At 44.3% G+C, this 144,179-nt stretch overlaps 2 protein-coding genes and 1 long non-coding RNA gene across 4 annotated transcripts; all 3 read left to right on the plus strand.

Moving 5' to 3' along the window:
- The first annotated feature begins 3,283 nt into the window (after positions 1–3,283).
- On the plus strand, positions 3,284–53,761 carry LOC137385106 (beta-1,3-galactosyl-O-glycosyl-glycoprotein beta-1,6-N-acetylglucosaminyltransferase 3-like). Its single transcript, XM_068059875.1, has 4 exons — positions 3,284–3,480; positions 8,763–8,901; positions 34,700–35,912; positions 52,674–53,761. The coding sequence occupies exons 3-4, from the start codon at positions 35,139–35,141 to the stop codon at positions 53,205–53,207; spliced, it is 1,308 nt and encodes a 435-aa protein (XP_067915976.1). The 5' UTR covers positions 3,284–3,480; positions 8,763–8,901; positions 34,700–35,138; the 3' UTR covers positions 53,208–53,761.
- A 43,530-nt stretch (positions 53,762–97,291) lies between these two features.
- LOC137385107 (uncharacterized) lies at positions 97,292–102,003 on the plus strand. 2 transcript variants are annotated; one of them, XR_010977734.1, is made up of 3 exons: positions 97,292–97,499; positions 97,610–97,734; positions 101,785–102,003. It is a non-coding gene; the product is annotated as an uncharacterized lncRNA (long non-coding RNA). The 2 variants fall into 2 exon arrangements; XR_010977733.1 differs by having other exon boundaries at positions 97,610–97,723.
- Positions 102,004–108,742: 6,739 nt separating this feature from the next.
- On the plus strand, positions 108,743–137,069 carry LOC137385108 (leupaxin-like). Its single transcript, XM_068059876.1, has 9 exons — positions 108,743–108,890; positions 112,388–112,587; positions 115,265–115,341; positions 122,263–122,362; positions 124,892–125,074; positions 127,297–127,470; positions 129,196–129,277; positions 132,357–132,505; positions 136,411–137,069. The coding sequence occupies exons 1-9, from the start codon at positions 108,878–108,880 to the stop codon at positions 136,675–136,677; spliced, it is 1,245 nt and encodes a 414-aa protein (XP_067915977.1). The 5' UTR covers positions 108,743–108,877; the 3' UTR covers positions 136,678–137,069.
- Positions 137,070–144,179: the final 7,110 nt, after the last annotated feature.

Consider the following 144,179-nt stretch of genomic DNA (forward strand, 5'->3'; position numbering starts at 1 on the left):
AGAGATAACAACTCTGTCCGTCCGAGCTTTCAGCTTCCAGCCTAACTCCCTAAACTCACTTCTAACATCTGTGCCACCCTTCCTTCCTACGTCGTTGGTGCCAATGTGCACCACGACCTCTGGCTGCTCCCCCTCCCCTTTAAGGATCCTGAAGACGCGATCACAAACATCACGGACCCTGGCACCAGGTAGGCAACAAACCATCCGTGCGTCTCGCTTGCGCCCACAGAACCGCCTGTCGGTACTCCTCACCATCGAGTCCCCGATGACTAGTGCTCTCCCATTCTCCCTCCTTCCCTTCTGAGCCACAGTGCAGGACCCCGTGCCAGAGGCCCGTTCACTGCAGCCTGCCCCCGATAGGCCGTCCCCCCCAACAGTATCTAAAACTGTATACTTGTTGCTGAGGGGAACGACCACAGGAGATCCCTGCACTGACCTCTTCCCACCTCTAACTGTTACCCAGCTGCCTTTGTTTTGTGGAGTAACGACATCCCTGTAGCTTCTATCTATCACCCCCTCAGCTTCCCGAATGATCCTCAGTTCATCCAGCTCCAGCTCCAGTTCCCTAACACGGTCTGATAGGAGCTGGAGACGGATGCACTTCCAGCAGGTGAAGTCGGCAGGGTCACCGGAGGTTCCCCTCACCTCGAACATACTGCAGGAGGAGCACTGCACTCCCCTGGCTGCCATTTCTTTTACTCAATTACCCCTTAATTAAGTACAAATATAGATATTAACAAAAACAGTGAAATAGCTTACCTGTTCAGTCCTTTTTGGCTAGAGGAGGAGGGTAAAAAGGGTCTTATTGTTAGGTTAGAGGAGGAGGATGGGTGGGAGACACTACATGTGTAGTGTCTCGGGTTAACTCTGCTCCTGGTGCCTTCACTTACCCACCGAAGAGTCGCTACCTTCTCCTGCTGCTTCGCCAGATATACCCAAGGATATTACGGGAAGCGAGGGAAGAGATTGCTGCGCCTTTGGCGATGATCTTTGCGTCTTCACTGTCCACTGGAGTAGTACCGGATGATTGGAGGGTGGCAAAAGTTGTGCCCTTGTTCAAGAAAGGGAATAGGGATAACCCTGGGAATTATAGACCAGTCAGTCTTACGTCGGTAGTGGGCAAATTATTGGAGAGGATTCTGAGAGACAGGATTTATGATTATTTGGAAAAGCATAGTTTGATTAGAGACAGTCAGCATGGCTTTGTGAGGGGCAGGTCATGCCTCACAAGCCTTATTGAATTCTTTGAAGATGTGATAAAACACATTGATGAAGGAAGAGCAGTGGATGTGGTGTATATGGATTTTAGCAAGGCGTTTGATAAGGTTCCCCATGGTAGGCTCAGTCAGAAAGTAAGGAGGCATGGGATAAGGGGAAGTTGGCTGTCTGGATACAAAATTGGCTGGCCCATAGAAGTCAGAGGGTGGTAGTAGATGGAAAGTATTCAGCATGGAGCTCGGTGACCAGTGGTGTTCTACAAGGATCTGTTCTGGGACCTCTGCTCTTTGTGATTTTTATAAATGACTTGGATGAGGAAGTGGAAGGCTGGGTTAGCAAGTTTGCCGATGACACGAAGGTTGCTGGAGTTGTGGATAGTGTGGAAGGCTGTTTCGGTTGCAACGGGACATTGACAGGATGCAGAGCTGGGCTGAGAAGCGGCAGATGGAGTTCAACCTGGAAAAGTGTGAAGTGATTCATTTTGGAAGGTCGAATTTGAATGTGGAATACAGGCTTAAAGACAGGATTCTTGGCAGTGTGGAGGAACAGAGGGATCTTGGGGTCCATGTCCATAGATCGCACAAAGTTGCCACCCAAGTTGATAGTGTTGTTAAGAAGGCGTATGGTGTGTTGGCTTTCATTAACAGGGGGATTGAGTTTAAGAGCCGTGAGGTTATGCTGCAGCTCTATAAGGCCCTGGTTCGACCACACTTGGAATATTGTGTTCAGTTCTGTTCGCCTCATTATAGGAAGGATTTGGAAGCTTTAGAGAGAGTGCAGAGGAGATTTACCAGGATGCTGCCTGGACTGGAGGGCATGTCCTACGAAGAAAGATTGAGGGAGCTAGGGCTTTTCTCATTGGAGCGAAGTAGGATGAGAGGTGACTTGTTAGAGGGGTACAAGATGATGAGAGGCATAGATAGAGTGGATAGTCAGAGACTTTTTCCCAGGATGGAAAGGGCTATCACCAGGGGGCATAATTTTAAGGTGATTGGAGGAAGGTTTCGGGGAGATGTCAGAGGTAGGTTCTTTACACAGAGAGTGGTGGGTGCGTGGAATGCACTGCCAGCGGTGGTAGTAGAAGCAGATACATTAGGGACATTTAAGCGACTCTTGGATAGGTACATAGATGATAGTAGAATGAAGGGTAGGTAGTTATTTTGATCTTCGAGTAGGTTAAAGGTTCGGCACAACATTGTGGGCCGAAGGGCCTGTACTGTTCTATGTTCTATGTTCTATCATCTGCTGCTTCTAAAGATACAATGCCAATTTCCGAATTCGATCTGGACTCCATATCAGGCGACCCATATCATCACCGCACATGAGCACTTTCAACTGGATGTAATTTATGGGATTAATATTAACATATAAAAGGAAGGAACTACTGCCTAGCAGCAAACTAGATTTTCGTATATACAAGCGTATGAAAATTACGGATAGGAAAAGACTGTCCATCTACTTGTGATGTATTACACATTACAGTCCCTACTCACCCAGAGCCATGTAACCTGGGAGAGGCGAAAGCCCAGGCCCATTAGGAGAGGAAAAGATTTGAAAAGTTCGGCTCTGACATCTTCAGGTGATCGAAACTAGTCAAGGAGATCACAGTGCCCCTGATTTATAGTACAGGGTACCTACCTCCTGTAGATGGTGATCTCCACCCCCTCTCATGCAGGACTGCATCAAATCATCATTTACTGCACAAGGCAGCAACTTGTTTCATATTTGCTAACATGTGGGAAAAGCAGAACTGTATACATCCATACTAGTTCGGCTATAATTATGCAGGTCCAGTTCTTTGAGCATTTAACTACGATGTTTGAATCTAGATATCAATCTTATACACTTCCTCTTCGCCTTTCCCAAACCTTCAATATCCCTCAATCATGTGAGGACACCAAAATTGAATGCTGTATTCTAATCAAGGTCTTATGCAAGGACAAAATGGTAAGCTTTGTTTAGGAGTGAACTGTCCTCTGATACAACCTCGAGCCTTATTTGCTTTAGTTATCGCTTGCTGGCATTTCTCATGAACCTTTAGTCAATATATTCTCTCAGGGTCTTATCCAAATCTATCAAACCTCGATTCATTGCGCTGCTTGGCTGCACTTATTGCTGTGAACAGCTTTCTTCAAGAACGAAAAGTGTCAAAACAAGATCAAGATCACTCCTGACAGATGAACATCTCTCCGGAATACTCCACATTGCTACATCAAGTGTGCAGGCAGGCATTGATTACTTGTACAAGCAACACAATACCAGGTATCTCACTAAATCAGTGTTTAACATAGTGATGAGAAAGTAATTTAATAAATCAGTCTTCTCATTTAAAGCTTTTTCACAAAAATGATTTTTTTTATTGTTTTGCTCAAAAGTACGATATATTTCGAATGCCTTTATCTTTCTGAAATTTGCTCCCCTATGTAGGACAATAAATTGTAATTTATTTTTATTTAATTTACAGATATAGCACTGAAACAGGCCCTTCGGTCCACCGAGTCTGTGCCGACTATCAACCACCCATTTATACTAATCCTACATTAATCCCATATTCCTACCACATCCCCACAATTCCCTCAATTTCCCTACCACCTACCTATACTAGGGGCAATTTATAATGGCCAATTTACCTATCAATCTGCAAGTCTTTGGCTGTGGGAGGAAACCAGAGCACCCGGCGAAAACCCACGCAGTCACAGGGAGAACTTGCAAACTCCACACAGGCAGTAGCTAGAATTGAACCCGGGTCCCTGGAGCTGGGAGGCTGTGGTCCTAACCACTGTGCCGCCCAAATTGAATCAAATGTGGCCCCTCATGCAAGAAGGTTGGACACCCCAGCTCCAAGCCTTTAAACTTGTTTTTTTAAAAATAACCTAGCCACTATGTGATTTTAAAACACAGGTTTAAAAGCTTGGAGTAAGACATTCAAAATTACCAGGTGCAAAAGTAATTTGAAAGGATTGAGATCATCGGGGTATTAGGCTGGGTCCTGGCTATCTATGCCTGTGTTCACACATGGTGTAGCCAACTCTATTCTGTCAACAAAATTAATTTGCGTTGGCATTGCGTACTATTTTGCTTGCTAGCCAGCTAATACAGTTCTGCTGCTCTCCATTAATGTTTGTAAGATTAGTTACTTTCTTTATAGAGAGAAATGTGTTTTAAAATGGATTGTATTTTGATGGCTTTAGGTTGGCTATATACTTTATATATAGATGAATTGCCCCATGTCTGTGACTGAATCAATAATTTTGTCAACTGTCCATGGTGCAACATGTTGATGCCTATCCTGGCTTTGAGGAGCTATGACATCCGGTCAATGCAACTCTCATTCCAACAACTGTCCATGACCATATGGTAGAACATTCTCTTCCTTCCGGCTGCCAATTGTGCGATGGGGCCCCTCGCTGGAATCTGCCGCAGATCCCCAGCTTGGGGGCAATCAAATCCAAGTGTACATCTCTGAACCCAAGTGGAACACAGCGTTAATCGCAGATTTAGACCCCAGAGATGACTGTCTCTCAGGATCTGCTATCCTCTCACTTGTTGCTAAGGTCACAGACTGGGATCATGGAAAAATTTCACTGTTCACACGGGTCACAGAAAAATCCCGTTGGTCACTGCGGTCACTGATCAATTCCACTGGTGACTGGGGTCACAGATTAATCCCACTGGTCACTGGGTTCACAGAATAATCCCTCTAGTCACTGTGGTCAAGGACCAATTCCACTAGTTACTGGGGTCGCAGACCAGTCCCACTGGTCACTGGGTCACAGACTAATTCCACTAGTCACTGTAGTCAAGGACCAATTCCACTAGTTACTGGGGTCACAGATTAATCCCACTGGTCACTGGGTTCACGGAATAATCCCTCTAGTCATTATGGTCAAGGACCAATTCCACTAGTTACTGGGGTCGCAGACCAGTCCCACTGGTCACTGGGTCACAGACTAATTCCACTAGTCACTGTAGTCAAGGACCAATTCCACTAGTTACTGGGGTCACAGATTAATCCCACTGGTCACTGGGTTCACGGAATAATCCATCTAGTCATTATGGTCAAGGACCAATTCCACTAGTTACTGGGGTCGCAGACCAGTCCCACTGGTCACTGGGTCACAGACTAATTCCACTAGTCACTGTAGTCAAGGACCAATTCCACTAGTTACTGGGGTCGCAGACCAGTCCCACTGGTCACTGGGTTCACAGACTATTCCCACTGGTTCCTGTGGTCAAGGACCAATTCCACTAGTCACTGGTGTCACAGACCAAACCCCTTGGTCACTGGTGTCACGGACTAATCCCACTGGACACTAGGTTCACAGAGCTATCCCGCTGGTCACTGGGTTCACAGACTAATCTCACTGGTCACTGGGTTCACAGACTAATCTCACTGGTCATTTGGTTTGCAGAGCTATCCCGCTAGTCACTGGGTTCACAGACTAATCTCACTGGTCACTGGGTTCACAGAGCTATCTCACTGGTCACTGGGTTTGCAGAGCTATCTCACTGGTCACTGGGTTCACAGACTAATCCCACTGGTCACTGGGGTCACAAACTAATTTCGCTGGTCACTGGGGTCACAGAATAATCCCACTGGTCACTGGGCTCACAGAGCTACCCCACTGGTCACTGGGTTCACAGACTAATCTCACTGGTCACTGGGTTTGCAGAGCTATCTCACCGGTCACTGGGGTCACAGACTAATCTCACTGGTCAGTGGGGTCACAGACTAATCCCACTGGTCACTGGGTTCACAGACTAATCTCACTGGTCAATGGGTTCACAGAGCTATCTCACTGGTCACTGGGTTCACAGACTAATCTCACTGGTCACTGGGGTCACAGACTAATCTCACTGGTCACTGGGAACACAGACGAATCTCACTGGTCACTGGGTTCACAGAGCTATCCCACTGGTCACTGGCTTCACAGACTAATCTCACTGGGCACTGGGTTCACAGAACTATTCCACTGGTCACTGGGGTCACAAACTAATCTCACTGGTTACTAGGTTCACAGACTAATCTTACTGGTCACTGGGTTCACAGACTAATCTCACTGGTCACTGGGTTCACAGACTAATCTCACTGGTCACTGGATTCACAGAGCTATCTCACTGGTCACTGGGTTCACAGACTAATCCCACTGGTCACTGGGTTCACAGACTAATCCCACTGGTCACTGGGGTCACAGACTAATCCCACTGGTCACTGGGTTCACAGACTAATCCCACTGGTCACTGGGTTCAGAGACTAATCTCACTGGTCATTGGGGTCACAGAGCTATCTCACCGGTCACTGGGGTCACAGACTAATCTCACTGGTCAGTGGGGTCACAGACTAATCCCACTGGTCACTGGGTTCACAGACTAATCTCACTGGTCACTGGGAACACAGACTAATCTCACTGGGCACTGGGTTCACAGAACTATTCCACTGGTCACTGGGTTCACAGACTAATCACACTGGTTACTAGGTCCACAGACTAATCTCACTGGTCACTAGGTTCACAGACGAATCCCACTGGTCACTGGGTTCACAGACTAATCTCACTGGTCACTGGGGTCACAGACTAATCCCACTGGTCACTGGGTTCACAGACTAATCTCACTGGCTATTGGGTTCACAGACTAATCTCACTGGTCACTGGACTCACAGAGCTAACCTGCTGGTCACTGGGTTCACAGACTAATCCCGCTGGTCACTGGGTTCACAGAGGTATCCCGCTGATCACTGGGTTCACAGACTAGTCTCACTGGTCACTGGGTTTGCAGAGCTATCTCACTGGTCACTGGGTTCACAGACTAATCTCACTGGTCAGTGGGTTCACAGAGCTATCGCACTGGTCACTGGGTTCACAGAGCTATCCCGCTGGTCACTGGGTTCACAGACTAATCTCACTGGTCACTGGGCTCACAGAGCTATCCCGTTGGTCACTGGATTCACGGACTAATCTCACTGGTCACTGGGTTCACAGACTAATCTCACTGGTCAGTGGGTTCACAGAGCTATCTCACGGGTCACAGACTAATCACACTGGTCACTGGGCTCACAGAGCTATCCCGTTGGTCACTGGATTCACGGACTAATCTCACTGGTCACTGGGTTCACTGACTAATCTCACTGGTCACTGGGTTCACAGAGCAATCCCATTAGTCACTGGATTCACAGACTAATTTCACTGGTCACTGGGTTCACAGAGCTATCCCGCTGGTCACTGGGTTCACTGACTAATCTGATGGTCACTGGGTTCACTGACTAATCGCACTGGTCACTGGGTTCACAGAGCTATCCCGTTGGTCACTGGATTCACGGACTAATCCCACTGGTCACTGGGTTCACAGAGCTATCCCATTAGTCACTGGTTTCACAGACTAACCTCACTGGTCACTGGGTTCACAGAGCTATCCCGCTGGTCACTGGGTTCACAGACTAACCTCACTGGTCACTGTAGTCACAGACCAATTCCACTGGTCACTTGAGTCATGGACCAATCGAATATACAAAGAGCACCTCAGGATAGTAGGAGCCACCCACTATCCTGGCCCTGAAGTGGCATTGAGAAACATAAACATTTACAGCACTGAAGGAGGCCATTTGTCCATTAATGTCTGCTCGGGCTCCTTAAAAGTTGTAAAACTATTCCCCGTTCCCAGCTCTTTCCCAACAGCCCTGCAAATTGTTAGTTTCCAAATATGGATCCGATTGGTCTTTGAACCTGCTTCAACCACCCCTTCAGATCATTACTCACAGTGCAAAAATAATATCATTTCCCTTCTTGTTCTTTTGCCGATTACCCTAAATCTGTGTCCCATGGTTACGACCCGCTTGCCACTGGAAACAGCTTCTTTTTATTTATTTTTAGGGCGTATGTCAAAAAACTTTCCACTTGTAGGTGAATCCATATTAAAGGCCATAAATAGAAATTCGTCACAAACAGATCCAGTGAAGAAATTGAAAAGGAATTTCTGTACGCAAAGACTGTTTCGAATGTGGATGTGACTGCTACATGGTGCAACTGAACTGAATTGTTTGATGCCTTTAAGGGGAGACTTGAAGCAGACTTGGAAAGAGAGCGAAGGGTATAGAGGGATGTGAGGTTGAACGGACTGTTTCTGTGCTTTTCTGTTTACTTCTATGTTAATAGTAAGAGTGAAGCAAACAGCGGCTGGAAAAGGTGAAAAGGGGAAAGGTTAGGGGGGTCAAATTCATCTTCGCTGGAAACCCAGAATGGGGGATAATCAATCTTATATTCACTCCATCTTACCTTACTTTTCTCGGTTGTTTTCCTATCCTGTTATTTTAATCCCTTTAGATTTTTTTTCTCTGTTTCCGAAGACCCTCCTTATACATCCATCCCACGCTTGTTCTCTTTCTCACCCGCCTTTTTCCTGTTTAATATTAATTGCTTCTCTCTTTCAATCTACCTGTGCCTGCGCTGAGAAGATGCGGAGTTGGCGCTCTATTCTCTTCCTTCTCGCTTTTTATTTCACTCCCACCGTGGTTGAGATGCAGCCCAACTCACCATGTTCTTCATCACCAGGTGATCTGCATCCAGTTTCCAGGCCACTTCACGCGTTAAATGGAGTGACCGAGGGTCGGGCAGTCAGCAGTTCAGCAAGCGGACATGCTCAACCAGCTTCGGAAGAAAGACAGCAGATGGGCAGCGGTGTCCTCGCACGGTAAGTGACGCGCGATGTGACGGGCGGGGCACCAAGACTAGCCCAGTAACTGCTCTCTGCACAGGTGACTGTTAGGCAACAGAAGGTTTCCCGTTTTGGAATGGAACAAGCAACCTGGAACCGTGTAGAAATAGTCAAGAAGTGCACAGTTATCGCGAAGTAGCATACATTCATAAAATAATACAGTACAGGAAGAGTCCATTCGGCGGTATAAAAGGCAAATGGTATGTTGGCCTTCATAGCGAGACGATTCGAGTACAGGAGCAGGGATGTCTTGCTGCAATTATATAGGGCCTTGGTGAGGCCACAACTGGAATATTGTGTGCAGTTTTGGTCTCCTTATCTGAGGAAGGATGTTCTTGCTATAGAGGGAGTGCAGCAAAGGTTTACCAGACTGATTCCTGGGATGGTGGGACTGATGTATGAGGAGAGATTGAGTCGGTTAGGATTATATTCGCTGGGTTTCAGAAGAGTGAGGGGGGATCTCATAGAAACCTATAAAATTCTAACAGGACTTGACAGGGTAGATGCAGAAAGGATGTTCCCAATGGTGGGGGAGTCTAGAACCAGGGTTCATAGTCTAAGGATACGGGATAAACCTGTGAGGACTGAGATGAGGAGAAATTATTTCATCCAGAGAGTGGTGAGCCTGTGGAATTCGCTACCACAGAAAGCAGTTCAGGCCAAAATATTGTATGTTTTCAAGAAGGAGTTAGATATATCTCTTGGGACGAAAGGGATCAAAGGGTATGGGGCGAAAGAGGGAACAGGTTACTGAGTTGGATGATCAGCCATGATTATGATGAATGGCAGAGCAGGCTTGAAGGGCTGAATGGCCTATTCCTGCTCCTATTTTCTATGTTTCTATTCTGTCCATCGAGTCTGTGCTGGCCCTTTGAAAGAGATACCCAATTTTCTCCAAGTTAGTGTCCGACATGCCCTGCCTGAGAGTGTGGTGAAGGCATATTCAGCCATGGCTTTCAAAAGGTAAGTGGATAAGCAACTGAACAGCAAAAAAAAAACACAGGGCTATTTGGAATAGGGCGTGGGAGTGGGACTAGCAGAGAGCCAGCACAGACACAATGGGATCAATGCCCTCCTTCTATGCTGTATCAAAGGGCAATGTGTTTAATATGAGGGCGGCACAGTGGCGCAATGGTTAACACCGCAGCCTCACAGCTCCAGGGACCCGGGTTCGATTCTGGGTACTGCCTGTGCGGAGTTTGCAAGTTCTCCTTGTGACCGCGTGGGTTTTCGCCGGGTGCTCCGGTTTCCTCCCACAGCCGAAGACTTGCAGGTGATAGATAAATTGGCCATTATAAATTGCCCCTAGTATAGGTAGGTGGTAGGGAATATGGGATTATTGTAGGGTTAGTATGAATGGATGGTTGTTGGTCAGCACAGTCTCGGTGGGCCGAAGGGCCTGTTTCAGTGCTGTATCTCTAAATATAAAACATAAATATAATAATATGACAGCAAAGCTGCATACTTACAAGGTGGAGTTTAAGCGCTGTTGCAATTTCCAGCACTTGCATTATCATCTAATTCAGACAGTGTGAAGCACAGCTTTAATAGTTGATCAACTTGTCCAAAGTGCAGGTATTTCCAGAGCTTTTTTTCTTTCTTTGAAATCTGTGGTAGTTTATTTCTGAGCAGGCTTCTCTATTTTTTCAATTTGATGCTAAACCTCTCAGTCCACAAACACACCAGCTGGTGAAAAAAGCAGGACACTAAAATAGAGGAAAGATTCAGGCTTAATGATAAGTTTGCACAGAGGGGGACCCAGCCACTTCACCCTGGGGTTCCAGACTAATGACAGCCAACACCGCAGCTCCCAGCCCCCGACAACCATGCTGCAGTGGCTGGGACCTCGTCTTCTCCAAAATCTGCCAGCTCCATTCAGGTCTGGCACTCCCACATCTCACCATGTGGTCACGCCCACATTCTTGTTCCATTCTGTCACGGGATGTGGGGTGGCAGCATTTGTTGCCCATCCCTGACTGCTTTTGACATCTGAATGGCTTGCTCGGCCATTTCAGTGGGCAGTTCAGAGTCAACCACATTGTTGTAGCTCTGGAGTCGCATGTCGGCCAGACTAGGAAAGGATGATAGATTTCCTTCCCGAAAGGATAGAGGTGAACCAGATGGGTTTTTATGATAATCAATAGTTTCATGACACTATTACGGAGACTAGCTTTTAATTCCAGACAATTTTAAAAATTAATTTGTTAATTAATTGAATTTAAATTCAACCATCTGCTATGGTTGGATTTGAACCCATATCCAGAGGGATTTAGTCTCTACTCTAGATTACTACTCCAGTGACATTACCACATTGCCGCCATCTCCCCAATTCCACCACACGGTCAAACCTACATCCCTCCACATGTGAGCTCCCTCCTGTTCCACACACAATCACTGCCACAACCCTCTACTGTCCCGACACATGGTCATTCACACAGCTGTTCACAAGGTCACTTCGATCCCCTCCACATAGCTGTGGTCACTGAGGATGGAGGGTACTGAGTGTGAGGGGATACTGAGTGTGAGGGGATACTGAGTGTGGGGGGATACTGAGTGTGGGGGGATACTGAGTGTGGGGGGGGATACTGAGTGTGGGGGGGGATACTGAGTGTGGGGGGGGATACTGAGTGTGGGGGGGGTTACTGAGTGTGGGGGGGGTTACTGAGTGTGGGGGGGTTACTGAGTGTGGGGGGGTTACTGAGTGTGGGGGGGGATACTGAGTGTGGGGGGGGGATACTGAGTGTGGGGGGGGGATACTGAGTGTGGGGGGGGATACTGAGTGTGGGGGGGGGATACTGAGTGTGGGGGGGGAATACTGAGTGTGGGGGGGGAATACTGAGTGTGGGGGAGTACTGAGTATGGGGGAGTACTGAGTATGGGGGAGTACTGAGTGTGAGGGGATACTGAGTGTGGGGGGGGTACTGAGTGTGGGGGGGGTACTGAGTGTGGGGGGGTACTGAGTGTGGGGGGGTACTGAGTGTGGGGGGATACTGAGTGTGAGGGGATACTGAGTGTGAGGGGATACTGAGTGTGAGGGGATACTGAGTGTGGGGGGGTACTGAGTGTGGGGGGTTTACTGAGTGTGGGGGGTTTACTGAGTGTGGGGGGGTACTGAGTATGTGGGGATACTGAGTATGTGGGGGGGTACTGAGTATGGGGGGGGGTACTGAGTATGGGGGGGGGTACTGAGTATGGGGGGGGTACTGAGTATGGGGGGGTACTGAGTATGTGGGGATACTGAGTATGGGGGGGTACTGAGTATGGGGGGGTACTGAGTATGGGGGGGGTACTGAGTAAGGGGGGGGTACTGAGTATGGGGGGATACTGAGTATGGGGGGGTACTGAGTATGGAGGGTACTGAGTATGGAGGGTACTGAGTATGGGGAGGTACTGAGTATGGGGAGGTACTGAGTATGGGGAGGTACTGAGTATGGAGGGTACTGAGTATGGAGGGTACTGAGTATGAGGGGATACTGAGTATGGGGGGGTACTGAGTATGGAGGGTACTGAGTATGGGAGGGTACTGAGTATGGGGGGGTACTGAGTATGGAGGGTACTGAGTATGGGGAGGTACTGAGTATGAGGGGATACTGAGTATGGGGGGGTACTGAGTATGGAGGGTACTGAGTATGGAGGGTACTGAGTATGGGGAGGTACTGAGTATGGGGAGGTACTGAGTATGGAGGGTACTGAGTATGGAGGGTACTGAGTATGAGGGGATACTGAGTATGGGGGGGTACTGAGTATGGAGGGTACTGAGTATGGGAGGGTACTGAGTATGGGGGGGTACTGAGTATGGGGGGGATACTGAGTATGGGGGGGGTACTGAGTATGGAGGGTACTGAGCATGAGGGGATACTGAGCGTGGGGGGGATACTGAGCGTGGGGGGGGGGATACTGAGCGTGGGGGGGGATACTGAGCGTGGGGGGGGGGATACTGAGCGTGGGGGGGGATACTGAGTGTGGGGGGATACTGAGTATAGAGGTAATGTGGATGGGGAGTGCAGAAATGGGATTGAGATCATCGGAGTGCAGGTGGTGCGGTACATGTTGGGTACGGGGAATACTGAGTATGGGGGCAACTGTGTATGGGGCAGGGTAGTTACTGAGTAAGGTGATACTGAGTATGGGTGGATTCTGTGTATTGGGGGTACTAAGTCTGGGGTATTGAGTATGGAGGGTACTGTGTTTAGGGGCATACTTAGTATGAGGGATACCGAGTATGGGAGGTACTGAGTGTGTGTGTGTGGGGGGGCAGGGCGGTTGGGTATTGAGTATGGGGGTATTGATTATAAGTGGTATTGATTATGGGGGTACTGAATATGGGTGGGAATGAATATGGGGTTACTGAGCAGCGAGTTAGTATTTAGTGTACTATGAATGGGGATACTAAGTTGGAGGATACTGAGTTTAAGGGCTGGTTGTGCTGAGTTTTGGGTTAGTCAGTTCGGGTCCTGATTTTGGGGTGAACTGGTTTTGGGGCAATTCAGTTTGAGGGTTATTTAATTTGTAGTTCTGAGTTTTGGGTTATTAAGTTTGGGGGTTATTGACTTTGCGGTACTGAGTTTGGGGGTACTAATTCTAGGGATTGGGTACCTAGGTTAGAGGGTACTGAATTTGTATGATAATGAGTTTGAGGGTTCCTGATTTTGGGAGTACTGAGTTTGGGGGTTACTGACTTTAGGGGTGCCTGAGTTGGGACGCATTGAGCCTCGTGGTGACTGAGTTTGGGTAGTGAATTTGGAGGGCACAGAGTTTGGGGGTACTGAATATAGGGGGTACGGACTTTGGGGTTATTGTGCTTGCAGTACTGAGCCTAAGAGGTGGTAAGTCTAGGGGTTCCTGAGTTTGGGGGTACTGAGACTAGTGGCGACTGAGTTTGGGTACTGAATGTAGCGGGTACTGGGTTTGGAGGTACTGAATATGGGGATACTGCGTTTGGGCTGCATGACTTTGCAGGTTACTGGGCTTGGCGATACTGAGTCTAGGAGGTACTGAATTTACAGGGGTGCTGAGTTTGTGAGTTGTTCAGTTTTGGCAATCTGATTTGGTTTGCTCTTGCTCCAGAATTTATGTTGCAAGACCTGGATCTCCAGCCAGGGATTGTACTGGGATACTTTCTTCATCTTCTGATTTCTCTGTTTGTGGTGAACAAATGAAAGATCAAAACAAGAAATCCAAAGCTCATTAACCTCCAACTTACTTTGAAAGAATTTTGTCAAACGACAGTGGCCGAGTCCTGGAACACAAAGTCCAGGGTTTATCTCTCTGACTGAACAGTAGGAGATTTGATTTCATGAAAGCCTGGGGCAGAGACTCTGTAAAACGGCTGCACTGAGCTCCAGGTTGGTGTGCTGTTTGCCCTGAGTCCATGCATTAGTTGAAACAATGTGCTATTTTCGTTCTCCCTTTTAAAGTCGCCTTGCACAGATTTAAAGTATTTGGTAAGAGAAGCAAAATTGACACGAGGAAAAGCTTTTTCACGCAGCGAGTGGTTAAGGTCTGGAATGTGCTGGCTGAGAAAGTGGTGGAAGCAAGTTCAGCTGAAGCATTCAAAGGGGAATTGTTATGTAACAAGGAAGAATGTGCACGGTTAGGCGGAGAAGGCGGGGAAATGGAACTGAGTGAATTGCTCTTTCGGAGCACTGGTATGGACACGATGGGCTGAATGGCCTCCTGCACTGTAACAATTCTCTGATTCTGTGATTCTAACAAGCAACTTTGAGCTGCTGGCGTGATACAATCTGACTCTTTGATCTAATCTCATTCTTAGCGTTTACTGATATTACCTAAGGCAGGATCATAGGCTTAGTTTTAAACAAGTGAATCAGAATCAGTACACTTCTGATTATACCTCTGTTGCTCAACAGTATAACAGGAAATTACTCTCCCAATATTACAGCAGTAAATCTGTCTTCATAGTTCATTCCTTTTTATCCTTCTGCTGGTGCAACTCTATGGTGTAAAACTCTACGACTCTATAACAGTTCCCATTTATTTTGGGCTTTTAAAGTAGTGAATGAACCCAGTCCGCTTCACAGGAACTTAAGCAGAGAAAAGTTGACACTGAGCCAAAGAAGGAGACTTTAGGACTGGTGACTAAAAGCTTGGTCATAGAGGTAAGTTTTAAAGTGCTTCCTAAAGGGAGAGAGAGAGGTACATAGATTTAGTGATGATTCTTTGGCCTCCTTATCTCGAGAGACAATGGGTAAGCGCCTGGAGGTGGTCAGTGGTGTGTGGAGCAGCGCCTGGAGTGGCTATAAAGGCCAATTCTAGAGTGACAGACTCTTCCACAGGTGCTGCAGAACAATTTGTTTGTCAGGGCTGTTACACAGTTGGCTCTCCCCTTGCGCTTTTGTCTTTTTTCCTGCCAACTGCTAAGTCTCTTCGACTCGCCACACTTTAGCCCCGCCTTTATGGCTGCCCGCCAGCTCTGGCGAACGCTGGCAACTGACTCCCACGACTTGTGATTAATGTCACAGGAAGTCATGTCGCGTTTGCAGATGTCTTTAAAGTGGAGACATGGATGGCCGGTGGGTCTGATACCAGTGGCGAGCTCGCTGTACAATGTGTGTTTGGGGATCCTGCCATCTTCCATGTGGCTCACATGGCCAAGCCATCTCAGGCGCCGCTGACTCAGTAGTGTGTACAAGCTGGGGATGTTGGCCGCCTCGAGGACTTCTGTGTTGGAGATACGGTCCTGCCACCTGATGCCAAGTATTCTCCAGAGGCAGCAAAGATGGAATGAATTGAGACGTCGCTCTTGGCTGACATACGTTGTCCAGGCCTCCTGCCATCGAGCAAGGTACTGAGGACGCAGGCTTGATACACTCGGACTTTTGTGTTCCGTGTCAGTGCGCCATTTTCCCACACTCTCTTGGCCAGTCTGGACATAGCAGTGGAAGCCTTTCCCATGCGCTTGTTGATTTCTGCACCTAGAGACAGGTTACTGGTGATAGTTGAGCCTAGGGAGGTGAACTCTTGAACCACTTCCAGAGCGTGGTCGCCAATATTGATGGATGGAGCATTTCTGACGTCCTGCCCCTTGATGTTCGTTTTCTTGAGGCTGATGGTTAGGCCAAATTCATTGCAGGCAGCCGCAAACCTGTCGATGACACTCTGTAGGCACTCTTCCGTGTGAGATGTTAAAGCAGCATCGTCAGCAATGAGGAGTTCCCTGATGAGGACTTTCTGTTCTTTGGACTTCGCTCTCAGACGGGCAAGGTTGAACAACTTGCCCCCTGATCTTGTGTGGAGGAAAATTCCTTCTTCAGAAGACTTGAATGCATGTGAAAACAGCAGGGAGAAGAAGATCCCAAAAAGTGTGGGTACGCCACTCAGGATAGGAAAGGGGTCTGGTGAGGTGCCACCATGTTGAATTGTGCCTTTCAAATTGTCATGGAATAAGGTGATGATACTTAGTAGCTTTGGTGGACATCCAATCTTTTCTAGTAGTCTGAAGAGACCATGTCTTCTGACGAGGTCAAAGGCTTTGGTGAGATCCATGAAAGCAATGTAGAGGGTCATCTGTTGTTCGCGGCATTCATCCTGTATCTGACGAAGGGAGAACAGCATGTCAACGGTCGATCTCTCTGCACGAAAGCCACACTGTGCCTCAGGGTAGACGCGCTCGGCCAGCTTCTGGAGCCTGTTTAGAGTGACTCGAGCAACGACTTTCCCCACTATACTGAGCAGGGAGATTCCACGGTAGTTGTTGCAGTCACCGCGGTCACCTTTGTTTTTATAGAGAGTGATGATATTGGCATCGCGCATGTCCTGTGGTGCTGCTCCCTCGTCCCAGCACAGGCATAGCAGTTCATGTAGTGCCGAAAGTATAGCAGGCTTGGCACTCTTGATTATTTCAGGGGTAATGCTGTCCTTCCCAGGGGCTTTTCCGCTGGCTAGAGAATCAATGGCATCACTGAGTTCCGATTTTGATGACTGTACGTCCAGCTCATCCATGACTGGTAGAGGCTGGGCTGCATTGAGGGCAGTCTCAGTGACAACATTCTCCCTGGAGTACAGTTCTAGGTAGTGCTCAACCCAGCGGTCCATTTGTTTGCGTTGGTCAGTGGTTATGTCCCCTGATTTAGACTTGAGGGGGGGCGATCTTCTTGATGGTTGGCCCAAAAGCTCTCTTAATGCCATCATACATTCCTCTGATGTTTCCGGTGTCTGAGGCCAGCTGAATATGACTGCATAGGTGTTGCCAGTAGTCATTTGCGCAGCGCTTGGCTGTTCTTTGTACAGTGCTTCTGGCTGCTTTAAGTGCTACGGATGTTAACTCGCCGGGGGCTTTCTTGTAGTTCAACAGTGCAATGTGCTTAGCGGCTATGACAGGTTCCAGCTCTTCATTATGAGATTGAAACCAGTCTGATAGTGAAAAGGAAATTGGGTACGTACAAGAGGTCAGAATTGATCATGGAATTTTAGGGCTGGAGAAGGTTACAAAGATAGGGAGGGCAAGGTCATGTTGAGATTTGAACATTAGGATGAGATTTTTTACAATTGAGGGGTTGATGGATCAGAATGCAATGCAGGTCAGGAGCACAGAGACACCTGGCAGAAGAGCCTTGGATGTGATGATGTTTACTGAGGGTGGAGGATGGGAGGCCTGCCAAGAGAAGCGTGGAGTGGCGGAGTTTCAGCATTTGCATTACCGATGTGACTTCTCTGTTCATAAATCACTGAGCATATCTGGTAAACACTTAACCATTTATTGGATGTCGAAAAGCATTTCTCGGATATTTTAAAGCCTTGAAGTATATTTAAACATCGATGTCTGTTCAGAGACTCCCTGAGTGGCAGTGTTTAACGAAGGTGGATCACAACCATGAAAAATGTTGCAAGACACACATACTGCTTATCAAAAAAAAACAATTAACAGTTTCTGGAAGCAGTGAATCATACAACGATGCAACACAGAAGGAGGCCATTCAGCCCATTGTGGCTGTACTGGCTCTTCGAAAGATACATCCAATTAGTCCCACTCTTCCATCCTTATAGCCCTGCATTTTCCCCCATCAATTATTTCTCCAATTCCTTTCGGGGCAATGCTTTCTCAATCATAACAACTCAATGCACACATGTTTCTCATGTCACCTCTAATTCTTTTACTAATTATTATGAGGGGCATTGATAGGTTAGATAGAAAGAAATCTTTTCCCTTAGCGGAGGGGTCAATAACCAGGGTGCATGGATTTATGGTCAGGGGCAGGAGGTTTAGAGGGGATTTGAGGATGTATTTTTTTCATCCAGAGGGTGGTTGGAATCTGGAACGCACTGCCTGAAGGGGTGGTAGAGGCAGGAACCCTCACAACATTTAAGAAGTATTTAGACGAGCACCTGAAATGCAGTAGCATACAAGGCTACGGACCAAGTGCTGGAAAATGGGATTAGAATAGTTAAGTGCTTGATGGCCAGCAAAGACACGATGGGCCGAAGAGCCTGTTTCTGTGCTGTATGACTCTATGACAATCGCCTTAAATCTGCCAGTTTCTCCCTATTTACTCAATCAAAATCCTTCACAATTTGAACAGCTCTTTTAAATCTCCCCGTTAAGCTTCTGTACTCTAAAGAGAGCAATCCCAGTCCCTCTAGTCTTTCCACATGACTGAAGTCCCTCATCCCTGGTACCATTCTAATACATCTCTGCACCCTCTGCAAGGCCCTCACATCCTTATTAAAGTGCGGTTCCTGGAACTAGACACAAAACTCTGGCTGAGGCCAAGCCAATGTTTCATAAAGGATTTCTATGATCATAGCAGAATCAAAGAAACTTACAGCACTTACAACGTAGTCGGAGGCCATTTGGTCCATCGTGCTGTGTTGGCCCTTTGAAAGAGCCATGTGCTAGGTCCCACAGCCTTACCCAGGAATGCTCCTCCTCCTTAAGTACCAGTCCAACTCCTTAAAATTGACTCTATCTTTTCTCCGCTGGTCCAGTCTCTTCCCACCTACATCCGTGACTCTTCTGACGCCCTATGTCATTTTCCTGGTCCCAACCGCCTCCTCTTCACTATGGACGTCCAATCGCTCTACACCTCCATCCCCCACCAGGATGGTTTGAGGGCTCTCCGCTTCTTCCTGGAACAGAGGCCCAACCAGTCCCCATCCACCACCACCCTCCTCTGCCTGGCTGAACTTGTTCTCACATTGAACAACTTCTCCTTCAACTCCACGCACTTCCTTCAAGTAAAAGGTGTCGCTATGGGTACCCGCATGGGTCCTAGTTATGCTTGTCTTTTTGTGGGATATGTCGAGCATTCTTTGTTCCAGTCCTACTCAGGCCCAATCCCCCAACTCTTTTTCCGGTACATTGATGACTGTATCGGTGCCGTTTCCTGCTCCCGCCCCGAACTGGAAAACTTTATCAACTTTGCTTCCAATTTCCACCTTTACATGGTCCATCTCTGACACTTCCCTTACCTTCCTCGACTTCTCTGTCTCCATCTCTGGGGATAGGTTGTCTACTAATATCCATTATAAGCCCACCGACTCCCACAGCTACCTCGACTACACTTCTTCACACCCTACCTCCTGTAAGGACTCCTTTCCATTCTCCCAGTTTCTTCGTCTCCGACGCATCTGCTCTGATAATGCTACCTTCCATGACGGTGCTTCTGATATGACCTCCTTTTTCCTCAACCGAGGATTCCCCCCACTGTTGTTGACAGGGCCCTCAACCGTGTCCAGCCCATTTCCCGTACCTCTACCCTCACCCCTTCCCCTCCCTCCCAGAACCGTGACAGGGTTCCCCTTGTCCTCACTTTCCACCCCATCAGCCTCCATATCCAAAGGATCATCCTCCGCCATTTCCGCCACCTCCAGCGTGATGCCACTACCAAACGCATCTTCCCCTCCCTTCCCCTGTCAGCATTCCGAAGGGATCGTTCCCTCCGCGACACCCTGGTCTACTCCTCCATTACCCCCACCACCTCGTCCCCATTCCATGGCACCTTCCCCTGCAATCGCAGGAGGTGTAATACCTGCCCATTTACCTCCTCTCTCCTCACTATCCCAGGCCCCAAACACTCCTTTCAGGTGAAGCAGCGATTTACTTGTACTTCTTTCAATGTAGTATACTGTATTCGCTGCTCACAATGTGGTCTCTTCTACATTGGGGAGATCAAGCGCAGACTGGGTAACCGTTTTGTGGAACATCTCCGCTCGATCCGCAAGCAGGACCCTGACCTTCATGTTGCTTGCCATTTCAACACTCCCCCCTGCTCTCATGCTCACATCTCTGTCCTGGGATTGCTGCAGTGTTCCAGTGAACATCAACGCAAGCTCGAGGAACAGCATCTCATCTACCGATTAGGCACACTACAGCCTGCCGGACTGAACATTGAGTTCAATAATTTCAGAGCATGACAGCCCCCCATTTTACTTTCATTTTTAGTTGTTTTTTCTTTATTCTTTTTTTCTTTTTTACATTTTTTACAACCTTTCTTTTGCATTTATTTCATTTCATCTTAGTTTGTTCAGTTTGCTTACCCACTGTTTTCTTTTCATGTTTGCACTTGTTGCTGTTCAATATTCAGTCCGTTAACACCTTTTCTGTACTAATGCTTTGTCTTTCAACACACCATTAACATATTGTTTGCCTTTGCTCCATGACCTTTTGGTCAGCTCTGCGGCCGTGTCCAATCTGCACCTTCTCCTTTGTTATCTCTTGCCCCACCCCCACCTCACTTGCTTATAACCTGTGACATTTTTAATATTTGTCAGTTCCGAAGAAGGGTCACTGACCCGAAACGTTAACTCTGCTTCTCTTTTCACAGATGCTGCCAGACCTGCTGAGTGGTTCCAGCATTTCTTGTTTTTATTCCTTAAAATTATTTATGGATTCAGCTTCCACCATCTTCTTGGGCAGACCGTTCCAGATCCTGTCATCTCTCTGAATGAAAAAAAAAATCATCTTATGTCCCTTCGAAATCTTTTGCCAATGATTTTAAATCTATGACCTCGAGTTATTGACCCACTCACCAGAGAGAATAGTTTTTCTATCGACCTTTATTTACACACTACACAATACCAAGTCCAATATAACCTGTCCTGTGGTTGATTCAAGAACGTGCTGCTCGAAAAAAACTATCTCGAAAACAGTCTATGAACTCCTCACCCCGGCTACTACTGCCAATCTGATTTTTCCAGTTCATATGTAGGTTAAAATCACCCATGATTATTGCCATCCCTTTATCACAAGCACCCAATATTATTTCGTGTATACTTCGTCCTGTATTGTGATTACTGTTCGGGTGCCTGTAGACCACTCCCACTCGTGTCTTCTTTCCCCTACTATTCCTCATCTCCACCCAAACCGATTCTACATCCTGATCTCCTGAACCAGGGTCATCTCTAACTATTGCACCAATGCCATCCTTGATTAAGAGTGCTACCCCTCCACCTTTACCTAGCTTCCTATTCTTCTTGAACGTCATATTACCCTCAATATTCAGGAACCAATCCTTGTCATTCTGCAGCCATGTCTCCATAATGGCTATCAGATCATATTTATTTTCATCAATGTGCGCTACTTTGTTATGAATGCTACTTGCATTCAGTTATAGAGCCTTTAGTTTCATCTTTTTGTTATCTTTGTAACATCTAGTCTTGACTGTTGGTGTACTATTACTTTCTTTTCACTCTGTTCCTTCCTGCCATTCTCTGACCTTCATTTCCCAAATTATTATTCTGCTGTCCTGACTTGACTGTACACTTTGGTTTGCTATGACTACCCAAGCTTGATCCCTCACCCGCTTTAGTTTAAAGCCCTCTCTACTTCCCTAGTTTTTTTTTTTAGAGATACAGCACTGAAACAGGCCCTTCGGCCCACCGAGTCTGTGCCGACTTTTAACCACCCATTTATACTAATCCTACACTAATCCCATATTCATACCACATCCTCACCTGTCCCTGTACAGTTTGCGAGAACACTGGTCCTAGCATGGTTCAGGTGCAGAGCATTCCAATGGTAGAGCGCCCACTTTCCCCAGTACTGGTGCCAGTGCCCCATGAACTGAAACCCGCCTCTCCCATACCAGTCTTTGAGCCACATATTCATTTCACTAATCATATGTGGCCTCTGCCAATTGGCACATGGCTCAGGTAATAATCCAGAGATTATTACCTTTGTGGTTCTGCTCGTCAATTTAGTGCCTAGCTCCCCATCATGTCTAAGTAGAACCTCTTTCCTAGTCCTACCTATGTCGTTGGTACCTACATGGACCACGAAAACTGGATCTTCCCCCTCCCATTTCAAGTTCCTGTCCAGCCCTCAGCAGATGTCCCAAACCTTGGCACCGGTTAGGCAACACAGCCTGCTGGACTCATGCTCTTGGCTGCACAGTGCAGTGTCAATTCCCCTCACTATACCATTCCCTACGACCACTGCATTTTATTTTCTCCCCTCACTTGTATGGCTTCCTGTACCACAGTGCCATGGCCAGTCGCCTCATCCACCTTACAGACCTCGCTTTCATCCACACAGGTTGAGAGCACCTCAAACCTGTTTGACAATTGCAAAGTCTGAAACTCCTCCACTTCTGTCTGCTTTACCTGGTCCCTTTACCTGCCTCACTCACAGTCACATCCTCCTGTCCCTCACTACTGATCAAAACAGATGACCCTGTTCTAAAAGGTGTTACCGTCTTCTGGAACAAAATGTCCAGGTATTTCTCCCTTTCCCTTATAGAATCATAGAATCGTACAACATAGAAACAGGCTCTTTGGCCCACTGTGTCCATGTCGACCATAATGCCTATCTATACTAATCCCATCTGCCTGCATTAATTGCATATCCCTCTATGCCTTGCTCATTCAGATGCCTCTTAAATGTTGCTACTGTTCCTGCCTCCACCACCTCCTCTGGCAGCTCATTCCAGATACCCACTATTCTTTGTCTGAAAAATTTACCCCATTGATCCCCTTTAAAGCTCCTCCCTCTCACCTTAAATCTATGCCCTCTAGTTTTAGTCACCCCTACCATGGGAAACAGAGTCGGGCTATCTACCCTATCTATGCCTCTCATAATTTTAGATACCTCTATCATGTCCCCTCTCAGCCTCCTTCGCTCCAGGAAAAAAAAGACCCAACCTATCCAATCTCTCTTTATAACCCAAGCCCTTCAAACCAAGCAACATCCTTGTGAATCTTTTCTGCACCCTCTCTAGCTTAATAACATCTTTCCTGTAGTGTGGCGACCAGAACTGCACACAGTACTCCAAATGCGGCCTAACCAACGTTATGTACAACTGTAACATGACGTCCCAACTCTTGTACTCAATGCCTCGGCCGATGAAGGCAAGCATGTCATACGCCGCCTTCACCACCCTGTCTACCTGTGTTGCCACTTTCAGGGAACTATGTACTTCCACCGCAAGGTCTCTCTGCTCAAGAACGCTCCTCAGGGCCCTGCCATTCCTGCCCTGGTTTAACTTCCCAAAATGCATCACTTCACACTTGTCTGCATTAAATTCCATTTGCCACTCCCTTGCCCACTTTCCCAGTTGATCTATATCCTGTTGTAACCTTAGACAACCTTCCTCACTGTCCACTATACCACCAATTTTGGTGTCATCTGCAAACTTACTAATCATGCCCCTTACATTCACATCCAAGTCATTAATATATATGACAAACAACAGAGGGCCCAGCACCGATCCCTATGGCACACCACTGGTCACCGGTCTCCAATCTGAAAAACAACCCTCCACTACCACCCTCTGCCTCCTATCACCAAGCCAATTTTGTATCCAATTTACTAGCTCACCCTGGATCCCATGTGTTCGAAACTTCTGGACCAGCCTACCATGCGGGACCTTGTCAAAGGCCTTGCTAAAGTCCATGTAGACAACGTCCATCGACCTGCCCTCGTCAATTCTCTTGGTCACCTCCTCAAAAAACTCAATCAAATTCGTGAGACATGATTTCCCACGCACAAAGCCATGCTGACTATCCCTAATCAGACCTTGCCTTTCCAAATACATATAAATACTGTCTCTGAGAATCCCTTCCAATAACGTTCCCACCACTGATGTAAGGCTCACCGGCCTGTAGTTCCCTGGCTTATCCCTGCTGCCCTTCTTAAATAAAGGCACAACATTATCCTCCAGTCTTCTGGTACCTCACCCGTGGCTAACGATGATACAAAAATCTCTGCCAGGGCCCCAGCAATTTCCTCCCTTGCTTCCCATAGCGTCCTGGGATACACCTGGTCAGGCCCTGCGGATGTATCCACCTTAATGTGCTTCAATACCTCCAATACCTCCTCCTTTGTAATGTTGATATGCTCCAGGATATCGCTGTTCCCTCCCTTGAACTCACTAGCTTTCATGACCTTCTCCATGGTAAATACGGACGAGAAATATTCATTTAAGACCTCGCCCATTTCCCGTGGCTCCACACATAGATTGCCACACTGATCCTTAAGGGGACCTGCTCTCTCCCTAGCTACCCTTTTACTCTTAATTTACTTATATAATCTTTAAGGATTCTCCTTTATCTTATTTGCTAGGGAAATCTCATGGCCCCTTTTCACCCTCCTAATTTACTTCTTAAGTGTAGTCCTACATCCCCATACTCCGAGGGACTCGCTCGATCATAGCTGCCTATACCTGACATATGCCTCCTTATTTGTCCTGACCAGACCCTCAATATCCCTTGTCAACCAAGGTTTCCTAAACTTGCCAGTCTTGCACTTCCATCTAACAGGAACATGCCGGCCCTGAACTCTTCCTATCTTACTTTTAAAAGCCTCCCACTTGCCAGATGGCCTTTACCTGTAAAGAGCCTCTCCGATTCAACTTTTGAGAGTTCCTGTCTGATGTCATCGAAATTAGCCGTCACCCAATTTAGAACTTCAACTTGAGGACCGGTCCTATCCTTTTCCATAACTATCTTGAAGCTAATAGAGTTATGGTCACTGGCCCCAAAGTGCTCCCCCAGTGACACATCAACTGCCTGCCCATCCTCATTTCCTAAGAGGAGGTCGAGTGTCGCCCCTTCTCTAGCAGGGCCATCCACAGACTGCTTCAGAAAATTATCCTGGACACACTAAAAAATTCTTCCCCATCTGATCCCTTAGCACTAAGGCAGTCCCAGTCAATATTAGGGAAGTCAAAATCACCTACTATTACAACACTATAATTCCTGCACCTTATGTTGTGCAATGTTTGCAGTTCGGCTTCCAGATCAATAATCTTGATGCAGAATTCCCCTAGCTGCTTACACTTCCTGCAGACATGTTTGCCCTGAATTGTCTTGGCATCCAAAAGCTCCCACATACCGCAGCTGTAACACACCTGTCCTGTCATTGTTACTTATGCTATTAGTTAATTCACTTCAATTACTTAATTGCTTTCTTAATTAATTCCCCCACTGTTTCCCAATCTACTAAGCTTAACTAGTATTACAATATAAAAACCTTATAATTTGTAAAATTATCTGAGTTTTGAAAGATGAATGATAAAACACTCACCAACCAATCACCTATGTTGGAGTCAAATAAAGACTCACTAATTGCTGGAGGCTAAAAAAGATAGGAAAGCACCACTTCCCCCTCTTCACCGAATTCCCATGTGCACCAAATTCCAGCTTCATTCTGGCAATGTCTCACTCAGGCAAATGTCTCTTCTCACTGCACGTTCTGGAACCAGAGAGCAGGTTATATCAGATTTGGTAATGTATAATGTGACAGGGCTAATTCATGACCTCAGAGTAAAGGTAGCAGCGACCACAATATGATTGAATTTTACATCCAGTTTGAAAAAGAGTTGTGTGAGTCTAAGACTAGTATTTTAAACTTAAATAAGGGCAACTATGTGGGCATGAAAGCTGAGCTAGCCGAAGTAAAGGCTTACTAGGCTAGGATATAGATCAAGGCAGAAGTAGTGGCAGAGACTAAAGAGGATATTTCAGAATATGTATATTCCTACTATAAAGAAAAATTCCACAGGCAGGACCCACCATTCGTGTTCAACTAAAAAAGTTAAAGAAACCATCAAACTTAAGGAAAAGGCATATAATTGCACACAGATAAATGACAGGTCAGAGGATTGGTCAGAACGTAAAGAACGGTAGAGAATGACGAAAGGGTTAATCAGGAGAAAGAAATTTGAGAATGAGAGGACATGTAAAAACGGACAGCAAGAGTTTCTGCAAGTACTTAAAAAGGAAAAGAATAAGTAAAGTGAGTGTTGGCCCTCTAGAGAGTGAGAATGGGAGTTAATAGTAGATAATAAGGAAATAGCGGATGAAATGAATGAATATTTTGCTTCTGTCTTCACTATAGAGGATACAGAAACATTCTAGTAATAGCTGTAAATCAGGTGGTGGAAGGAAGAGAGGAACTTGGTGAAATTACAATCACTAGGAAAGCGGTACGGAGCAAACTGATGGCGCTGCGGGCTGACAAGTCCCCTGGTCCTGATTGACTTCATCCTAGGGTCTTAAAAGAGATGGCTAATGAGGTAGTAGATGCGTTGCTGTTAATTTTTCAAAATTCGCTAGATTCTGGAAAGATTCCATCAGACTGGAAAGTAGCAAATAGCAAATATAACCCCTTTATTCAAGAACGGGGTGGGACAGCAAACAGGTAACTCTCGGCCAGTTAGCTTGATGTCTGTCATGGGGAAGGTGTTAGAATTGATCATTAAGGAGGCTATACCTGGGCAGTTAGAAAAACTCAAGGTAAACTGGAATAGTCAGCATGGTTTTGTGAAAGGGAGATCATGTTTAACCAATTTATTGGATTTCTTTGAAGGACTAACATGTGCCGTGGATAAAGGGGAGCCTGTTGACATACTACACTTGGATTTCCAGAAGGCATTTGACAAGGTGCTGTATAAAAAGTTATTGCACAAAGTAGGAGCTCATGGTGTAGGGGGTAACATATTAGCATGGATAGAAGATTGGCTGGCTGGCAGAAAACAGAGACTATGCTTAAATAGGTCCTTTTCTGATTGGAAGAACGTGACGAGTGGAGTCCTGCAGGGGTTTGTGCTGGGGCCTCAACTTTTTACAATTTATATCAATGACTTAGATGAGGGGAGCAATGGCATGGTAGGTCAATTTGTAAATGGCACAAAGATAGGGAGGAACGTATGTTAAAAGTCCGAGTGTATCAGGCCTGTGTCCTCAGTACCTTGCTCTACGGCAGCGAGGCCTGGACAACGTATGCCAGCCAAGAGCGACGTCTCAATTCATTCCATCTTCGCTGCCTTCGGAGAATACTTGGCATCAGGTGGCAGGACTATATCTCCAACACAGAAGTCCTTGAAGCGGCCAACATCCCCAGCTTATACACCCTACTGAGTCAGCGGCGCTTGAGATGGCTTGGCCATGTGAGCCGCATGGAAGATGGCAGGATCCCCAAAGACACATTGTACAGCGAGCTCGCCACTGGTATCAGACCCACCGGCCGTCCATGTCTCCGTTATAAAGACGTCTGCAAACGCGACATGAAATCGTGTGACATTGATCACAAGTCGTGGGAGTCAGTTGCCAGCATTCGCCAGAGCTGGCGGGCAGCCATAAAGACAGGGCTAAATTGTGGCGAGTCGAAGAGACTTAGTAGTTGGCAGGAAAAAAGACAGAGGCGCAAGGGGAGAGCCAACTGTGCAACAGCCCCAACAAACAAATTTCTCTGCAGCACCTGTGGAAGAGCCTGTTACTCCAGAATTGGCCTTTATAGCCACTCCAGGCGCTGCTTCACAAACCACTGACCACCTCCAGGTGCGTATCCATTGTCTCTCGAGATAAGGAGGCCCAAAGAAGAAGTATGTTGTGAAAGGGACATAAAGAGCTTGAAGACCAATCTAGATAAGTTGAGTGAGTGGGAAAAAATCTGCAGATGGAGTATAATGTGGGAAAAGGTGAAGTTGTTCACTTTGGCAGGAAGAATAAAAAAACAGGGTGTGACATAAATGCAGAAGGACTGCAGCACTCCCAGGTGTGGAAGGATCTAGGTGTTCTAGTGCATGAATCACAAAAAGTTAGTATACAGGTACAGCAAGTCATACAGAAGGCTAATGGAATGCTATCCTTTATTACGAGAGGAATTGAAAATAAAAGTAAGGATGTTATGCTTCAGTTATACAGGCCATTGGTGAGATCACATCTTGAATACTATATGCAGTTTTGGTCTCCTTATTTAAGAAAGGATGTGAATGTGTTGGAGGCGGTTACAAGATTGATACCTGGAGTGAGCAGGTTGTCTTATGAGGAACCACTGGACAGACTGGGCTTGTTTTCACTAGAGTTTAGAAGAGTGAGGGGAGACTTGATTGAAGTATATAAGATCCTGAATGATCTTGACAAGGTGGATGTAGAAAGGATATTTCCTGTTCTGGGTGAGTCCAGAACTAGGGGTCTCTGTTTGAAATTAGGGATCGCCCTTTTAGGACAGAGATGGGGAAAATTTCTTCTCTCAGGGTTATACGACTTTGGAACTCTCGGCCTCAGAAGTGATGGAGGGAGTAGTCATTGTATATTTTTAAGCAGAGGTAGATAGATTCTTGGTCGGGAACGGAATCAAAGGTTATCGGGGGTAAATGGGAGTGTGGAATTCGAGACACAAACAGATCAGCCATGATCTTATTGAATGGCGGAGCAGGCTAGAGGGGCCGAGTGGCCTACGTCTGCTCCTAATTCGTACGTTCGTATGTTGGTACACAGTCATGGATCTTCGAATTTGTTTAACAGCCTGATCAACCTGTCCTGCTATATTCAATGATTTGTACATCTGAACCCCCGAGTCTCTCCGCTCCTGCACCACCTTTAAAACTGCAGCGACCACGGAGAAGACTCGGAGGGTGGAGTTCCAGACCGGTAAGTATAAAAAAACTTACCTCGGGGATTCGCGGCCTTCATCCTCGGAGAAGACTCGGAGGGTGGAGTTCCGGACCGGTAAGTACAAAAAACTTACCTCGGCGATTCGCGGCCTACATCCAGGGAGAAGACTCGGAGGGCGGAGTTCCGGACCGGCATGTATAAAAAACTTACCTTGGGGATTCACGGCCTTCATCCAAGGAGAAGACTCGGAGGACGGAGTTCCAGCCCGGCAAGTATAAAAAACTTACCTCAGGAATTTGCGGCCGACTTCCAGGGAGAAGACTTGGAGGGCGGAGTTCCGGACCAGTAAGTATAAAAAATTTACCTCTGGGAAAAAAACTGAAAAATTCGCTGGAAAGCTGTGACCTGATTGGCTGGTAGGGAATTTGTACTGAATTCGAAAATAAAACATTGATAAAAATTGATTAAAACCTTAATTAACTAGTTAATAAGTAGAGTAACTAAACTAGAGGGAGGAGATTACTGTATTTCGTTAGCATTTAATATTTATCGTAGAAATCTAGCACTAGGAACCATATAGTTAATTGTAACATAATTTAGTAAGGATTTAATATTTATTTTAAATTAATTTATTAATTATTGCTAGAAATGTCAGTTAGAGGGGTGAAGTGCTTCACCTGTGAGATGTGGGAGGTCCGTGACGCTTCCAGCGTGCCGGACGACTACATCTGCAGGAAGTGTACCCAGTTGCAGCTCCTCACAGACCGCATGGATCGGTTGGAGCAGCAACTGGATGCACTTAGGAGCATGCAGGTGGCGGAAAGTGTCATAGACAGGAGTTTTAGAGAAGTGGTTACACCCAAGGTGCAGGCAGATAGATGGGTGACCGCTAGAAGGGGCAGGCAGTCAGTGCAGGAATCCCCTGTGGCTGTCCCCCTCTCTAACAAGTATACCATTTTGGATACTGTTGGGGAGGATGGCCTATCAGGGGAAAACAACAGCAGCAGCCAGAGCAGTGGCACCACGGCTGGTACTGTTGTTCAGCAGGGAGGGACAAAGCACAGAAGAGCAACAGTTATAGGGGACTCTACAGTCAGGGGCACAGATAGGTGCTTCTGTGGACGTGAAAGAGACTCCAGGATGGTATGTTGCCTCCCTGGTGCCAGGGTCAAGGATGTCTCTGCACGGACAGAAGGCATTCTGAAGGGGGAGGGTGAACAGCCAGAGGTTGTGGTATACATCGGTACCAATGACATAGGCAGGAAGAGTGACGAAGTCCTGCAGGGGGAGTTTAGGCAGTTAGGTAGAAAGTTAAAAAACAGGACCTCTAGGGTTGTAATGTCAGGATTACTCCCTGTGCCACGTGCCAGTGAGGCTAGAAATAGGAAGATAGTGCAGCTAAACACGTGGCTGAACAGCTGGTGTAGGAGGGAGGGTTTTAGATATCTGGATCATTGGGACCTCTTGAGGGACAGATGGGACCTGTACAAGAAGGATGGGTTGCATCTAAACTGGAGGGGCACAAATATCCTGGCTGCGAGGTTTGCTAGCATCACTCGGGAAGGTTTAAACTAGTGTGGTAGGGGGGTGGGAACCAGAGCAGTAGAACAGCAGGTGAAATAAATGAGGGGGAACGAGTAAATAAGGCCAGTAAGACTAAGAGGAAGAGCAGGCAGGGAGATGTTGCGGAGAACAGCGGGACTGGTGGTCTGAAGTGCATTTGTTTCAATGCAAGAAGTATAACAGGTAAGGCAGATGATCTTAGAGCTTGGATTAGTACTTGGAACTATGATGTTGTTGCTATTACAGAGACTTGGTTGAGGGAAGGACAGGATTGGCAGCTAAATGTTCTGGGATTTAGAAGCTTCAGGCGGGATAGAGAGGGATGTAGAAGGGGTGGGGGAGTTGCATTACTGGTTAAGGAGAATATCATAGCTGTACTGCGGGAGGACACCTCAGAGAGGTCATGCAGCGAGGCAATATGGGTGGAGCTCAGGAATAGGAAGGGTGCAGTCATGATGTTGGGGGTTTACTACAGGCCTGCCAACTGCCAGCGGGAGGTAGAGGAGCAGATATGTAGACAGATTTTGGAAAGATGTAAAGGTAACAGGGTTGTAGTGGTGGGTGATTTTAACTTCCCCTATATTGACTGGGACTCAGTTAGTGCTAGGGGCTTGGATGGGGCAGAATGTATAAGGAGCATCCAGGAGGGCTTCTTGAAACAATATGTAGATAGTCCAACTAGGGATGGGGCCGTACTGGACCTGGTATTGGGGAATGAGTGGTCGAAGTTTCAGTAGGGGAGTATTTCGGGAACAGTGACCATAATTCCATAAGTTTTAAGATACTCGTGGATAAGGATAAGAGTAGTCCTCGGGTGAAGGTGCTAAATTGGGGGAAGGCTAATTATAACAATATTAGGCAGGAACTGAAGAATTTAGATTGGGGGCGGCTGTTTGAAGGTAAATCAACATCTGACATGTGGGAGTCTTTCAAACGTTAGTTGATTAGAATCCAGGACCGGCATGTTCCTGTGAGGAAGAAAGACAAGTTTGGCAAGTTTCGGGAACCTTGGATAACATGGGATATTGTGAGCCTAGTCAAAAAGAAAAAGGAAGCATTTGTAAGGGCTGGAAGACTAGGAACAGACAAATCCCTTGAGGAATATAAAGACAGTAGGAAGGAACTTAAGCAAGGAGTCAGGAGGGCTAAAAGGGGTCATGAAAAGTCATTGGCAAACAGGAAACTCCCAAGGCTTTTTATACGTATATAAAGAGCAAGAGGGTAACCAGGGAAAGGGTTGGCCCACTCAAGGACAGAGGAGGGAATCTAAATGTGGAGCCAAAGGAAATGGGCGAGGTAATAAATGAGTACTTTGCATCAGTATTCACCAAAGAGAAGGACTTGGTGGATGTTGAGTCTACGGAAGGGAGTGTAGATAGTCTGGGTCATGTCGTTATCAAAAAGGAGGAGGTGGTGGGCGTCTTGCAAAGCATTAAGGTAGATAAGTCACCAGGACCTGATGGGATCTACCCCAGAATACTGAGGGAGGCAAGGGAAGAAATTGCTGGGGCCTTGACAGAAATCTTTGTATCCTCATTGGCTACAGGTGAGGTCCCAGAGGACTGGAGAATAGCCAATGTTGTTCCTTTGTTAAAGAAGGGTAGCAAGGATAATCCAGGAAATTACAGGCCAGTGAGCCTTATGTCAGTGGTAGGGAAATTATTAGAGAGGATTCTTCGGGACAGGATTTACTCCCATTTGGAAACAAACAAACTTATTAGCGAGCGGCAGGATGGTTTTGTGAAGGGGAGGTCATGTCTCACTAACTTGATTGAGTTTTTTGAGGAAGTGACAAAGATGATTGATGAGGGAAGGGCATTGGATGTTATCTATATGGACTTCAGTAAAGCCTTTGACAAGGTCCCTCAAGGCAGACTGGTACAAAAGGTGAAGTCACACGGGATCAGAGGTGAGCTGGCAAGATGGATACAGAACTGGCTTGGTCATAGAAGACAGAGGGTAGCAGTGGAAGGGTGTTTTTCTGAATGGAGGGATGTGACTAGTGGTGTTCCGCAGGGATCAGTGCTGGGACCTTTGCTGTTTGTAGTATATATAAATGATTTGGAGGAAAATGTAGCTGGTCTGATTAGTAAGTTTGCAGACAGCACAAAGGTTGGTGGAGTTGCGGATAATGATGAGGGTTGTCAGAGGATACAGCAAGATTTAGATCGGTTGGAGACTTGGTCGGATAAATGGCAGATGTAGTTTAATCCGGACAAATGTGAGGTAATGCATTTTGGAAGGTCTAATGCAGGTGGGAGGTATACAGTAAATGGCAGAACCCTTAGGAGTATTGACAGGCAGAGAAATCTGGGCATATAGGTCCACAGGTCACTGAAAGTGGCAACGCGGGTGGATAAGGTAGTCAAGAAGGCATACGGCATACTTGCCTTCATCGGTCGGGGCATAGAGTATAAAAATTGGCAAGTCATGTTGCAGCTGTACAGAACTTTAGTTCGGCCACACTTAGAATATTGCATACAATTCTGGTCGCCACACTACCAGAAGGACGTGGAGGCTTTGGAGAGGGTACGGAAGAGGTTTACCAGGATGTTGCCTGGTCTGGAGGGCATTAGCTATGAGGAGAGGTTGGATAAACTCGGATTGTTTTCACTGGAATGACAGAGGTGGGGGGGGGGGGGCGACATGATAGAGGTTTACAAAGTTATGAGCGGCATGGACAGAGTGGATAGTCAGAAGCTTTTTTCCAGGGTGGAAGAGTCAGTTACTAGGGGACATAGCTTTAAGGTGCGAGGGGCAAAGTTTAGAGGGGATGTGCAAGGCAAGTTCTTTACACAGAGGGTGGTGAGTGCCTGGAACTTGCTGCCGGGGGAGGTGGTGGAAGCAGGTACGATAGCGACGTTTAAGAGGCATCTTGACAAATACATGAATAGGATGGGAATAGAGGGATATGGACCCCGGAAGTGCAGAAGGTTTTAGTTCAGGCAAGCATCAAGATCGGCGCAGGCTTGGAGGGCCGAATGGCCTGTTTCTGTGCTGTACTGTTCTTTTTCCTTTGAAACAATGCTTTGTGACACATTCCACACAGCTTCTCAGCAGGGTCTGGAGGTGAAGCTAGAACCTCCGAACCCAGCGAATTCAATCTCTTCCTTTTTCACTTTTAAACACAGAAACCCATTGAAAGTCCGGAGCATAAAACAGATTAGGATTATAGAATCCGGGCTCAGCCCAGCCTCAAGGCCAATTTTGAAGTCCCAAACTCTGAGCAGGCCGGGATCTGGATCTGACAGACCTGTGACTCTGTGCAGACACTGGGTGCACTTGTAATACCTGATCGTGAAGAGTGATAGTCTCGTTTTATCACATCCCATCAATAGGTTATCATTTGGTTTGGGATTGTTTCCACTTAAACCTGTAGGATATCAATCAGAATGGGACTCGGACTAGACCCATTTTAATCGACAGGAAATCAACAATTTCAGATCATAATCTCTGCCCCTGATTTTTATTTCCTTTTGAGGTTAGTTTTTGTTTTCAGACGGTATCTGTTGGAGATGTTTCTGTTATTCCCAGGTACACCTCCTCTCGACCCAACCTTTGTTTCTTTCATCGTTCCAATACCATTTCCTTTCTCCCTGCACCAACATCCTTTTTTTTTCCATTTAATCTGTGCTGCCTCCTGCCCTATCACATGTCTTCCCTTTCTTCACCACCACCCATTTCCTGCTTTGTTTAAAAAGTTACGTCTCAAATTACTCACAATTCTGAGGAGGGGTCAATGGCCTGAAATAATATAAAAGCAAAATACTGCAGATGCTGGAAATCTGAAATAAAATGAGAAAATTCTGGAAATACTCAGCAGATCAGGCAGCATCTAGAGAGAGAGAAGCAGAGTTACCGTTTCAGGTCTGTGCCCTTGCCTTGGGCAGTTCTGATGCTGCCTGAGGCTATTTCCAGCACTTTCTGTTTCTATCCCCATTTCCCTCTCTACTGTAGCTAAGCAGGTTTGTAGTCTAAGCATTTAATGAAGCATGCCTCATATGCCCAGATGTATTTTATGCCAGGCTCATATCCAACAATCTCGTTTTTTTTTTGATACAATCTGTCCAAAATCCATTCCAAACATCCTATGTGTATCCATCAAGCAACGTCTCTAACTCAGAACATCCGGTTATTATCACATTGTGGTCTGGGAAAGTTTATTGTGCGCACATTGACTGCCGTGTTTCCAACATTACAAAATATAACTACACTTCAGCACATTTATTTGACTGTAAAGCGGGTTGGGCCGACTTCCGGTCTTGCAAGGCGTTATAGAAATGCAAGTCTTTCTCTGTTTTCTCTCCTGTGTGTGACATATGCTCTCTTGTTCTGGATTCTGTGAAACGTGCCAGTGTTTTTCTTCTTACAGTTTAGCGTCTTGAGTCCTTTAAAAGATCTCTCCGCACCTTTACAGAAAGCTCCAAGTTACGTGGAAACTGTGCACATGACGGATACCAGTTACATGACGGAGAAACCTATTGCCAGAACCTTTGTGAAAAGATGATCCGATTCCTGCAGCAAGAAGCTGAGACGCTGAGCACCACACAAAGGCAGAGACAGCGAGAGTGGGCGAAGGTGTCAAGTCCGACCGAACACAGAGAAGGGAGGATAAGCCACCAAGGATCAGGTGGGAGCTGTCGAACAGGGGCATCCGGCTGCACCCCAATGAATTCACACTTGCATCAGATTTGAATTCATCAGGTACCTGAGCCTTTGGAACTCAAGTTTATTCAAATTCTTGGAACGAAATGTCTCCTTTCCAAGACTACAGATCCTCAGTTTGCACATCTGCATAAGAACTCTACCTGGAAATTAGATTATATGAAAACTTCAAAGACACCCGCGGAAGAGCGATGAGAAAGTTGGCTCCATGCGTTTACAGGCGGCTAAGACTGCGCTCAATCCTATGCGCACTCTCCCTGACTTTCCTTTATCGATATTTTTGCCAGGGGGCAAATCTGTCAGTGCACAGTTGGAAAACACCTAACCTGAAGCCAGTTTACCGGGCGAGGTATGAACCCCTTGAGCTGTCAGAAAAGAACTCGAGCTGTTGGAAGATAATTCGTGGTGATCCAGAAGCCGTTCAAACCGCTCTTTTAAAGTCGATCACAATCGCAAACAAACATCGAGTTTTCACTGAAATTGATTATTTATCGATGACCAGAGACTGTGATTCTTTAGTTAAAAACCGCAAGTACATCACTTTCCCCTTAAGTGCTGAGGAACGTGATTTCCCTCTGGCCTATTCTATGGTGATCAATAAAAACATTGAGATGTTTGAGAGGCTCCTCAGAGGCATCTATGCTCCTCAGAATGTGTACTGTGTCCACGTGGACAAGAAGTCTCCAAAGCCGTTTCACTCTGCGGTTCAGGCCATCGCTTCCTGCTTCAGTAATGTCTTCGTTGTCCGAAAATTGGAGTCGGTGATATACGCCTCATGGTCCAGAGTTCAGGCTGATCTGAACTGTATGGAGGAATTGTTGCAGAACTCTGTCCCGTGGAGATACCTCATCAATATCTGTGGGCAAGACTTTCCAATGAAAACCAACCGTGAGATTGTTCACAGTCTCATGGCCAAGAACGGCACAAATGTTATCGAGTCAGACCCTCCACCAGCATACAAACAGGTAAATGAGTCAGCTTAGTGTCGAGTGTCTATCCATCCTGCTTTCCATCCATCCTTCTCTCCATTCATCCTTCTCTCCATTCATCCTTCTCTCCATTCATCCTTCATTTCCAGTCATCCAAGAGCAAAATACTGCGGTTGCTGGAAATCTGAAATTAAAAACAGAAAATGCTGGAAATACTCAGCAGGTCTGGCAGCATCCGGGGAGAGAGAAGCAGAGTTAACGTTTCAGGACAGTGAGCTTTCGTCAGAACTGGGAAAAGTTAGAAGTATAACAGGTTTCAAGCAAGTGAAAGGGGGATGGGAAGAAAGAACAAAAGTGAGGATCTATGATAGGGTGAAAGGCAGGAGAGATTACGTGACAAAAGCGATGTTGGTGCGAGGCAAAAGGAGATGGTAATTGGAGAGGCAAAGGACAAAATATATGTCCAGAGGAAGTGTCACTGAGAAAGCAGAATAACCACCAACATTTGCTGTCAAAACAAAGGGGGGCAGAGGTGGGGGAGGAAACTTCAGGACTTAATCTTGTGTTCAATAATTTTAGATAATTTTCCTTCACCCCTTTTTGTTTTAACAACAGCTGTTAGTAGGGACTCTGTCTCCCCGAGCCACTCTGTCTCCCCATGTCACTCTGTCTCCCCTCGTCACTCTGTCTCCCCTCGTCACTCTGTCTCCCCTCGTCACTCTGTCTCCCCTAGCCACTCTGTCTACCCTCGTCACTCTGTCTACCCTCGTCACTCTGTCTACCCTCGTCACTCTGTCTCCCCTCGTCACTCTGTCTCCCCTCGTTACTCTGTCTCCCCTCGTCACTCTGTCTCCCCTCGTCACTCCGTCTCCCCTCGTCACTCCGTCTCCCCTCGCCACGCCGTCTCCCCTCGCCACGCCGTCTCCCCTCGCCACGCCGTCTCCCCTCGCCACGCCGTCTCCCCTCGCCACTCCGTCTCCCCTCGCCACTCCGTCTCCCCTCGCCACGCCGTCTCCCCTCGCCACGCCGTCTCCCCTCGCCACGCCGTCTCCCCGCGCCACGCCGTCTCCCCGCGCCACGCCGTCTCCCCGCGCCACGCCGTCTCCCCGCGCCACGCCGTCTCACCGCGCCACGCCGTCTCCCCGCGCCACGCCGTCTCCCCGCGCCACGCCGTCTCCCCTCGCCACGCCGTCTCCCCTCGCCACGCCGTCTCCCCTCGCCACTCCGTCTCCCCTCGTCACTCTGTCTCCCCTAGCCACCATTCATTGGGTAAAGAAGTTTGTTCTGAATTCCATATTGGATTTCTTGGTGACTGCCCTATATTGATAGACTCTAGTTATGCGCTTCCCCACACAAAGAAATATTTTGAAGTCATCGAGTCATCCATGGCATATAAAGAGGCCATTCAGCCCATCGAGTCCGTGCCAACTCTCTGCAGAGCAATCCAGTCAGTCCCACTCCTTCACTTGATCCTTGTACCCCTGCAAGTTTAGTTCCTTCAAGTGTCCATCCAATTTCCTCTTGAAATCATTGATTGCCTCCACTTCCACCACTCTCATGGGCGGGGAATTTCAGGACATTACTACTCATTGCGTAAAAGAAGGTTTTCCTAACATGCTCCCTGCATCCCGTCCAAAACCTTCAATCTGTGTCCGCTAGTCTTTGCGCCATCAGTTAATGGAACAGTTTTTGCTTGCCTAACTTATCTTTTTTTTTTATTCGTTCCTGGGGCTTGGGCATCACTGGCCAGGCCAGCATTTATTGCCCATCCCTAATTGCCCTTGAGAAGGTGGTGGTGAGCTGCCTTCTTGAACCGCTGCAGTCCATGTGGGGTAGGTACACCCACAGTGCTGTTAGGAAGAGAGTTCCAGGATTTTGACCCAGCGACAGTGAAGGAACGGCGATATAGTTCCAAGTCAGGATGGTGTGTGGAGGGGAACTTACAAGTGGTGGTGTTCTCATGCATCTGCTGCCCTTGCCCTTCTCGGTGTTAGATGTCGAAGGTTTGGAAGGTGCTGTCTAAGGATCCTTTCTGCATTGCTGCAGTGAATTTTGTAAATAGTACACAATGCAGTTAGTGTGTGTCGGTGGTGAAGGGAGTGAATGTTTGTGGATGGGGTACCGATCAAGTGGGCTGCTTTGTCCGGATGATGTCGAGTTTCTTAAGTGTTGTTGGAGCTGCATCCATCCAGGCAAGTGGTGAGTATTCCATTGCACACCTGACTTATGTCTTGGAGTCACGAGGTGAGTTACTCACCGCAGGATTCCTAACCCCTGATCTGCTCTTGTAGCCACGGAATTTATATGGCTGCTTCAGTTCAGCTTCTGGTCAATGGTAACGCCAAGGATGCTGATAATGGGGGATTTAGCAATTGTAATACCATTGAATGACAAGGGGAGATGGTTGGGGTCTCTCTTGTTGGAGACAGTCACTGCCTGGCACTTGTGTGGCGCAAATGTTACTTGCCACTTATCAGCCCAAGCCTGGATATTGTCCAGGTCTTGCTGCATTTCTACACGGACTGCTTTAATATCTGAGGAGTCTCAAATGGTGCTGAACGTTGTCCAATAATCAGCGAACATCCTCACTTCTGAACTTACGATTGAAGGAATCTCAGCTTGTCATAATCTTGTACACCTCTATCAAATCCTCCATCAAGCTCTGCTCCAGGGAGAACAACCCCAACTTTTCCAATATAGCCTTGTAACTAAAATCCTCCATCCCTGGAACCATTCTGGTAAATCTCCTCTGCACCTGCTCAAGGACGCTCACTTCCTGCCTAAAGTTCGGTGACCAGAAATGGACACAATACTCTATTGGGAGCCTAACCAGAGCGTTATGAAGGTTAACAGGTTAACTGTTAAAGGTTAACTGTTCACAATATATATCAATGATTTGGATATGGGGACCAAATGTAGTATTTCCAAGTTCGCAGATGACACAAAACTAGGTGGGAATGTGTGTTGTGAGGAAGATGCAAAGCCGCTTCAAGGGGATTTGGACAGACTTAGAGAGCGTGCAACAATGAGGCAGATGGAATATAATGCAGTGGTTAGCACTGCAGCCTCACAGCTCCAGGGACCCGGGTTCGATTCCTGGTACTGCCTGTGTGGAGTCTGCACGTTCTCCCTGTGTCTGCGTGGGTTTTCTCCGGGTGCTCCGGTTTCCTCCCACAAGCCAAAAGACTTGCAGGTTGGTAGGTAAATTGGCCATTATAAATTGTCACTAGTATAGGTAGGTGGTAGGGAAATATAGGGACAGGTGGGGATGTTTGGTAGGAATATGGGATTAGTGTAGGATTAGTATAAGTGGGTGGTTGATGGTCGGCACTGACTCGGTGGGCCGAAGGGCCTGTTTCAGTGCTGTATCTCTAATCTAATCTAAAAAAAATCTAATGTGGAAAATGTGAGGTTATCCACTTTTGGTCGGAGGAATAGATGTGCAGAGTATTTCTTAAATGGTAAGAGATTAGAAAGTGTAGATATACAAAGGGACCTGGGTGTCCCCATCAATAAGTCACTGAAAGCTAACATGCAGGTGCAGCAAGCAATTACGAAGGCTAAGAGTATGTCAGCTTTTACCGCAAGAGGGTTTGAGTACAGGAGTGGTGAAGTCTTGCTTCAATTGTATAGAACCTTGGTTAGACGGCACTTGGAGTACTGTGTGCAGTTTTTGTCCCCTTACCTTTGGAAGGATATTATTGGCATAGAGCGAGTGCAACGAAGGTTCACCAAACTTGCTCCTGGGATGGCGGGACTGTCCTGTGAAAAGAGATTGGGGAAACTGGGCCTGTACTCTCGTGAAGAATGAGAGGTGATCTCATTGAAACCTACAAAATATAAAAGGATAGACGGGTAGATGCAGATAAGATGTTTTCCCTGGTTGGGGAGTCTAGAACCAGGGGAAAGAATTTCAAAATAAGGGGGAAGCCACTTAGGACAGAGGTGAGGAGAAATTTCTTTACTCAGAGGGTTGTGAATCTTTGGAATTCTCTACCCCAGAGGGTCGTGGAAACTCAGTCATTGAAGCAAAGATTGGCATATTTCTAAATGCAAATGCCATAAGGGGATATGAGGATAATATGGGGAAAAGGCATTGAAGTGGATGATCAGCCATGATCATATTGAATTGCGGGGCAGGATCAATGGGCTGAATGGCCTACTCCTGCTCCTATGTTCCTATATTCCTGTGGAACCATAGAACTATAGAAAAATTACAGAACAGAAGGAGGCCATTCAGCCTGTCATGTTTGTGCCAGCCAAAAAAACGAGCTGCCTAATCTAATTCCACCTTCTAGCACCTGGTCCTTAGCATTGCAGGTTACAGCACTTCAGGTGCATGCCCAGGTACCTTTTAAAAGAATTGAGAGTTTCTGCCTCCACCACCATTCCTGGCAGTGAATTCCAGGCACTCACCACCCTCTGGGTGAAAAGGATTTTCCTCATGTCCCCTCTAATCCTTCTACCAATTATCTTAAATCTGTGTCCCCTGGTAATTGGCCTCTCTGCTAGGGGAAACAGGTCCTTCCTTTCTACTCTATCTTGGCTCCTCATAATTTTGTACACCTCAATTAAGTCACCCCTGAGCCTCCTCTGTTCTAAGGAAAACAACCCTAGCCTATCGAATCTTTCCTCATAGCTGCAACTTTCAAGCCCTGGCAATATTTTTGTAAATCTCTTCTGCACTCTATCCGGAGCAACTATGTCCTTCCTGTAATGTGGCGACCAGAACTGTAAGCCATACTCCAACTGTGACCGAACCAGCATTTTATACAGTTTCAGCATTACATCCCTTCTGTTGTACCCTATGCCTCTATTTATGGAGCCCAAGATCCCATATGCTTTGCTAACCAGTCTCTCAATATGCCCTGTCATTTCCAAAGATCGATGTAAATGCACCCAAATCCCTCTGTTCCTGCACTTTCTTTAGAATGCGGCATTAAGTCCATATTGCCTCTACCCACCTCTTCTGCCAAATACTTCACATTTGTATTTAATTCCATCTGCCACTTGTCTGCCCAATTTGCTGGCCTATCTATGTCTTGTTGCAGGCAATTGGTATCATCCTCAGTGTTCGACACACCTCCAAGTCAATGGCAAATTTTAAAATTCTACTATGTATTCCAAGATCCAAGTCATTTATATGTAGCAACAAAAAAAATGGCCCTAGCACTGACCTTTGGGAAACACCAATGTCTACCATCCGCCAGTCTGAATAACAATCATTTACTATGACCCACTGTTTTCTGTCCTTAAGCCAAATTTTAACCAATTGGACACTGACCCTCCTATTCCATGAGGCACAATTTTGTTAACCAGCATTTTATGTGGTACCTTATCAAATGCTTTCTTGAAATCCACATATAGACAGCGTTCACCACATTTCCTCCATCAACTTTCTCTGTTACTTCATAAAAAAACAATCAATTAGATTCGATTAGTCAAGCATGATCTGCCTTTTGCAAATCCGTGCTGACTATCCTAAATTAATTCAAAACTCTCCAGTACCTGCTGAATTTTTTTTTGCCTGATGACTGTTTCTAAAACCTTATCCACCCTGCTTTTAAATTGACTGCCCTGCAGTTTCTAGAATTGTCCTTACCCCCTTTCTTGAATAACGGGGTCATAGTTGCCACTCTGGCACTTCCACCATATCTAGGGAAGATTGGACGGTTATGGCAAGCCTTTCCATTATCACTACCCTCATTTCCTTTAGCATCCTGGGATGCAAGCCCTCTGGACCAAATGGCTTAACCACCATAAGCATAGCCAATCTTTCTAGTATCTCCTCCCTCTCAATTTTGATCCTATCCATTCCTCTACTCTCTCTGTTTCTACTGATAATTTGTCAGATTCCTGTTTCTTAGTAAATTCCTGTTTCTTAGTAAACACCAATACAAAGTACTCATCAACTATTCTAGACTTGCCCTGCACCCTTTTGTCCCTAAATGGTCTCACTCCACCTCTTACTACCCGCTTACTATTTACATGCGGTAGGAGATTTTTTGTTCTCTTTTATGTTGACTGCTGTTCTATTCCCAGTCGTATTTCCTATTCACCTTCCCTCTCAACCAATTGTATGTGACCCAGTTCTCACTTGAAGAATTCACTTGTCATACATCATATACACGGTTACCTGTTTTTTGTTTCATCATCATCTCTATCTCCCTCGTCATCCAAAGAGCTTGCTTCGTCTACCTTTCACCCTTGTTGGAATGTACCTAGACTGTACTGAAACACCTCTTCCTTAATAATAACCCATTATTCCATTGCAATTTTTCCTGTCAGTCTTTGGTTCCATTTTATCCTGGTTAGAACCCTTTTCTTCACATTGAAATTAGCCCTAATCTAGCCATTCTACATTATATTGTTCCCTGCTTTTCTGCATTACGAGTCTAAACCTTATGATACGATGATCACTGTTACCCAAATGCTCCCTCACAGACACTTGGTCCACTTGCCTCCGTTCATTTCCCAGCACCAGATCCAGCAATGCCTCCTTTCTAGTTGGGCTGAGAACATACTGATCAAGGAAGTTCCTCTGAACACAATGCAAAAATGCACACCCCCCCACCCTGGCTTTCCCTTTAATCTCAAATTATCCCAATCGATATTTGGATAACTAACGTCGCCCAAAATCAATACTCTGAAGTTTGTGCACATCTCTGTGATTTCCCTGCAGATTTGTTATCTCTCTCTGACTGTTTGGAAGCCTGTAGAATACCCTTTCTCTATCCATCCTGTTAAAACTTTTCATAATTTTAAACACCTCTGGTAGGTCAACCCATTGCCTCCTTTTCTCAAAAGAGAATAAGACCCAGCCTGTCAATCCTTTTATAATATGCATGCCCATGCAGTGCTGATATCATCTTTGTAAATCTTCTCTGCCCTTTCTCCAGTGCCTCTATATCCTTTCTATAATATGGCAACTAGAATTGCATGCAGTACTCAAAGTGTGATCTAACTAAGGTTCGATATAGGTTCAGCATAACATCTCTACTTTTTAATTCGAACCCTCTAGAAATAAAGCCTAGTGCTTGGTTTGCTTTTTATATCATTGCTAACCTGTGGAAACCTATAATGATTGATCTGTTTGCACTCCCAAGATCACTTTGTTACTCTACCCCAGCTAGACTTGTGCCTTCCAAGTGATAACTGACCTCTCCATTCTTCCGACCAAAATGCACTACCTCACATTGATCTGTGTAGGACTTCCAATTTGCCAATTACTTTATTTTCATTTTGCAAGTTTATTAATGTCGTCCTGTAATTTGTTGCAACCCTCCTCAGTATTGACTAGCCGCTCCCACCTCCATGATTTGGTGATTTGGTGTCATCCACGAATTTAGAAATTGTGTTTTTGATTCTAAAGTCTAAATCGTTAATACAAATTGTGAACAGGAGTGTTCCCGGCGCTGATCTTTGTGGAACACCACTTCCCACCTTATGCCACTCGAATAACTACCCTTTACTCGCACTCTCTGCTTTCTGTCTTGAAGACAGCTAGCAATCCATTCTGCAACTTGTCCCCTGCTACCACAGTCTCTGATTTTATTCATGCATCCATTATGGGGCACCTTATCGAAGGACTTTTGAAAATACAGATAAATAACATCTACTGCATTACCATTGTCTACTGTATCTGTTACCCCTCAAAAATCAATAAGGTTGGTCAAACAAGATTTTCCCTTTTGAAATCGATGCTGACTACTCATTATATGAACATAGAGGGTAGTGAACAGGTAGGCTGAAACACCCAGGAGGCAGTCGAAGTGATTCAATCCAATCAAAAGGAATGGAGTATATACTCAAAGGAACCAGTGTTGCGAATATGCTCAGCATCACACTACAGTGCCACTACCAGTAAAGCACAAGAGTTGTGAAATTATCCACATCCGGTGGTCTCACATCTCCCATTCCACTGCGTTGGAGAGTCAGGTGCTGACTTAAATCTCGAATAAAAACAGAACATGCTGGAAGAAATCAGCAGGTCTGGCAGCATCTGTGGAGAGAGAAACGAATTTAATGCTTCATGTCTGTTACCTTTCATCAGAACTGGGAAACCTTTGAAATGTAATATGATTTGAGCAAGTGAAAGGAGAGAGATGTGAAAAAGGACAAAAGGGAGGATTTGTGATAGGGTGTTGGACAAGACAGATTAAATGACAAAACGTTTCATGGTGCAAGGCCGAGAAGAGTGGTAATGGAACAAATAAAGAAACACAAGATGTGTCTAGAGGAGGTGTGAATTGCAGGATCCAGAATAGCTAACACCTAGAAGCAAATAAGAGAGAAACGAGAGAGAGAGAGAAACAAAACAGCAAAGTAAAACAAAAGAGTATGAGGGAAAAAGCTACGATCGAAAATTGTTGAACTCAGTGTTGAGTCCAGAGGTTATAAAGTGCCCAGTTGAAAGTCGAGGTGCTGTTCTTCAACCTTGCATTGAGCTTGACAACATTGCAGCAGGCCAAGGATACAAAGGTCAGAGTGAGAGCACGGTGGAACATTAAAAGGAAAGGTGACTGAAAGCTGAGGTTTATGTTTGCAGACTGAATGGTCACTCAGACTGCATTTGGTTTCCCCAGTCTACAGGAAACCATATCGTGAGCAGTCAACATAGAAGAAAGAAGTACAAGTAAATCGCTGTAAAATGCAACGTTCCATAATAGTGCTTCCACTATATCTTCTCTTTTCCTCAACTAAAAATTCACCCCTACCCCGACCATGATTAACAGGCCCTAAACTGTCTCCGTTCTATTTCAAGCACTTCCACTCTCCTTTCCCCTCACTCCCGGAAGGAATGTTTGGGACTCTGGGCGGAGGGGCAGAGGAAGTAAAAGGCCAGGTGTTGCCCTTCATGCATTTGCATGGAAAGGAATGGAGCAAGGTTTGGTGGAACGGGATATCACAGAAGGAATGGTTCCTTCAGAATGCTGAAAGAGGAGAAGATGTGTTCCATGGCGGCATCCTGCTGGAGGTGGTAAAATGGAGGAAAATGATTTGTTGCCTATGAATGCTGGTGGGGTCGTAGGTGAGAACAAGAGGAATCCTATTGTGGTTCGGGGCGGGAGGGAGGGGAAAGAATGAGACTGGAAGTGCGTGAAATAGAATGGAGACAGTTCAGGACCTGTTAACCACTGTCAGGGCGGTGGGAGTGGGGCGGTGGGAGCGGGGGTGTGTGTGTGGATTCTTAGTTGAGGGAAAGAGTAGATATATTGGAATCGCTATTATGGAAGGGTGCATTTTCCAAACAGGTGCGACAGAGGCAGAGGAACTGGGAATGGAGTCATTAAAGGAAGCAGGGTGTGAGGAAGTGTGGTGGAGATAACTGTGGGAGTCAGTGGGCTTACAGAGAATATTGGTTGATAACTCCAGAATTGGAGACAGAGAAGGAAAGGAAGGAAGGAAAGAGTTGGAGATAGACAATGTGAAGGCAAGAGAGGGGTGGAGATTAGAAGCACAGTCAATGAAATTTTCCAGCTGAGGGAATGAGCAGGGAATGGCACAGATACAGTCATCAGTGTAGATTTAAGCGAAGAGCCCTGAGTAGAACTGGAACAAGGAATATGTCACATATCCCACCGAAAGTGCAGGCACAGCTAAGACCTATGTGGACACTTATAGTAACACCTTTTATTTGGAGGAAGTGAGTGGAGTTGAAGGAGTTTTTTAATGTGATAACATTTTCAGCCAGGCGGAGGAGTGTGGTATTGGATGGAGGCTGGTTGAATCTTTGTTCAAGGGAGAGAGCTCAGGCCATCCTGGTGGGAGATGGAAGTGTAGAGAGATTGGATGTCCATCCCATTGACTTGTCTCTCGAGTTAGCTTACCACTTGCACGGTAACATATGTTTGAAATCACTTGTCTTGGGAATGAGAAACGAAGGATGACTTCATCGTTAGATTTTTGTTGCTCTTCCCAGACAACTGAAGACATGGCAGGTGATCATTTATTGCATTGTTTTCAAACCTTTACATACGTTCCTTTCAGGTCTGGTTACTGATTGGGTTTATTACATATCACACGTTTTAATTTGATGCTTGCAGTTGGCAGGAGCAATTCTAAGTAATCAAACTGAACTAATGTGGTGACTCTCCCCATCGCTGATCTTCAATTGGCATTTCTTAGCAGTGCAGTGAACCTTGACATTTCTGCTAGATTTCCTCTTTTGAACTTTTACAATCAGAATTTGCTATGCAAAATTCATACCTGCAAAAAGAAGATAACGTCAAAAGAATAAATACACGAAGTTATAAAAATAATGTAAAGAATATTCCATGGACAAGGGACTTTTGCTCCAAAGTTAAGTCGGAGAAGATTGACTTTTCTCCTTGGAACAAAGAATAGAAACATAGGAACAGGAGTAGGCCATTCAGCCCATTGAGCCTGCCCCGCCAGTCAATATGATCATGGCTGATCATCCACTTCAATGCCTTTTCCCCACATTATCCGCATATCTCCTTATGTCATTTGTGTTTAGAAATTTTTCAATCTCTGCTTTAAACATACTCAATGACTGAACTTCCACAGCCCTCTGGGGTAGAGAATTCCAAAGATTCACAACCCTCTGAGGAAAGAAATTTCTCCTCATCTCTGTCCTGAGTGGTTTCCCCCTTATATTGAAATTGTGTCCCCTGGTTCTAGACTCCCCAACCAGGGGAAACATCTTAGCTGCATCTACCCTGACTATCCCTTTAAGTATTTTGTAGGTTTCAATGAGATTACCTCTCATTCTTCAAAACTCTAGAGAATACAGGCCCAGTTTCCCCAATCTCTCTTCATAGGACAGTCCCGCCATCCCGGGAACAAGTCTGGTGAACTTTCATTGCACTCCCTCAATGGCACTAATATCCTTCCTAAGGTAAGGGGACCAAACCTGCACATGGTGCTCCAAGTGCGGTCTAACCAAGGTTGTAAACAATCGAAGCAAGAATTCACTACTCCTGTACTCAAATCCTCTTGCGATAAAGACGAACATACCAGTAGCCTTCCTAATTGTTTGCTGCACCTGCATGTTAGCTTTAAGTGACTTATTGACAAGGACACCAAGGTCCCTTGTACATCTACACTTTCCAACCTCTTACCATTTAAGAAATCCTCTGCCCATCTGTTCCTCCTACCAAAGTGGATAACCTCACATTTTTCCACATTATATTTCATCTGCCACAGTCTTGCCCATTCACTAAGTCTATCCAAATCCCCTTGCAGCCGGTTTGCATCCTCTTCACAACACTTATTTCCACCTAATTTTGTGTCATCCGCGAACTTGGAAATACTACATTTGGTCCCCACATCCAAATCATTGATATATATTGTGAACGGCTGGAGCCCAAGCACTGATCCCTGCAGTACCCCACTAGTCACAGCCTGCCAACGCGAGAATGACCCATTTATTCCTACTTTCTGCTTTCTGCCTGTTAACCAATCCCTAATCCATGCCAGTATATTACCACCTGTCCCACGTGCTTTAATTTTGCTAACCAACCTCCTATGAGGGACTTTATCAAAAGCCTTCTGAAAATCCAAGTATACCATGCCCACTGACTCCCCTATTTTCAATTCTGTTAGCAACATCCTCAAAATACTCCTGCAGGTTTGGCAAACATGATTTCACATTCATAAATCCATGTTGTCTATGCCCAATCAGATCATTATTATCCAAGTGTCCATTTATCACATCCTTTAGTGTTGATTCTAGCATTTTCCCAACGACTGATGTAAGGCTATCAGGTCTGTATTTCCCTAATACCTCTCCCCCTCCTTTCTTAAATAGTGGGGTGACATTTGCGACTTTCCAATCTGAAGGAACCTCCCCAGAATCGATGGAGTTTTGGAAGATGATCACCAATGCATCTCCACTATCTCCACTGCTACCTCGTTCGACACTCTGGGATGTAGAATATCAGGTCCTGGAGACTTATCAACCTTCAGCCCCATTACGTTCTCCAATACAGCCTTCTTACTAATACTAATTTCCTTCAATTCCTCATTTCCCCTAATCCCTTGGATCTCTAATTCTGGGAGATTTCCTGTATTTTACTCAGTGAAGACCGATGCAAAGTAATCATTTAGCTTCTCTACCATTTCTCTATTCCCCATTATAAGTTCTCCCGACTCTGCCTGTAATGGACCCACATTTGTCTTAGCCAAACGTTTCCTTTTTTATGTAAATTAGAAACATTTACAGTTCATTTTTAAATTTTTTGCTAGCTTACGTTCATATTCTATTTTCCCTTTCTTTATCAGTTTCTTTGTCTTCCTTTGCTGTGTTCTAAAATCTACACAATCCTCAGGTTTACTACTATTTCTGGGAACTTTCTACACCTTTTCTTTTAATCTTATACATTTCTTAACTCGCTTTGTTATCCACGGTTGATTGCCTTTACTTTTGGGGTTTTTGTGCCTTGAAGGAATGTAAATTGCTGAAAACGGAGACATGTTGTCGAAGCTTTTCATCTTGCACTCATCAGGACAACCACAAGAATAACAAATGTAAGGGAGAACAACAACTTATACTGCATGAGAAGAGAGTGCTCATTGAATGGCAAGTGAACTCTGATTGGCAGAGGAATTGCCTTGGCGAATGCACCAGTAATGGACTAACAGTTAACTGCCAAGCTATGTTTAAATTTTAAACCAGGCAGCTTGACTCTGATTGGTCAAGACATTGCCGTGAGGAATGAAGCACCGAATTTTTAAATTTTTTAAAATTCATTCATGGGATGTGGGCGTCGCTGGCCAGGCCAGCATTTATTGCCCATCTCTAATTGCCCTTGAGAAGGTGATGGTGAGCTGCCTTCTTGAACCGCTGCAGTCCATTTGGGGTAGGTAGACCCACAGTGCTGTTAGGAAGGCAGTTCCAGGATTTTGACCCAGCGACAGTGAAGGAACGGCGATATAGTTCCAAGTCAGGATGGTGTGTGACTTGGAGGGGAACTTGCAGGTGGTGGTGTTCCCATGTATTTGCTGCCCTTGTCCTTCTTGTTGGTAGAGGTCGCGGGTTTGGAAGGTGCTGTCTAAGGAGCCTTGGTGCACTGCTGCAATGCATCTTGTAGATGGTACACACTGCTGCTATTGTGCGTCGGTGGTGGAGGGAGTGAATGTTTGTAGATGGGGTGTAAGTCAAGGAGACTGCTTTGTCCTGGATGGTGTCGAGCGTCCTGAGTGTTGTTGGAGCTGCACCCATCCAGGCAAGTGGAGAGTTATCCATCACACTCCTGACTTGTGCCTTGGAGATGGTGGACAGGCTTTGGGGAGTCAGGAGGTGAGTTACTTGCCGCAGGATTCCTAGCCTCTGAACTGCTCTTGTAGCCACTGTATTTATATGGCTACTCCAGTTCAGTTTCTGGTCAATAGTAACCCCTAGGATGTTGATAGTGGGGGATTCAGCGATGGTAATGCCGTTGAATGTCAAGGGGAGATGGTTAGATTCTCTCTTGTTGGAGATGGTCATTGCCTGGCACTTGTGTGGCGCGAATGTTACTTGCCACGAATCAGCCCAAGCCTGGATATTGTCCAGGTCTTGCTGCATTTCTACACGGACTACTTGAAGTATCTGAAGAGTCACCAATGATGCTGAACATTGTGCAATCATCAGCGAACATCCCCACTTCTGACCTTATGATTGAAGGAAGGTCATTGATGAAGCAGCTGAAGATGGTTGGGCCTAGGACACTACCCGAAGGAACTCCTGCAGTGATGTCCTGGAGCTCAGATGATTGACCTCCAACAACCACGGCCATCTTCCTTTGTGCTAGGTATGACTCCAGCCAGCGGAGGGTTTCCCCCCTGATTCCCATTGACCTCAGTTTTGCTCGGGCTCCTCGATGCCATACTTGGTCAAATGCTGCCTTGATGTCAAGGGCAGTCACTCTCACCTCACCTTTTGAGTTCAGCTCTTTTGTCCATGTTTGAACCAAGGCTGTAATGAGGTCAGGAGCTGAGTGGCCCTGGTGGAACCCAAACTGAGCGTCACTGAGCAGGTTGCTGCTAAGCAAGTGCCGCTTGATGGCACTGTTGATGACACCTTCCATCACTTTACGGATGATTGAGAGTAGACTGATGGGGTGGTAATTGGCCGGGTTAGACTTGTCCTGCTTTTTGTGTACAGGACATACCTGGGCAATTATCCACATTGCAGGGTAGATGCCAGTGTTGTCGCTGTAATGGAACAGCTTGGCTAGGGGCACAGCAAGTTCTGGAGCACAGGTCTTCAGTACTATTTCTGGAATATTGTCAGGGCCCATAGCTTTTGCAGTATCCAGTGCCTTCAGTCATTTCTTGATATCACGTGGAGTGAATCGAATTGGCTTGAAGTCTGGCATCTGTGATGCTGGGGACTTCAGGAGGAGACCGAGATGGATCATCAACTCGGCACTCCTGGCTGAAGATTGTTGCAAATGCTTCAGCCTTATCTTTTGCACTGATGTGCTGGGCTTCCCCCATCATTGAGGATGGGGATATTTGTGGAGCCACCTCCTCCAGTTAGTTGCTTAATTGTCCACCACCATTCACGACTGGATGTGGCAGGACTGCAGAGCTTAGATCTGATCCATTGGTTATGGCATCGCTTAGCTCTGTCTATCGCATGCTGCTTACGCAGTTTGGCATGCAAGTAGTCCTGGGTTGTAGCTTCACCAGGTTGACACCTCATTTTGAGGTATGCCTGGTGCTGCTCCTGGCATGCCCTCTGCACTCTTCATTGAACCAGGGTTGGTCTCCTGGCTTGATGATAATGGTCGAGTGGGGGATATGCCGGGCCATGAGGTTCCAGATTGTGGTTGAGTACAATTCTGCTGCTGCTGATGGCCCACAGTGCCTCATGGATGCCCAGTTTTGCCTTGCTAGATCTGTTCGAAATCTATCCCATTTAGCACGGTGATAGTGCCACACAACACGATGGACGGTATCCTCGATGTGAAGGCGGGACTTCGTCTCCACAAGGACTGTGTGGTGGTCACTCCTACCAATACTGTCATGGACAGAAGCATCTGCGGTAGGCAGATTGGTGAGGACGAGGTCAAGTATGTTTTTACCTCGTGTTGGTTCCCCCACCGCCTGCCGCAGACCCAATCTAGCAGCTATGTCCTTTGGGACTCGGCCAGCTCGGTCAGTATTGATGCTACCAAGCCACTCTTGGTGATGGACATTGAAGTCCCCCACCCAGAATGCATTTTGTGCCCTTGCCACCCTCATTGCTTCCTCCAAGTGGTGTTCAACATGGAGGAGTACTGAGTCATCAGCTGAGGGAGGGCGGTAGGTGGTAATCAGTAGGAGGTTACCTTGCTCGTGTTTGACCTGATGCCATGAGACTTCATGGGGTCCAGAGTCGATGTTGAGGACTCCCAGGGCAACTCCCTCCCTACTGTATACCACTGTGCCACCACCTCTGCTGGATCTGTCCTGCCGGTGGGACAGAACATACCCAGGCATTGTGATGGCAGTGTCTGGGACATTGTCTGTAAGGTATGTTTCCGTGAGTATGACTATGTCAGGCTGTTGCTTGACTAGTCTGTGGGACAGCTCTCCCAAGTTTGGCACAAGCCCCCAGATGTTAGTACTTTGCAGGGCCGACAGGGCTGGGTTTGCTATTGTCGTTTCTGGTGCCGAGGTCGATGCTGGGTGGTCCGTCCGGTTTCATTCCTTTTTATAGACTTTGTAGTGGTTAGATACAACTGAGTGGCTTGCTAGGCCATTTCAGAGGGCATGTAAGAGTTAACCACATTGCTGTGGATCTGGAGTCACATGTAGGCCAGACCAGGTAAGGACAGCAGATTTCCTTTCCTAAAGGACATTAGTGAACCAGATGGGTTTTAAAAACAATCGACAATGGTTTCATGGCCATCAATAGTCTAGCTTTTTAATTCCAGATTTATTAATTAAATTCAAATTGCACCTTCTGCTGTGGTGGGATTCGAACCCATGTCCCCAGAGAAGTACCCTGGGTCTTTGGGTTACTGGTCCAGTGATAATACCACTACGTCACCGCCTGCCCTGTCACTTATTTTGTTCAACCGAAACAGGACCAATGTTTGTCTCTGTGCTTCAGCCAATTTGTCCCTCGTACCTTCGTAATTTCTTTTGTTCAAATTTAACCCCCGGTTTCAGATTGAAATACCTCAATTTCAAATATAATGTAAAATTCTATCACATAATGATCACTCATCCCTAAAGGTGCTTTTACAGCAAAATTATTAATTAGCCCTTTCTCATTACATAATACTCGATATAAAATAGCCTGTTCTCTAGTAGGTTCATCAACATACTGCTCTAGAAAACCATCCCTAGCACACTCCAGAAACTCGTCCTCCACAGTATTAGTGCTCATTCAGTTTGCCCAGTCTATATGCAGATTGAAGACACCAATTTTGATTTAGAGAGGTGATTTGATAGAGGTATGCAAGATTATGTCAGATTTAGATAAGGCAGACAAAGGAAAGCTGTTCCAATTATCTGATCATATAAGGACTAAGGGAACATATTTATGATTTTGGGCAAGAGATACAGAGGGAAATGTTTAGAAGATCTTTTACCGCAGTGGGTGGTAACGACCTGGAACTCGCTGTCTACGAGGGTGGTGGATAGAATGGGTTAATAAAACTGACTGGATTGATCTACAGAAAGCCAGTATGGAGCTGGTAGGCCGAATGGCCTGCCTCAGTGCCAAAATGACTGTATGTTTATGTCTCTATAATTGAAGCCATAAACACTCATTGTTATTGCTGCTGATGGTGAGGTGTTGGGAAAATGAGAATGAAGTTGGACCATGAGAATCCATTACTCTTTTTTGTCTTTCAGAGACGGTGGCAATTTCATCATGATGTCAACGAGACTCTGAAGTTAACCAATCAAAAGAAGAGCCCCCCTCCTCTAAGCAGCCCCATATTTGTGGGCAGTGCATACATTCTGGTCACTAAAGAATTTGTGAGTAATTTATTTGTAAACAAAGAAATCCAGGCATTTTTCAAGTGGTCAGAGGACACCTACAGTCCCGATGAACACATCTGGGCAACACTGCAGAGAATGCCCAAGGTACCCGGTTCCATTCCATACACTCCAACACACCTCAGCGGGAAACCAAGAGTTCTTACTCGAACAGTGAAGTGGTCTTTTGAGGCTGGTGATACAGCGAAAGGCGCCTTATATCCACCTTGCACAGGAAGGTACCGTCATCTGATCTGTATATATGGAGCTGGAGATCTCCACTGGATCATCCAACAGAAAAACCTCTTCGCCAACAAGTTTGATCCCGAAGTGGACAACACAGCTGTGCAATGCATGGAGGAATATCTCCGACACAAAGTGATCCATGGAACAGAAAGTACAGAGTAAACAGGAAGATATAGCAAACAGGCAGAAGGCAGAAGTGTAGCAGCGAGTGCATAAAGATTGTGGATTGAAACAATGTTCTGGATTCTAATGGAGAAATCTGTCACATGTGCACTAGTACTGTAATAATGGCCAACAATTGGCTGCTCAACAACATACAGGGAAAAACAAGAAGGATTCAATTACATAACATATCCAACACATCAATAGGCATAGGGCCAAAAGATAAACAATTGTGGCTGCATAATAACTAAAACTGGAGCATTGCAAAAATAGGAAAGTAACAGTGAAAATGAGCATTGCAATGAATAGGCCTGCATCAGTGGCTGCATCAATGGTTGAAACATGGGTATGTAATCAATAGGACTGTAACAGTAGCTGCATCAATAATTGAAGCATGAACATTGCAATGAATAGGCCTGTAACAGTGACTCTGGGATAACATATTTAAATTGGGGTCCTGTGTTTGGAATCATATTAATTTGGAGCAGCACAGTGGCGCAGTGGTTAGCACTGCAGCTTCACAGCTCCAGCGACCCAGGTTCAATTCTGGGTACTGCCTGTGTGGAGTTTGCAAGTTCTCCCTGTGACTGCGTGGGTTTCCTCCGGGTGCTCCGGTTTCCTCCCACAGCCAAAGACTTGCAGGTTGATAGGTAAATTGGCCATTATAAATTGCCCCTAGTATAGGTAGGTGGTAGGGGAATTGAGGGAAGGTGGAGATGTGGTAGGAATATGGAATTAATGTAGGATTAGTATAAATGGGTGGTTGATGGTCGGCACAAACTCGGTGGGCCGAAGGGCCAGTTTCGGTGCTGTATCTCTAAATAAAATAAATAAATTGCTCCCGAGTCTGGGATCTTATCCATTGGAAACTCGATTTTTGGGATCTAAATCTAACGCCAATTACAAAGAAATGAAAAGAACCAGGTCTCTTGTACGATAAGGTACAGTCTATACCATTGTTATAGCATTATGGTTGCAACAGAGTTTTTGGGAAAGCAGAATGTTTCCCTGAGTGACTTTGATGACTTTAACTGAAAACAAATTCAAAGAATTGGTAGCGAAACTGGGGTTGGAATTGAAATCAGGTATCAAAAAAGCAGAGATAATTGAAATAATAGCTGAACATCTGGAATTAGTAGAAGATGATGATGATGCAGATGAAGGGCAAGATGAGGAACAAGAAAGGGAATACAAGAGACATGAAGGTAGTAGGTCCGAGAGTGAAGCAGTGGAATTGGCTAGGATTCAGTTAGAAATGAAAAAAAAAACTTGAGGCAGAAAATGAATTAAGAAAATTTTAATTGGAAGACAGGGAGCAAAAGAGGGAATTTAGGTTAAAAGAGATGGCACTAAGACAAAATGGGCAGATTGAATCTGAGCTTAGATCAGGACCCAGCAAGAAGTTGTTTAAATTTATACAGACTCTTCCTAAGTTCAAGGAAAGAGACGTGGAGGCATTTTCATATCTTTTGAATAAAATAGCCAAATAAAATGAAATAAAATGGCTGAAAGAAAGCTGGACATTGCTCCTGCAGGGCAGGCTGGTAGGCAGAGCTCATGAAGCTTATGCCATGCTTTCTGAAGAGGCTTCTACAGATTATGAGATGGCAAAAAATAGCTATTCTCACTGTGTGTGAGATAGTCCATGAAGTTTAGGAACTTACGGAGATTGGCTGGACAGACATATTTAGAATTTGAGAGGCCTAAGTAAATTACTTTTGACCGTTGGATACGGACAATAAAAGACAGAAACCACATATTTTAATCTTCGAGAATTGATTTAAAAACTCCATTCCTTCATATCGATAATCCGAAAGTTTTGAAAGCTAGGCAAGCAGCAGAGATTGCTGATAATTTTGAATTTGTGAATAAGCCAACCTATTTTATTTATTTATTTAGAGATACAGCACTGAAACAGACCCTTCGGCCCACCGAGTCTGTGCCACCAATTTATACTAATCTTACATTAACCCCATATTCCCTAGCACATCCACACCTTTCTCCTACCGCCTACCTACACTAGGGGCAATTTACAATGGCCAATTTACTTATCAACCTGCAAGTCTTTGGCCGTGGGAGGAAACCGGAACACCTGGTGGAAACCCACGCGGTTACAGGGAGAACTTGCAAACTGCGCACAGGCAGTATCCAGAACCGAACTGGGTTGCCGGAGCTGTGAGGCTGCGTGCTAACCACTGCGCCACTGTGCCGCCCATAAACCCGAAAAGGATAGAAAGTGGGAGAGTGAAAGGAAAACAAGTAGCCAGGGTCAAGAAGGAACATCTGGGAACGCCCCAGGGTCACCTCCTCAGGTCAGATAGGAAGGTGCTGAGGGTAGAAGTGAGGTTTGCAAGCCAAAGTGTTATCATTGCAACAAAACAGGTCATCTTCGTTCAGAGTGCTGAAATTGTGAGATAAATCCATAGGTTGTTGTTGGGGTATGCAAAGTTAGTGCAGAAGAAAAGACTCTGATTGAGGGTATAGCAGACCAGGCTATCGCTTTAATGACAGCTGTGAATGTGAAACCAAATACTAAAACTAAAAGGAGTGTAGAAGTTAAGAATAACATACCTGAGAGTTATAGTGATTTTTTGTCAAAGGGGAGAGTAATTCCATATCCTGTAAGTGATTCAGGAAAACATATCATTATACTAAGGGACACAGGAGCAACCCAAACTCTCTTGCTGGGGAAAGATATGAGGTTTCCACCGGAGATCACCTTGAACGCTAAAGTTTTAATTAATGGAAATGATGGAGAATGTATACCTGTACACCTAGAGAGTGACTGAATATCTGGGATAGTAACTGTAGTTGTTGTCCACAGTTTACCAGTAAAGGGAATTGTCTTCTCCTAGGAAGAGATTTGGCTGGATCAAAAGTATCAGTTTCTCCTAGAGTTACAGAGGAACCAAGTGAAATTAAGGAAACAGAGCAAATGCAGGAGCAAGTTCTGGGAATATTTCCTGCATGTGTAGTTACCCGAGCAATGGCTAAACAGGATCCATTGTCGGAGGTAAAAGGGGCACCACAAATAGATAGTCAAGTATCTGAAAACTTATTTGGGGGTTTAGATAATCCAAATGAGAAGTTTAACAGATCAACTATCATTGCAGCACAGCAAGCTGATCCAGGGATATACCAAATAGCACAGATGGCTCTGTCAGAAGCTGAGGTGAAAGGAATTCTGGAAGGCAAATTTATATGGCAAACGGGGTTTTGAGGAGGAAATGGAGACTGACTCATACACCTGCCAATGAAGACTGGATAGTTGTTTTACAGATAGTGGTACCACCTAAATATCGACAAGGATTATTAAGGTTATCACACGACATTCCTTTTGCAGGACATAGGGGAGTTTGGAAGACCAAATCACACATAAGCAAACATTATTACTGGCCAGGTCTTACAAAGGATGTGAGCCAATTTTGTAGGGCGTGCCATACCTGTCAAATGGTGGGAAAATCACAACCTACCATAACAGCAGGGTATAAAGTATTACTGTTGTTACCATCACAGGGAGAACCATTAAAAGCATGGTTCAGTGGTCAATATAGAGTGATGAAAAGAGTGGGTAAGGTAGATTACTTGATTGATACCCCTAATCGCCAGAAGAAAAAACTAGTTGTGTCACATTAATACACTCAAACAATATTACCACAGGAGGGAGGATAAGCCAGTACAGGTATGTCAGGTAATCGGGACTGTTGAGAAAAAAAAGGATAGTGAGGATGAGGCAGAAGCAGGCCTAGGAAATTCTCAGATTGAACCTCCAACTATCCAATTAGCGAATACAGAATGACTAGGAACATTAAATTATAGGCTTTTACACTTAGAGGCAAAACAAGCATGAAGTCCTAACCAGGGTTTTCACAACGTTTCAAAACATTTTGTAGGGATAAGCCAGGATGTACAACCTTAGCCATACATGATGTGGGTATAAGGGGAGTCATTCCTTTGAAACAACATTCTTGTCGCTTAGGTCCAGACAGACAGGCCCAAGTGGAAGCAGAGGTACAATGCATGCTGAAAGGCAGCTTAGTTGAACTTAGTCAGGACAGATGCAATTCCCAGATGGTCTTGATGTCTAAACCTGGTGGGTCAGCTCAAACTTGCATAGACTCTAGAAAAGTCACTGTGGTAAAGAAGGCAGACTCCTACCAAAATTCTTATTTAAAATACTGCACGGCCAGAGTGGGCAACACAATATGTCTTAAAGAGACAGATGTGTTGGAGGAATACTGTCAAATTCGTTTGACACCCCAGGGTAAGAATAATCGGCTTCTGTTACACTAGACAGGGTTTTCCAATGTCAAGTGATGCCACATAGGTTAATGGGTACTCGAGAAACTTTTCAGAGAATAGTAAACCCAGTAGTGGTCAGTGCTTCTAACTGTACAGTTCATCTTGTTGAGGTGATGGACAATCGGGATGCTGGAAAGGGAAACACGAAGCAATTGGAAGACTATGCTTGAAAATTTAAAAATGGGTTAATTGGGACAACCTTTTGAAAATTTAAAGCCGAAATGTTCTGGTGGAACTTGTTGCTATCGTCTTAACATTTTAGAAAAGTATATGCCTGTAAATGTGGAAAAAAATGTTAGCATTTTCTTCAATTTGTATTTTTTTTTTTACCCATTGCAATGAAACACATTCCGGGAATGGTGTTTCATTCCGCCAGGGGTGGAGGTGTTGTGATCCTGTAATTTTTTTTCAGGGAGGAATGCGGTGTGCCTTTAAGGCTATAAAAGAACTGTACTGCTTTAAGGTAGCAAGCTCTAAAGACTGAGTCGAAGACTGCATTCTCACTGCCTTGGATACAGACATTCGGAGACTGCTATACAAAGGATGCATTCTCATTACCTTGACTCCAGCCACTCGGACTGAGCATCGAGAGGTACATTTGTTACAATTCAATTTTGAACTGGCTTATAGGGCAAACAGTCTGTCTCTAACAGGAGTCACAGATAGACAGCTGTGTGTTAGCACCTGAAAGGAGAGCTCTCAGCCTATTTAAGCTGGAGGAAGAGAATTTAGTCTGTTTATTTAATATTATTGCTCAAAATTCTAATAAAAAGTCAAGCCAAATCAGAGATACCTGATAATTTAAACTGAAGGAAGGGAAGTTAGACTGTGGCAATCTTTCATCCCTCAAAAATTCTAAAGTCAAATTGATTCATTTAAAAATGTTTGCCAGTCGTTAATTGTTGAAATTCACTGGAGAAGGAAAGCATGACTTACTGCTGGAATTAGACAACGGACTGTCCTACTGTTGAAGAACCTTTTTCCCCATTGGCTGGTTGTGAGGACTTAAAGCAACATTGGACTGTAAATTTGCAAGGACTCATTTTTTCTATTTTAAATGTTGTTTATGCCTGAGTAATGTTTAAGAAATTAGTTTGCTCTAATTAAGCAGTTAATTTGTTGATTTAAAGACAACTGGTTTGGTTAGCCTCATTCGGGGGTTAATAGATGGTACAATTTGGCTGGGTCTTTAATTTGGAAAGTTAAAAGGATATGTTAGGCGATCTGTGGAGGGACGGGATTGAATTAACAGTGCATTTCTCCCACCTCAATCTGAATCATATATTTTGATTGGGGGCTTTGACTGGAATGGTCGGCCATAACAGAAGTAATCACCAAATACTTACGTTAATTAAAAAACAGAAATTGCTGGAAATATGCAGGATATCAGGCAGCTGGACTTCAATACGATTGTCACGTACATTTTCGTTAAACAGTTAAGAATTATACATTCATTAGATTGGGTGGTTCAGATTCATAAGATTGCGGCCAAACATCCAGGGTGTAAATGCAGAGTATTTTGTTATAGAGTCATAGAGAGATACAGCACTGAAACAGGCCCTTCGGCCCACTGAGTCTGTGCTGACCCATTTATACTAATCCGACACTCATCCCATATTCCCTACCACATCCCCACCTTCCCTTAATTTTCCTACCACCTACCTACACTCGGGGCAATTTTACCATGGCCAATTTACCTATCAACCTGCAAGTCTTTGTCTGATGCTGATGTTGGTGTTGATGCTGTTTTGTTATTTTCTCATTATCTGGGATGCGCTGCCTCAAAGGGTGCTGGGAGAAAATTCAATAGCATGTTTAAAAGGAAATCGGTATACACTTGAAAAATAATTTTAAAAAACAGTGGTAGAGGAAAGAGGAGAGGAGTGGGACTAATTGCATTTCTCTTTCAAAGATCCAGCATAGGCGTGATGGACCAAATGGTCTTCTGTAATGTAAAATTATTTGATTCTATGGGTCTTTAAAAAACAAGATGGCACCAATAACATTGTGGTAACTGAGACTAATGAATTGAAACCTTACAAATAGCTTTCAAATGAATTATTTTTAATCTACTTTATCTAGTTGGTAGCTCCCTCACATCAGAGTTGCAAAATTCTGGTTTGGAGGCAAAATATAGGCCCTCATTCTGGAAGCCCTGCATTTTAGGGAGAGGTTGCACCATTCAGGTGAGATTTTAAATCCAGCTCTGTCAATAATGAATACATCTAAATACTAAAAATCTAATGGAGTTTTCAAAGCAGAGGAGGGAGTTCTCCTAGTGTCAAGATTCCTCCATCAGCCAAAGCTACCGAACAGGATATCTGTTGATTTATTCGGGAGACCTGCTGGATTTCCCACATTGACAGTGAATCAAAGTGGTTTATTAGATCCGTAATTCTTCAAATTGTTTTCGATAGCGGTGCCTAGTAGCTGAATAAATTCAGGTCTGTAATGTTTGAAGAAATGCATTATATCTCTTGTTTATGATAATCTAGATGGCAAAGTAGTATAATACGTCACATCGCTAACTAACAATCCAGAGGGTGTGATTCCAGTTCCACCCCAGTAAATTGAGAATTAAGTAAATCTGGAATTTGATAGTTACCATCAGAGAAAAAAATATCATGAAAGTTAATGGAGAATTTCACGAACATCCTTCTGGAAGAGGAATCCGCCTCCTGGACCGGGCTACACGCGACTACAGTTTTACATCCCAGGGGTGAAATTGGACATCGAGGGACACAAAATAGGTGGAATAGCAGTTGCACACATTATATCACATCCTTGATACTCAGTTCTATTAATGTCCACCATGTAAATTTGATCTCACATTGCACACTCCTCCTTCCTGATTCCAATGTCTATATCACCCCACCATTTTGTGGAAACAGACACAAAATATTCACTAAAAACAGTAACAATGCAGACCACCTCCACACAAAGACGACCCTTAAGGTTCCTAATAGGCCTTTCTCTTTTTTTTAGTTATCCTCTTGATCTTCATGCAGTTATAAAAATCCTTGCCCTCTCGTTGTTTTCCTAATTTAATTCCTACATGGGTTGAAATATTATATGTCCACACAAGAAGGCAGATGTAGTCTCAGTTTAATGTCTCACCGAAAAGACCATACCTCCAACAGTGTAGCACTACCCTCAGTGTTGCAAAAGGGATCATTGTGCAAGGCCAGATGTGGTGATGATGAGACAAGTAAGGAAATAAAGGATGTGTCTAGAGGAGATATAACTGAGAAAGTAGAATCATTACCGACAGCTGCTTCCGCAAAACAAAACCAAAAGCAAAAACACAAATCAAAATGAGGTTATGATCTGAAATTGAGACCAGGAGAGCTGAGCGAGAGCAGAGTGGGATAAAAGGCGCGGTGACAGAGCAGGCATGACTGGGAGGAGGACAGGCAGAAATGGAACGAGTGACATCAGGCTGAGGTCAGAGTCAGTCTGGAGAGGAAGGAGCAGCAGAACCCAAGGGAAATGAGATCAGCATATAGGGTGAGTATTGAGGTAAGGGTCGAAAATCTCAGGAAAGGATTGGGATAATTCAAATAGGCTTTGAAAAAAAGTGAGATGTTAAGTTTTAAATCATAAGTTTGCTTTTAAAGTGTTGGATTTTATTGCTGGTAAGTTAACTAGCATTCCAAGAAATAAGGCATGGCAGGACTCCTCCGTTAAGTCAGAAGCACAACCTCCCCCATGTGGGAACTCCAGGTTATTTCTCTTGTCGTGGACAACCACATTTTCAGGAAGTGCAATCGGCTTGGGGAGCTCAAGCTCCAGGAGTCAGAACTTGAACAGAAGCCGGCATCACTGTTGTGCAGCCACAGGCTGAGGGTTACGTGGATACCATGTTTCTAGCGGTGGTCACCTCACAGCTTGAGGGTTTGCGGTCAGAACGGAAATGGGTGACTGCCAGACAGTCAAACAGGACAACACAGGTAGTTCAGGCGTCCCCCGAGTGCATCACGCTCTCCAACCCGTATTCAGATATCAATACATGCGAGGGTGATGGCTTCTCTGGGGAGTGCAGCCAGAAGCAAGTCCACGGCTCCACCGGTGGCTGACCTATACAACGGGGCAGATGAAAGGTTAAAAGATTAGGAAAGTAATACTAATAGGGAATTCTATAGTTAGAGGAATAGACAGGCGTTTTCTGGAGCCAGAATCCAGGATGGCATGTTGTCTCCTTGGTGCAAAGCCAAGGATGTTACTGAGCAGTGGCCGAGTATTCTGAGGGGGCAGGTGCACAGCCAGACATCGTGGTCCATATGGGTAACGGTGACATACACAGAAAGAGGGCTGGATCTGGATTTGCAGGCATATTTTATGGAGCTAGGAAAGAGGCTAAAAAGCAAGACCTGTAAGTTAGTAATCTCTGGATTTCTCTTAGTGCCGCACGCTGGTGAATATACAAATAGGAGGATAGTGCAAATGAACATGTGACTGAAGAGATGGTGTAGCAGGGAGGGTTTGATATTCCCGAGACCTTGGGACTGGTTCTGAGGCAGGTGGGACCTATAAAGGATGCATGGGCTGAACCACAGCAGATCCTGGATCAATCTGCTCAGGGGTTGGTTTACGACCGCTGTTGGGGAGGGTATACTAATTTGGTAGGGGAATGGGCACCAGAATGCTGGATTAGAAAGGAGAAACTAGGAACACAAATGATTGGGAGAGACAGCTCGCTCCAGAGTCAGAAATAGGCCAATTCAAATTAAGAGTGATTACAATAATGTCCAAATATCAGTGCATGTATGTAGACATATGAAGTGTAGTAAATAAGGCTGTTAAGCTGCAACACCAATGTTCATGTAGGAGTATGATGTTGTGATGGTGACAGAAACCTGGCTCAAAAACGATGGACTGGGTCCTAAATACTTGCCGATATAGCAATATAAATAATTTTCCTATATACATACAACAACACGTTCAAAATTGTAAATAACTAGCCCATGGCCCTCCATTTGCCACAATATTTCTGCAGCTACTCATTTGCTCAACCACACCCTCACCTCCACTTTTGATGCCCTAGTCCCCAGTAAAAAGATTAGTCTTTCTCAGCTTGGCTGTTTCCACTGGTCTGGCCCTCATCTCTACTCCCTTAAGCCCAAGTGATGCAGACTTGAAGGGATATGGCAGACGACTGGTTTATCCACCCACTGTCAGATCTGGCTGGACCATTGTCGGGTCCTGCTGTCATCTGCTAATAATGCTCATTCTTTCAGGATCATCTTGGAATGCAAAAATAAGCCCCGTGCAAACAGTCTTCTTAAACCTCTTTCTCCTCTCCCCTCCACAGTTATCTCCAACAATATGCGAGAGAATCCCATCGACTTTTTTGTCACTTTGTCTGATCAGCTGCCTCAATCACATCACTCCTTCCCACTGGACCACCTGGCCAAACTTCCCATAATGCTCCCCTGCCCTAGCTCTGAGCTCACACCTCTCTATAGTTTTTCGTCGATCTCCCCTCATGCCCTCTCTGAGCTTATCTTGACCATGAGGCCCACCTTCTGTTCTCTCAATCCTATTTCCACTAAACTGCTGATCCCCCAACTTCTCTTCCTGATCCCCATGTTGGCCAATATTGTAAACAGTTCTCTCTCTTTAGGTGTTCTCCCTCTCTTTCCTTTAAATCTGCTTTCATTTCCCCTCTTCAGCAAACTTGAAGCCCATGGAATGAAAGGGACATTATCAACATGGATATGAAGTTGGCTGCGTGACAGGAAACAGAGAATAGTGGTTAATGGTTGTTTTTTTCTACACTGGTGGAAACTGTAAAGTGGGATTCCCCAAGCGTCAGTACCAAGACCAATGCTTTTCATCATATATATTAATGATTAAGGCTTTAGTGCACACAGAATAATTCCAAAATTTGCTGATGAAAAAAAAACATGGAAGTTTGTAATCTGCGAGGAGAATGGTGATCGGTATCAAGAGGCTGGTTGAATGGGCAGATATGTGGCAGATGAAATTTAATGCAGAGAAGCTGAGGTGATACATTTTCTTAGGAAGAATGAGGAGCGGTGATAGAAAATGAAGGGTGCAATTCTAAAGGGTTCAGGAGCAGAGTGAGCTCTAATGGTTGAAAGGTTGGAAGGCACAGACTGTTGAAGGCCATAGAGCAGGTTGACAAATTGATTATTAAGGCATACAGGATCTTGGGCTCTATAAATATGAACATAGAGTACAAAAGCAAGGAAGTTATAGTGCAACTTAAAAAAAAAAACACTTGTTTGGGCTCAACTGGTGCATTGTGTCCAGTTTTGAGCAGCATGTGAAGGAAGGATGTGAAAGCATTGGATACGCTGCAGAAATGTTTTACAAGAATGGTTGCAGGGATGAGAGATTTCAGTCACTGGAAACTGTTAAAGTGATGGAGGGCACAATAAGAGCCACATATGTAGGTCTGAAGAGAATGAACAAGGGGAGATAAAATAGAGTTGAGATAGGAATAAATCAGTTCTGACAGCCAACAGCAGGCTGCAACGATGATTCGACCAGGACATCAAGGCAGCATTTGACTGAGTATGGCATCAAGGAGCCCTCGCAAAACTGAGGTCAATGGGAATCAGGGGGAAAACCCTCCGTTGGCTGAAGTAATACCTAGCACAACGGAAGATGGTTGTGGTTGTTGGAGGTCAATCATCTGAGCTCCAGGCCACCACTGCAGGAGTTCCTCAGGGTAGTGTCCTAGGCCCAACCATCTTCACCTGCTTCATCAATAACATTCCTTCAATCATAAGGTCAGAAGTGGGGATGTTCGCTGATGATTGCACAATGTTCAGCACCATTCGTGACTCCTCAGATACTGAAGCAGTCCGTGTAGAAATGCAGCAAGACCTGGACAATATCCAGGCTTGGGCTGATAAGTGGTAAGTAACATTCGTGCCACACAAGTGCCAGGTAATGACCATCTCCAACAAGAGAGAATCTAACCATCTCGCCTTGACATTCAACGGCATTCCCATCGCTGAATCCCCCACTATCAACATTCTATGGGCTACCATTGACCAGAAACTGAACTGGAGTAGCCATATAAATACTGTGGTCAGAGGCTAGGAATCCTGCGGCGAGTAACTCACCTCCTGACTCCCGAAAGCCTGTCCACCATCTACAAGACACAAGTCAGGAGTGTGATGGAATACTCTCCACTTGCCTGGATGGGTGCAGCTCCAACAACACTCAAGAAGCTCGACACCATCCAGGACAAAGCAGCCCACTTGATTGGCACCCCATCTACAAACATTCATTCCCTCCACCACCGATGCACAGTGGCAGCAGTGTGTACCATCTACAAGATGCACTGCAGCAATGCACCAAGGCTCCTTAGACAGCACCTTCCAAGCCCGCAACCTCTACCAACTAGAAGGACAAGGGTAGCACATACATGGGAACACCACCACCTGCAAGTTTCCCTCCAAGTCACTCACCATCCTGACTTAGAACGATATCTCCATTCCTTCACTGTCGCTGGGTCAAAATCCTGGAACTCCCTTCCTAACAGCACTGTGGGTGTACCTACCCCACATGGACTGCAGCGGTTCAAGAAGGCAGCTCACCGCCACCTTCTCAAGGGCAATTAGGGATGGGAAATAAATGCTGGCCTGGCCAGCAACACCCACATCCCAAGAATGAATAAAAAAAAGGGCAGTCCTGTTTGTGGACCTTGGGAAGGAAGCAGAAGTGAGTTTTTTGGTTTTAGTGACTTATGAGGTTTGAGGTAAAAACAAGAAATGCTGGAACCACTCAGCAGGTCTGGCAGCATCTGTGGAAAGAGAAGCAGAGTTAACGTTTCGAGTCAGTGACCCTTCATCGGAACTGACAAATATTAGAAAAGTCACAGGTTATAAGCAAGTGAGGTGGGGGTGGGGCAAGAGATAACAAAGGAGGTCTAGATTGGACCAGACCACATAGCTGACCAAAAGGTCACGGAGCAAAGGCAAACAATATGTTAATGGTGTGTTGAAAGACAAAGCATTAGTACAGATTAGGTGTAAATACACTGAATATTGAACAGCAGCAAGTGCAAACCTGAAAAAAAAACAGTGGGTAAGCAGACTGAACAAACTAAGATGAAATGAAATAAATGCAAAAAAAAAAGGATTGTAAAAAAGAATGTAAAAAAAAGGAAGAAAAAATAACTAAAAATGAAAGTAAAATGGGGGGCTGTCATGCTCTGAAATGATTGAGCTCAATGTTCAGTCCGGCAGGCTGTAGTGTGCCGAATCGGTAAATGAGATGCTGTTCCTCGAGCTTGCGTTGATGTTCACTGGAACACTGCAGCAATCCCAGGACAGAGATGTGAGCATGAGAGCAGGGGGGAGTGTTGAAATGGCAAGCAACCGGAAGCTCAGGGTCCTGCTTGCGGACTGAGTGGAGATGTTCCGCAAAGCGGTCACCCAGTCTGCGCTTGGTCTCCCAAATGTAGAGGAGACCACACTGTGAGCAGCGAATACAGTATACGACATTGAAAGAAGTACAAGTAAATCGCTGCTTCACCTGAAAGGAGTGTTTGGGGCCTGGGATAGTGAGGAGAGAGGAGGTAAATGGGCAGGTATTACACCTGCGATTGCAGGGGAAGGTGCCGTGGCAAGGGGATGAGGTAGTGGGGGTAATGGAGGAGTGGACGAGGGTGTCACGGAGGGAATGATCCCTTCGGAATGCTGACAGGGGAAGGGAGGGGAAGATGCAACTGGTAGTGGCATCACTCTGGAGGTGGTGGAAATGGCGGAGGATGATCCTTTGGATATGGAGGCTGGTGGGGTGAAAAGTGAGGACAATGGGAACCCTGTCACGGTTCTGGGAGGGAGCGGAAGGGGTGAGGGTAGAGGTGCAGGGAATGGTTCGGACACGGTTGAGGGCCCTGTCAACCACAGTGGGGGGAAATCCTCGGTTGAGGAAAAAGGAGGTCATATCAGAAGCACCGTCATGGAAGGTAGCATCATCAGAGCAGATGCATTGGAGACGGAGAAACTGGGAGAATGGAATGGAGTCCTTACAGGAGGTAGAGTGTGAAGAAGTGTAGTCGAGGTAGCTGTGGGAGTCGGTGGGCTTATAATGGATATTAGTAGACAACCTATCCCCAGAGATGGAGACAGAGAAGTCGAGGAAGGGAAGGGAAGTGTCAGAGATGGACCATGTAAAGGTGAGAGAAGGGTGGAAATTGGAAGCAAAGTTAATAAAGTTTTCCAGTTTGGGGCAGGAGCAGGAAACGGCACCGATACAGTCATCAATGTACCGGAAAAAGAGTTGGGGGAGGGGGCCTGAGTAAGACTGGAACAAAGAATGCTCGACATATCCCACAAAAAGACAAGCATAACTAGGACCCATGCGGGTACCCATAGCGACACCTTTTACTTGAAGGAAGTGCGTGGAGTTGAAGGAGAAGTTGTTCAATGTGAGAACAAGTTCAGCCAGGCGGAGGAGGGTGGTGGTGGATGGGGACTTGTTGGGCCTCTGTTCCAGGAAGAAGCGGAGAGCCCTCAAACCATCCTGGTGGGGGATGGAGGTGTAGAGCGATTGGACGTCCATAGTGAAGAGGAGGCGGTTGGGACCGGGAAACTGGAAATTGTCAAAATGACGTAGGGCATCAGAAGAGCCACGGATGTAGGTGGGAAGAGACTGGACCAGCGGAGAAAAGATAGAGTCTAGATAGGAAGAAATAAGTTCAGTGGGGCAGGAGCAGGCTGACACAATGGGTCTGCCGGGACAGTCCCGTTTGTGGATTTTGGGAAGGAGGTAGAAGCAGGCTGTCCAGGGTTGTGGGACTATGAGGTTGAAGGCTGTAGAGGGAAGATCTACAGATTCTCCGTCTCCGACGCATCTGCTCTGATGATGCTACCTTCCATGACGGTGCTTCTGATATGACCTCCTTTTTCCTCAACCGAGGATTTCCCCCCACTGTGGTTGACAGGGCCCTCAACCGTGTCCGACCCATTCCCCGCACCTCTACCCTCACCCCTTCCCCTCCCTCCCAGAACCCTGACAGGGTTCCCCTTGTCCTCACTTTTCACTCCACCAGCCTCCATATCCAAAGGATCATCCTCCGCCATTTCCACCACCTCCAGAGTGATGCCACTACCAGTTGCATCTTCCCCTCCCTTCCCCTGTCAGCATTCCGAAGGGATCGTTCCCTCCGTGACACCCTCGTCCACTCCTCCATTACCCCCACTACCTCGTCCCCATCCCAGGGCACCTTCCCCTGCAATCGCAGGAGGTGTAATACCTGCCCATTTACCTCCTCTCTCCTCACTATCCCAGGCCCCAAACACTCCTTTCAGGTGAAGCAGCGATTTACTTGTACTTCTTTCAATGTCATATACTGTATTCGCTGCTCACAGTGTGGTCTCCTCTACATTGGGGAGACCAAGCGCAGACTGGGTGACCGCTTTGCGGAACATCTCCACTCAGTCCGCAAGCAGGACCCTGAGCTTTCGGTTCCTTGCCATTTCAACACTCCTCCCTGCTCTCATGCTCACATCTCTGTCCTGGGATTGCTGCAGTGTTCCAGTGAACATCAACGCAAGCTCGAGGAACAGCATCTCATTTACCGATTAGGCACACTACAGCCTGCCGGACTGAACATTGAGTTCAATCATTTCAGAGCATGACAGCCCCCATTTTACTTTCATTTTTAGTTATTTTTTCTTCCTTTTTTTTACATTCTTTTTTTACATTTTTTACAATCCTTTTTTTTTTGCATTTATTTCATTTCATCTTAGTTTGTTCAGTCTGCTTACCCACTGTTTTTTTTTCAGGTTTGCACTTGCTGCTGTTCAATATTCAGTGTATTTACACCTAATCTGTACTAATGCTTTGTCTTTCAACACACCATTAACATATTGTTTGCCTTTGCTCCGTGACCTTTTGGTCAGCTATGTGGCCTGGTCCAATCTAGACCTCCTTTGTTATCTCTTGCCCCACCCCCACCTCACTTGCTTATAACCTGTGACTTTTCTAATATTTGTCAGTTCCGATGAAGGGTCACTGACTCGAAACATTAACTCTGCTTCTCTTTCCACAGATGCTGCCAGACCTGCTGAGTGTTTCCAGCATTTCTTGTTTTTATTTCAGATTTCCAGCATCCGCAGTATTTTGCTTTTATTGTGAGGTTTGAGGTCCTGGAAGGAAGATCCGCAGAGGAGATGAAGTCATTGACCGTCTTGGAAACCTTGTCTTGATGCCAGGTGGTGGGGTCAAAGACTTGGGGAGGTAGGAGGAGGTGTCAGAGATTTGGTGATCTGCCTCCACTAGATAGAGGAGGTCATGCTAAAAAAAGCCAGTGGAGTTCTTGTCAGCAGTTTTGATGATAATCCCTTCCAATAGCACCTTCCCATGCAAGCGCAGGAGGTACAATACTTGCCCTTTTTACCTTCTCTCTTCTCAGCATCTAGGGCCACAAACAGTCCTTTCAGGTGAAACAGTGATTTACCTGCACTTATTTCAATTCAGTATACTGTAGTCGATGCTCACGATGCAGTCATTTCTACACTGGGGAGACCAAAAGCAGATTGAATGATCACTTTTTGCAGCATCTCCTTTCAGTTTTCAAGCATGACCCCAAGCCTCCAGTCACCTGTTTTAATTCCGTCCCCCCCAACCCCACCTTCCCAACCCAATTTGCTCCCACTCTGACCTCTTTGTTGTCGTCTCCTGGACTGTTCCAATGAAGCTCAGTGTAAACTCGAGGATCAGTACCTCATTTTCCACTTAGGCATTTTGCAGCCTTATGGACTCATCATTGAGTTCAACAATGTCAGATCATAACCTCTGCTTGCATTTTGTTTTGTAATGTTTGGCTTTGTTTTTGGACAACTGATGGTAATGATTCTGCTTTTCCATTTACATCTCCTCTAGACACATGATTTGTTTATTTAATTGTCGCATTATTGCCCTCTTTTGCCTTGCAGCACCATCCTTTTTCTAATTTAGTCCCTTTTGTTTTCCAGACAATTGCAGACCTTCCCTTTTATTTCCTCCCCTCTCCCTTTCCCTGCATCTCTAGTTGTTTGGAACCTGTTATATTTCTAACGTTTGCCATCCTGAGGAAAGTTCATCGACCTGAAAAGTTAACCCTATTTCTCCCTTCACATAGTCGACCAGACATGCTAAGTACTTCCAGCATTTTCTGTTGTTATCATTCATTCATTGTTGACTGCATAATCTGGGCTAGGATATTCCCTGATGAATCCAATAGGAGTTCAATTCTTTACCCATTGAGTGGTGAGAATGGACAACTCGCGACCACAAGGAGTGCTTGTGGCAAATGGCATTCATGAATTTAAGGAGAAGCTACATAATCATGTGAAGGAGAGAGAAATGGAAGGTTATGTTCAAAGGGTTAGATAAAGTAGGACAGAAGCACGCTCATGGCAGAACAGGCACGAGGGGCATAATGGCCATGTCCTATTCCTAATGTTCCCGTATGTTCTAAAATACCTGGGCGGCACAGTGGCGCAGTGGTTAGCACTGCAGCCTCACAGCTCCAGCGACCCGGGTTCAATTCTGGGTACTGCCTGTGTGGAGTTTGCAAGTTCTCCCTGTGTCTGCGTGGGTTTCCTCCGGGCGCTCCGGTTTCCTCCCACATGCCAAAGACTTGCAGGTTGATAGGTTAATTGGCCATTAGCAATTGCTCCTAGTATAGGTAGGTGGTAGGGAAATATAGGGACAGGTGGGGATGTGGTAGGAATGTGGAATTAGTGTAGGGTTAGTATAAATGGGTGGTTGATGGTCGGCGCAGACTCGGTGGGCCGAAGGGCCTGTTTCAGTGCTGTATCACTAAACTAAAACTAAACTAAACCTCGAATTGCTCTGATCTGAGCAACTGCTAGCTACATTGCATCCCATTTACAGCTCGTGATGCTGATGGTGAGATGCATGTAGCCACAGCGAATATATACGCCAGTCCCAGGTTAGCACAGAATACATTTGTCCTTGGACACAAAACGTCACCAGTATCTCCAGCAATACAAGTGTTGGGCTTGCTTTACTTTTGTTATGAAAACGTACGAGCTTGAAGGATGATTTTTTGAATCCACAGGCTGTAAATCTGAAAATTAAACTGGTGGAGATGAACCACTCAAGACTTGCAAGCTTCAAACTCTGCTTGCCAGCTGTGCTTATTTACTTAGGCATGAGGAGGGTGCCAGCGAGAGCGAATGTCCCAAAAAGAACAGGCAGAAACCTCCTTCAGCTACACAGTTTAGAGAACTTTCTGGAAAGAACAGGCAGAGATTTCCCTCAAAGGAATTCAGTCACATTGCTTTCTTCCAGTGAACCACTGAATCATCATCCACCTTTTCAAACCAGAAGCCAAATATCCACTGAATCAGTGTTCACATCTTCAAACCAGAAGCCTCTGACCACTGAATTCAGCCTGAAGCCAGCCGTGTCAACAACCTCCACTGCCTGTACACCTCTTTTATATCTCTGGACTTTAATTCGACCAATCTATCCTTCATCATTTTGTAACCTATTTATGTGTATGTGTGAAAGTTGGAGTATATACTTAGATCTGTTTGAGTACAATAAAATTAACCTCTTTCTTGGTTAAAGTCGAGAAAACCTGTCTAATTGGATCTTTTTATGATCACAGCATGTAAGAAAGTTAAAAACTCACTGAACTGTCAAGTACATTCACTTAAAAAGGAAATAACTCCTTTGTGGTCAAACAAGGAGAGGGAAAGCCCTTCGAACTCTCTTCACCTGATCATAACAATATAAACACAGTTATGATGCTTAAACTGGCAGGGAAGGCGTGCAGCCTTGGGATTGGTGTTGAGGTATGGTTATTGAAATTAGCAATGGATGGATTTTGAATTCAAATACCCCCATAGCAACTTGTGAAGTTGAATTAATTTAGCAAATCATTAAAAAATCCCAATTGATCAATTGCTTCACGGCTGTCCTTCATTTAATGAGATCCGCCCAGGGTCTCCATCTGTAGCACCACCTCGGTAACTTCTCACATACTGACAATATTAAAAAAGGGGAGAACAAGTGGCAAAGCAGGGAGCGGGGTGTGAGTGGTGAGGCAGGGAGTTAGCAGGGTGCGAGTGATGAGGTGGGGAGTGAGCAGCGTTTCAACGGCAAGGGGAGAGTGAGTGGTGAGGCGGTGATCAAGCACGTAGGCAGGGAGTGATCAGGGTGCAAGCGTTGGGACAGGGTGTGGGGACTATGCTGGGTGCGAGCAGCAAGACAGGGAACAAGCATAGAGAGAGTGAGTGGCAAGGGGGGGGGGGGGGGGGGGGGGGGGCGGGGGGGAAGTGGTGAAGCCGGAAGTGAGCGGCGAGGTGAGCAGTGATTGGGGTGAAAGCTGTGAACAAGGGACCAAGCGGCGAAGGTGGGTTGCAAGGGGTGAGGGGGAAAGCAGTGAGGGGCAGCAAGCGGTGATGGGGGATATGGCGAGAGGGAGTGAGTGGAGAGGCACAGCGAGCGGTCAGTGGGGAAGTGGCAAAGGGGAGTGAGTGGTGAGGGGGGAAGTAGCGAGGGTAGAACTGGTGAGGCGGGTGTCAGTGGCAAGCAGTTGTGAGTGGGAGAGGACAGCGAGATAGAGTGGCAAGCAGCCAGGAATGGCAAGCGGTCGGGAACGATGGCAGGGAATGGTGAGCAGATGGACGTGGGAGAGAGCCACAAAGGGTAGCAGCGACCGCAAGAAGGAGCAGCAAAGAGAAAGCGGCAATTGAGGCGGCAATCGTGGGAGGGAGCGGAGTACTGTTGGAGAGAAGGAGGCAGTGATTGAGGCCATTGAGAAGTGAGGGGGCTTGGGGTCAATTCGCTTTTTTGTGTCAAATTGAGCAGCTCCATCTTTATTACTAGCAGCTGCCTAAGATGTCACAGAAAGTGATGTTTCATTCGATGAGGCTGCATTTCACATGCAAGTCTTGCGCCACCTAGTAGTTGCATTGTCAGCAAACATAGCCTAAAAACAGAACTTATACAGTTTTCTGCAGCTACACCGCAGAGAACAATCCTAAATCTACATTAAAATGCAAACACGATGCTTGTTAGCTGAAATTACAGAGATCCCTAAAGTTTGTGTAACAGTTTGAGATACATTATCTTATACATGGATAAATACCATACCAAGAGAAGTGATTGCATAAAATAATATATAGCCTACAGCACAGAAACAGTCTACTCAGCTCAACTGGTCGATGCAAGTTTTTATACTCGGCATCCTGCACTACAATTACCTCCTCCCCACTTCACTTACATTCTTCTTATCCCCGATCTCTCACACATGCATCAAACTTCTCTTTCGATGTATAATCGTTCAGCTATCAAAATCTAGATTGCAAACCATTGCCCTGTAATGACCACTTTACAGTTGTCACCGAAACATTAAAACATTTTATCACAAGATACCATTCAACACATGGTGTCTGAACGTGGTCTATATTGGAACAATCCAAAACTAATCCCACTGAGCGGATCTCTATAGACCACCATGTATTACTTCATGCATAAATCATAGATGCTATTCAAATTATTGGGCACATATTTATTCAGTGCATCTAAAGTTTTTTCTGACACTTAGCAAGTGTGCAGGCCTACATTTATTGCTTTAATGGTACCATCGCCAGGAGACAATCCTCAGTGCATGCCTGCAGAAATTGTCTCCGAGTCTCTAGGAAGGATTCCCTGCATCACCCCAAAAATCCCGCTCTCCGACAGCTCTGGCCCCTCGATAAAAATCAGGAAATTGCAGGTGCATGTAACAAGGGTAATACAATAATAGGGGACTTCAATCCACATCTAGATGGGTAAACCTATTTAGCACTAATGCTGTGGAGGACGAATTCCTGGAATGTATACGAGATGGTTTTCTAGAGCTGTACATTGAGGAACCAACTAGAGAACGGACTATTTTAGATCTGGTACTGTGAAATGAGAAAGCGTGAATTAAAATCTCATTGTAAATGAGCCTTGAGGGAAGAGTGACCATATAGTGATGGAATTTTACTTTAAGTTTGAAAGTGATGTAGTTCAATCCGAAACTAGCTTCTTAAATCTAAACAAAGAAAACCATGAAGGTATGAGGGACAAGTTGGCTCTGGTAGATTGGGAAACTACATTAGAAGGTATGATGGTAAACAGGCAATGGGTTAGCGTTTAAAGAATTACTACATGGTTTACAACAAATTTACATTCCTTTGAGGTGCAAAAATCTAGCAGGATAAATAATCCAACTATGACTAACAAAAGAAGTTATAGATTGTATTAGATCAAAGGAAGAGTCTTATAAAGATGCCAAAAAAAGTAAGCCTGAGGATTTTGAGCATTTTAGAACGCAGCAAAGAATATACAAACATACGAACATATGAATTAGGAGCAGGAGTAGGCCACTCGACCCTTCAAGTCTGCTCTGCCATTCAATAAGTTTATGGCTGAACTGATTGCTTCACATTTCCACCTACCCCCGATAACCTTCCACCCCCTTGCTGATCAAGAATCTATCTACCTCTGCCTTAAACATATTCAAAGACTCTGCTTCCACCGCCTCTTGAGGAAGACAAGTCCAAAGACACACGGCCCTCTGAGAGAAACAAATTCTCCTCATCTCTGTCTTAAATGGGCGACCCCTTATTTTTAAACAGTGGCCCCTAATTCTAGATTTTCCCTCAAGGGGCTACATCCTTTCCACATCCACCCTGTCAAGACCCCTCAGGATCTTATATGTTTTCATCAAATCGCCTCTTACTCTTCTAAATTCCAGCGGATACAAGCCTAGCCTGTCCAATTTTTCCTCATAAAACAGCCAGCCCATTCCAAGTATTAGTCCAGTAAACCTTCTCTGTATTGCCTCCAACGCATTGACATCCATCCTTAAATAAGGAGACCAGTATGATCTCACCAATGCCCTGTATAGCTGAAGCATGACTTCCCTACTTTTGTATTCAATTTCCCTTGCGATAAACAATAACTTTCTATTATTGTTCCTAATTATTTGCTGTACCTGCATACTAACCTTTTGCGATTCATGTACTAGGACACTCAGATCACTCTGCATCTCAGAGCTCTGAAATCTCTCACCATTTAAGTAATATGCCTCTTTTTTATTCTTCCTGCCAAAGTGGACAATTTCTCACTTTTCCACATTATACTCCATTTACCAGGTCTTTGTCCACTCACATAACCTATCTAAATCCCTTTGTAGGCTCCTTATGTCCTCTTCACAAGTTACATTCTTTTGTTTTTATTTAGAGATACAGCACTGAAACAGGCCCTTCGGCCCACCAAGTCAGTGCCAACCATCAACCATCCATTTATACTAATCCTACATTCCTACCTATCTTTGCGCCATCAGCAAATTTAGCAACCATACCTTCGATCCCTTTATCTAAGTCATTTACATAAATTGTAAAAAGCTGAGGCCCCAGCACAGATTCCTGTGGCACACCACTCGTTGCTTTTTGCCAACCAGGAAATGACCCAGTTATGCCTACTCTCTGTTTCCTGTTAGCTAGCTAATCTTCTATCCAGGCCAATATGTTACCCCCTACACCATAAGCTTTTATTTTATGCAATAACCTTTGATGTGGCACCTTATCAGCTGTCTTCTGGAAATCCATCCACCGGTTCCCCTTTATCCACAGCACATGTAACTCCTTCAAAGAACTCCAATATATTGGTTAAACTTGATTTCCCTTTAACAAAACCATGTTGACTCTGTCTGATTGCCTTGATTTTTTCTAAATGCTCTGCTCTTACGTCTTTAATAATAGCTAACATTTTCCCTAAGACAGACGTTTAGCTAACTGGCCCTATAGTTTTCTACTTTCTGTCTCCCTTGCTATTTGAGTAAAGGAGTTGCATTCACTATTTTGCAATCTAATGGAACCTTCCCCGAATCTAGGAAATTTTGTAAAATTAAAACTAATGCATCAACTATCTCACTCGCCACTTCTTTGAACACCCTAGTATGAAGTCCATCAGGACCCTGGGACTTGTCAGCCTGCAGCTCCAACAACTTCCCTCGTGTTTGTAATTTCCTTGAGTTCCTCCCTCCCTTCCATTTCCTGGCTTACTGCTAATACTGGGATATTACTTGTACCCTCAACAGTGAGGACAATGCAAAATATCTGTTCAATTCATCTGCCATCTCCTTATTATCCATTATTAATTCCCCAGACTCACTTTCTATGGGACTAACACTCACTTTTTAAACTTTTTTCTGTTTTAAATATCCATAGAAACTCTTACTATCTGTCTTTATATATCCAGCTAGCTTTCTCTTGTACTCTAATTTTACCTTCCTTATCAATCTTTTCGTCATTCTTTACTGTTTTTTATATTCTGTTCAATCTTCTGACCAACCTCCCATCTTTGCGCAATTATAGGCATTTTCTTTAAGTTTGATACTATCTTTAGCTTTTTTATTTCACCACAGATGGCGGGTCCCATGCTTCGAATTTTTCCTTCTTGTTGAAATATATCTATTCTGTATATTCTGAAATATCCCCTTAAATGTCTGCCACTGTATCTCTATTGACCTATCCCTTAACCAGATTTGCCAGCTCACTGTCGTTAGCTCTGTTTTAGATTAGATTTTAGATTAGATTAGAGATACAGCACTGAAACAGGCCCTTCGGCCCACCGGGTCTGTGCCGAACATCAACCACCCATTTATTCTAATCCTATATTCCTACCAAACATCCCCACCTGTCCCTATATTTCCCTACCACCTACCTATACTAGTGACAATTTATAATGGCCAATTAACCTGTCAATCTGCAAGTCTTTTGGCTTGTGGGAGGAAACCGGAGCACCCGGAGAAAACCCACGCAGACACAGGGAGAACTTGCAAACTCCACACAGGCAGTACCTGGAATCATGCCCTCATAATTGCCCTTATTTAAGTTTAAAATACTAGTCTTGGACTCACACTTCTCTCCCTCAAACTGAATGTAAAATTCAATCATATTATGATTGCTGCTACCTAGGGGCGCCTTCACTGTGAGGTCATTAATTAATCATAATTAATTAATTAATCTCGTTGCACAATACCAGTTCTAGTAGTGCCTGCTCTCTGGTTGGCTCCAGAACGTATTGTTCCAAGAAATTATCCAGAAAATATTCTATGTACTCCTCATCTAGGCTACCTATGCCCATCTGATTTTTCCAGTCTATATGTAGGTAAAAATCCCCCATAATTATCACTGTACCTTTCTGACAAGCTGCCATTATTTCTTCCCTTATATCCCGTCCCACAGTGTGCTTAATGTTAGGTGGCCTGTACACCACTCCCACAAGTGACTTCTTGACTTTATGATTTCTCTTCTCCACCAAAACTGCTTCCACATACTGGTCTCCTGAACTTAGGTCATCCCTCTCTATTGCGCTAATACCATCATTAATTAACAGAGCTACCCCTCCACATTTTCCTCGCTTCCTGGCCTTCCTAAATGTCATGTATCCTTCAATATTCCGGTCCCAATCTATGTCGTCCAGCAGCCGTGTCTCTGTAATGGCTATCAGATCGTAATTATTTATTTCTATTTGCGCTCTCAATTCATCTATTTTGTTTTGTTTTGAATGCTACGTGCATTCAGATACAGAAGCTTTAGTTTTGTCCTTCTATTATTTTTGTAACCTCTAGCCTTATCTATTGATTTACTCTTAGGTTTGTACACATTGTCCCTACCCATCACAGTCTGTTTATCATTTCCCATATTAATACCTTTCTCGCTTGCCTTGCCTCTATTCCTTGCTTTACCATATCTTCCCAAATGTGATCCCTTGCCCCCACTATTCAGTTTAAAGCCGCCTGTACTTCCCTAGTTATGTAGCTCACTAGAAAACCGGCCGCAGCACGGTTCATGTGCTGACCGTCCCAATGGTGCTAGTGCCCCATGAACTGGAACCCACTTCTACCACACCAGTCTTTGAGCCACGCATTATTTTCTCTAATATTATTTGCCCTATGCCAATTTGCACGTGGCTCAGGTAACAATCCAGAGATTATTAGCTTTGAGGTTCTGCTTCTTACTTTGGCGTTTACTTCCTCATACTGACTATGCAGATCATATGGAGGACCAAGAAGCTGATAAAGAAAGAGAAAGTTAAATATGTAAGCAACCGAGCGAGAATCATAAAAAACGGACTGTAAAAGCATCTATAGGTATGTAAAAATGAAAAGATTAACAAAAGTAAATACAGGCAGAGTCGGGGGAGTTTATCATGCAATGCAATCGCATGAGGTGTAATACCTGCCCATTTACCTCCTCTCTCCTCACTATCCAAGGCCCCAAACACTCCTGTCATGTGAAGCAGCGATTTACTCGTACTTCTTTCAGTTTAGTATACTGTATTCGCTGCTCACAATGTGGTCTCCTCTACATTGGGGAGACCAAATGCAGATTGGGTGACCACTTTGCGGATCACCTCAACTCAATCCGTAACCTCTTCTCCCCCACCTCTACACCACCTGCCCCCCCCCCCCCCGCTCTCATGCTCACATATCTGTTTTGATTGCTGCAGTGTTCCAGCGAACATCAAAACAAGCTCGAGGAACAGCATCTCATTTACCAATTGGCACACGACAGCCTGCCAGACTGAACATTGAGTTCAATAATTTCAGAGCATGACGTCTCCTCCCCCTTTTATGTTTAGTTATTTTTTTCTTTTTTTCTTTTTTCTTTTTTATTTGTTTGTTTTATTTAAGGTTTTTTTTAATGTGTTTAGTTTGTTTCACTATTTCTGTTTTTTTTAAAAAAAAGTTTGTGCTTGGGGTGCTTTGTGCTTTACAGTCTATTCACACCCTCTCTGTACTAACATTTTGTCTTTCAGCACATACCATTTGCCTTCGTTCCATGACCTACTGGTCAGTTATTTTCTGTGACCTTGTCCTATCAATACCTTCTCTTTTTTCATCTCATGCCCCACCCCCGCTTGACTTGCTTAAAATCTTTTGCATTTCCACTATTTGACAGTTCTGAAGAAACTGACCTGAAACGTTAACTCTGCTTCTCTCACCACAGATGCCGCCCGACCTTCTGAGTATTTCCAGCATTTCTTGTTTTTATTTTCAGGGAACTTTATAATGTGGAATAAGGAAATGGCAAAGAAACTATACAAATACTTTGCCTTCACGGAGGAGGATATTTAAAAAACCTCCCAGGAACACTGCAGAACAAAGGGACCAACGAGAATGAGGAACTGAAATAAATTAGTATGAGTGAAAAAAACAGTACTGGAGAAAATAATGGGTCCCCTGGACCTGATGAGCTACATTCCAGAATGTTGAAAGAGGTGGCTGTAGAGATACTGGGTGTATTGGTGATCATCTTCCAAAATTCTATACATTCTGGAGCCGTTCCTGAAGATTGGAAGGTAGAAAATGTAGCCCCATTATTTAAGAAAAGATGGAGAGAGAAAACGGGGAACTACAGACTTGTTAGTATTTCAGAATATCAGTTAGGAACAATCAATTAGGAAGGCAAATGAGATGTTCGCCTTTATTGCAAGAGGTTTTGAACACAGATGTAAAGACGTTTTTCTGTAATTGTATAGGACCTTGGTGAGCCTGCACCTGGAGTATTGTGTACAGTACTATACCTCTTATTCTGAGCTAATATCAGTAGTAGGGAAATTGCTAGAATCTATAATAAAAGATTTGATAACTGGACAGTTAGAATATAATAGTAGGTTTGGGTAGTGTCAACATGAATTTATGTAAAGAAAATCACGTTTGACAAACTTGTTGGAGTTTTTGAGGCTTTGACTAGCAGATTAGGTAGGGGGAACGAGTAGAAGCAGTATATTTGGACTTTCAGAATGTTTTCGATAAGGACACACACATGAGGTTAGTAAGCAACATTTGAGCACATGGGATTGGGGGTAATATACTGGCATGGGGTGAGAATTGGTTAAAGGACAGAAAACAGAGAGTAGGAATAAATGGTTAATTTTCAGGTTGGCAGGCTGTGACTACTGGGGTACCGCAAGGATCAGTGCTTGGACCCCAGCTATTCATAACCGATATCAATGATTTGGATGTGGGGACCAAATCTAATATTTCCAAGTTTGCTGATGACACAAAACTAGGTGGGATTGTGAGTTGTTAGGACGATGCAAAGAGGCTTCAAGGGGATTTACACAGGCTAAGTGAGTGGGCAAGAACATATCAGATGGAATATAAAGTGGAAAAATGTGAAGTTATCCACTTTGATTGGAAAACAGAAAACAGTATTTCTTAAATGGTGAGCGGTTGGGAAGTGCTGATGTTCAAAATGACCAGGGTGTCCTTGTTCATATGTCATTGAAAGCGAACATTCAGCTGCAACAACCAATTGGGAAGGCAAATGGGATGTTCGCCTTTATTGCAAGAGGTTTTGAACACAGATGTAAAGACGTTTTTCTGCAATTGTATAGGACCTTGGTGAGCCTGCACCTGGAGTATTGTGTACAGGTTTAGTCTTCTTACCCAAGGAAGGATATACTTTCCATAGACGGACTGCAACAAAGATTCACCAGACTGATTCCTGGAGTCCTATGAAGAGAGATTGAGGAGACTGGGCCTGTGTTCTCCAGGGTTTAGAAGAGTGAGAGGTGATCTCATTGAAGCATACACAATTCTTACAGGGGTCAACAGGGTTGATGCAGGAAGGATGTTTCCCCTGGTTTAGGGGTGGGGTAGTCTAGAATCCGAGAGATTACCTCAGAATAAGAGGCAGGCCATTTAGGACTGAGATGAGGAGGAATTTATTCACTCAGTGGCTGGTGAATCTTTGGAGTTCTCGACCCCAGAGGCTGTGGCGGCTTAGTCATTGATTATATTCAAGACTGAGATCGATAGATTTCTCGATATTAAGGATTTTAAGGGATATGGAGATAGTGTGGGAATTGAGGTAGGTCAGCCATGATCTAGTTGAATGGCGGAGCAGTCTCGAGGGGCCGAATGGCCTACTTCTATTTCCTATTTCCTATGTTCCTATGTCCTATGATCCAAAGCTCACCATCAAAAGCTTGTGATTTTTGTGATGTGTGCACATTATTCCTCTCATGCATGTGTGACATTTCCTCATTTCCTTCATGCGGGTCACACAGGGTGGCACAGACCGATTTCTGGAACCTCACGCACTGAGGAAACTCACAGAAAAATGGGTGCAAAGTTATACATGGACAGCAACTGAACAATGTGGCGGTGTGAGGACATCGATTTTGCGCCAGAACCATGCACAATTTCACCCCGCGGGTCTAAACAGCGCCTGATACATAACCATGGAAGCACCTGAATTTAGTTATTTAGCCGGGATATTTTCCACTGTAGCACTCGCAGTGCAAGTAGAAATACATGTGGAGAAATTGCACACCTCTAACTGTGCATTGTCCGTACATTAATGTTGTTGAAGGGGGTGCCAAATTTCCCAACACACCAGGAGAGCAGAATGGGAAGTTCTTCCCGTTAATCAGTGCAGGCTATGATACTCTCCACTGTCTGCTGGCCGCTTGCTTTGGAGCACTAACCGAAAAGGAACTCACATACCATATTTTACATTAAACTGCAATCTAAAAGCACACCAGTATCCTGCTAAGTACTTTTGTCATCAGTGCATTGACTGAGTCTCCCTTTTTGCAATATTTAATTCGGCAAAAAAGCTAAAAATTGCAGCAATGTTCGTGTAATTGAAGGAAAACGTTTTATTTTCGCACATTATAAAGCAATTTCTCATGTTGCAGAGATTGTAGAAATATTATGACAAATTTTAATGAGTTAAATGTCGAAAAAAAAGTGATATTTCCACTGGTTGCTGGATCGAGAGATCGAGTTCATTGCAAAAATAACAACAGATGGCCAGAGACATTTTTGACCCAGAAGGTTGTTGGGCCATTGAATTCTGGATCTGAAACTGATGGAAGCAGAATTGCAAATGAAACTCAGAAGAGAAATGGCGATAACTATTTGAAGGAATAGAAATGAATACGCAATTAAAGTGGACTGGTGCAGGTAAGTGGAAAACTCTTACCGAGTAAGGCACAGGTTTTGCCAGTTGATCATGCAAATAACTGGATATCCCTTATAAAGATTCTCCTTGGGCTGCAACAGGCAGCAGACTAGGACAAAGTGGATAACTCGTTGCCAGAACTGCACTGGATTCTATGGTTCAAGCAATCTCGTTCTGTGCTGTACAATTCTATGACTCTAGAATTATACACATTCTATTATGTTATATAGTGAGAATAATATCACCAGGTTAGAATGCTTATGACAACGTACAAGGAAAATCAAGGGTCAGAACATTTAACTGGAGAAGGGCTAACGTCAGAAAGCTGATAAAAGAATCTGGCCCAGTTGGATTGGAATTGAAAATTGTTGGTAAAACATCAGTTGAATAAGGAGAGTATTTCAAGGAAGAGATGGTTCTGTGATGGAGTGGACACACTCGCAAGTGGGGAAAAGCGAGGGCATTCAAAGCTCGAGCTCTCTTGATGATTAAAGATATAGCAGTTAAATACGAAAGAAAAAAGGAGGCTTATGGCAAACTGAGGTTCATAAACCAATGGAGCACCAAGCTGAATATAGAACGTGCAGAGGTGATTGGGAAAAAAAAAGAATGAGTCAAAAGGAGAGAGAGAGTACGAGACCAGAATAGTGACTAACAGAATATGGAACAGGCAAAAATTTTCTATAAATGGAAACATCGTAAAACGGTGGTCAAAGAAAAATTGGAATCAATTACAGACCGAAAATTGGAACTCCTTGTGGAGGCATAGGGCATGGCTGAGGTACTAAATGGATACTTGGCAACTATCCTCACAAGAGAGTGCTGCCAGTGTAGCTTTAAAGAAGCAAACAACAGTGATAACAGGCACAATGGTACAAATCGCCTCATTTCTTGCTGCAGGATTCCATTTCTTCGCCTAAAATGTTCATGTCTTCAAAAAAGTGCACAATTTCCTTAGATTATTGTCTATGATATGTGTAGTATGGCCCTTTTCTTTGCAACATTTTCCTATTCGCACATCTCTCGTTGCAGTGTGAGACATATCTTGGAGAAATTCGGGTGCTCACAATACAAATGGCTCAAGGGGCTGAAATTTGACTTGAGCAGGGCAGCAAAATCTGCCACATTGCATTGGTCTCTGCTGATATGCTCGGTCTGATATTCAGTTCCATGCAATAGTGCCCATTTATATCATTTATATCCCATAACCAACGGATCAGATCTAAGCTCTGCAGTCCTGCCACATCCAGCCGTGAATGGTGGTGGACAATTAAACAACTAACAAATATCCTCAATGATGGGGTAGCCCAGCACATCAGTGCAAAAGGCAAGGCTGAAGCATTTGCAACAATCTTCAGCCAGAAGTGCCGAGTTGATGATCCATCTCGGTCTCCTCCTGAATTCCCCAGCATCACAGATGCCAGACTTCAGCCAATTCGATTCACTCCGCGTGATATCAAGAAATGACTGAAGGCACTGGATACGGCAAAGGCTATGGGCCCTGACAATATTCCGGCAAAAGTACTGAAGACCTGTGCTCCAGAACTTGCCGTGCCCCTAGCCAAGCTGTTCCAGTACAGCTGTGAAACTGGCATCAACCTGGCAATGTGGAAAATTTTCCAGGTATGTCCTGTACACAAAAAGCAGGACAAGTCCAACACAGCCAATTGCCGCCCCATCAGTCGACTCTCAATCATCAGTAAAGTGATGGAAGGTGTCATCAACAGTGCCATCAAGCAGCACTTGCTTAGCAGTAATCTGCTCAGTGATGCTCAGTTTGGGTTCCGCCAGGGCCACTCAGCTCCTGACCTCATTACAGCCTTGATTCAAACATCGACAAAAGAGCTGAACTCAAGAGGTGAGGTGAGAGTGACTGTTCTTGACATCAGGGCAGCATTTGACCGAGTATGGCATCAAGGAGCCCTAGCAAAACTGAGGTCAATGGGAATCAGGGGGAAAAACCTCCGCTGGCTGGAGTCATATCTAGTGCAAAGGAAGATGGTTGTGGTTGTTGGAGGTCAATCATCTGAGCTCCAGGATATCACTGCAGGAGTTCCTCGGGGTAGTGTCCTAGGCCCAACCATCCTCAGCTGCTTCATCAATGACCTTCCTTCAATCATGAGGTCAGAAGTGGGGATGTTCGCTGATGATTGCACAATGCTCAGCACCATTGGTGACTCCTCAGATACTCAAGTAGTCTGTGTAGAAATGCAGCAAGACCTGGACAATATCCAGGATTGGGTTGATAAGTGGCAAGTATCATATGCACCACACAAGTGCCAGGCAATGACCATCTCCAACAAGAGAGAATCTAACCATCTCTCCTTGACATTCGATGGCATTACCATCGCTGAATCCCCCACTATCAACATCCTAGGGGCTACCATTGACCAGAAACTGAACTGGAGTAGCCATATAAATACCGTGGCTACAAGAGCAGGTCAGAGGCTAGGAATCCTGAGGCGAGTAACTCACCTCCTGACTCCCCAAAGCCTGTCCACCATCTACAAGGCACAAGTCAGGAATGTGATGGAATACCCTTCACTTGCCTGGATGGGTGCAGCTCCAACAACACTCAAGAAGCTCGACACCATCCAGGACAAAGCATTCACTCCCTCCACCACTGATGCACAGTGGCAGCAGTGTGTACCATCTACAAGATGCACTGCAGCAACGCACCAGGGCTCCTTAGACAGCACCTTCCAAACCCGCAATCTCTACCAACTGGAAGGACAAGGGCAGCAAATGCATGGGAACACCACCATCTGCAAGTTCCCCTCCAAGTCACACACCATCCTGACTTGGAACTATCTCGCTGTTCCTTCGTTGTCGCTGGATCAAAATCCTGGAACTGCCTTCCTAACAGCACTATGGGTGTACCTACCTCACATGGACTGCAGCGGTTCAAGAAGGCAGCTCACCACCACCTTCTCAAGGGCAATTAGGGATGGGCAATAAATGCTGGCCTGGCCAGTGATGTCCACATCCCATGAATGAATTAAAAAAAACTTATCCTTTTGAAATTGATGCTGATTATCTGTTATTATATATATTTTTTGCTTTCTGGATGTTTTTCCAGTTACTCCTTTCGTGAGATTCCATTATCTTTCCTATCAAATATGTCAAGCTGACTGATCCATGGTTCCCATCATGTTCTATCTCTCTTCTTAAATACAAGTATAATGATCACTGTCTGTCAATTGTCTGGCACCACATCTTTTGCTAACGAATGACTGAATAGGTGATGTCTCTGCTATCTCTTCCCTAGATTCCTTTAAAATGCATGGATGTTATCGATCCACAACAGTAGTTTTATCATCTTTGAGTTCGATTGGTCTATTTAATATTCTTCCTTTTTATTTTAAATACAGTGATATCAGTTCTAATCTCATCTTCTAATGTCTTGCCAACCTGATGCAGGTGAAATACTGAAGCCAAGTTATTAGTCAATCTTTCCGCCATTTTCCTATCGCTCCTTGTGATTTTACCCTCTCCGTCCTTTAGTGGCCCTATTCACACACTGACTATCAAAGAACAAAGAACAAAGAACAGTACAGCACAGAAACAGGCCATTCGGCCCTCCAAGCCTGCGCTGATCTTGATGCATGCTTAAACTAAATCCTTCTGCATTTCTGGGGTCCGTATCCCTCTATTCCCATCCTATTCATGTATTTGTCAAGATGCCTCTTAAACGTCTCTATCGTACCTGCTTCCACCACCTCCCCCGGCAACAAGTTCCAGGCACTCACCACCCTCTGTGTAAAGAACTTGCCTCGCACATCCTCTCCAAACTTTGGCCCTCTCACCTTAAACCTATGTCCCCTAGTAACTGACTCTTCCACCCTGGGAAAAAGCTTCCGACAATCCACTCTGTCCATGCCGCTTATAACTTTGTAAACCTCTATCATGTCACCCCTCCACCTCCGTCGTTCCAGTGAAAACAATCCGAGTTTATCCTACCTCTCCTCATAGCTAATGCCCTCCAGACCAGGCAACATCCTGGTAAACCTCTTCTGTACCCTCTCCAAAGCCTCCACGTCCTTCTGGCAGTGTGGCGACCAGAATTGCATGCAATATTCTAAGTGTGGCCGAACTAAAGTTCTGTACAGCTGCAACATGACTTGCCTATTTTTATACTCTATGCCCCGACCGATGAAGGCAAGCATGCCGTATGCCTTCTTGACTACCTTATCCACCTGCGTTGCCACTTTCAGTGACCTGTGGACCTGTACGCCCAGATCTCTCTGCCTGTCAATACGCCGAAGGGTTCTGCCATTTACTGTATACTTCCCACCTGCATTAGACCTTCCAAAATGCATTACCTCACATTTGTCTGAATTAAACTCCATCTGCCATTTCTCCGCCCAAGTCTCCAACCGATCTATATCCTGCTGTATCATCTGACAATCCTCATCACTGTCCGCAACTCCACCAACCTTTGTGTCGTCCAGAAACGTACTAATCAGACCAGCTACATTTTCCTCCAAATCATTTATATATACTACAAAGAGCAAAGGTCCCAGCACTGATCCCTGCGGAACACCACTAGTCACATCCCTCCATTCAGAAAAGTACCCTTCCACTGCTACCCTCTGTCTTCTATGACCGAGCCAGTTCTGTATCCATCTTGCCAGCTCACCTCTGATCCCATGTGACTTCACCTTTTGTATCAGACTGCCATGACCTTGTCAAAGGCTTTACAGAAGTCCATATAGACAACATCCACTGCCCTTCCTTCATCAATCATCTGTGTCACTTCCTCAAAAAACTCAATCAAATTAGTGAGACACGACCTCCTTTTTTTTCTGTGTCTGTATTTTACTATTTTCTTTATTTTACTTGGTCATTTAATTTCTTACTTCCTCTATGCCTTCCTTTGCCAAATGTTCCTCCTATTCTCCCTCGTATTGCTCCACCTGCTGTCCATGTACTTAGCGTATGTCTCTTTCCTTATCCCCATTTTTTCCTTGTGTCTTTATTTATCTATGGTAATTCATGAGTATTTAGCTTGTTCTTTTTTTTTTAACAGAGTGCATTTTTTTCCCTGGACTCTTTCAAGCGCCTTCGTCAAACCTTTTCCATTGCTGATCTACATCATTGCTTGCCATCATGTTGGTAGGGGATTCCTAAAACCTTATCTGCTGTTCTCTGTTTCCGGTAACTGTTACTTTAGATAATAATTATTCCAGCATTAGAGATTTCTTAGGAAAGAAATTCATTGTTAATAAAGTCACAAAACAACGCCTCTAAAACCGAATTCCCACAGAAGCGAAATGGCTGTTACAACTGTCACTTTGGATTCAGTGGATAAAAACTCAAAGAATCATGATCATGTTTAACAATCACAAATGCCGGAATTCTGCAGCACGATACAGGTCAACAAATTAGGAGCAGTATGTGCTGAAAATAGCAGCGATTGGCAGTTTAAAACCACATCCTGAGCTTCACTGCAAAGTTCAGGATGCCCTGTGCAGCTGTCTTTTAACTAATGATTGAGAGCAACCGGTAACATTAGCAGAATGATGCAGCACAGGATGAGGCCATTCGGCCCCTCGTCCTTGTGCTGGATATTTGAAATAGTTACCAATTAGTCCCATTCCCCTGCTCTTCACCCATAACTCTATATCAATTATCCTTTTCAAAAAAGTCTCTACTGAGGTTTCCTCCACTCTTTCAGCCGTTGGGTGCCAGATCATGAAATCTAGCTTCATAAAACAATCATAGAAACAAAAAAAAAAGGCACAGAAGGAGGCCATTCGGTCGGTCGTGTCTGTCCCTGCCCAGAAAGAGCTACTCGACCTAATACCACTTTCCAGCTCTTGGTCTGGAGTCTTGCAGGGTACGAATTTAAATGCATAACCAAGTGTTTTTTTTTTAGTAAATGCGATAAGGAATTCTGCCACTTTGTACCACCTTTTAGTCAGTGAGTTCCAGAACCCCACCACCCTCTTGGTGGGAACATTTCTCTTCAACTCCCCTCTAATCCTTCTGCTAATGACTATTTTCCCTGGTTATTGATCGCTACTAAGGGGATAGTTCTTCCTTTCGACTCGATCTCGGCCTATCATAATTTAATACACCTCAAGTAAATCCCTCCTCAGCCCCCTCTGCTCCAATGCAAACAACTCTAGCATATCCAAGCATTCCTGGAGTGCTGACTTGGGTTGCATTAGAGTGCTAAAGTGGAAGTTTTGTGACTGAGGGAGTTCGGTGAGGAAGGAGCGATCAGCTCCTTTCATTTCCTACCTGTCCTCAGAGTGAGGGGAGCTGAGAGCTTCCAAAGAGCACAGCTGACTGGTGAGTATCCTTGTGGGTATTTTTCAAACTGGATTGAATTGTAAGTCATTGTTTTAGCAAGACTTAGTTTTTAAAAAAAATTAGAATAATTTTCTCAAGTTTTAAATTGAAAGAGTTTAGTCATGCAGCAGAGCTTAAAGCCGTGGTTTGCTCCTCTTTCTGCATGTGGGAATTCGGGAACATTTCCAGTCCCCGGGACCAGCATTTGTGCAGGAAGTGTGTCCAGCTGCAGCTCCTGGAAGTTCGGGTTTCAGAGCTGGAACGGCGGCTGGAAACTGTGGAGCATCCGCGAGTCTGAGAGCATTGTGGATAGCACATATAGAGAGGTGGTCACACCGCAGGTGAAGGGACTTGAGGAAGGAAGGGAATGGGTGACCACCAGGCAGTCCAAGAGAATCAGGCAGGTAGTTCAGGAGTCCCCTGGGGTCCCGCTTGCAAATCGGTATTCCATTTTAGAGGCTGATGAGGCTGGTTCCTCCAGGGAATGCGGACAGAGCCAAGTTTCTGGCACCACAAGCAGCCTGTCTGCACAGGAAGGGGGAAAGAGAGGAAGAGCAATAGTAATAGGGGATTCTATAGTCAGGGGAACAGATAGGCGCTACTGTGGCCGTCAACGTGACTCCAGGATGGTGTGTTGCCTCCCTGGTGCCAGGGTCCGGGATGTCACTGAACGGCTGCAGGGCATCCTGAAGGGGGAGGGTGATGAGGCAGAGGTCATGGTACATGTTGGTACCAATGACATAGGTAGAAAGAGGGATGAGGTCTTGCATCAAGAATTCAGGGAGTTAGGCAGTAGACTAAAAGACAGGACCTCTCGGGTTGTAATCTCTGGATTTCACCCAGTGCCACGTGCTAGCGAGTATAGAAATAGGAGAATAGCACAGATGAATGCATGGCTTAAGAGTTGGTGCAGGAGGGAGGGTTTTGGATTCCTGGACCACTGGGACCGTTTCTGGGGAAGGTGGGACCTGTACACGCGGGACAGTCTACATCTGAACCAGAGGGGGACTAACCTCCTTGCTGGCGGGTTTGCTAGTGCTGTTGGGAAGAGTCTAAACTAATTTGGCAGCGGGAGGGGATGCAGACTCCGAACAGAATAGGGACATAGCTAAACACAGGAAAGCAAACAAGTCAGAGGCAATACAGCGGAAGCAAGTTTCAAGGGAGTAAGACCAGGATGGAAGGTCTCTACTTTAATGCCAGGAGTATTACAGGTAAAATGGATGAGTTAAGGGCAAGGATTGACACGTGGAATTATGATATAGTAGCCATCACGGAGAAATGGTTGAGGGAGAGGAAGGATTGGCAGCTCAATATCTCGGGATATAGAATCTTCAGGCGAGACAGAGGAGGGAGTAATGAGGAAGGGGCATTGCAATATTAGTTAAGGACTCAGTTACTGCAGTAAGGAGAGATGATATCTTGGAGGGGGCATTAAATGAAGCTTTATGGGTAGAGTTTAGGAATAAAAAAGGGACAGCCAATTTGCTAGGTGTTTATTATAGACCCCCAGATAGTCAGCGGGAAATTGAGGAGCAAATATGTGCGCAATTTGCAGAGGTGTGTAAAAATAATAGGGTAATTATATTAGGTGATTTCAACTTTCCCAACATTACTTGGGATCGTTATCATGTTCAGGGCTTAGATGGAGTGGAGTTCTTAAAATGAATACAGGAGAACTTTTTAGCTCAATATGTAGAGGATACAACAAGGGAGGGTGCAGTGCTGGACCTAATTCTGGGGAATGATGCCGGACAGGTGGTTGATGTGTTGGTGGTGGGGGCGGGGGGGGGGGTGGGGGGGCACTTTGGTGAGAGCGACCATAACATGGTACAATTTAAGCTTGTTATGGAGAAAGAAATAGACAACTTGCAAAAAAAGGTTTTGGATTGGGGGAGAGCGAATTTTAGTAAAATAAGGCCGGATCTGGCCAAGGTAGACTGGAAAGAGTTACTTGCCAGGAAATCTACAGAAGAGCAGTGGGGGGCATTCAAAAAGGAAATGGGGAGGGTACAGGCCCAACATGTTCCCTCTCGGGTAATAAGTAGGAGCAACAAGCCCAGAGAACCATGGATGACCAGAAACATTCAGAGTACGATGAGAAGGAAAAGAGAGGCTTTTAGCAAATACAAGGAGAGCAAATCAACGGAAGCCTTAGTGGAGTACAGAAAGTGTAGGATGCAGCTTAAGAAAGCAATTAGGAGAACAAAGAGGGGATATGAGAAAGCTCTGGCTGGTAAAAGTAGGGAAAATCCCAAGATATTCTGTAAGTATATCAATGGGAAGAGGATAACCAGGGAAAGAGTAGGACCCATTAGCGACCAAGGGGGAAATTTGTGGGTGGAGCCAGAGGACATTAGTAGGGTGTTGAACGAATACTTCACATCTGTCTTCACCCAAGAGAATGTGGATGTAGATATGGAACTCAGAGAGAGAGACTGTGAGGTTCTTGAGCAAATTGTCATAGGGAGTGACAAGGTATTGGACGTTTTGGCAGGCTTAAAAGTGGACAAATCTCCAGGTCCGGACGATTTGTGTTGCAGGATGCTGTGGGAGGTGAGGGTGGAGATTGCAGGGCTCTGACCACAAATTTTTAATTCCTCTCTGGCCACGGGGGAGGTGCCAGAGGACTGGAGAACAGCTAATGTGGTCCCACTATTTAAGAAAGGTTGGAGAGATAAGCCAGGAAACTACAGACCAGTGAGTCTGAAGGAGAGAATCTATCTCCACTTGAAGAGACAAATTTTGATTAGGAATAGTCAGCATGGCTTTGTCAGAGGGAGATCATGCCTAACAAATTGGATTGAATTTTTGGAGCATGTGACCAGGTGTGTAGATGAGGGTAGTACAGTTGATGTAGTTTACATGGCTTTCAGCAAAGCATTTGACAAGGTCCCACATGGGAGACTTATCAATAAAGAAAATGCACAAATGCACATGGGATACAAGGTAACTTGATAAGGTGGATTCAAAATTGGCTTAGCTGTAGGAGACAGAGAGTGATGACAGACGGCTGTTTTAGTGACTGCAAGCCAGTGTCCAGTGGCGTACCACAGGGATCTGTGCTGGGTCCCCTATTGTTTGTCATTTATATAAACGACATAGATGACTATGTGGGGGGGTAGGATCAGTAAGTTCGCGGATGACACAAAGATTGGCCGAGTGCTTAACAGTGAGGTGGAGTGTCTTGGGTTACAGGAAGATATAGACAGGATGGTCAAATGGGCAGAAAAGTGGCAAATGGAATTTAGCACTGTAAAGTGTGAGCTGATACACTTTGGAAGGAGTAATGTGACACAGAAGTAGTCAATGAATGGCCTGACACAGGGAAGTTCCGAGGAACAAAGGGACCTTGGCGTGTTTGTCCATAGATCTCTGAAGGCAGAAGGGCAGGTTAATAGGGTGGTGAAAAAGGCATATGGGACACTTGCCTTTATCAATCGAGGCATTTATTACAAAAGCAGGGTGGTCATGTTGGAGTTGTACAGAAGTTTGGTAAGGCCACAGCTGGAGTACTGTGTGCAATTCTGGCCGCCACATTATAGGAAGGATGTGATTGCATTGGACGGGGTGCAGAGGCGATTCACCAGGATGTTGCCTGGGATGGAACATTTAAGCTATGAAGAGAGGTTGGCTAGGCTTGGGTTGTTTTCGCTGGAGCAGAAAAGACTGAGGGGTGACCTGATCGTGGTGTACAAGATTATGAGGGGCATGGACAGGGTGGATAGGGAGCAGCTGTTCCCCTTAGTTGAAGGGTCAGTTACGAGGGGACACAAGTTTAAGGTGAGGGGCAAGAGGTTTAAGAAGGATTTGAGGAAGAACTTTTTTACCCAGAGGGTGGTGACAGTCTGGAATGCACTGCCTGGGAGGGTGGTAGAGGCAGGTTGCCTCACATCCTTTAAAAAGTACCTGGATGATCACTTGGCACGTCATAACATTCAAGGCTATGGGCCAAGTGCTGGCAAATGGGATTAGGTAGGCAGGTCAGGTGTATTTAATGCATCGGTGCAGACTCGATGGGCCGAAGGACCTCTTCTGCACTGTATTATTCTGTGATTCTGTGATAAAATTTCCAATTCTTGCCACCATCGTCGCAAATCTTCTCATGTCCCCACTGGTTCTCTTGTCACTGTTTCGTCTACTTACTGGCCAGTCAGTTTAACCTTGGTGGTGTGGAAGATTCTTGAACCAATAATTTGGGATGAAATTAATAGTCACTTGGGCGAATGCGGGTTGATTAAGATAAGTCAGCATGGATTTGTTGAGGGCAAATCGTGCTAACTAACCTGCTGGAGTTTTTTTTGATGAGGTAACAGAAAGGGTTGATGAGGGTAATGCTGTTGATGTGGTGTACATGGAGTTCCAAAAGACATTTGATAAAATGCTACTCAGCAGACATGGGAGCAAAGTTACAGCTCATGGAACAAAAAGGGACGGTAGCAACATGGATACGAAATTGCCTGAGTGACAGGAAACAGAGAGTAGTGGTTAATGGGTATTTTTATGGACTGGAGGAAGGTTTGTAGTGGAATTCCTCAGGGGTCCGTGCTAGGATTCTTGCTCTTCCTGGTATATATTAATGACCTAGACTTTGGTATACAGGGTACAATTTCAAAATTTTCGGATGATACGAAACTTGGAAGCATTGTGAACTGTGATCAAGATAGTTTAGAAATTCAAAAGGTTATAGACAGGTTGATGGAATGGGCGGACAAGTTGCAGATGAAAGTTAACACAGAGAAATGTGAAGTGATTCATATTGTTAGGAAGAATGTGGAGAGACAATACCAAATAAAGGGTACGGCCTTGAAGGAGGTGCAGGAGTAGAGGGACATGGGTGTATGTGCATACGTCATTGAAGGTGTCAGTACAGGTTCAGAGAGCAGTTAATAAAACATAAAACATCCTAGGCTTTATTAATAGGGGCATAAAATATAAAGCAAGGAATTTAAGATAAACGTGTATAAGACACTGGTTCAACCTCAACTGGAGTATTGTGTCCAGCTGTGGGCGCCACACTTTAGAAAATATATGAAGACATGAGAGCAAGTGCAAAAAACGATTCATGAGAATGGTTCCAGGGATGAAGAACTTCAATTACGTGGGTAGATTGGAGAAGTTGGGACGGTTTTCCTTGGAGAAGAGAAGGTTGGAAGGAGATTTGATAGTGGTATTCAAAATCATGAGGTGTCTGGACAATAGAGATAAAGAAAAATAGTTCCCACTGGATAAAAGAGCGAGTAGGAGACGAAAAGGCATAGATTTAGGGCAACTGGCAAAAGAAGCAATGGAGACACGAGGAAAAAACGTTTTCATGCAGCAAGTGGATCTAGAATGCACTGCCCGAGAGTGTGGTGGAGATAGGTTCAATTGAGGCATTCAAGAGGGATTTGGATTATTATATGAAAAGGAAGACTGTGCAGGGGTATAAGGAAAAGGTGGGGTAGTGGCACTAGGTGAATCACTCCTCCTGGGAGCCAGTGCAGACTCGACGGGCTGAATGGCCTCCTTCTGGAACAATTTTCTGACTCGGTAATTCTGTCATCCTCCTGCCAGTGCAACAGTCTCTCCCTATTTACTCTATCAAAGCCCCTCACAATTTTAAGCACATCTGCGGCGTCTGCCCTTAAGCTTCTCTGCCCCCCTCTCCAAGGATTGGTTATCCTTTCTAAAGCATGGTGCCCAGAATTGTCCGCAATATTCTAAAACGAATTCTGAGCAATGAATCACAAAGGTTTATTAAAATATTATTGCTTTTGTTTTTCGAGCCTCTATTTATAAAGTTAGAGATCCCGCATGCTTTTTAACAGTACTATCAACTTATCCTGCCACCTTGAGCATCTGAACCACCAGGTCCCTCTTCATTCACTCTCTTTAAAATTGTACAATTTAGTTTATATCGCCTCTTCTCATTCTGCTATCCCAAATACATCAACTTACTTCATTTCTCTGCAACACACGCTCTACACTTCTCTGTATTAGTTCTCTTCTGTCATTGGTCTCCCCATCTTACCAGAGGCAGAAAAGAGAACGTCGTGATGGACAGTTGCTTCTCAGACTGGTGGGGAGCGGGTGGTGGTGCCCGGGTGTGTGCAGTCGCGTCCCCAGGTGTCAATATTAGGACCACAGCTCTTCTGATATACATTACCGGCCTGGACTTTAGTGTAAGTTTGCAGATGACACGAGTCACAGGCCCGGATTTTGCAGTTAGCGGAGAATCAGGCACTGATTGCACAAAGAACTCTGAACTTCCCTAGTTCTGAGGCTGCCGCATGGCTCCTGCAGTGTCGGCAACGCCCCTTGAGGTCAATATTCTGTCATTCATTCGTGTTCATGGGACTGTTTTGCAGTAATTTTAAGCAGTTTGAACTCGTTAAATACTTTTTTAAAGATTCAGAATATTATGAACCTTTAAGCACTTTTATAAACATTCAAAAATTGTCTTAACTTTTCAATACTTTTGAACACTTTTAAATATATTTCATAGAATCATAAAATGTTTACGGCACAGAAGGCGGCCATTGGGCCCATCGTGTTCATGCCGGTTCCACTCCCTCACCTTTTCCCTATAGCCCTGCATTTTATTTTCTCTGAAGATCATTGTCCAATTCTCTTTTCAAGGCCTCGATTGAATCCACAAGCCCACATATTCAGGCAGTGCATTCCAGTTCTGAACCGCTCACTGCGTAAAAAGTATTTCCTCATGCCACCATTGCTTCTTTTGCCAATCACCTTAAATAAGTGTCCTCTGTTTCGGGACCCTTCCTCCAATGGGAAGTGTTTATCCCTATGTGCTCTGTCTTGACCCCCTCATGATTTTGGACACCTCTCTCAAATCTCCTTTTAATCTTCTCTTCTCCAAGGAAAACTGCACAGCTTCACCTACCTATTGACGTAACTGAATTTCCTCATCCCTGGAACCATTCTGATTTATCTTTTCTGCACCCAGTCTAATGCCTTCACATCTTTCCTAAAGTTTGTTGCCAAAAACTGGACACAATACTCTAGTTGAGGCCGAAGCAGTGTTTTATCTAGGTTAATCATAACTTCATTGCTTTTGCACTCTATGCTCCTATTTGTAATTCCCAGGATCCCCTACGCTTTATTAAACACTTTCTCAACCTGCCCTAAAACATGCCTTCAATAATTTGTGCACATAAACCCTTAGGTCCCTCTTCTTCTGAACCTCCTTTAACTTATACAGCCTGAATCACATCACACTTGTTTACATTAAATTTAATCCGCCACTTTTCCGCCCATTCTGCCATCCAATCTCTGCACTCATGAAGCTTATCAGTGTCCTCCCCACAGTCCACAAAACTTTCAAGTTCTGTGTCATTCAAAAGTTTTGAAATTGTGCCCTGTACACCCAAATGTAGGTCATGAATATATATCAAGAAAAGCAAAGGTCCTAACACCGACACCGGGAACCCATTATATGTCTTGCTGAAGTCCAGAAAAACAATTGTTTACCACTTTTCTTTGTTTTCTGTCACTAAGCTGATTTTGTATCCAGGCTGCTGCTGTCCCTTTCATTCCATGGGCTCCACCTTTGCTTAAAAACCAGTTGTGTGGCAATTTATTCAATGCCTTTTGGAAGTCCATGTACACAACATCAACTGCATTATCTTCATCAACTCTCTCTTTTACCTCATCAAAAAAAAAACTTAAGCAAGTTAGTTAAAAACGATTTTACCTTAACAAATCTGTCTGCCTTTCCTTAAGTAATCCGCATTTGGCCAAGTGACTGTTAGTGTCTTTCTGAACTATCACTTTTAAAAGCGTTCTCACCACGGAGGTTAAACTTACTGTCCCGTAGTTCCTGTGGTTATCCTTATACCATTTTTCAAACAATGGTGTTGCTAATTCTCCAGTCCTCTGGCGCTGCCCCTGTATTTAAGGAGGATTGGAAGATTATGGCGAGGGAGTCTGGAATTTCTTTCTTTACTTCCCCCCCCCCCCCCCCCCCCCCATATCCTTGGATGCATCTGTGTAGGGGAGTGATGTGTGTGAATACGGGAATCCGAGGGAGGGGTGTTGAGTGTAGGGTTCCAGTTTTAATGCGCATTGTTGCATTCAATTGAGTATCAACAAGATGTGTGTGTATATGTATGTGTGTGCGATGACCGATGCCAGACAGCTGCACAGTACTCTACTGTTGAGTATGTTAGGGCAACTGCTGAGGTCCAGAATGTTGTGGCAGCAGTACTCCACGTAGATCCAGCAAGGTTGGTTAATAGGTTGTTTCTGGTTTTGACCTTTGCTGCTGTTTTCTTCAGATGCTCCTGAAAGGACAACGTCCTATCCAGAGTCACTCCCAAGTATGTTGGGTTGGGATCATTCTTTAGTTCCTGACCGTCCATGCAGATACACAATTTATTTGCCACTGGGATTGTGGAAGTGAAATACACTGGATATGATTTTAGAGGGATTCGATATGAGACGCCATGTGTACAGCAATCCATGACCTTTTTAACACTTTGTTACCACCTACATGTGTCACATCCTCCTATTTCTGTACTCACTTATGCTTGGTATTGTGAATAATCTGGAGATTACTTCCTTTGACGTCCTGCTTGCTAGTTTCTTTTTTAGCTCCTTAAACACTGCCTGCAAGACCTCATCATTCTTTCCAAGCACGTCGTTGGTACCAATATAGATCACGACCCATGGCTGTACTTCCACTGCCCAACAACCCCGCCCCCCTCCCCACGTCAGAATGCCACTTAGTGACATCCTTACATTATTGTCCTGGCACCAGGGAGCCAACATACCATCCTGGAATCAAGTCAGAGAGTCATACAGCAATCAAAAACAGGCCCTTCGGCCCATCATGTCCGTGCCGACCATAATGCCTATCTATACTAATCCCACCTGCCTGCATTAATTCCACATCCCTCTATGCCTTGCTCATTCAAGTACCTGGCCAGATGCCTCTTAAATGTTGCTACTGTTCCCGCCTCCACCACCTCCTCTGGGAGCTCATTCCAGATAGACACTATTCTTTGTGTGAAATATTTACCCCTTTGATTCCATTTAAACCTCCTCCCTCTCACCATATATCTATGCCCTTTAGTTTTAGTCACCCCTACCATGGGAAACAGACTCTGGCTATCAACCCTATCTATGCCTCTCATAGTTTTATATACCTCGATCAAGTCTGTGACCGCAGTCTGCTGTCTAGCTCAGACTGCCATGGTGCCCTGAACTAGGCTCTGGCTGCACACCTGAGATGAAGTATCACTCACCAGTAGTCAGAATGGATGCTGGTTGGCGAGTGACATGCACTCAGGGGACTCCTGCACGACCTTACTGCTCCTTCTTGACTGCTTGGCAGTCACCCAGTCCCTCACAGCCTGCATATCCTTAAGCTGTGTCGTGACCACATCTATAAACATGGAACTCTCAGCATCTCGGATGTGACACAGCGATAGAAGTTGCTGCTCAAGCTCTTAAACCGGGAGCTTGAGCTGCAGCAGCTGACGAAACATCCTGCACAAGTGGTTATGCAGGACACCAGAAGCATCTGAAGCTCCCCCATGGAAGAAGGTGCACACTCCCTGGGTCCACGCTGCGCTGCCATGCCTCTATTTATTAGGCCACGATACTTGCACTTGAATATTGAAGACTCGCCAGCTACTCAACAAACAGATGCTTCACCTGCGCAGTCGTCACTTTGTTTTATGGGGTTGTAACCTGAAATGTTTTTAATTCACTCTTATCTATAAAAGTAAGATTTAAATTTACTGAATAATGCAGACTTCTTTAGTCTTAGTTTCCTAATTATTTAATTTTTCACTTTAACCCCTAGATTTGATTAACTGATTTTTTTTTTTGCAGATCGCAGTGAAACTTTATAATCGAGTTGAATCATTGGCCTGGATCCTCCGTCAGGGCGAAGCTTTGGTGTATGCCGCAGACAGAAGAAATAAAAAGTACAATTGTACCTGATTGGTAGGTTGCAGGTAAAGCTTCCTTTTCTTCCTGAAGCTTGGCCGACCATTGGGACAAGCTCTAAAATCAAATCAAAATACTGCAGATGCTGGAAATCTGAAATAAAAACAAAAAATGCTGGAAATACTCAGCAGATCTGTCAACATCTGTGGAGAGATGCTGCCAGACCTGCTGAGTATTTCTAGCATTTCTTGTTTTTTTATTGGGACAAGCAGTGTGGGTTTCCAACGCATTGCCGGGGAAGCCACGCCCCATTTCACATCACGATCCAAAGACACGCCCCTTGAATTCTGTGTTTGTCTCCATTACAGGTAAGTTTAAAAAAAATTAAAATGTTGTTTAACATTTTAAAATGCATTTAACATTTTTATAACAGTTTTAAAAGTCCTCCAGTGTTTGTCCCTCGGACATTACCACCCCTCGGCCTCGCTTCACAGTATCACAGAATCGTTACAATGCTGAAGGAGGCCATTCGGCCCATCGTGTCCGCACCGGCTCTGTGAAAGAGCAATTCACTCAGTTCCATTCCCCCGCCTTCTCCCCGTAACCCTGCACATTATTCTTCTCCATGGCTCCCCCAGAACCTCTGGCTATACGCCTCCACCCCCCCTCCCTTCAGCTTCTCTGGCTCTCCCCTGTTCCCCTCGCTCCCCCTGGATACCCCACACCACCTCCCCCCACACCCCCCGACACTCTACCGGCTCTCCCCGGCACAGCCAGCTCCTACGGTTCTCCTCTGGCTCCCTCTGCCCCTCCAGCTCTCCTCTGGCTCCTTCCCCCGGCATGTCCCGCTCCTCCAGTCCCCCGCTGGACTCCTGCAGCTACGCTCCGCCATCCCGAGCTCCCCAGTTCTGCTCGCGTTGGAAGCAACACTTGATCGAGTGAAATACACAGCGGACACTGCCTGCTGTTTCCGGCAGGGGCGGGACTGAAGAGCGGGGGGTGGGGGGTATGGGGTGGGGGGTGGATGGGGGAAAGTGACGCCGGAGGTTGGGGACCAGAGCCGCAGGTACTGGGGTGGGGGTGGGGAGCAGGAGAAGCTGAGGGTGCTGGGGATCAGGAGTGGTAGAAACATTGAAACATAGAAAATAGGAGCTTCATTAGGCCATTCGGCGCTTTGAGCCTGCTTCGCCATTCATTATGATCATGTCTGATCATCCAGGTGGGAGGTGAGAGGAGCAGGGGCAGCAGGAGGAGCGGGAGTGAGTTAAGACTCTTGTTGGATTTGCACGTTGGGTTTAAAGGAATTCTCTGTGTATTTGTAAGGTGACAGCCTGTGCAAGTGATTAAAATCAAATATCGGGATGAGTTGTTGCAGTGTATCTTGTATATGGTACACACTGCTGCCACAGTGGTTGAGGGAGTGAATGTTTAATCTGGTGGATGGGGTGCCAATCGAGCGGGCTGCTTTGTCCTGGATGGCGTTGAGTTTCCTGAGTGTTGTTGGAGCTGCACCCATGCAGGCAAGTGGCAAGTCTTCCATCACACTCCTGACTTGTGCCTTGTCGATGGTGGACAGGCTTTAGGAGTCAGGAGGTGAGTTACTCGTCACAGGATTCTTTAGCTTCTGACCACAGTAACTTGTAACTTGACATACTTGTAACCACAGTATTTATATGGCTACTCCAGTTCCGTTTTTGGTCAATGATAACCCCCAGGATGTTGATTGTGGAGGATTCAGGAATTGTAATGCCATTGAATGAGTTGGTTCGACTATCTATTGTTGGAGATGGTCATTGCCTGGCACTTGTGAGGCGCGAATGTTGTTTGTCACTTATCAACCCAAGCCTGAATATTGTCCAGGTCTTGCTGCATTTCTCCACGGACTACTTCAGTTTCTGATGAGTCACGCTGAACATTGTGCAATCATCAGCGAATATCCCTATTTCTGACCTTGTGATTGAAGGAAGGTCATTGATGAAGCAACTGAAGATGGTTGGGCCTCGGACACTACCCTGAGGAACTCCTGCAGTGATGTCCTGGAGATGAGATGATTGACCTCCGACAACCACAACCATCTTTCTTTGGTGCTCGGTCTGACTCCAATCTGCGGGGGGTTTCTCTCCGATTCTCATTGACTCCAGTTTATGTCTAGATTTATGCAGAGGATATACTGCTCCAAAAGATTGAGGGAAAAACACAAAGTTCTGGTTGGAAGACGATGGAAAATACTCAGCTGTTGAAAAAGATAGGTAGATGTGAAGAAGACCAGAAAGGCTGAGGTGAAGAAGGCACGATATTTTGATACAAATCTACGGATGAAATATCAAGTGAAAATTCCGGAGAAAGAGTTAATCCTTTAGAAATGCAATTTATTTGTCTAATTTACTACAGTAAAAGGAACTACGAAGTAACAGAGTGGCACAACAGTGTTTGGAAAATGTTACTTATTTAGTGATTCTTCGGATCAGACTCAGATGTGGCAGCAACATTAACTGATTCAAAGATTACATGTATGATGGTCTCCATAACAGTTGTTCCTGCATGAAGCCAATCCAATAAGAACCAGAACAGATAAATGGTACATCCTCCGAATGTGATTGTTTTACACTCTGGTCTCAAAAAGAAATGTAAGAATTTCTGTAACTTTGCATTCTGTGGAATTCACCACTATTTTTCAACCCTCCGAAACCCTTATGGAGTCTGAATTGCCCATGCCCTGATATTTATCTCACTCTTGCTTAATCTGCAAACACCCTCCATGAACCGACCTTATCTGATTTCATAGAATCGTAGAATAGGCACAGCACAGAATGAGGACATTCGGCCCATTATGTGCGTGCTGGTTCTCTGCAAGCACAACTCAACTAGTCCTATCCCGCTGCCTTTTCTCTGTAGCCCTGCATATTTTTTTTCCTCTTCAGCTAATTATCCAATTCCCTTTTGAAAGGTACGATTGAATCTGCCTCCACCATATTCTCAGGCAATATATTTAAGATTCTAACCATCCACTGCTTAAGAAAAAATAATCTCCTCGTGTCACCTTTGGCTCTTTTGTCATCCACTTCTTCCAACAATTGAACCAGTTTCTTCTCATCTGTTCTGCCCAGACCCCTCATAATTTTGAAAACCTCCATCTATTCTTCTCTCAAACTTCCCTTCTCCAAGGAGCACAACCTTAGCTTCTTTAATCTCCCATGGAACAGAAGTCCCTCATCCCTGCAACCATTGTTGTAAATATTTTAACACGCTCCCTAATGCTTTAACATCCTTCCTGAAGTGTGGGGCCCAGAACAGGACACAATCCTCCAATTAAGGTTGAACCGGTGCTGTATAATTGCTCACTATAGTTTCCTTGCTTTTATACTCAATGTCTCTATTTATAAAGCCCAGTATCCTGCATGCCTTACTAACCGCTTTCACAACCTGCCCTGCCACCTTCAATGATGTGTGCACCTTCTGCTCCAGCATTTCCTTTAGACTTGTGCACTTGATTTTATGTTGCCCTTCCTACCAATGTGTATCACTTCACACTTTTCTGCATTAAGTTTCATCTGCCAAATGTCCGCCCATTCCATCAGTCTGTCTGCTCCTTCTTGAAGCCTATCACCATCCTTCTCACAATCCACTGTCCTTGCAAGTTTGTGTCATCTGCAAAATTTGAAATTGTGCCCGCACACCCCGTCTAGGTCATGAATATATCACCCATTCGTTTCAAAGAGGGAACATCATGATGCTTAAGGTCCCAGGAATTTATAATGGGAGAAGCTGATACAAATGGGTCCTTTTTAATGCTGGGCGATGGTGTAAAATGGCCAATATTGAAATGGTAGGCACTATATGTTGCACCTGATTTTCTCTTCTCTTTATTTCAATGGAAATGAACATCACAAGTGGCGTATAAATGAGGTAGATTTGAATTGTCCCATGTTACACCAATGTCCAAAGTTATACTCACCTTTAGGCCAATAAAAGTGAGAATACGCGAGTAACGTTTTGTAGGCTATGGGCGCATATGTTGATGTACATTTTGTGTTAATGTATTATAGATTTATTCATGATTTTGCATCTGCTAATGCATCAGTGAAAACTATTTTCCGTTGTTTTTTGTTATGTTTCAGTCTGGTTTTCAGATTGGGAGGAAATAACTCCAGTTCACATGTGGGAAAAAAACTTTGGAAATAATTAGAATATCCAAGCATCACCGAAGGCCATTCTATCCAGCAATTGATTGTATTGGTCGTCAACACAATCTTGATGGTAATTGTACAGCTTTTTTCTGCATCCAAGTGAAATAACTCCCACCTTTCATATCTTCAGGAAGACTGAACAGAATAGAAATTACCTTATCAATAATAGATCAGAAGAAACGTGTTATCATGTGGCATAGTTCATGTTTAGAATAGCAAACAAAGTGTCAACTTCGGCTCAATGGTCGCCCAATTGCCTCTAAGTTAGAAATTTGTAGGTGCAAGGCCGAACAGAAGAATTTTGAACACTGGGTCCAGAACAACGTTCCTAGACAGAACCACAGCCATTCCAAATCATTTTGCAGCCAGTGGAGAATTTTTGAGGTATCGTCGCTGGTGTAATGTAAAAAAATGCAGCTGTCAATTTGGGTATAGCAAGGTCCCACAAACAACCATATGATAAAGACCAGATGATCTGCTTTTGTGATTTTGATTTTGGATAAATATTGACCAGGACAACAGAAAACTCCGATAGTCTACTCCCCAAAATTGGCTGTGGGGTAATGTACGTCCACCCGAGAGAGCAGGCGATGTATGGTTAAATATTTGATCTAAGCAACAGCACCTTTGACAGCAAAGCGCTCTCTCAATATGGGCACAGGTACTGTCTGGGATTGACTGCCTGGAGTAGGAATCGAACTCACGACCTTCTGACTCTTAAGTAAGTCTGCTACTCTATGAAACATTGCTAATAGCTTAAGAGGGCGCCACAAAAGGTTCCATAAAATTAATATATCAGATATACATTCAAGACAGTTTTCTAGAACAGTATGTTGAGAAACCAAGGAGGCAAGAGTTTATTTTAGTTCTTCTATGCAGCATTGTTATTTATTAATCGTATAGTCAAGGATCCCCTAGGGAAGAGCAATAATAATATAATAGAACTTCATATGAAGTTTGGGAGTGATGTGAGTGATGTGTAATTTTGGACTATATTTTTGTGGTATTCTTTAACTTTAACAAAGACAATTGCAGAGGTAACAGGAGCGACTTGGTTTAGTAGATTGGGAAATCGGATTTTAAAATATGACAGTAGGGAAGCAGAGGTAAACATTTCAGTAAGTAATTAATAATTCTCAAAAAAATATTAACTCCATTGAGACAGTCGTTCAGCCAGGGATGACTAGAAACGATAAGCATAGTATAAGATTTAAAAAGGCTTATAATGTGGCCAAAAAGATTAGTAAGCCTGAATATTGGGAGGGTTTTAAAAATCAGTGAAGGATGACTAAGAAAATGATGAAAAGGGGAAAAATAACATAAAAATGAGAATTATCCATCCAGAAATATATACACCGATTGTAAGAGCTTTTAACAGTAATTATAAGTAATCAATATATTTTCGGGTCATCCATGAAAGAACTGATATTGGAATAGGATAGGAAAGTGGAATTGTTGTAGAAGGTCGGCCATGATCTTATTGAATGGCGGAGCAATCTCATTGGACAGTATAGACCACTTTCTGCTCTTATTTCTTATGTTCTTATGCATTCACAACCCACCATTGCAAGACATAGAGAATTAAGCAGAATACAGAAAGAGCAGAGACAAACAAAGAAGGGAAATTAAAGATGCAAAAACAGTATATGAGAAAATATTATTGGGTAATATAAAAGTAAACACAAAAGTCTTATCAACATATGAAGATTAACACCATCGTCAAAGGAAAGGGTGGGGCCAGTTAAGCACCAACATTCAAAAATCTTGTAAAAGCAGCAGACATAGTTGAAGTAAGACAGTAGTATTTAGCATCTTGTTTCATTCTTTCACGGGATGTGAAAGTCAGTGACTCCACCAGCATTTATTGCCCACCCCTAATTTCTCTTGAAAAATTGGTGATGAGCCTCCTTCTTGAACTGCTGCAGTCCATGTGGTCTATGTACACCCACAGTGCTGTTTGGAAGAGAGTTCCAGGTTTTGACCCAGTAACAGTGAAGCAAAGGCGATGCAGTTCCAAGTCAGGATGGTGTGTGGCTTGGAGGGCAACTTGCAGTTGGTGGTGTCCCATGAATCTGCTGTCCTTGCCCTTCTAGGTGGTAGAGGTCGCGGGTTTGGGAGGTGCTGTCGAAGGAGACTGGCTGAGTTGCTGCATTGCATCTTGTAGATGGTATGCACTGCTGCCACTGCGCATCAGTGGAATGAGCAATGAATGTTGAAGGTGGTGGATGGGGTGCCAATCAAGCGGGCTGCTTTGTCCTGGATGGTGTCGAGCTTCTTGAGTGCTGTTGGAGCTGCACCCATCTAGGCAAGTGGAGAGTATTCCATCACACTCCTGACTTGTGCCTTGTAGATGGTGGACAGGCTTTGGGGAGTCAGGAAGAATTCCAAGCCTCTGACTTGATCTTGTAGCCACAATACTTATAGGGCTGGTTCATTTCAGTTTCTGGTCAATGGCAAATCTTGGGGTGTTGATAGTGGGTGATTCAGCGATGGTAATGCCATTGAATATCAAGGGGCAATAATTTGATTCTCCCTTGTTGGAGATGGTCATTGCCTGGCACTTGCTTGATGCAAATTTAACTTGCCACTTATCAACCCAAGCCTGGATATTGTCCAGGTCTTGCTGCATATGGACACAGACTGCTGATGATGGTTGGGCCTCGGACTCCACCCTGAGAAACTCTTGCAGTGATGTCCTGGGACCGATATGGTTTAATTTAGTTTAGAGATACAGCACTGAAACAGGCCCTCTGGCCCACCGAATCTGTGCCGACCATCAACCACCCATTTATACTAATCCTACATTAATCCCATATTCCTACCACATCCCCACCTGTCCCTATATTTCCCTACCACCTACCTATACTAGGGGCAATTTATAATGGCCAGCTTACCTACCAACCTGCAAGTCTTTTGGCTTGTGGGAGGAAACCGGAGCACCCGGAGAAAACCCACGCAGACACAGGGAGAACTTGCAAACTCCACACAGACAGTACCCAGAATTGAACCCGGGTTGCTGGAGCTGTGAGGCTGCGGTGCTAACCACTGCGCCACTGTGCCGCCGGTTGTTGACCTCCAACAACCACAACCATCTTCCTTGGTGTTACGTTTGACTTCAGCCAGTGTAGAGTTATCTGTCTGATTCCCAGGCTTTGGGAAAACTGCAGTTTTATTAAGGTTCCTTGATGCTACATTGGGTCAAATACTGTCTTGATTTCAAGGGCAGTCACTATCACTTTATCTCTTGAGTTCAGCTCTTTTCTCCATGTTTGGACCAAGGCTGTAATGAGGTCAGGAGCCGAGTGGCCCTGGGTAACCCAAACTGTGTGTCACTGAGCAGATTATTGCTGAGCAACTGCCAGTTGATAGGACTGTCGACAACACCTTCCATCACTTTGCCGATGATCGAGAGTAGACTGATGAGGTGGTAATTGGCTGGATTGGGTTTGTCCTGCTTTTTGTGCACAGGGACTGCTTGGGCAATTTTCCTCATTGTCAGGTAGTGACATTGACAGTGTTGTAGCTGTACTGGAACATCTTGGTTAGGGGCGCAACCAGTTCTGGAGCACAAGTCTTCAGTACTAATGCCAGAATGTTGTCAGGGCTCATAGCCTTTGCAGTATCCGGTGCCTTCAGCTGTTGCTTGATATCATGTAGAGTGAATCGAATTGATTGAAGACTGGCATCTGTGATGCTGGGGACTTCAGGAGGAGGTCGATATAGATCATCCACCCAGCATTTCTGGCTGAAGATTGTTGCAAATGCTTCAGCCTTGTCTTTTGCACTGATGTTCTTGGCTCCCCCATCATTGAGGATGGGGATATTTGTGAAACCTCGTTTTCCTATTAGTTGTTTATTTGTCCACCACCATTCACGACTGGATGTGGCAGGACTGCAGAGCTTAGATCTGATCCATTGCTTGTGCAATTGCTTAGCTCTGTCTATCGCATACTGTTTCTGCTGTTTGGCATGCATGTATTCCCGTGCTGTAGCTTTACCAGGTTGGCACCGCATTTTGAGCTATGTCTGGTGCTGCTCCTGGTATGCCCTCTTGTACTCTTCATTGAACCAGGGTTGATCACTCGGCTTGATGGTAATGGTAGAGTCTGTCTTCACTGTCTTAACTAAAGATGGGGATGCTGATAATCTCACAGTAAGTTCTCTACCTCGAGGGCTGTGGTTGCTTAGTTATTGAATATATGCGAGGCTGTGATTCATAGACATTTGGACTCCAAGGAAATCAAGGGATAGATGTGTGGACTCTGCGATGTTCCAATTGTGCATTGTCACAGCACCACACACTTAGAAACGTCATTAACGAAGCACTTCCGGTGCGTTATCCTTTGTTCGTCGGCGGTTTAAATCCTATTGGCTATTCATCGATTTCCAGTTCGAGCTGAGTGAGCGTCATCTCCCATTGTGACGTCAGAGACCCAACAACAGTGTCATGAATCTCAGCAGCCGGGCCCCACAGCGCTGCTTCCGCTGGAAATTCCGGGCCTAATGCTTCCCAAAGGTGGACTGGAGAAATGCATAGACAGAAAGAGCCCAGGGTGGGGCACTGACAATTACACTCAGTATCACTATGTTTGGGATAACATTTGGCTTCACGCTCACTATCAGTGCTTAGTATCAGGTCGTGAAGTGAACCTCTGTGGGTCGGTGTAGGGACAGAGTCCGTACAGTTGGGATGGATCTCACCTCCCAATAAGGACCACACTCAGTGTCTGGGATCATCCAGGGAGACTATCCTTTTGGTGGGGGTTGGGGTCGTTCCTAAGGTTGGTGCACTCGTGAAGCATGACTCCACCCTTTTTACGCAGTCAGGCCAAGATCATATTTAAATGGCTTTATTTTAACTAGGATGCAAGAATAGCGAGACCTGGGGTTTCACATGCATAGAGCTTTGATAGTGACATGAGAACTTGGCAAGGTTGTTAATAAAACTTGCAGAATCACTGATTTTATAGCATTACAGAGTCATTTACAGAGCAGAACGAGGCTATTTGGCCCATCGAGTCCAGGCTGACTCTCCGCAGAGCAATCCAGTCAGTTTCACTCGCCCGCTCGATCCCCGTCGCCCTGCAAATTTATTTCCTTCCATTGGCTATTCAATTTCCTTTTGAAATCATTATCTCCGCTTCCACCAATATAGTGGGCAACGAGTTCCAGGTCATTATCAGTCACTGCATAATTCAGTTGTTGCTCACATACCCCCTGCAACTGTTGCCCAAAACCTTCCACCTGTGCTCCCTAGTCCTTATACCATCAGTTTATGGAACAGCTTTTCTTTATCTCAGCCTGTTATAATTTTGTACACCTCTATCAGATCGCCCCTCAGTCTCCTTTGCTCCAAGGTAAATAACATACAGCTTTTCCAAAGTAACCTTGTAACTAAAATCCCCCATTCCTGGAACCATTCTTATGAATCTCCTCTGCACCCTCTCAAGGACCCTCACATCCTTCCTAAAGTGTGGTGACTCGAACTGGACGCAATACTCCAGCTGGGGCCTACCCAGAGCTTTACAAATGTTCAGCACAACTTTCCGTGCTTTTGTACTCAGTACCTTTACTTATGAAGCCCAAGATCCCATAGGAACCATTCTCTTAATGTGTCCTACCACCTTCAAAGCTCGATGCACTTACACTCCTAGGTCCCTCTATTCCCGCACACTCTTTAGAATTGTGCGACTACGTCTATGTCACCCTATCCCTTCTGCAAAAAATGCACCGCCTCACACTTGCCTGTGTTAAATTCTATCTTCCACTTGTCAGCCCATTCTGCTAGCCTATCTATGCCCTGTTGCAGTTGGTTCATATCGTTCTTGCTATTTGTCTCTTCTCCAAATTTGTTATCATCAGCTAATTTTGAAATTCTATGCTGTATTCTTAGATCCATGTCATCTATATATAGAAAAAAATTAGTGGTCCTATCACTGACCCTTAGGGATCATCATTGTCTACCATCGCTCAGCCTGCAAAAACAGTTATTTCCCATGACTCACTGCTTTCTGTCCTTAAGCTATTTTTTTATAATTCAGTTGGACACTGACCCTCAATGTTGTTAACCAACCTTTTATGTGGCACTTTATCTAACTCTTTCTTAAATTCCATACAGACAACTTCCACTGCATTCCCTTCATCAACCTTCTCTGTTACTTCTTCAACAAATTCAATTGGATTATAATTAAAAAAATAAACCACAATTTTTTTTTATGCTAATCCTTTATAAGTAACTTTTTGGCCTCAATTCTGGTCATGACATGTTAGCGAAACTGTCAAGGCCTTGGTAACGGTGCAGCGGAGATTATTCTAAATTTCACCAGAGATGAGGGATTCCAGTTATGTGGAGAGACTTAAGAAGTTCGGATTATTCTGCTTAGAGCAGAGAAGTTATGGCTACATTTAACACAGATGTTCAAAATTATGAGGGCTTTACATAGAGTAAATAAGCAGAGACTGTTTCAACTGGCGGGAGGATCGGTAAACAGAGGATATGTTCTGGAATGCATTGCCTGAAAGGATGGTGCGGGCAGGTTCATAATAATTTGCAAAAGGCAATTGTATATCTACGTGAAATTGCAGGGTTGTGGGGAAAAAGATGGCGAATGGGATAGCTCTTTCAAAGTGCAGGACACAGACACGATGGGCTGAATGACCTCATTCTCTGTTGTATGATTCTACAATTCAAATCAATGGCGGGAAGGCGAGTGTGAAAATTGAAGTTTGAAAAAGGATATGAATATTTAACAGAAAACTTAAACTTGGATGAATCAGCAATTGGGAATTGGACAGGAAGCCCTACATCTCGGATTATATTTCACCCAAATTGTGAGCAATATTTGAGCTGAACCAATGACAGCGAGGGCCAGGCGTACATGCGCGCTGACACTTCCTGCAGGGCTTCCGTCAGACTTTGTGGCAAGGAGCACAGGGCACAGAAATTAGTCGAATCCCCGAGCACCAGACTCTTGACTGGAGACAGGAACCGACCGAAGCTGAACAGCGCTACTTCAATCTCCTGATGGACGAATTAGGTGAGTGGCCGAGAATGTCTGATTGTGGGCGTGACAAGGTCGAAGGAGAGACTGAGAGTGATTACTCAGAGAAAGAGTTGTGGAGGTCAAAGGGGAACCTCAGTTATTTGGTCTCTGTAGGTCTGCATTAAGTGAAGAACTGTTGATAAAAATCGGTGCATGTCTCTCTGTATTAGAGTCATAAAATACTTTCATACAATCTTAACGCACAGAAGGAGACCATTCGGCACATCGTACCCGTGACAGCGCTATGATAGCGCCACCCAATTAGTTCCACTCCTCTGCTCTTTCCCCATAGTCCAGCAACATTTTATTTCATTTTCATCGATATATCCAATATCCTTTTGAACATTACTACTGACCCTGCATCTAACATCCTTTCAGGCAATGCATTCCAGACCACAACTCACTTTTTATCTTAATATAATACATACAAAATCTTCCTTCCTATCTTAATCTTAAATTGCCTTATGTCTGTGTATTTCGATTATCGATGCATATTAATATATAAAAAAAGGATTTTTAGCCATGGGTGCAGGGATTTATGCATATATTTAATTTTGCGTAAAAGGTATAAATATGGAACCACGGTTCAATATGTGCTTTCAAAATTTCAGTGAGAGGCAGAATCTTTAAATTGAAAGTATGGCATGCGAAAGATGCTTTAATGTTACAAAGTGATCATTTTAATTCGTATCATTCTTCAGAAATGGCGGGGTAATTTGAATTGATAAAAAAAAGGAAAAGTGAATTAATATATTTTTAGAAACACTTTTTCTTCCATTTGGCGGCTGCAATTTGTTAGCAAAACTTGTGGAATGGAAAGTTGAACTTTGCATCGCTAGCTTCGACTGCGGTTTTGCAGCCTGGAGAATAACGTGTTGCTTCTCTAGTCACAGGCACGGTTCCAAGTGCTAACCAGAAGGTGAGCAAAGTTACAAATGAAATCTAATGCGGATAATCAATCAAAACATTTTTTTTTCCAAAATGCTAGGGCAAGTGGATGTTAGGGCTAATTGACATTCAGTGTGACCATAATCAAATCGCAGTGGATTTGAATGAACATTCCTGCAAAATGAAGCTGAAGGGGTCTCAATATCTGCATGCAGGAGCTGATGCAAAATATAAGCAAAATCATCCAACTTGCAGAGGCAGAAGCAAACGGCTTCCGTTTGTGGGCAACCCACTTCCTGCAACTTTGGATCGATATGAGTAATATGAATCTGGCACTCTGCGCGTAGGCAGCACTTGCCACGTCTGATGCAAAGTTTGATATGGCCACGGATTTTCAGCAAGTTAACCTGTTAAATGCCATTCTGTGCTGGATTGTAGAAGTTGCTATGACTAAAGATGCGATTTCGCAATCTTGACCCTTACTCCACCCCCATAAACACAGACACACACATACTAATTCAGAGTATCTCACTGATATACAGACGCATCCTTCACCTTTCTTTCTGATTCTGTCGTTCTCACATACGCAAACACGCTTAGCCACTTTGATATACATACGCATTCACTATCTCTTTTTATCACACTCATTCACACAAACAGAGAAACACACACACATTCTCCATCTCTGCCTCTCACACTAACACCCATGTGGCTGTGTGTGTGTGTGTATACCTTTTCTCTCCCTCACACACACCCACGTCACTCATTGGGATATGCATGTATTCTTTATTTCTCATTTATTGGAATATCAATTGGAAGGCAGCAAACGTCACGATCCAAAATAAGGAACCATAGTCCAATTAGCCTCGCATCAATAGTCGAGAAAATGCTCGAATCTATTATTAGTGACTTGGTAACAGGTCACTTGGGAAGTCATAATATGATCTGAGTTAACACAGACGTATGGAAGGAAAATCGTGTTTGACAAATCTGTCAGAGTTTTTTGAAGTTGCAAATATTGGTGCACATAAGATGGAATCAGTGGATATGGTGCATTTGGATTTTCAACCCTCATTCTTTCTAACTTCTGCTAACTAAGTGACTCATCCTGTGGGCGCAGTTCGAAAGCAAGAGGCCATTTTCATAGAGTCATAGAGTTATACAGCACAGAAACAGGCCTTTCGGCCCATCGTGTCTGAGCCGGCCATGAAGCGCCTATCTATTCTAATCCCATTTTCCAGCACTTGGCCCGTAGCCTTGTATGCTATGGCGGTTGAAGTGCTCTTCTAAATAGTTCTTGAATGCTGTTAGGGTTCCTGCCTCTACCACCACTTCAGGCAGTGTGTTCCAACTTCCAACCAGCCTCTGGGTGTTTTTTCCCCCTCAAATCCCCTCTAAACCTCCTGCCCCTTACCTTAAATCTATGCCCCCGGTTATTGATTCCTCCGCTAATGGAAAAAAAGTTTCTTCCTATCTGTCCTATCAATGCCCCTCATAATTTTGTATACCTCAATCATGTCCCCCCTCAGCTTTCTCTGCTCCAAGGAAAACAACCCTAGCCTATCCAGTCTGTCTTCATAGCTGAAATGCTCCAGCTCAGGCAACAACCTGGTGAATCTCCTCTGCACCATCTCCAGTGTAATCACATCCTTCCTATAGTGTGGTGACCAGAACTGCACACATTACTCCAGTTGTGGTCTAACTAGCGTTTTATACAGCTCCATCATAACCTCCCTGCTGTTATATTCTATGCATCGGCTAATCGAGACAAGTATCCCATATGCCTTCCTAACCACCTTATCTACCTTTGCTGCTGCCTTCAGTGATCTATGGACAAGTACACCAAGGTCCCTCTGACCCTCTATACTTCCTACGGTCCTACCATCCATTGTATATTCCCTTGCCTTTTTAGTCCTCCCAAAATGCATCAACTCACACTTCTCAGGATTAAATTCCATTTGCCACTGCTCTGCCCATCTTACCAGCCCATTTATATCGTCCTGTAATCTAAGGGTTTCCTCCTCACTATTTATGACACCACCAATTGCGAACTTACTGATCATACCTCCTATATTCTAATAATTACATTTTAACAGTCAATTGTGGGCACGTTATCCATCACTCATATTCTAATCCAGGTTGATCTGAAGTCCATCCTGCTCTGTCGGGAGCAGCTGAGCAGAGAAAGGGGAGAACAACTTTGGTCAGTTTTGTTTTCCCCGCTGTCGTCAGTATTCACTAACCAGTACAAGATAACCAGTACACTTGGGATGTACATGAGGTGCTTTGCACAATACATCTTAACGTAACGTGCCTGGCGAAAAATTCAGAGTTTGCAAAGGAATACTCTTCCAGGGAGGTTAATTTCCTGTCAATCCATGACCACGCTTTCCTTTAGCAAAATAAGGATTGTGATAAGGAGCGAGTGTGCATGCATTCAGTCTGTTCCTATTCATTCATCAAACATATTTTAGAAATCTGTAAGTACTAGCAACTTAAGTTACATTTCTTCGGAGAAAGTTCAATTTGTTCGTCAAACTTGAGTGTATTATTAATGGCGAACGTGAACCAACGTCCGTTCTAATACCCACATTGCCTTTCAGATATATTGCTGGCAGAGCTTGAGCAAACGTCAGTGAGCGATTGTGGAAGTAACCTGGATCATCAAGCTCTATCTGATTATGATTTCCTGACAGAATTTGTAACAAAGGACAGTCCTTTACAGGCTCTAGCAAATGCTGAAGAGTCGGCTTCACAGGCCTCTGGTGGTAAGCATGAAGCATCCACACATGCACCAGTACAGGTAAGAAGCATCTTTATGTTACTGGGGCAAAATTAATACATGAAATAACAAGAGTGAGGATTGCTAGTTATTAAGAAATTCGCCTAGACTTTTTAGACTTGCTTGGATAAAAACTCGACTTGGTAGAATATTTGGCCACTACCATATGTGTTTCCACAATCATGTAGTTTTGTTGCTATGCATTTTGCTTCAAAACAATAACGATAATAGATTCAATTTATTTAGCGCATTTAGCGTCTTAAGTCCCTTCAGAACGGGCGAAGGACCAAAGGTATTGTCATTGACCAGAAAACGATTGCTTTCACTGTGACTTATGTATATAGGAGTAAAAAAAAAATCATGGGAACACCACGGCAGACAAATGCGCCTCAAGTACAAACAGCACCTTGACCTGAATCAACTGCATTATTTATCCATCAGAGTTGGGTGTCATTCTTAACATTCCCTACCAGAACAATCGTGGAAACACAGTCAAAAGTTAACAGCGGGGTGCATAGATAGCAATAACGAAGAGAAACATACAAACGTGAACCACATAGCGGTTTTTTCAGAGTTAGAATACTGCCTTCACTTTTGGCCTCCGCATTCTCTTGGTGCACCTTTGCTGACGGCTGGCAAGGCCAATCCTTGAGAGGCAGGTTCTGCCACAAGTGCTGCATGTGAAGCTGCCAAGTGGCGGCGTGAGTTGTTGTTTTTGACGTTGGCACCTGTTGCCAAGCTGCTGTTGCAACTGGGCATCATGGTAGTGCACACCGGTCCACAGGATGTGATGCCATTTCCCTCTTTAGCCAGCCAGTGACTCCCAGATGTGATAGTCGACATTTAGGACCGTCGTGTCAGGTTTGCAAGCATCCTTGAAGCGCAGCTGGGGCGCAGTACTTGTCATCTGGCCCTGGTTACCTCAACATACAGAAGGCTCATGGGTGTACAACCATATTCCATCCTGCAGACGTGCCTTCTCCATTGAAACTACCTCTGTTTGATTAATGCCATCACACTTGGGAGCTCTGACTTTGGGAGGACTGCAGCCTTTTTGATTTTGTCCTACCAGGATATACCCATAATGCACCACAGACAGAGAAGCTGAAAATTATTGAGCTTCTTTTCCTGGTAGCTGTAAGTTGATCGCGTTTCATAGCTATGCAGCAATGGATTGCTAAAGCATGGAAAACGTCGTCAAGTATATATTGATAGAATGTCCGCTTCTAAATCAAAGTGTATAGGGATCAAACCCCTCTCGAGAAATTCAGCATCCCATAATCTAAAAGTGCAATGTTCATTGCGAAATGTATTATTTGAAGTGCCACCTTTCAGATGACCTGTTAAACGGAGACGTCATATATCTATTCAGATGACCATAAACGACCTCATAAGACAGTTCAAAGACCAGGAAGTTAGCCTGGTTCCCGTGCAACATGAGCAAACCAAGGGAAGCCACCAAAGCAAGTTAGCTGGTCAATTTGTATTTGCACTTTTTAGGTCTTTGCCATGCCCATATTATTTGCGGTGTTTCCCTAAAATCCGACAGCGAAAACATTTGCAAAGTAAATCGTTGCCTTTGAGTTAGATTCGGATATTCGAGCGGCGTGAACGACGCCATATAAAAGCATTTATTTTCTTTTATCGGGAATGGTTAAGACTACCACTACCTCATTTAAGGGAAAGTTAGAAATATATTTAAAATAGAGGAAAACACAGGGTTGCGGCGAAAATGCAGACAGTGACATTAGTTTTGGGTTTTTCTGCTAAATATCCAGCAGACACTATGAGTTAAATGATCTTCCTCCTGTGTCGTCATTCTATCGCTCTGTGGTAGCATTGAACCACGGATATTCTTTTTCTCTTTCATTCTTTCTTTCTCTGTTGCTTTCCTTCTTTCTTGCTATCCTTCTTTCATATTGCTGTATGTCTCTGTAATGTTATCAGAAAAAGCAACAGTGAATCCACCTTCATGCTTTGTGATTTATAAGATAGATTTGCATTAGCTTTGCAAATTTTCGCTTCGCTGGTCTGAGGTATAATGTGCACATTTGCTGCTAGCCTTGGCCCGGTGCTGGTTTTCTCCTTTCTAAACTGGAAAGTTGTGGGTTCAAATACCATTCCAGACACATGAACCCATAATCTTGCATGGTGGTTCAGTGCAGTGCTGAAGACGTGCAGCGCTGTCTGAAGCACTATTCATCGATGCAATATTTAACAAAGGTATACATGTCCTCTTGGATGGGTGTTGAAAGATTCCACAGCACTGTTAGAGGAATGGCAGAACGTGTTCTCCAGTGTCCCATCCAACACTTACCTCTCAACCAACATCCCTAAAACAGATTTTCTGGCCATTGAGCAGACTGCTGTTTATTCGACCTCGCGCAAATTAGCTTCTGCTTTTCTATGCACTACAACCATGAGTGAGTGTTAACTTGCTGACCAAACATAACTAGAAATGAAACTTGGACAGCGCCCCCGCAATGCACTTTACGTCTGGGAACAAGTTGAAAATTTGCCCCAAATATATCAGCAATATTTTGTTGGCTATGAAATGCTTTGGGACTTTCTGAGGATGTGACGGGAGCTGCATAGATGCAAATTATTTCTCCTCATGTATGACCTATTGCTGGTATGAGTGTGTTATCTGCGCACAACCGAAGAGCTTTTTCTGCTAATTTTCTATATCCCGTTGCAGCCAGTCTACTTGTCCCATGTCGGTGGAGCAAAAAGTAGTACAGGAGACGAAAAAAATGAAAATGGTCACATTTACAGGTGAGCTACAATCATTCATTATGGACAAATCAAGATTTTTTTAAAGGTTGCTTTTAGCTTTTCTATGTAACTCCGCTGACTCGCCACCCGCTCCTCCTATTGTTACCTAATTTATAGTCTATCTTTGTCATGAACAAACAAGGAAATGTACCAGCGCCGAAATCACAGATAGAGGAGTGAAATTTGATATTGGAAGGGATGCATAACAGGCGCTATCGTACCTCTCACTGGTTATATGCTCCCCCTGATGTTCAGTTCCACTGACATCAATAGGCATGAATATCAGATGTGTCATAACATCGCCAGCCAATATGCTTCCGCCAGTCTTGTGTTGCTGTCTATCACCAATTTCAGCCACAATCTTTAATATCCCTTATAAAATTTTACCTTAATGATCAATTCAAATAACGAAATTTATTGTGGAATCTACATCGTTTTCGACACCTCAAAACAGTTGATTTTTCTTTCCTTTAGGAGGTAGATTTGAATGAAAATTTGAATGAATGACATAGAACTACAAAAGTTAGCGGGATATGAATATCAGAAACAAAATCACTAGAAGTGTTTTTTTCTTTATTCCGTTAAGCTTGTCCTTGTAAACTAAGAGAGAACGCCTTTCATCATTTGTTTCGCTTTCGTACCAAACATTATTGAATCGTAGAATCATCGAGTAGTACAAGATAGAAGAGACCATTTAGTCCATGGATTCTGTGCCAGATCCATTGAAAAGCAAGTCAGTTAGTCCCACAACCCGTTCCGTTCCAACATCCCGGCATTTTTTTTCACATTCAAGTGTTTATCCAGATATCTTTCGCAGGCTACTATTCAATCTGTATTCATCACCCTATCATTTCAAATTTTAACTGCTTATTGTTGAAAATGTTTTCCTTCGTAATGCAGTATATCATTCCAGTTGTCCACCAACGAGTAAGGGAAGGATTTTCCTACTTTTATCCGTAGTATTCAAACCTAATTCGCAGGACCCAGTTCAAAAGTAATATACAGGCGTTGCCGTCATTTTTGTCACACTACTACCCCTGGCGAATGGTCCCCTTGGAAATGGTCCCCGAGGAGAACGCTCCAGTGGCAGAAGGGTCGGTAACTTGAGGACACCGACTTTATGATGGTCTGCAGAACAAACAGAAGGGAAATATGAAAGCATTGTTCGTATTGTAGCACAGAAAATTGTGATTTGGAATGCATTGACCTGAAAGAGTGGCGAAAGCAGATAAAATAGTACAATTCAAAAGAGTGTTGGATAAATACTTGAAGATGGGTAAAAACAATACAAGGCTGTGGGGAAGGAGCAGGAGAGTGGAGTTAATTGGATAGCTCTACCAAAGAGTCAACACAGGTTCGATGGGCCGAAGGGAATCTTATTGTGCTATATCATTCTTTGATTCTATGAGTAGTGTGAAGGAGTGAAGGGTTCCCCAGGCTGATTAGCTAACTACAGGTCATACGTCGTCAGGACAGGAGTGTTATATTATACAGGCTATCAACTGATCTTCGTCGGGACAATCCAGAGAAGGGTTCGATCATTTCCCGTTCTGGAGGTCTAAATTTAACCATTACACCAAGGACTCGCTCTTACAGGCTGAAGTGAATCACATATTCAATGTAGGGTCTGTCAAAAAAGAAACAGTGAGCAGTTCAAATTTTTAAAAGAATGCATTAGTTTTCGGCGAAGTTTTAAAATTACGACATAATGGGGAAATATTTTCAATGAGAAGAAAAGGGAACTGGCTGTGATTAGCTGGATAGAAGGCCTGAAAAATAAGAGAATGGATCAACAATGTAAAGGGAGTACAGAAAAAGTTGTATTTCCTTGGACAAACCTGTTAGAATTTGCACACCTCTACCAAATCTCCACTCAATGTCCTTTGCTCCTGAGAGAACAATCCCAGCTTCTCCAAACTAATCTTGTAGCTAAAATCCCACATCCTTGGAACCATTCTGGTAAATATCCTCTGAAACCACTAAAGGGTTCTAACATTCTTCTTAATGTGTGGTGAACAGAGCCAGACGCAATACTATGGCTTAAACAGAGCTTTATAAAGATTCAGCATAACGTCCTTGCTTTTGTACTCATTACGTCTATTTATGAAGCCCAAGATCACATATGCTTTATGAACCATTCTCTTAATATGTCCTATCACCTTCAGAGACCTATGCACAAGAACCCCAATTCTTTAGAACTATGCCATTAAGTCTATATTGCCTCTCCCTATCCCTTTTGCGAAAATGAATCAATTCACACTTCTCTGCATTAAATTATATCAGTCACTTGTCTGCTGATTTAGCTATTCTACATGTGTCTTGTCTCAATTGTTTGGTATCGCCCTCACTGTCTGTCACTCTTCCAAGCTTGGTATCATCAGCAAGTTTTGAAATTTTACTCAGTATTCCAATATCCAAGTCATTTATATATATGTATATATATATATATATATATATATAAAATTGGGGAGCACCATTGTCTACAATCCTCCAAACTGAAAAGCAACCATTTACCCAGAATCGCTTCTTTCTGTCCTTAAGCCAATTTTTCAATTTTTTAATGCAATCTGACACTGACTTCCTATTCCATGGGGCTAAATTTTGTTAACCAGCCTCGTATATGATACTTTGACAAACACTTTCTTCAAATCTATATGGACAACATCCATTGCATTCCCTTCATCAACCTTCCCTATGACTTCATTGAAAAATTCAATAGATTAGTTAAGCATGATCTGCCTTTTACTAATCCATACTGACTCTTAATTAACTCAAAGCTCTCCAAACGTCTGTTGACTTTTCCATTGATTTTTGTATCTGAAACTGAGCAGTCTGCAGTTACTAGGAATGTCCTGACATACTTTCTTGATTAAGGATGTCGCACTCTCCAATCCTCTGGCGCCTTGCTCGTATCTAGGTAAGATTGGAAGATTATGGCAAGTCCGTATGCTATCTCTACTCCCATTTCCTTTAAAACCTTGGATGCAAGCCATCTGGACCAGGTGACTTAACCACTCATTACCACATTGCCAGCCATTCCAATACATCCTTCCACTCAATTTTCACCCCATCATTACCTCGACCACTTTTACCGATGTTTTTTCAGCATCCTCTTCCATAGCAAACCCGAATACAAAGTATTAATTACCTATTCTAGCCTTTCCCGGAGTCTCTAAGCCTATAACATCTCTTTTCCTTGATAGGCCACACCCCGCCTCTTAATGTGATGGAATGCCTGCATTGTGCAAATGCAACAACACTCAAGAAGCTCGGTATCATACAAGCCAAAGTAGTCTGCTTGATTCGATGTTCATCCACCACCTTCAACATCCAATCCCTCTACTGCCGCGTATTGTGGCTGCAGTGTGTACTATCTACAGAATACAACTTGTCAAGGCGTCTTTGACAATATTGAGATAAATTGGGGAAGAGATAGCAGTGACACTATTGAAAATATATAACAACTTATAACAACTGGCCCTACTGTTATTCAAACATATTTATTAGAGGTTTAACAAGACCAGTGAACTGTACACCAGTTAGCTTAGCAACCCTGATAGGAAAGCAATTGATTCTTTACTCAAAGATGCAATAGTAAAATATATTGAAACCGGAAGCAGTTTTCAAAGGGAAGGTCATACTTTATCAACATAATTGAATTCATAGTCTTATAGAATTATGGAGTGACACAGTGCAGAATGATCTCAGTCGGCCCTGTCGTGCCTCGGCCAGCTCTTTCATAGTACATTCAACTTGTCCCACTTTTTTTCCCCCGATAGCTCTGCAATTATTTTCCACCTCCAGGTATTGGTTTGATGTTCTTTTGCTGGTTACTAATGAATTTGCTTCCAGCACCCTTTCAGGCAGTGCATTCCACAACACAACTTGCCCTGTACAAAATGTTTCCACGTCACCTCTGGTTTTATTGCCAATGACCTTAAATCTGTATTTTTTCTGCCACTGTAAACAGTTTCCCCTTATTTTTCACCTGTCACCTGTCGTGATTTTGAACGCCTTCATCAAATTTCCTCTCAGCCTACTCTGTTGTACGGAGTTTAAACGATAGAAAAATGGAAGTCCAAAGAGATTTTGTGGGCCAGTACGTCGATCATTAAAATACTATGAACAAGTACAGAAAATAATAATAATAAAAAAAGCGTAATGGAGTGCTGGCCTTTATATCTGGAGGACTAGAATGCAAGTTTGCAGAAGTCATGACTCAGCTTTACAAAGCTCTGCTGAAACCAAACCTAGAATTACAGTGAGCAGCACACCTTAGCAAGAATATATTGGCCTTGGAATGTGCGCAACGTGAATTTACCAGAATGGTATCTGGCTCCAAGCCCCGAGGAGAGATTAAACAAACTAGGATTGCATTCTCTGGAATTTACAAGGTTAAGGGTGATTTGATCAAAGTTTTTAAGATATTAAAGGAAACTGTTAGGGTAGATAAAATAAACGATTTCTGCTGGTTGTGGAGTCAAGGACTAGCGGGCATATAGTCTCAAAATTAGAGCTAGGTCTTTCAGGAATGAAATTAGAAAACACTTCAAAATAAAGGGAGGTGGAAGCTTGGAACGCTTCACAAATAACAATTGATGCTTGCTCAATTGTTATTTTTAAATTTGAGCATGATAGATTTGTGTTGACCAAAATATGAAGGGAAATGGGCAAAGGTGAGCATATGGAGTTAAGTCGCAGGTTGGCCAGGATCTTATTGAATGGAGGAACAGGCTCGAGGAACTAAATTGTCTACCCCTGTTCCTTTGTTCCTATAGCAACTCCATTTTCTCCTATCTCTACACACAACTGAAGTCCCTCATCCTTGGAACCATTCTAAAAAAAATCTTGTCTGCACCCTCTTTAATGCATTGACATATTTCCCAAAGTTCAGTTTCCAGAACTGAACACATTTTTCCTGCTGATGCTGACCCGGAATCTTTTTCGTACAACTCTCTTTTGTACTTCATTCCTTTATTTATAAAATGTCGAATGCCATAGCTTTTTAGCAGCCTCTCAAATTGTCTTGCCACTTTCAAAAAATTATGTGCATATACCCCTAGATCTCTTTGTTCCTTTAGCCCCTTTAAAAGTGTATCACTTACTTTATATTATCTCCCCTCATTGTTCCTACAGAATGTATCAGTTCACACTTATCTCATTTGCCAGAAGCCAGACCATTTCAGAAGTTGCTCAATGTCTTCTTATGTTGGTTACTATCCATCTCATTGTTTACTAAATTTCTGAATATCCTTTCATCCGCAAACTTTGAAATTATGCCCTTTATGCCCAAATCCAGGTCGGAAGTAACAGAAATAGTATATAAAAATAATGCAGAATGTGTCAGATATCTGAATTTTCAAATGTGTCGATACATGACTGATGTCAGAGCATGTTTAGTCAGAGGAGAGATAGTAGAATGGGTAGCAAGCTGGCTACAAAACAGGGAACAAACGAAGAGTTAAGTGTAGCTCCTCAGACTGTCAAGAGGTTGGAAGTGATGTTCCCCAGGGATCAGTGCTGGGACCAATATTATTTACAATTTAGATTAAAGATTTGGACTCGGGAATCGTAAGCACAACTTCAAAATTTGCAAACGACTCCAAATTAGGAGTACAATTGCTACCAAGCAATACTGTGACAAAATATAAGAATACATCAGAAAACATGCAAAATGGGCGAGGAGTTTGCAAATAAATTTCAATATAGATAACTATTAGGCGATGCATTTTGGTAAGAATCATGTGCTTGGATAATACAACCCTAAATAGGTAAGAGAAAAAAAAGGATCTGGGTACAGAGATATGCAAATCACTAAAAGTAACGATGCAGGTTAATAAAGTATATTGAAAAAAAAAACTAAACAGGTGTTCATTTAGAGAGGGGCAAGATTATGCAGCAGGGAAGTTATGTCAAATTTGCATAGAACTGTGTTTAGACCAAAGATGTAGTATTAGTCACAGTTCTCGTTTCCATATTATATATTAAAACATATTTAAAAGCATTCAGGAAGGTGCAAGGCAGGATTCATAATTCTTATGCCAGAACTGAGAGAATACGGCTATCAGGAAATACTGAATAAGGTTGTGACTCTTTTCTCTAGAAAAGAGAATGCTGAAGGGTGACCAAATGGACGTCTTTAACATATTGAACGGGATTGGTGAAGTTACCATGGGTGAGACCAAAACTAAAGGCCATAATTAACAAATATAACCAATAAATCTAACAAGGAATTATTTACCCGGAGGGTGGTAAAAATGTGGAACTCACTACCACACCTAGCAGTTGAGGCAAATAGCAGAGCTACATTCATGGGGAAAGTAGATAGATAAATGAGGGCGAAAGGAACAGATAGATGCGCTGACGGGTTTGATGAAGAGGGGTGAGAGGTTTGTGTATACCATAAGTGCTGACGTATACCAGTTGGGCAAAATGTTCTGTTTCTCTGCTGTAAACTTGATTTAATTCGATGATGCAACATTTCCCAAAATGGTCGAACTGCACTACCAAGAAGGACAGGGTCTGCAGATACAGGGGATTACCATCAAAAGTTCCCGACAAAGCCACACATCATCCAAACTTGGACATATATCACCGTTCCTTCATGTCATTGGGTAACGATCATGGATTTTCCTCCCTAACAGCGCTATTGCTGCACCTTCACCAAATGGACTGCAGCAGCTTCTGAAGAACGCCCAACGCCTTCTCAAGTGTGGCCTTGTGAGTGACGACCACATCCTTAGAATGAGGAAAACAGTGAACATAATGTTTCGTTGCTTTCACTGAAAATGAAAATGGTGTTTTGTGTATAAAAGAAGTTCAATTCATAACTTTAGCTTTATGCCTATATCTTTAATTAGGAAGATATAACATGAAAAACTATCTGCCCTTTTCACTCATTTCATTTCTCTTTTCCAACAGCACGGTGAGCGAGGGTCCTCAAGTTACCACAGAAACCGCGGTGTTGAGTCCAACATCAGCGGCCCAACAACTGGAGGATATTATGGTCAATCTGAGTGGCGTAAGTCACCAGCGAGAACAAGATATATTTATATATCGCCGTTAACGTAATAAAACATCCCAAGGTGCTTCACAAGAGCATTATAAAACAAAATATGATACAGCACAAGGAGTTATTAGGTTGGAGGACTAAAAACTTTGTCAAAGGGGTAGGTTTTAAGGAGTGTCTTAAAGGAAGAAAGAGAGTTAAGGAGGCAACGAGTTTAAGGGAGGGAATTCCAGAGCTTAGGGCCTAGGCAACTGAAGGTGCAACCACCAATGGTGGAGTGATTAAAATCGGTGCTGAGCAAGAGGCCAGAATTAGATGAAGATAAGTATCATGGAGAGTTATGGGGCTGGACAAAACTAGAGAGATGGGGAGGGGCATGGACAGATTTGAAAACAAGAATGATAAATTTAAAATCAGGACATTGGGAGCCAATGTATGTCAGCGAGAACAAGGGTGATAACTGTACGAGATTCTGTGTACGTTAATACACAGACAGCAAAGTAATGGATGACCTAAAAGGTACAGAGTGTACAATGTTGGCGACCAGCCAGGAGTGCGTTGGAGCAGTCAATTCTAGAGGTAACAAAGGCATTGGTGAGGGTTTCAGCAGCAGAAGAGCTGAGAAAGGGGTGAAGTCCAGCGATGTTCCAGAGGTGGAAATAGGCAGAATAGGTGGTTTAACGATGGCATAAATAACAGTTTGGAAGCTCATCTCGGGGTCAAATATGACACCAGCGTTGCAAACAGTGGTTTAGTCTCAGATGGTTGCCTGGAAGAGGAATGGAGTCCATAGCTAGTGAACAGAGTTTGGAGCAGTGACTGTAAAACAATGGCTTCAGTCTTCCCAATATTTAATTGGAGGAAATTACTTCCCATCCAGTAATGGATGTTAGATAAGCAGTTTGATCATTTATCACAGTGGAGGAGTTGAGGGTGAGCTGAGCATCAGCAGAATACATGTGAAAACTAATGCTGTGATTTTGGATGATGTCACCAAGTGGCAGCATGTAGATGAGAAATAGGATGGGACCAAGGACAGCTCCTTGGGTGACACGAGAAGTAACGGTGTGGGAGCAGGAAGCGAAGCCATTGCAAGTGATACCCTGAATATAAGGTAAGAATGGAACCAGATGAGAGCAGTCCTAACCAGCTGGACGACAGTGGAGAAGCGTTGAAGGTTAATGTTCTGGTGAATCGTGTCAATGGCTGCAGACAGGTCGGGAAGGACAAAGAGGGATAGTTTACCTTGCTCACAGACACGTAGGATGTCATTTGCACCTTTGAAAAGAGCTGTTTCGGTACTGTGGCAGGTGCGGGAGCCTGATCAGATAGATTCAAATACGGAGCTCGAGAAGGATGGCCTCTGATTTAGGATGCACCAGCACTTTCAAGTACTTTGGAGAGGAAAGGGAGGTTGCAGATAGAGCGGTAATTTGCCAGGAACTTGTGGTCAAGTGTTTGTTTTTGAGGTGAGCAGTATTGAAGGCAGATTTAAAGGAGAGATGACGACACCTGAAGAGAGAGATAGACTGAGAGTAACATTAATAATATTAGCTAACATGGGGACCAGGAAAGGAAGTTAAATGGTCAGAATTTTAGCACGGATAGGATCGAGGGAGCAGGAGGTGGTTCTCATGAACAAAATGAGCTCAGAAGGAAGAAGAGGAGATGGGAGAGAAACTTGAGAAAAATGCGAGTTCAGGGCTAGAACGGGGGGAGCCTTAGAGGATGTTTGGCCCGAAGGACGAGTAGAAAGGAGGAATGTGACAGAGGCAACGGAGTGAATGGTCTCAGTTGCAAGGAAGTTCATGAGCTCCTTGCGCTTATTGTTAGAGGTTAGTGTGGATGAGACACGTTGAAGAAGACTATTTGCAGTAGGGAAAAGAAGAAGGGGTTATCCTTATATTCCAGGATGATCCTGGAAAAGTGAGCAGTTTTAGCAAACAAGAGATGGACGTGATAGTGCTTTATGTGGTCCTGTCAGATAGGGCAGTGGATGTCTAAATCATTTGTCCACCATATCCTTTCAAGCCAGCATTTCTTGGCTTTGAGAGTGGAGATGAGCGCCATACCAGGAGGAATGGCCAGGGTAAGAGAGAGTGATGTTTTAATTGGGGACTGGGGCATCAAAGGTGGAGGTGAGAGTACTATTGAGTAAATTAGAAGCTGCACAAATGTGGTGGTGGTCGGTGGGGGGGGGGGGGGGGGGGCGGGGGGGGTGGTTGTTGTTGGGGGGATGGAGGGCCAAAGGTTAACCACTTGGGCTTTTGAAAGTGCAGTTGCAAATGAATTGGGGACAGTGTTTTTTAGGGACCAATACAGAAGAAGATAGGGATGGGGCGTGGAAGGGGGATGTGGGTGGAATGTAATAGAAGGAAATGATCAGAGATGACCTTATCTGTAATTGATATAATCTGACTAACAAGATGATGTGAGATGACAAGGTCATTCCATATCTTGGCATGACTTCATCAGCGGGTTGCTATCTATCTGCGACCTTGACAGACACAAATAATTTAACTTGGCTGTTTTCTGCCACAGCTCCTCAGCCCCACTGAGCCTGCACAGAGCTCGAAAAATCCGATCCCAAATGCAGCTGTGCAGGCAGCAGGGAGCTCTCTGGACAACATACTGGGATCCTTAGAATCTGACCTAAACCGACTTGGAGTCAGCACCGACGCGAAGGGCGTCTGCAGTTCCTGCAAGAAACGCATTGTTGGGAAAGTAAGTAAAACGATATGGTGAATATGTGAGTATGTTCAATCAGCATCTCACAGACTTTGAATATTGCTGCTGTTGCATTAACAGAGAATTTCATATGACATATTATTGTGGCTATTCATTATCTGAGGAACACTTCACAACAACACGTCTGATTTGTAAATAGTAAATTTTTAACATGGCCTACAAACTTAAAAGTATCAAGTAAGATCTTAGAGTTTTAGAACACTGGAAAAATATCGCCACTTTAGTTCAAAAAAACTTTCTGAGGTGCTTCGCAGAAGCATAACGAATCGGCAATTCACGCTGCACCACAGAGATGTCAGGAGGGGTAACTAGAAGCATCGAGTAAAAGGTTGTTTTTCAAGGTGAGTCAGAATCGGTGGTGGAGAGGCAGTGGTGCTTAGGAAGGGAATTCCAGCGCACAGAACAAAACATAGCCGCCATTGTCGGATTGAGAGCTGCGCAAGAGGCCAAAGTTGGAGGAACAGAAAATTTTCCAACTGTTGTAGTGCTGGTGAATGTTCGAGATGGGGGGGATGGGGTGGGGGGACGAGGCCACTGAAGATTGTGCATAGGAGGAGATGAATTATAATTGTCAGTTTTCTTTTGGCTGGGAGCCAATGTAGGTCAACCAGCATGTGGGTGCAGGGTGAACGAGACGTGCTGCGAGTTAGGATCCTGACAACAACAACAAAAAATTGTACTTATACACCATCTTTACATGGTGAAATTTTCAAGGCGCTTCACAGGAGCGTTAGCAAAATAAAGTTGACACCGAACCACATTAAGGAAGATGACCAAAATCTTGGTCAAAGAGGTCGGTTTTCAGTTGTGTCGTAACGGAGGAAATAGAGGTAGGGAGGCAGAGATGTTTAAAGAGGCAATTGCAGAGCTTAGAAGCTAGGCACCAATGATGGAGTAATTAATATCGGGAATGTTCAAAAGCCGGAATCAAATGAGCACAGATATCTTACACGATTATGGGACGGGAGGAGATTACAGAGATAGAGAGGGGCCACGTCATGAAGGGGTTTGAAAACAAGAACAAGAACTTGAAAAACAAGCTGCCGCTTTACCTGAAGCCATCGTATATCAGCGAACACAGTTGTGATGAGTGAATGGGACTCGGTGCTAGTTAGAACAAGGGCAACAGAGATTTGATCACTTCAGTTTCACACGCAGAGAATTATGGATGAGCTGAATCTCTTGGAGGGTTCAGGGTGGCAGAGTGGCAGGACAGCTTTAGTAGGAAATTGGGGCTCACCGAGGACAGGATGTCGGACCAGCAACTTGAAACAAAAAAATGAAAACAGAAAGTGCTGGAAATACTCAGTAGATCCGGCAACATCCGTGGAGAGAGAAACACAGTTAACGTTTGACGTCAGTGACCTTTCATCAGAACTGATCAGGCCACAGACCTCAAGTGTTAATTCTGCTTCTCTCTTCCCCAAATGTTACCAGACGTGCTGAGTATTTCCAGCACTTTGTGTTTTTATTTTAGAATTCCAACGTCCGCAGGACTTTGCATTTACTTAATCAAGCCGAAAACACGGGAGGGATGGAAGGATTTGGTGGAAAAGTAATGCGGATTTCATTCACACACATGTCAAATTAGGTTTGTTTTGACTTTGTGCAATCGTATAAGCTGACTGACAGCAATAGTGTAGAATAGCTGATACCGATATTGTAAAATGGCTAACAGTGAATCAGAAACTTGCATTAGATCTGTCAAGATGACCATTGAAGTCATGGCTCCAGTTTCTTTGCCCAGAGTGAGATTGACGTTATTCGGATTAGCAGCCCAATCTTTTCAAGACCTTCTGTTGTTCACCAGGTTGATATGTGCATCTGCCTCCTACATTGTTGTTAACTGAGACTACACTACGGGAGTGGAGACTGGTCCAGAGTATTCGTTCCAATGATCTATCTCGAAGAAAGATCTGATGGGAAGATGACGTCCCCCGCACCACCACCCACCCCACCCCCCCCCCCCCCCCCCCCCGCCCCCCGCCCCACACCCTCCCGCTCCAGCCCCCGTTCCCCACCCGTTCAAATACAGAACGAGTCACATTTTTCCTTACCTTATTTTAAATTGATGTAAAGTCAGGGTACAATTGTCCCCATTAGATTTTCTCTGGGAAACCTGAACACAGACTTATATAGTGAATGAGCGATTGTTCAACGACATTGCCGACCAATGCAATATATTTTGGGATTTTCAGATTATCACAGCGATGGGTTTGACCTGGCATCCAGAACACTTTGTCTGCACTTACTGCAATGAAGAAATCGGAATGAAAGGGTTTTGCGAACGTGATGGTCGGGCATATTGTCATAAGGATTACCACAATCTCTTCTCCCCACGCTGTGCCTATTGCAGCGGTCCTATTCAAGATGTAAGTCTACTGAAACCAAATTGGAATTGTCATCTAACTGTATTAATGATTCAAAACTTATTGTATGGCTGGAGTCTGGGAAAAATAGTACACCATATTCAGCTTCCATTTCAATAATAGAACAAAGAACAGTACAGCACAGGAACAGGCCATTCGGCCCTCCAAGCCTGCGCCGATCTTGATGCCGGTCTTAACTAAAACCTTCTGCACTTCCGGGGTCCATATCCCTCTATTCCCATCCTATTCATGCATTTGTCAAGATGCCTCTTAAACGTCGCGATCGTATCTGCTTCCACCATCTCCCCCGGAAGCAAGTTCCAGGCACTCACCACCCTCTGTGTAAAAAACCTGCCTCGCACATCCCCTCTAAACTTTGCCCCTCGCACCTTAAACCTCTGTCCCCTAGTAACTGACACGACCACCCTGGGAAAAAGTTTCTGACTATCCACTCTGTCCATGCCGCTCATAATTTTGTCAACCTCTATCATGTCACCCCTCCACCTCCGTCATTCCAGTGAAAACAATCCGAGTTTATCCAACCTGTCCTCATAGCTAATGCCCTCCAGACCAGGCAACATCCTGGTAAACCTCTTCTGTACCCTCTCCAAAGCCTCCACGTCCTTCTGGTAGTGTGGCGACCAGAATTGCATGCAATATTCCACATAATAGAATGATGAACTAGTGATTGAAATTGGACATGGATTGGAACACAGGACGGGAGGTATCGGATTCTTCATTCATAATACATCCCATCCCAAAGACAGTTCCACTGATTTCAATATCCATTGGGTGTGTTGTATAACTGTCAGGACACGTGCGTACTCCTGTATTGCATTATTCAAGACTGATTTCAACCCTCAACATCTATCAAGCGCCTTTCATGCCTTCAGGTAATGCAAAAGGCAATAACGTATTCATGATATGTTGCTCCTGTTAAATACATAGCCTTCTAGATCCCCTACCACCTCAATATCTTAAGTCTCAAATTTTCACAATTCTACTTCTGTACTCTCCTGATGTTGTTACTCATATTGATTCCAGGCAGCAAATACAAAATGTCATCTACATTCTCTTAATCCCTTCAAACCCATTTTGTGAAATTCAAATTCATCTCGCAGTCTCACACTATTAATTATTATTTCCCTGAAGTCCATATAGGTAGAATTCCTTACAGCCTCCAATACGTTCTGCCTCCTGCCGTCTTCTGTGAACTAAGCTGGAAAATGAATTGATCATATTCATATTCATTCATTTACAATGCAATTGCCTGCCATAATTAATTTTATTTTCAATGTTTAGCATTCGGAGTTTAGCGCATGACGCTCATGGCCACTGTGGTTTTCACTGCTGTGTATGGGTAACTATCAACAAATTCGTATTAATCGTGATTGAACGCCTGGTTATATAGAATCACCTCACAGATGGTTGGGGTGAAGGTATTCGTGACTAGGCACACAAAAGAGGCCACATTAAATTCATCACCCATTATACCACACCTCTGATGTTCATTTCCCTCTAAGTCAACATAAATGAATTTCGGACTGATCAGTTAACGTGCGTTTGATGAGCCACAGTCCATGATATGCTACCGACTAAGATGAAGGTCCATCTCAGTAACTGTAAAGTATTTATACACAATCAGTGGGCAGCAGTTGCCTAACATTTCTGAAATTTCCGAAGGACTTAGGATTGTTTTTCACTTCATTGTATTTTGCCCATTTATAGAAAATCCTCACAGCCCTGGATAAAACTTGGCACCCGGAACACTTTTTTTGTGCACACTGCGGTGATATATTTGGGAACGACGGTAAGTTTTACAGAGTTACTACTCAAATTGTTGGGAGTGCTGCATTAAATTTTGGATTCTCCCAGTGAGGTATTATGAACTATATTCAACTCTGACCTTTCATTCTGCCTATGTATATATAACACCTGCAGATGTAAGAGGGCTGCAATTTCTTACAGCTCAGGGAAATGCAATTGGGAGTCATTTTAGCGTTGGGACAATGGTGTAGAATGGATCATATTGAATTAGCGGTGGATTATACACTCTGTGCAAAGGTCAATTAAATTTTTTTAATAGAATGCAAAAACACGAATTTCTTGTAGTTTATGCTATTTTATTGTTTAGTATGAAATTAATTGTAAAACAAATGACACAAAATAATACAACAAGGAGTTCATTTTAAAATATCATCAGGTCTTCAGCCATTTTACACTTTAGTTCCATTGGTTGGATAGAACCCGAATAAGTTGGTCGTTTGGTAATACAGAATTTGAGTATTGCTGAAAATAGAGACATTTTGTCAAAGCTTTTCATCTTGCACTCATCAGAACAAATTGAAAGAATACCAATGTAAGTTTAGTTTAATTTAGAGATACAGCACTGAAACAGGCCCTTCGGCCCACCGAGTCTGTGCCGACCATCAACCACCCATTTATACTAATCCTACATTCCTACCACATCCCCACCTGTCCCTATATTTCCCTCCCAGCTACCTATACTAGGGGCAATTTATAATGGCCAATTTACCTATCAACCTGCAAGTCTTTTGGCTGTGGGAGGAAACCGGAGCACCCGGAGAAAACCCACGCAGACACAGGGAGAACTTGCAAACTCCACACAAGTAGTACCCAGAATTGAACCCAGGTCGCTGGAGCTGTGAGGCTGCGGTGCTAACCACTGCCCCAGTAAGGGAAAGCAACACATTTATGCTGTATGAGAAGACAGTGCTGATTGGTTGGCAAGTGGTAGATGAGTTGCCATGGAGAAAGCACCAGCTTATGTTGACTGACACTTAACTGCCAAGTTTTGCTTGAAATTTAAACCAGGCAGCCTGACTCAGATTGGTCAAATCATTGCCCTGAAGAATTATTTTGTTTGGCTGAAACAGGCACAATGTGTGTGCATGTTCTTTCTGTCTGTAAAGTACAGGACCCTGTGTATTAATGTAGCCACCAGTACGTGTAAAAATGCCACACTGTGAGCCCGACTGACAATCTTAAATTGGTTGTCAGTGTAATTCTTAGCAGAGTGAGGATTATTTAACAAATGTTGTCCAATCGTGGAATCACATCGAATGTTGGACAGTGTGCTTTGAGTTTTGCAAGCATGGGTTGGTTGGGTAGAGCCAATGCCATGCCCTTGTGAACAACACAAGGGGCATGTTGTTTGATACAATCCACCAGCCCTTGGGACGTAGGGCCTATATACCTCGCAACACACTGACATTGGAATTCATATATCGCATTACTCATTTGTGTGATAGGTAGAACGTCTATTTGTCTTGACGGCAGCATGCTGTTAGTGGCGAACACCACACATGCATAGATTTGTTGCTTTCCCTTACATTTGGTAGGAATATGGGATTAGTGTAGGATTAGTATAAATGGGTGGTTGATGTTCGGCACAGACTCGGTGGGCCGAAGGGCCTGTTTCAGTGCTGTATCTCTAATCTAATCTAATCTAATTAGTATTCTTGTGATTTGTCTTGATGAGCACAAGACGAAAAGTTTCGACCAAATGCTTTTGTTTTCAGCAGTACCTAATAAAATGGCTCGATAATTCACCACCATCACCTCTATGTAAAGGCTGTGGACACCCTTACTAACCAACACATCACTAGGGTACTGATAGGAACGTTGGTTTTACACCCGCTGGATTTACCTCCCCATTGAAGTCTACCGATATGACGTGAAACCGAAGTTCTAACCGCTCCCATTAGTGTTCCAATAGGCGGGTTCAGTTAAAATTGCTCCGCAGTCTCTGCAAGTGCATCCAACGATGTAGCTACCAGTACGTATAAATATGCCACAGTGTGAGCCAACTTCATTATTTGCTTACAATTAATTTGACAGTAATTCACATTATGCCTTGCATCTCCAACGAACTCTACTCATCTGCTCCCCAAATAGCCTTCATTATTTGCTGGTTAATTCTGAACAATATAGTAATGTAGTGTTAATAAAAGTACAGAGGAGACTGGGGGAGATTTAATTCAAGAGGATGCAATTATGAGGGCCTAGATAGACTGGATAGGAAGGATCTATTTCCCCCCTACAAATAGGTCAATTCCAAGGGGAACAGATTTACAGTAATTGGTGGAAGGATGAGAGGGGAGTTGAAGAGCAATTTGTTCACCCACTGGGTGGTGGGGAACTGGAACCCACAGCTTGAAAGGGTGGTAGAGGCAGAAACCCGCATCAGGTAAAAAAATACTTCTTTTTGTGCTCAAAGTGCCGTAACCTCCAGGTACGGTTCAAGAAATGGAAAGTAGAGTTCGGCTGAATAGTTTTGTTTTTCTGCTGAGCAAAATATTTTGCGTTCTGGCCGAAAGCTTTGTTAGAAAAGAGATTAATTCAAAACACTTCTTCCATTTTTCGTGCTTTTCACTTTGCAATCATTCTGAAAGCTGATATGAAGCGTTGCAGTTAAAGTTTTAGCGGGGTGCAATTGAAAATTGGACAAGCACGACACAGAGGTGGATTTGTATTAAGACTGCCATTGTAGGAGCCGCCCATTCAGCTTGATCGATAGTAATAGAATTGAATGTGTCACCAGTCACCGATGCGATATCAACAAGAAATGCTGCAGCCACTCAGCAGGTCTGGCAGCATATGTGGAAAAAGAAGCAGAGTTAACGTTTCGGGTCAGTGACCCTTCTTCAGAACCGAGTGGCTCCAGCATTTCTTGTTTTTATTTCAGATTTCCAGCATCCTCAGTATTTTGCTTTTATTATACCGATGCGATATCAGTTCCTTTGAGCTGCTATGGTGTTCTCTTTCACCCCCACTATCTTGATTGTTCTCTGTGCTATTTTAGAATGCTGCTGGTTCGTTTCCCCGACATGTGCGTCACGACTTGTTCCCTTCTTCTGCATACTTAGGTTACCATGAGAAGGACGGAAAGCCGTATTGCCGTAAAGACTACTTCAACATGTTCGCTCCCAAGTGCGGCAGCTGTGATCGGCCAGTTTTGGATAACTATCTGTCCGCACTCAACAGCGTCTGGCACCCCGAATGCTTTGTTTGCAGAGTAAGTGTCAGTGACCAGAACAAGCACATTATGTTCCGGACGCCTGTCTGCTTGTAAAAAGAAAGGCATAGACTGGCATTTATATAGCCCCTTCAGCGACCTTCACATCCCGCTGCACTTTACAGCCAATGAAGAACTTTTGAGGTATAGTCATTGTTGCAAGGGAGAGAAACTGAAAAACCATTATCACAAAGAAAGATCCCACAAACGGAAATGTGACTGGATCGTATGTTTTATTGATATTGGTTGAGAAATGAACATCTCCCCTGATCCTCTTTGAGCCATGGTGCCAAGTGGTTCTGTCTATCCATCCGAGAAGGCACATCAGCCATCTGATTAATACCTGATTCTACATGTGGGGAAAAATGCTGGATGCATACTTCAAATTGAAATTCGTTGGGGTAAAATTGAACACGGGCGGCAGTTCAAAATAGGTGAAATCTCTTTTGCTGACCAATCAACATCTGGCCAATATTCACTACTACCGAAGTCAATACAGCCAGCATCTGCAGTATTTTGCTTTTATATCAATACAGTTGAATATCATGTGAGGCGTGTAACAGGTGACTGAAGCTAGACAGTTGCATCCTCTAGAATGTCCTATTTTAAATAACCTATATCATACTCTTTCACCATTGGTCAAAGAACTCTCACCTCACTTCTGGAATTCAGATCTTTTGTCCATGTATGGACAACGGCTGTAATGCGGTCTGGAGCTGAATGCCTCTTTTAGAACCCAAACTGAGCATTGGCCAGCAGGTTAGTGTTGAATAGGTGCCGCTTGACAGCCATGTAGATGGTACCTTCCATTACTTTGCTGATGATTTAGAATAGACTGGTGTGGTGGCAATTGGCCGCATTGGATTTGTCCTGTTTTTTATGGGCAGGATATACCTGGGCAATTTTCCATGTTGTCGGAAAGATGCCAGTGTCATAGCTGCAGTTGAGAAGCTTGGTTAGGGGTTGGCTAGTTCTGCAGCTCAAGTCTTCAGCAATACAGCCGGTATGTGTTCAGGGCCCATAGCCTTTGATGCATCCAATGCCTTCAATCGTTTCTTGATATTACGTGGAGTGAATCAAATGGGCTGAAGACGGACATCTGTGATGCTGGGGACCTCAAGAGGAGGCCAAGATGGATCATTCACTCGGCACGTCTGGCTGAAGATGAATGCAAATGCTTCAGCATTGTCTTTTATACTGTCATGCTGACCCCCCCCCCGCCCCCCCACCCCCGCATCATTGTGGATGGGGATGTTTGTGGAGCCTCCTCGTCTGCTTAGTTGTTTAATTGTCCACCACCATTCACCACTGCAGAGCTTTGATCTGATCCATTGGTTGTACGTTTGCTTAGCCTTGTCTATAGTATGTTGCTTCCGCTGTCCAGCATATTTGTAGTCCAGTATTGTCACTTTATCAGGTTGGCATCTTATTTAGTGCTGTTTCTAGCATGTTCTCATACATTCGTCATTGCACCAGGGTCTTCCCTTCGTTTTATGAGAACGGTAACACGAGAGATATGCTGGGCCATGACGTTGCAGATTGTGGTTGAATTTAATTCTGCTGCTGCTGAAAGCTCACAGAGACAAATTCATGCCCAGTTTCGAGTTGCTGGATCTGTTCCAAATCTATCCCATTTAGCACGGTAGGTGTCCTCAGTGTGAAGACAGGACTTAGACTGCACAACAACTGTGTGGTACTCACTTCTACCAATACTGTCATGGACAGATGCATCTGCGACAGGTAGATTGGTGAGGACGAGATCCAGTGCCTTTTCCCCTCGTGTTGGTTTGCTTACCATCTGCGAGAGGCTCAGTTACCGAGCCACTCGTGGTGATGGACATTGAAGTCCCCCATGCAGTGTACATTCTGTACGCTTCCCCCCCGCCCCCCTCTCAATGCATCTTCCAAGTGGTCTTCAACATCGAGGAGAACTGATTCATCAGCTGAGGGATGGTGTAGTTAGTAAACTGCAGGCGATTTCCTTGCCCATGTTTCACCTGATGCCATTAGATTGGGAGTAAATGTTGAGGACTCCCCCTGCTACTCCTTCCCGATTGTATACCACTTTACTGCCAGTTCTGGACAGATGGTGATGAAGGATCCTGGAGCACTGGCTGGAACGTATGATTCGGTGAGTTATGACTATGTCAGGCTATTGCTTGACGAGTCTGTGTGACAGCTCTCCCAATTCTCCAAAGTTTCGTGAGGAGAACCTTGCAGAGTCCACGTGACAGGATGTGCCTTTGTTGTTTCCGGTGCCGTATTGATGTTAAGTTTTACTCATATTCGACTTTTCCGTAGCAGTTTGATAGAACTGAGTGGTTTGTTATGACATTTCAGAGAGCAGTTAAGAGTCAAACACATTGCTGTGGTTCTGGAGACAAATGTAGGTCAGTCCGGGTAACCACAACAGATTTCCTTTCCTTAAGAACATTGCTGAACCTGATGGGTTCTTTTTTTTATGTGAAAATCTTGTAGTTTCATGATTATCATTACTGGTACCAGATATTTATTCTAGATTACTGATTTAATTGAATTTGAATTCCCCTTAGGTCCCGTGGTGGGTTTTGAATTCATGTCTCTGGACCATTAGCCCAGACTCTGGATAACTAGCCTAGTAATATTACCACCATTCTATACTTCCCCTACAATGGCTGTGGTAGCGAGTGCCACATTCTCACCACTCTCTTGGAAAAGAAATTTCTTCTGAATTCCCTGCTGTTTTATTAGTTTTCTTATTATCTTATTTTTTATGACCCCTAGATTTAGTCTCCCAGAAAAGTAGAAACATCTTCTCCACGTCTACATTTTCAAACCCCTCCATAATTGGAAAGCCCTCAATCAAGTCACCCCCTTATGCTGCTAGTATCCCGAGCCTATTCAGTCACAGTGATTTTACATATGGAAATTCGTTGTCCAAAGTAAAAGGCAACTTGTTTGCGGAAGTGGAAACAGTTTTGCAGGGACTGGCACTTATACTGAAATGCTGGACACCATTTTTTTCTGGAATTCTTTCCATGACTTCTGTATGTGGGCACTAAGGCTCCAAAATGTTAACTGTCAATCGAGCGAGTGGAATTTAGAGAACGGATCTAATGTGTTGAAAATGATTTAAGCAGTCCATAGAGTATATAACAAGAAACATTCAAACTTGTGGGGGAATCACAAACAAACAACTTTGGGGCGAAATTATACATGACAGAGATGCAAAACGGGCGGATTGGCTGTGTACTGTTATGACCAATTGAAATGTCAACGACTAAGATAGAACATAGAACATAGAAAATACAGCACAGAACAGGCCCTTCGGCCCACGATGTTGTGCCGATCCTTTGTCCTCTGTCAAGGACAATTTAATCTATACCCCATCATTCTCCTTTATCCATATACCTATCTAAAAGCCGTTTGAAAGTCCCTAAAGTTTCTGACTCAACAACTTCCCCAGGCAAGGCATTCCATGCCCCGACCACTCTCTGGGTAAAGAACCTTCCCCTGACATCCCCCTTATATCTCCCACCCTTCACCTTAGATCGATTATGATAGGGTAGGAGCACGAAAGGATCTGAAAAACAGACAGATGAATTGGGTTGAAGTGTAGATTAGTCATGATTCATTTTAATGGAGAACAGTTTCGAAGGGCTGAATGGGATACTTCTGTTCCTATGCTGCAGGCGATAGGGATTTATAGCCTATTTCTGTTTCCGTATAATAGACTCAATGTACTGCCTGATCGACTCCTGTTGCCAAGCAATAGACTGTAGGAGCTGAATGGCCTACTCCTGCTCCAATGTGATAGGATGGAAAGGAGTGAATGGCTTTCTTATCTTGCTATGTAACAAGATTAATGGGTTGAATCACCTCCCTCCATAAGATGCTAATGGATTACATTTTTGTCTCCAACGTAGGACTGTTTCGCCTCCTTTGCAAACTCCAGTTTCTTTGAGGTTGACGGAATGCCCTACTGTGAGCTGCACTATCACCAGCGCCAGGGCACGCTGTGCAGCGGATGCCAAAAGCCCATCATTGGCCGCTGCATTGCCGCCATGGGAAGGAGATTCCACCCGGAGCATTTTGTCTGTGCATTCTGCCTCAGACAACTAAGCAAAGGCGTCTTCAAGGAAAACAACGACAAGCCTTACTGCGAGTCGTGCTTTAACAGACTGTTCCTTTAACATGACCCTGTAAGGTGTCTCCAAATCATGTGTTTCACTGCAAACGGAGGTTCTTCCTCCATCCTGTCCAAAGGATTGAAAGCCAATACCTGAGGAATGGATGTCGCTGCAACCATTTCATCCAAACCATTAATCATGCTTAGTTATAATTATCTATGCGTATCTTGCAGGTTGTTTTGTGCAATTAAACGTTTCCTTACCACTGTCAGGCCTGCATTCTCTCTCAGTCTACTCTCTCAAATTGTATTATGATTTTAGATATGTCTACTAATTCATACATCAGTTCCTCTGTTTTCTAATGAGGAAAAAAAAGCCACGGACTGTTTACTGTGTTCTGATAAGAATAATATCAGTTTCTGGTATCATTCTATTAAATCTGATTGCACAATGTCTCAGCTGGCTAAATGTAATTTTTCTAATTGTTCCCAAGAGACGAAAACAAGCTGTGGTCCAAGTCTCTTCTGAAAGAGAGAGAGGGAGAGAGAGAGGGAGAGTAAGAGGGAGAGAGACAGATAGACAGACAGAGAGAGAACGAGAGATTAGAATAGGAGTGTGAAATCTCATCACAGTCCTTATTCAGAGAAATATCAAAACAGGGACACAGACGGACATGAACAAAGCCTCTTGTGATAATCGCCACACTGAGGGATATCAGAACAGGATCAAATTCTGTGGTCAGAGTCCACACTCAAACAGAGAGAGAGAGATATCGGAAACGGACACAACGTCGGACCACACTCCCGACAGCGAGACTGATCAAAGCATGTACACACAATGAATTCACAGTCCCTAATCAGAGAGAGAGAGAGAGAGAGCTTAATAGGAACACAGAATATGGTCGCAGTCCCTCTGCAAAGAGAGAGATTACAAGGAGAAAGCGACATTTGGTCAAAGAGCCTACAGTCAGGGAGATCAGAACAGCGACACAGAGTCTAGTCAGAGTCCATATTCAAATAGAGCTAAGAACAGGGACACAGGGCAGATTTTTGTCTCAGTAGGTGGGGGGACCCGGAGCTGCATGATGCCGACGGCCGCCAGTTTAATGGCTGCCACTGGGGCCGCTGTCAAACTAAGAGGTTTCTGACGAAAGGTCATCGACCTGAAACATTAACTCTCTTTATCTCTCCACAGATGCTGCCAGATTTGCTGGGCATTTCCTGCACTTTCTGTTTTTGTTTTTGGCTATTTATGTATATCAAGAAAGCTTGTGGTCCCAGTACAGATCCCTGGGGAATCCCACTTTCTTCATTATAAAACTCAATCCAGCTAGTGAAACAAGATTTTCCTTTAACAAACCCGTGCTGGTTGCCTTCATTAATCCATAATTGTCTAAGTGAATTCTAATTTTGACCTCAATGATCATTTCTAAGCTTTCCCAGCTCCGTACACCGGCCCAGTTAGCACCGCAGCCTCATAGCTCCAGCGACCCGGGTTCGGTTCTGGGTGCTGCCTGTGTGGAGTTTGCAAGTTCCCCTTATGACTGTGTGGGCTTCTGCCGGGTGCTCCGGTTTCCACCCACAGCCAAAGACTTGCTGGTTGATAGGTAAATTGGCCATTGTAAATTGCCCCTAGTGTAGGTAGTGGTAAGAGAATTGTGGGGATGTGGTAGGGGATATGAGATTAATGTAGGATTAGTATAAATGGGTGGTTGATGTTCAGCACAGACTCGGTGGGCCGAAGGGCCTGTTTCAGTGCTGTATCTCTCTATGGCTATTTTTTAAACAATTGTTTAACACCTGCATTTCTCCAGTCCTCTAGTGCAATCTTCATATCTAAGGAGGATTAGAAGATTACGGTTAATACTTCTGTAATTTCCTCCCTTACCTCTCTAGCATTCTTAGTTGCATCTCAGGGGCAATTAGGGATAATAAATGCTGGCCTCGGCTGCGACGCCCACATCCTTAGAACGAAAAAGAAACATCTGGTGTTGGTGACTTATCAACTTTAAATAACGATATGGTCTTAATAATAGCTTCTATTTGTCAATTCTTGGCCTATCCAGTGTCTCAACTACGTCCTGTTTTACGATGACTTCGGCAATGTTATCTGCCTTGGTAAAGACAGATAAAAAGTAGTTTAGTGCTTCTTCCTCCATGCATAAGTTCCCTTTATTTCTCCCTAATCAGTTCCACCCGTCTTTTTACTACCCTTTAACTATTTATATGAGTATTGAAGGACTTCCTTTCCCTTTTATGTTAGCTGCCAGTCGCTTCTCGTGCTCCCTCTTTGTCTCTGTTATTTGCTTGTTCAATCCCCGCTGAACTTACAATATGCAGCCGGTTCTCATTTCTATTATCGACCTGACATCTATCTTACACTCCCTTTTTTGCTTCATCTTATCCTCTATCTCTTTTGTCCTCCAGGACCTGTTGCTTTGGTTGCCCTATCTTATCCCCTCGTGGGAATGTACTTCGACTGTACCTAAACCATCTTCTGTTTGAATACTGTTCCTTTACCATTTTCTCACCAATATTTGATTCTAATTTATCCGTTTGCATCCCAGTGAAACTGACCTTCTTGCAATTAAATATTTTTACTCATGATTGGTCCTTGTCCTTTTCCATAAATGACCAAAACCTTACGATATAATGTTCATGTTTCCTAACTGCACTTTGGAGTGTTAGTAATGAGGGAGCGCCTCACTATTAGAGGGTCAGTATTGACGAAGTGCCGCACTGTCGAAGGGGTGGTATTGGAAGAGGGCTGCCATTTCCGAAGGGTGGTACTGAGGGAACACTGCATTGTTGGATGTGTTTTTCTGTTGTTACATTATACCCAGTTTGCAGAAGGGGAGCTGCACTGTCGGACGGGCAGTACTGAGAGAACACTTTCTACGCTCCCTCCTCCTTTCCGTGAGGCCCTCTGATCCTTTACAACTGTCATCTATTCTACAATTTCCTCCTTCCCCCACGCAAGTTCCATCAAAAGACGGAAAGGGCTGGAGTGGCTGAATGGCCCCGTCCTGCTCCTGTGCTGCTCTGATTGATCAGACATGTTGAGGGTCAGTGAGTTTCTCTCTCTGTTTAACCCGCTCCTTGTCCAGTGTATTCTCCTCCCTCTTCCCGCCCCAGGAACAGCTGAAGACTCTTGTCAATGAGATGGTGAAGGAATCCCCGGAACCTGCCTGCTTGCAGTCCCAATTCTCCACACTTCACACTGAGAACCTGCTGCTCAAGGCCCAGATAAATGATAACAGCAATCTGCTCTTCACCATCCGAACCACAATGGAGTGAAAGCCATCACTGAAATAACAGGAGATCTAGAGATTGGACTGATGGAAATGAGGTGAACAACCTCGTTTCTGGGAAAATACAGCTTCTAATTTCCATTAGTTAATTAATCAGAATTGTCCAGCTTTTGGAGTTTTCCATTTCAATCTCAGAAATAATTCCATCACAACACGGACTGAACTCAATGTTGCAATTTGTTTGTTCAATTGAAAAGAAACAATTTGAACAATGTGGCAATCTCAATCTCCCCGTGGAGATCCCACACGCTATAAATTGCAGGCTCTGGGAATGCATCAACCCCAGACTTCAATACAGAGAGATTACCTGCAGCACGAAGGGACACATCACTCCATGCAGACAATGGATAAACCGATTGACAGAATTGTGAAAATATATTACACCACCCTCGCCATCACTGGAGTTCCTAGTAAGTGACTATAACTATTGAAGTTGTGTAAATCTGTGTGAGAGTTTGTCTCTGGCTTTACTCTGTAACTGATAATGTTACATGCTGATCTAGAGGTCACCGTTGTATAGACACCCGATCAGTCATCTAACTTCCTTAAGTCAAATATTCTGAATTACCTGCGTGGTTTTATATACTATTTCCTCAACTGATAATAAACCTGTTTCTAACTGGCAGACGCTCTGAATTGTCAAATTATAGCATTTTATGGAATTTCATGAAATGTTGAACTAGACCTCAATGAAGAAAACTCGCTGAGTATTAGTGAAGTATCATTTGGTGTCAAATGGTACTGAGTGTGGGTCACTAACTGGAATGAACCACCTCGCCCCAGTGGCCATGTATTACTGGGAGTATCTGTCACTGTAGATTTGGATTGAGCACGGTTATCCATTACGGATCTATTTTGAAATCAGTGATTCAGGTGACTGATCTCTCCATTCTATTGAGCTGCCTCTGTGGTTTACGAATGGAATTGATTGCAAAAGGCCAAGATTTTTGCTGATGTTTGGTAATAAGTGCACAAATTGAAATGCATTGATAATGTTCTGTTTCCTGTTGAAGTGCAATAACAGAAACAGATGAAAGTATTTACTGTCAGGTAAACAGCAGGGCAGCACTGTCACAGTATTCAAATCCTCTTGAAAATGACTTATGCTTGCCGTGCCAATATTCACTGTAAACACTTTGGTTATTTTAGTGCTGATTAATCCCCTTGCCCCAACACAGTCTTGAGAATCTGTGGGTCAGATGTTCTGAATTATGTTATCTTGATATTAAACTGGATGAATATCTGTGTCTATTACAATCGTCCTCTTCTGTAACTGATTAATGCTTGATGGATAATTTCTTACCGATGATTCCGAGTCTCAGCAGATGGTAACCTGAACATACCCTCAGCTCAGTAGGTGCGTGGTACCTCATTGAAGGCCTTTAGAAGATCAATGCATATTGCATCGTAATTATTATTGGTATCGATACTTTCTGATATTTATTCAAAGAATTAAATAAGGTTGGTCAAGTACGACCTTCCTTTTGGAATATGTGCAGACTACTCTTTATTATATTATTTCTTTCAAGATTTATTTTTGTTCTGTTTCATCTTTGAATAAGGTTTCCATTATCTTTACAGCCGTTAAGCTAACTGGTCTCTAGTTCCTTGGATCTGTCCTATCTTCTGTTTCAAATCCAAGGATCACATCAGCTGTCCATCAGTTCTTTGGCACTATGCATTATTCCCATGATTATTAATGAACAGATATTCATGCCTCTGCTATCTCATCGTTATCATTTTTCAATATGTGTCGCTACAATCCATCCGAAGCATGGAGTTTACCCTTGCTTTGATTACTTTATCAAATATCTCCTCACTTTCTACCTTAAATGTCTTGAAGTCTTTTGTTGAATATACTCACTATTATTTGAAAATTGAGTTCTTCCCCTCAGAGATCTCTCTCCCTTCCTCAGCCTCAGAATCTCGTGTCTGACAGTACACAAGACTTCGTTGCCACTGTGCTCGGAGCTGAGCTTGGGAAGTCTGTTTACATTTCTGACCATGTCAGTCTCCTCCTCCCTGGTCCAAATTCCAGTAAACCCGAGCTGTCTTTAAACTGACACTGGATGAAATCTTGTCTGACAGACACCAGGAGACCGTTGTCCAGCCAGTTTCCCTCCACCCTTTCCTGCTGGGACATTCCCAGGACACCATTTGGAATTGGCCTTTTTACTTTCATGCGCTCACCATTCCCACTGGAACACCTTTCTTCCTCACTCGTTGTGATCTGCAAATGAACACCTTTGCAGTTTATTGATCCTGATCCTTGCTGTAATCTTTAGGCATGTGGACCTCGGGTGTACATTGTAATATTGTACACTCAAATGGTGTTGCTATGGGATGCTGTATGTGTCTTAGTTATGCTGCCTTTGTGTAGGGTACGCGGGGCCACTCTTTGTTCCAATACTATTCAGGTCCTCGACTTTACCTACTTTTCGCATGACTTTGTTTACTGTGCTGGCGGTATTTCCTCTTTTTGACCTGAACCGGAAAATGTCATGAACATTTCTTCTCATTTCTGCCCCTCCCTTGTCTTCACATGCTCTGTCTTTGACACTTCCCTTCCCTTCCTCGACCTCTCAACCAACTGACTGTAGACAAATATCTGCTCTAATCCCACAGACTGTTTCCTTGATTAGAATTCCTCTCACCCCGCTTCCTGGGAAGTCTGTGTTTCATTCTCCCAGTTTCATTGACTCTGACGATGCTACCTTCAACACCAGTGCTTCTGAAATGTCTTGAGTATTCCTCAGCCGAAGTATCCCCTCCGTTGTGGGTAATAGGGCCCTCGATCATATCAATCCCATCGCCCATGTTACTGCCATCACCCCTTCCCCGCAATGTCACAATCACAATGTTCATATTGTCTTCACATTCCAGTCCCTCAGCTTCTACATTTAATGTATCATCCTCCAACATTTCTGGTTATGTCTATCAGCAACAGTATATTCTGCTCTCCTCCCATCTTCCCACTCATTAAGACACCCTGGTCCACTCTTCAATTGCCTCTCAACATCCGCTCCATTTCTGAGAGAAACTATACATGCAAGCACAGGAGATAAAATATCTCCACGTTCACCTCTTCCCTTCCCACTGTCCAGGGCCCCCAAACACTCCTTCCAGATGAAACAGCGATTTGTGTGTGCCTCTTACAATGTAGTAATTGTATCGGCTGCTTCTTGAATCTTCTGTACACTGGGAGAGGAGAAAAGACAGATTGAATGATTGCTTTGCTGAACTCCCACTTTCAGTCGGCAAGTCACTTGTCATTTTAATTCTATTTCACACTTCCACTCTGAACTCTCTACCCTCTTGCACTGAAGCTTACGAAAGAACAGCACCAGATTTTTCAATTATCCATTTTTATTGCCTGTTAAACTCATCAGTGAGATTTTTTAAAAAACTTCAGATTATGATCATGACTCCCAGGTCTGTGTTGGTAATGGAGCATGGCTACATCAGTGTCACTGGGACTGGAGGCGATATGGGCTGGTGCTAGGGGTGAGGATCCCCTCTTGATGCACAGCTGGCAGGTCGGTTGACATCCCTCGGGTCGACCAACCATTTCCCATTATTTTTCTAGGTTCATGGAGCCTTCTTCTCTTTGCCAGATTTTCCAGGCCCCCCTGTCCCTCCGCTGTTTTACTGTGATCATTTACAATTCCTCTGGACACATTCTCTGTTTCTTTAATTTTGTCATTCACCTCACACCATCATCCATTTTACCATTTATTCACTCCGATTCTCCACCTGATCACAGATCTTCCCCTTTGTTCTTTCCTCCCCTTCTGCCCTTCTCTTCTCTGGCTCCATCTTTTCTTTCAAACTGTTAATCTCTACTATCTTCCAGTTCTGATGAAATCCTATCAGCCTGAAATATTCCCTCTGTTTCTCTTTCCACAGATGCTACCTGACCTGTTGAGTCTTTTCAACATGCTCCTATATTTATCAGATTTACAGCATTTTCAGTATTTTGCTTTTACTCCAATACTTAAGCTTGGATATTAACAGGGTGAGTGACATAGGTGGGGAGGGTACTTTCACAGTTTCACCTCGACATACTGCCTTTTTTATCTTTGACAGGTTCCATGCCCTCAAACCAGCCTGATTGACAGACCAGTCGGTCAAGGCGGACTCCTGAGCAGCACTCAGGGCAAGGGCAGTCCAAACTCTGAGAGCGGAATATTCGGGGAGCTGCCTGATATCAGGGGTGTCCAATCCCCAGTTCCAGATTGGGAGAGAGTGGTGAAAT

Source organism: Heterodontus francisci, chromosome 28 (assembly GCF_036365525.1).
Source record: "Heterodontus francisci isolate sHetFra1 chromosome 28, sHetFra1.hap1, whole genome shotgun sequence".
Classification (NCBI taxonomy): Eukaryota; Metazoa; Chordata; class Chondrichthyes; order Heterodontiformes; family Heterodontidae; genus Heterodontus; species Heterodontus francisci.

Bases quoted from the DNA above. Each gene is read 5' to 3' on its own strand.
- LOC137385108 (XM_068059876.1), top strand. The intron at 115,342-122,262 runs GTGAGCTACAAT...CTTTTCCAACAG, and splicing joins GAAAATGGTCACATTTACAG to CACGGTGAGCGAGGGTCCTC. The intron at 129,278-132,356 runs GTAAGTTTTACA...CTGCATACTTAG, and splicing joins TGATATATTTGGGAACGACG to GTTACCATGAGAAGGACGGA.
- LOC137385106 (XM_068059875.1), top strand. From the start codon at position 35,139: ATGAGAAAGTTGGCTCCATGCGTTTACAGGCGGCTAAGACTGCGCTCA. The intron at 35,913-52,673 runs GTAAATGAGTCA...TTTGTCTTTCAG, and splicing joins CTCCACCAGCATACAAACAG to AGACGGTGGCAATTTCATCA.